General features: G+C 44.6%; 5 protein-coding genes and 1 non-coding gene across 19 annotated transcripts in view; 2 read left to right on the top strand and 4 right to left on the bottom strand.

The window, feature by feature from the left end:
* Nucleotides 1-48278, top strand: part of ADAMTSL1 (ADAMTS like 1) — a 486266-nt gene extending 437988 nt beyond the window's left edge. Inside the window, exons 20-29 of the mRNA XM_060269080.1 lie at nucleotides 386-513; nucleotides 5184-5312; nucleotides 13077-13256; nucleotides 18225-18359; nucleotides 27876-28076; nucleotides 29171-29351; nucleotides 33603-33810; nucleotides 37797-37906; nucleotides 39760-39980; nucleotides 46737-48278. Coding sequence (XP_060125063.1) covers nucleotides 386-513; nucleotides 5184-5312; nucleotides 13077-13256; nucleotides 18225-18359; nucleotides 27876-28076; nucleotides 29171-29351; nucleotides 33603-33810; nucleotides 37797-37906; nucleotides 39760-39980; nucleotides 46737-46843 — 1600 coding nt within the window. The 3' untranslated portion in view covers nucleotides 46844-48278. The remainder of the gene's footprint in view (nucleotides 1-385; nucleotides 514-5183; nucleotides 5313-13076; nucleotides 13257-18224; nucleotides 18360-27875; nucleotides 28077-29170; nucleotides 29352-33602; nucleotides 33811-37796; nucleotides 37907-39759; nucleotides 39981-46736) is intronic.
* An 11375-nt stretch (nucleotides 48279-59653) lies between these two features.
* Nucleotides 59654-91622, bottom strand: SAXO1 (stabilizer of axonemal microtubules 1). The gene is made up of 4 exons (XM_035141077.2): nucleotides 91561-91622; nucleotides 69219-69395; nucleotides 67896-68098; nucleotides 59654-61652 (listed from the first exon to the last, which is right to left on the bottom strand). Exons 1-4 carry the CDS (start codon nucleotides 91620-91622, stop codon nucleotides 60622-60624), a joined length of 1473 nt encoding a protein of 490 aa, XP_034996968.2. The 3' UTR covers nucleotides 59654-60621.
* HAUS6 (HAUS augmin like complex subunit 6) lies at nucleotides 78133-114660 on the bottom strand. 2 transcript variants are annotated; one of them, XM_060268983.1, is made up of 17 exons: nucleotides 114056-114660; nucleotides 112606-112701; nucleotides 110206-110284; nucleotides 108150-108282; nucleotides 107825-107972; nucleotides 107209-107274; nucleotides 106509-106563; nucleotides 106187-106360; nucleotides 104969-105162; nucleotides 103792-103921; nucleotides 103247-103349; nucleotides 102722-102818; nucleotides 101262-101328; nucleotides 99857-100039; nucleotides 98750-98885; nucleotides 96158-97114; nucleotides 78133-94548 (listed from the first exon to the last, which is right to left on the bottom strand). In XM_060268983.1, exons 1-16 carry the CDS (start codon nucleotides 114184-114186, stop codon nucleotides 96162-96164), a joined length of 2745 nt encoding a protein of 914 aa, XP_060124966.1. In that variant the 5' UTR covers nucleotides 114187-114660; the 3' UTR covers nucleotides 78133-94548; nucleotides 96158-96161. The 2 variants fall into 2 exon arrangements, with proteins under 2 accessions (XP_060124966.1, XP_060124967.1); XM_060268984.1 differs by having other exon boundaries at nucleotides 96170-97114.
* Nucleotides 101401-101532, bottom strand: LOC118075507 (small Cajal body-specific RNA 8). Its single transcript, XR_004691384.1, has one exon. It is a non-coding gene; the product is annotated as a small Cajal body-specific RNA 8 (non-coding RNA).
* Nucleotides 114661-114933: 273 nt separating the features above from the next.
* LOC118075369 (SOSS complex subunit C) lies at nucleotides 114934-120860 on the top strand. 12 transcript variants are annotated; one of them, XM_035097300.2, is made up of 7 exons: nucleotides 114941-115110; nucleotides 116094-116115; nucleotides 116824-116895; nucleotides 117303-117405; nucleotides 118752-118811; nucleotides 120057-120147; nucleotides 120569-120860. In XM_035097300.2, exons 3-7 carry the CDS (start codon nucleotides 116871-116873, stop codon nucleotides 120662-120664), a joined length of 375 nt encoding a protein of 124 aa, XP_034953191.1. In that variant the 5' UTR covers nucleotides 114941-115110; nucleotides 116094-116115; nucleotides 116824-116870; the 3' UTR covers nucleotides 120665-120860. The 12 variants fall into 12 exon arrangements, with proteins under 12 accessions (XP_034953196.1, XP_034953191.1, XP_034953189.1 ...); XM_035097298.2 differs by having other exon boundaries at nucleotides 114941-115404; XM_035097301.2 differs by having other exon boundaries at nucleotides 114941-115521.
* Nucleotides 120861-122539: 1679 nt separating this feature from the next.
* Nucleotides 122540-142530, bottom strand: PLIN2 (perilipin 2). Of its 2 annotated transcripts, XM_035141152.2 has the most exons (9): nucleotides 142400-142530; nucleotides 139526-139582; nucleotides 139246-139441; nucleotides 137775-137857; nucleotides 134851-135136; nucleotides 134160-134344; nucleotides 133278-133412; nucleotides 131459-131749; nucleotides 122540-123594 (listed from the first exon to the last, which is right to left on the bottom strand). In XM_035141152.2, the coding sequence occupies exons 2-9, from the start codon at nucleotides 139553-139555 to the stop codon at nucleotides 123460-123462; spliced, it is 1341 nt and encodes a 446-aa protein (XP_034997043.2). In that variant the 5' UTR covers nucleotides 139556-139582; nucleotides 142400-142530; the 3' UTR covers nucleotides 122540-123459. The 2 variants fall into 2 exon arrangements, with proteins under 2 accessions (XP_034997043.2, XP_034997045.2); XM_035141154.2 differs by lacking the exon at nucleotides 122540-123594 and having other exon boundaries at nucleotides 130558-131749.
* Between the last annotated feature and the right edge of the window lie 260 nt (nucleotides 142531-142790).

Genomic DNA, 142790 nt, shown 5'->3' with positions numbered 1-142790 from the left:
GATGCTGCGAAGCTGCGGTGGGGAGGCTGCAAGGCACTGAGACATGCAGTAGGACTTGAACAAGTCAACGCCAATGCACACAGCAGTGTGCCGTATCAAGGTAGAACCTGAAAAGTTAATATGTGCATGGTTTAAAAAACAGAAGGCTACAGATGCCTTATGTGGTTTGTTATTGCTGGATTTAAAAACTTGTTATTTAATTAAACAGAATCTACAAAATTGGAATGTATGAGGCCTTGTAACTTGTTGTTCTGCATATATATTTATTTAAATAGCTAGCTGGAACTTTCTCTTTCTCTCTCCCCCCCCCCTACCCCTTAGAAGTGCTGAGTAATAGCATACTTGGCAAGGGATCTTAGACTTACCTATTGGTCTGTCGCTGCAGGATACTTCTTCAGCCAGATGACTCCTTGCAAATCCTGGAGCCTGTCGAAGCAGACGTCGGATTCTATACCTGCAATGCAACTAATGCGTTGGGATCTGACTCTGTTTCCATTGCCGTCACGTTAGCAGGTAATATGTTCCTAGCAGTCATCACAGAAATACTTGCTTTTTCCTCTTCTGTTTTCGAATAGTTAAGCTCAGATGTGGAGCAGGCCAGGGTCTGAGGTGCAAAGCCCTTGCAGATATTGTAAAGTTTCTACTCAGAGCAACAGCAGTTGAAATAGTTTAGCAATGCTTTTGCACCCAGCAAAAAATTACATCTTCAGCAAAAATTCAGTATTCCTTTGCAATCCAGAGAAAAATAGAAAAACAAAGCCAAAGAAAGAGAAAAGGCTAAATCTGAGTCATCGTAGGACGATTGCTAAAACGAGTAAGCAGATAATACAACAGCTTTCCTTTCTGACAGGGTTATTTTCTATCACCCATACGCATTCAGTGACATTAAAGCCTCGGTAAAATGTACCACAAGGTTTCAGGTGTGTGGATATCTTTTTTAAAAGGTCACCTTCCCCTGATATACAGCATGATATTTATCTTGTTTGGATGTAATGCTAAACCATAGTTCACATTCCATGCAGCAAACCTGCTCCCTGCGCCTCCCCAGCTGCAAGGAGGGGATCAGAAGCAACTGTTTCCATGTAAACTAACAGCAGTTTGTTGGGTTTTTTGATGGAAACTTTGGTTAGGGCTATAGAGAGAGACTTGGAGGGCTCCACTTGGCCCCTGGTCTGAGGTTTCCCAACCCAGGTTTCGTGTTATGTCCAGGTTTCGTGTTATGCATCCCCCCCCTTCTCTCTCTCTCTCTCTCTCTCTCTCTCTCTGCTTGCTTCGTGCCTACTTTTGGAATATTTCCATTGAAAATCAGTACAGTTGTGTCTCCTTGAAAAACTAATGCAATTAGGAGAATGTAGACTCTTTTTTAAAAAAAACTTCACTGTAATATAAAACACTGGAATAATTCATCTGTTATGGAACTCTCCTATCAACAATGGAATGGTATCAAAAATGGATTTAACATGGAAGTTTTCAGGCTTAGCATTTTGTGGTGCGACATAAGAATCCATTCTGCAGAGAGCCTTTGCAGCCAGTTATGCTTCTGATGGGCAAGTTTCAAAGGCTAAAAGTATAGAATACATTTTTGGAAGAAAGCTTCTTGATTCAAGTCACAGTTTTCATCCAGCCCAGGCTAATCAATCACTGTCTCCCGAAAAAGTGGGGAGAGGGGAATACACGAAACAGATAGACACGCCTTTGGGTTTTCAGCAACCAGCAATCATTTTTCTAATAAAATGCTCCATGTCTTGATTTCATTTTCTCATGCAAACAAATTAGCAAATGCAAGGCCCTCTGGGTCATATTTTCAAGAGACAATGCTACATGAAGGAAGTCTCTGAATAGCCTCATCCGTCAAGCAGGAGTTGAAGGTGCCCAGTCACTCAGCAGCTGGAAATCTGGACACCAAGTTTGAGATAATGAAAATGCAATTAACCAAAAGAAGAAGAAGGAAAAATAAACCACACACATTTTCTTTCAAAAGTGGAGGCCAGAACTTTTCTGCAGAGGAAGTGGGTAAGCTTTGAGCAGTCTAAATGAAACACTCAGCCTCTTTGATTAATTTAACACATGAGGGCCCAGAGAGAAAATGTGGTTCCATTTTTGGAGTAGTTTGCTACTTTTTATGGGCTGAGCAGCTGACAGATATTTAGTCTAACGAAGAGATTGTGAAAGAAGAAAAAGAAGAAGAAACCACCAGGAAAAATTAAAAGGCCAATTGCCATTTGAGGTCTCTTTTTCCTCCTCCTTGATTTAGGAGCACCCTGTAAAACATCAGAACTTGGTGAACTTTCCATGACTGAATGGAACATGTTTGTGCTTGGATATGCTGCTCTACATTGATGTCTCAGGGATACTAGAGTCCTGCCCCTGTACAAAAAGTGCCACTGAAATTGAAGCTGCACAGCACCAGGGCTTCGTGGCATCCTCTCAAAATACGTGGATTAGCTTGCTGCCTGTTCCACATGAGTCCATTTCAGCTGTCAAGGCAGTTTATGGATTTTAATTCGCAGCAGCGGAATCTGCGGAGAGGCAGGAGGACAGGAACAAAACCAGATTTCAACCATTTTGGTTGCTGCTGCCAACTAAAGCACCCATAATTCTTCCTCCTTCTCCTCCCTCTTTCACCCATCCTTTCTTAGCCAGCTTTTCCCCTCTTAGTGCCGCTGTTGATTTATAGCTGGATTAATTCATAGGCCTTGTATGCTCCTGTTTTGGGCCCAAGCCCATGGAATCACACGACGGCATCCATTCTGTCTTCTGCTGGCCCATGAACAATCCCACTTCTGGGAGATAAGCATGCAGCCGGCCAGCCCTAAGAAGCTCTCTCACACAATGCCTTCAGAAGTGGGCTGGCCCCAATGCAAGAAGATAACGTAAGCTAGATGGAGTCTCACTTGGGCTGGGGCGTTTTGAGCTCTTCCCTCCCTCTCTCTCCAGCAGCATGGAACGTTTTCTGTGGTTCATCTGACTGTGGTTAATCTACTTTAGATTAACCCTTCAATGCACAAGTTAATTTCTCCAGCTTCTGGGGCTCCACCCTGGAGACATGCAAATAAAGGCACAAGGAGAATGAAACTTAACATTATGGAGGAAGCCCTGAATATGTATACAGATGCTGGATGGGTACACACTTGAGACATCAGGATTGTGGCTGTAGTCATGAAAATTTTCGTTTATTGTTGCAACTGGCTTTTTTTTTTTGTCTGGTTTGCTCTCCTGTTCAAGAGGACTTTTGACATTAATCTTAGAGAATAAAGACTTAAGTAGGATTTGACATGTGAATGAGCAGTTATCATGCTCCAGTTTACACACCACCATATTGTTTTCAATCGTATAAGAACTGCCAACATTCTTGGCGTAATGTTTTACCATGCCAGGGGCAACTGGTTCTATTTTAGTTCATTTCATTTCTTTTTGTCTTTTGCTGTCCCCAAAATTATCTCTATGCATCCTCCATTTGTGTATATGCTCCCCTCTCTCCAAATTGTATGCTTCAAATTGTTTCCAAAATAGAATCATAGAATCATAGAGTTGGAAGAGACCACAAGGGCCATCCAGTCCAACCCCCTGCCAAGCAGGTAACACCATCAAAGCATTCTTGACATATGGCTGTCAAGCCTCTGCTGAAAGACCTCCAAAGAAGAAGACTCCATGCTGCATTTGCACACCTGTATCCATGCACATAGCTGTCAGATGGGGAATGTGGGGGAAAGAGATGACTTTGAGATGAAGTTTGCAAGTACAGTACATGAAGTTGTGCATGATCGGGAACAATTCCTTCCAAAAGAGGAACGATCTAGTCTGAGTAGGCTACTTTGTACGAAGTAGGTTAAAACGTTTTACATGCCATGACCCCATGACCCCACAGTTCCCTAGGGGAAATGAATAACCACACAGGACAACAGCATTTAGGGTTTTTGGCTTGAATATGGCCACAACATTATGGGTTGCAGTAGAGAATGGTTTGGGAAAGGCATTGGGAAAAACCGTTGCGATTCCACTCCAGCCCATCTGCTGGGAATGCATCTAAGGGTAAACCACAACAGGCCGCAATTTAACAACTCCTGGGAGTGAGCCCAAGCATCCCCATTTGCTGGTTGGACCTTCTGCCTGGGGAACGCCCTGTCCAAGGGCTGATGGCATTGGCCAATAGCCAGCAGCCAAGCGATCTGGCCTGCCATTTGTCGGATCACTTATAAGTCCAGGACCTGGCCGCAACACCGCCCACCAATGAGGGTGAGCAGACTTAAGGGAGAGAAAAAATTGAAGAAATTGACAGTTTGCAAGATGATATAGCAGAACATCTGAAGGCTTGCGACTCTTTAAAAAGGTAAAGGACCCCTGACAGTTAAGTCCAGTCGCGAACGACTCTGGGGTTGTGCCGCTCATCTCGCTTTACTGGCCGAGGGAGCAGTCGTTTCTTCGCAGACAGTTTTTCCAGGTCATGTGGCCAGCATGACTAAGCCGCTTCTGGCAAAACCAGAGCAGCACACGGAAACACCGTTTACCTTCCCGCTGTAGCGGTACCTATCTACCTACTTGCACTTTGACGTGCTTTCAAACTGCTAGGTGGGCAGGAGCTGGGACCGAGCAACAGGAGCTCACCCCGTTGCAGGGATTCAAACCGCCGACCTTCTGATTGGCAAGCCCTAGGCTCAGTGGTTTAGACCACAGCTTTAGCATCATACTAAATTTTGCTGAGGCTCCAATACTTTGGCCACCTCATGAGAAGAGAAGACTCCCTGGAAAGGACCCTGATGTTGGGAAAGATGGAGGGCACAAGGAGAAGGGGATGACAGAAGACGAGATGGTTAGACAGTGTTCTCGAAGCCACCAGCATGAGTCTGACCAAACTGCGGGAGGCAATGGAAGACAGGAGTGCCTGGCGTGCTATGGTCCATGGGGTCACGAAGAGTTGGACACGACTAAACAACAACAACCTGTACTTCTGCTCTGGTGTCGCAGAGTCGGACACGACTGAATGACTAAACAACAACAACAACAGATTTTGCAGTATGGGGGGGAAAGGAAATGGTAGTACTAATCGAGGGCTGTCTGCTACAGCCAGGAGACAAAATATAGACTGTGCCAATTCCTTGCGCTATTTTCAGGAAGAGTAGCAGAACCCATATTTTGCTTCTTCTTTTTTCTATTTAATAATCCGTAATCCCTTCTGCTTACAGGGAAGCCATTAATAAAGACATCAAGAGCCACCCTGGTCAACAAGGAGTTGCCTGCTGTTACTGCTGATATTGGAAGCACTGTGAAAACCATCCTGGGAGCAAACGTGACCATCAACTGCCAGGTTGCAGGTGAGAGGTTTCTGCTCGCCATGTCCTCCCTCCTCTGGCTCCTCTGCTCTGCCCTCCTCTCCATTTCTCCCCTGCCCAGCCCCACTGTTTCTCATATCTGCTTCAGTTATCCCTCCTGCTTCCTTCACCTCTCCCACTCTCAGCCCCTCCGTCTCTCACCTTTTTAGCCTTTCCCGATCATCTCGTTATCTTGTCCTTCCTACTTCATCCGTTTCTCCTATCTTGTCATTTGAGTTTCACAGAACGAGGTGGTCCAGAACTTGGTTATATGTGTGCATTTACCATTCCTCATTCTTCCCCATTCTCCTTCCTTCCATGCAACTTTCTGTTTTGCAGGGGATGTGAGTTGTCGCTTAAGGGCAGGTCTCTCTCTCTCTCTCTCTCTCTCTCTCTCTCTCTCTCTCTCTCTCTTAAAAAAGATTTTGTTTATACTTCTCCAAACTGTGAGATTCACCCAAACGTACAGGTATTGCCTTGTTGCTCAGTGGCTCTGTTTGGCTGCAAAGCTGTCGTCGCGCTGAGACTGAGTTCGGCATTAGAAGGAGCGATGGAGTGCACAGCTGCTGCAATCCAGAAAGCCGTGTGTGCAGCCGAATCCCATGGCTAAGGACGGATGGCAAAGAACCACTAGCTCTGTGGTTATGACGCCAGCAGTCTGAAATTCTTGGCTGCTCTTGCGGTACTTACTCGCTGGAACGCAGCCAGTGCGTGTAGATTAATTGGATAACAAACAACAAGTGCGAACAACATCCATTCCCATTCATGAGTAAAGGAGAATAATTGGCAAGTCAATGAGTGGAAGAAAATAACCAGGACACTTGATTATCCTCTTGGGCGGCAGGGGAGGCAGATGGGGCTTAAGTCCTACTCAGTAGCCGCCTCACAGGGCTCACACCTAGCTACAACATGATAGGAGAGCCTTTTGGATTAAGAAGGCGAGAGAAATCTAAGTGCTGGGGCTGGACATGCTGCAGTTCATTACTGTAATCCTGTGTTTCCCAAACTTGGGGTTTCCCACTGTTTTGGACTACAACTCCCATCATCCCTAGCTGGCAAGACCAGTGGTCAAGGATGTTGGGAATTGCAGTCTGAAACACAAGTTTGGGAAACACTGCTGTAATCAAATGGACTGGCTGGCTGGCCTAGGACAGGTGTGGACTTGAAACAGCCAATAGATTAATAGGAACAGTGTCCAGAATATCACCAGTAAGGAAAGGAACAGCTCAGACCACTAAGAATCATATAGCTGGAAAGGATCATTTAGTCCAGAAGTGGACAATCATGTGGATTCAAGGCCACACGTAGCCATTGACCTCATTTCATGTGGGCAGCAAGTAGGAATTTAAGAAAGCAGAAGTTTACATTTCAACCTATATTTGTCACAATTGGTGCTGTTTCCATTTTGCTGCAGTTCGGTGTCCAAATACAACAACAACAACAACAACAACAACAACAACAACAACAACAACATATATATATATATATATTTATATATTTATATATTTATTATTTATACCCCACCCATCTGGCTGGGTTTCCCAACAGATTAAAAACCCAATAAAACATCAGACATTAAAAACTTCCCTAAACAGGGCTGCCTTCATCCATCATTCTGCCCGGACACTGAGGTCCAGCACCGAGGGCCTTTTGGCAGTTCCCTCGTTGCGAGAAGCCAAGTTTCAGGGAACTAGGCGGAGGGCCTTCTCGGTGGTGGCGCCTGCCCTGTGGAACGCCCTCCCAACAGATGTCAAAAAGGAAAACAACTACCAGACTTTTAGAAGACATCTGAAGGCAGCCCTGTTCAGGGAGGCTTTTAATGTTTAATAGATTATTGTGTTTTATCTTTCTGTTGGAAGCCGCCCAGAGTGGCTGGGGAGACCCGGCCAGATGGGTGGGGTATAAATAATAAATTATTATTAATTATTAATTATTTGTTGTTGTTATTATTATTATTATTATTAATAATAATAATAATAATAAAAGTCATTCAGTTGTTTATCTCCTTGACATCTGACGAGAGGGTGTTCCACAGGGCGGGCGCCACACCGAGAAGGCCCTCTGCCTGGTTCCCTGTAACCTTGCTTCCCGCAGGGAGGGAACTGGCAGAAGGCCTTCGGAGCTGGACCTCCATGTCTGGGCTGAACAATGGCAGTAGAGATGCTCCTTCAGGCCAAGGCCATTTAGGGCTTTCAAGGTCAAAACCAACACTTTGAATGGTGCTCGGAAACGTACTGGGAGCCAATGTTGGTCTTTCAAGACCGGTGTTATATGGTCTCACTGTCCTCTGTTTACCTTGTTAAGTAAGTTATTTAACTCGTATAACTATTTATATAGCTCAGGGGTCAGCAAACTTCTTCAGCATGGGGCCGGTCCACTGTCCCTCAGACCTTGTGGGGGGGCCGTACTACATTTTGGAGAGAGAGATATGAACAAATTCCTATGCCCCACAAATAACCCAGAGATACATTTTAAATAAAAGCACACATTCTACTCATGTAAAAACAAGTTGATTCCCAGACTGCCCGCGGGCTGGATTTAGAAGGCGATTGGGCTGGATCCGGCCCCCAGGCCTTAGTTTGCCTACCCATGATATAGCTCATATTTATTTGTCAAAAAACAGACAGAAAGCAGGTGGCATAGAGAAATAGAAGAGAGCAGGAAAGCAAGAAGCAGAAAGTGGGAATGCAACCCTCAACAGAGAAAAAGTTTCCCCATCCCTGGTCTAGCAATTCCCTCATATTCCGGAGGTCCGTTCTTAACCTGAAACTGTTCTGAACTAGAGACGTGCTTTCGCTAATGGGGCCTCTTGCTGCCGCTGCGCTGCCGGCACACAATTTCCGTTCTCATCCTGGGGCAAAGTTCTCAACTAGAGGTAACTCTCCCAGGTTAGCGGAGTTTGTAACCTGAAACAATAATAAAAAAACATAACATAAAGATTAAAAAAATTCCCCAAACTTCCCCAACCCCCCAACCCCCCCGGACTTCCCTCAATTTCCTCTTCTGGTTATGAGCATGTTGGCTTTCCCTGTCTGTTGTAATTTTCACTTCGTATTATACTTAATTATACCTTTACAGTGGTACCTCGGGTTAAGAACTTAATTCATTCTGGAGGTCCGTTCTTAACCTGAAACTGTTCTTAACCTGAGGTACCACTTTAGCTAATGGGGCCTCCCACTGCCCCATTTCTGTTCTCATCCTGAAGCAAAGTTCTTAACCCAAGTTACTATTTCTTGGTTAGCGGAGTCTGTAACCTGAAGCGTCTGTAACCAGAAGCGTCTGTAACCTGAAGCATCTGTAACCCGAGGTACCACTGTATTTACATAATTTATTGTGTTTACTCAAACCCTGCTAGCAATTCCATTTCTTTATATTACTCCTGTAAGTACCTCATAAATGGTTCCCAATCTTTTTTAGAAGTCTCTTATTGTCTTTGTCTCTTAGTCTTTCAGTTAGATGCCATCTGCATTAGAAGTTTGCAAACCCCACTCTGCGATGTGAGCCAAATCCTAGGGGCTGAGGTCCCTTCAGCTCACCCCCAATAAAATATTTGAGGGGGCTTGCCCCCCCCCAAGTTGATGGACATTGCCATTCAAGTGGTGTGTGTGCAACACATCATGTGATCAATTATGCCGGGCGGGGCTTACCTTGCCCCCTCCCCCAATATTTTATTCAAGTTGGCACCCCTGAGAGCGACTAGGCTACATAAGGTGGGTCGGAGGCAGAGCGTATGGGGGCGGGTCATGTTCCCAGTAGTTAGACGGTTGTACATTGTGCACATATTGGAAAGACAACAGAGCTCGGACGCAAGAGCATGAAGCAACTGGGCTTTAAAACGAATAATATGGCAACACAAATGCAACAAAGGAGTTGGGGTCTTTGAGGAAAGAGCCCTGCGAGGAAACGGTGGTCAGCAGAAACACATTGACCGCATCCATTCAGTCAACGTGATGCTGTGCTTTGTCTTCTGCTGCTTCTGTGAGAGGGAGGAGCTAAAGAGCCTTTTGATGATTGAGTGGGGGGATGGGTGGGCCATGCATTCGAAACATGGGATTCCCACCACCACCACTGATGCACATCCTGTCATCCATGTTGGGCTCCTCCTCATGCACAGATGGTGAGAGTGTACGGTGATGTCAGGGGGCCTACTCCCGAGTAGACATGGCTAGGATCGCACTGCATGGAGGTCTGGCCCTGGGCACCGCCTCGGATGGGAGTCTGATGGGGAGCCCAATGGAAGCCGCTCTGTCTGATGGGGAGCCCAATGGAAGCTGCTCTGAGCTCTCAAGAGGAGGAAGAAAGAGCGAAAAGTGTAACAAATAACGGTGTGGCGGAACAATGCTTAGGAAGTGATATTTTTCTACTTGAGTAATACAGCCCATTGACGGATAGTCCTTGGTTTTTCTTAAGAAAAATACTTCCACCTGTACCATTTTGAATATACTGTACTCCCTGTTCCAGTTGGGAAAAACCAAGGACTATCCGTCATAGCCCTTAATCTTCTCACTCTGAAGATTTCATGGCTTCTTATTTGTTGTTGTTTTATTTGATGGAAACTTTGGTTAGGGCTATAGAGAGAGACTTGGAGGGCTCCACTTGGACCCTGGTCTGAGGTTTCCCAACCCAGGTCCCCCCCCCTCTCTCTCTCTCTCTCTCTGTGTGTGTGTGTGTGTTTAATGTCTTCTCCCTTTTCTAAGCCTTATTTCCATCAAGCGCTGCAGGTGACAGATGCACAATGCAGTAAAAGCAAACACAAAACATAGATTTGGGAAACGCTCTTGCTCCCCCTGCTGCTGCTGCAATTGAATAGCAACTGTCAGCCTCTCTGCACCTGTGTCCTAAATTGCACGCCTTGAAGTTTTTGCCAGATCGCCATGTTCTCGGTTTCATTGCCTATTTTTCTTTGGAATAAGGCTCACGTAAGGAGGACAGGGAAAGCTTAGGGGCTGCTCCCTGCCATTTCTTCTCTCTCTCTCTGCTTTCCCATGACATTTACTCCATGCAGGTGGGACATTTGGTTTCGATTCTTCTCTGTTCACCTTGAAGGCAGCAGCGGGTAACTCTTTTGTGCAGGTGATCAAAGTTATAGAAGCACTGAGCTATATTCCGTTCCGTTCTGAACGCTGCTGCAGATTGCGGCAGAAACACTTTGCATCCAAATCCTTAAACCCTTACTTTTATCTGAATAAAATCCCCCGTTTTTGTTTTGCAGAACCATAGATCAGAGTCATGGTTTTAGGATTTGGTTTCACGTGAGCCCAGGCAGCATGCCAACTCCAGAAAAGAAATGTGGATGTGGCGATTTCGTTTCTGTTCACCACCTGAAACTTGTACAGCCATTGGGATTGAGATTAGAAGCGTCTATTACAGAATAGGATGTACCTGACTAGGGTAGCATTAGACTGAAGTATCGGATAATTGTCCACGCTTGCCTGAACTCTGAGCTTTGTCTGTGTTTGGAGAAGACGCTGCAAATGTGCTCTTGATTCCGTCTCTCCATTGTGCTATCACTCCCGCTAATATTGAACTTGGGGTGGCGGTATATGCAGGAGATACCCCCAAGATTTGCAGAATGTTGAATCCCTGGCAATGCCTGGTGGGGCTTGTCTGAAAGCCTGGAGTCAGTGTAGAAAGACCATGGTCTGACGTAGAATAAGGGAGTTTCCAATGTCATTATGTCCACATAGTAATTAGTCTGGATTACTGCAACGGGGACCTGGGGGCAACCCTTGAAGAAAGCCAGTTTAACCAACTGATATCAATGGATATATTTTAATGATTAAAAATCAAGATGTTGTTATGTCCGTATTATTCAAATGAATTTGGATAGCCATGTTTTGAAATGATTTAGGATTTAGGGGAAGAACAGGTATATTAACAAATAGATATATAGTAAATTAAAATTTAGAATGGTTTAAAATGGTTTAATTGGTTTAAAAAGAATGGAAGTCCTTGGAGGATAAACATTTAGGCAAGGGAAGAAAAGAAGGATTGATTAGATGGAATTATGATAAGATTTGGAAATAAGAATATTAAATTTAGAATGTGATTTTGATAAATAGAATGGGAATAATGATAAGAAATCTGCTAAATGAGAATTGGAAATGAAAATCAGGATAGGGGGGAGGTTGGGGAAGCCCCTACATTGTTTATTGAAAATGAATAGTTATAAATGTTCTCTTTTTTCTTTCTTTTTCTCTTTTTTAGGGGGGGGGTCGGGTGGGTTTTTCTTTTTATTCGTTTTTCCTTCTTCTTCCTTTTTTATTATTCTTTTTAGTAGAAAATTTTTAAAGTGTATTTGGATAAATAGTTGTGTGGACACTCTCCTTCTTTCTGCCTTGTTATCCTGGAGCTCTCTGGTGGCAGAAGGGGGCACTGGGGTGGGGGAGAGGGACGAAGGCACAAATCCAACTATCCGACTGTCTACTTGCACTGGACTCTCTTGTGGCAGGAGAGAGCTCGTGGAGGGGGGGTGGGAAGAAGGTGGAAAATATGTTATGTATGTTTTGTTTTGTAATGTGTAAAATCAATAAAAATTATTTTTAAAAAAAGAGAAAAAAAGAAATGATTTAGGATTTAGATCAGGTACCCCCAAACTCGGCCCTCCATATGTTTTGGGACTACAACTCCCATCATCCCTAGCTAACAGGACCAGTGGTCAGAGATGATGGGAATTGTAGCCCCAAAACATCTGGAGGGCCGAGTTTGGGGATGCCTGATTTAGACTGTTACTGTAATCATGTATTCTTTTTCTTTCTTGCCGCAATGTTGTGAGCCATGTTGGACACATGTATGTGGGAAAGAGGGCATACAAATTGAAATAACAATGAATAAAAAATAAGGTGCCGCTGGTGCAGATTGTGGATGCAAGAGAGTACTGAGAGCAGTGCCTCAAACTAGAATCCTATTACACTCATTCTGAAGGAATTGCCTTCACATTACTGGGCCCAGTTCAAGACACTGGTGTAGCCTTTTCTTACCTGTAGTGACACCCCACCTGTGGAACTCCCTTCCATTGGAGGTGCACCCACCTTGTTGATGAGTTTTCATAGACAATTTAAGACTAAGATTTATTCACTTAGACTTTGGGGTGTTTGTACTGGCAATTGCTGCTTGGATATTATAACTTTAAACAACCCTTCCTCAACCTTGGCCCTCCAGATGTTTTGAGACTACAATTCCCATCATCCCTGACCACTGGTCCTGCTAGTTAGGGATCATGGGAGTTGTAGGCCAAAAACATCTGGAGGGCCGAGGTTGAGGAAGCCTGCTTTCAAATCTTGAGTTTTAATTTGCATGTTTTTGCATACTTTATTTTATTTATACTTTATTCTGTTTCAGTGTATCTGACGAAGTGTGCATGCACATGAAAGCTCATACCAAAACAAAAAACAAAAAAACTTAGTTGGTCTTTAAGGTGCTACTGAAGGAATTTTTTTTTTTTACTGATTTGTGTTACTGATGTGTTTTAAATACATTGTGAACTGTGCTGTGATCCTGATCACTGAAGGATAATGTGTACATAGAATGAATGAATGAATGAATGAATGAATTACTTTTATTCTTCTCAGAACAAGTTAATGTGTGTGAGATAGACTTGGATTTTGGCAATAATAATAATAATAATAATAATAATAATAATAATAATAATAATAATAATAATAACCAACATATGTAACCTCAGCTTTTCTCAACAACACCTTTGCAGAGTGCACAGAATGCAGATTCTATCTCTCAGGATTTTATTTTAATATATTCTCTTAACAGGTGTGCCTGAAGCAGAACTCACCTGGTTCAAGAATAAAATCAAGCTGGCCCCTGGTCATTATCTGCAGGATGGGTCACTGCAGATTGAAAATGTTTCTCTCTCGGATCAAGGCTTATACTCCTGCAGGGCAGCCAACATTCGTGGGCAGATTACCGAAAGCACTCAGCTTCTTGTTCTGGGTAAGCTTAAATTTACACTGTCGTTTAAAGAGCTAACATTTCTTGCCAAGGTTTCTTCACATGTACTTCAGAGAGAAACACCAGTATTGCCATAATAGAAAAGTGAGGGGTGCAGGACCAAACCAGTCATGATATTTGAAGTCTTCTTCTTCTTCTTCTTCTTCTTCTTCTTCTTCTTCTTCTTCTTCTTCTTCTTCTTCTTCTTCTTCTTTTCTTTGGTGATACCTCATAGCCGCGTAAGATTGTCCTCCATAAACCATATTTTAAAAATGAGTCTGTAAATGAGGAGGCCAATCCACACAACCTTCCACAGTGGGGACATAGGTTTCCGGGCAGGTGTTGATCATGGTGAGGGTTTGCCAAACATGCTTTCCTCTTAGCACGTTTCTCCCTTTCATCCTGAGTTCGAGTGTCTTCAAAAAGTTCTAGGTACAGGTAGGTAGCCATGTTGGTCTGACGTAGTCGAAACATGATCTTTCGTGTCATGCACACGAAAGTTCATACCAATGACAAACTTAGTTGGTCTCTAAGGTGCTGCTGGAATGATTTTTTTTATTTTGTTTCAAAAACCATGACACCTTTGGGAAAGGCTGATCTCCAATTGGAGCGCTTGCAGGCCAGTGTTTCCCAGTTTTTGGTGTTTATACTACATTTTTTTTTTATTTGCCTTGAGTCAGTCTTTGAACCTCTTTTGCTGACCACCAGCATTTTAAAGTTCGGAGTAGTTGCTCTGGAAGAACAGGTGTTTTAAATAGGCAAATGGTGTCAGCTGACGTTGGGGGCACAATAACAGGAAGAAGGCAGGCATGGAGAGGGGAATGCAATACAGTCATACCTCGGTTTAAGTACACCTCGGTTTGAGTATTTTCAGTTTAAGTACTCCGCGGACCCGTCTGGAACGGATTAATCCACTTTCCATTACTTTCAGTGGGAAAGTTCACTTCAGGTTAAGTACGCTTCAGGTTAAGTACAGACTTCCGGAACCAATTGTGTTTGTAAACCGAGGTACCACTGTATATGGGTGGTGTCAATGGGGAATTCCCTCGTAATGCAAACAGAGGCAGACACGTATTTAACATCTCATGCAGTTTGGACCTCAGTAGGGTTACAAGAGAGGAACTGGCAGAGGTTTTGACTTCCAGAAGCTAGATAGTGCACAGAAGCAGTCTCAAAAATTTAGCATTAGGTGTGCAATTGTGAAATACCTACTTGGTGATAGGTTGGATTCATGTTGTAAATAAGGTCTTTGGAATATTGTTGCAGCCCTTTTTTATACGAAATATTGAGGTGGAGAGCAGCATTGGTTTAATGCTATATGTGAAACATAAAACACAGCGAGTTTCTAAAGGTGTTAAGCACTTGATGGCTTAAGTGCCACTGGTCACAGGGCTGACCCAATACTTTTTGATGCCTGACGTGAAGAACAGACCCTCCAAGTGCCCCTGTTTTCCAGAGACAGTCCCATATTTAAAGGGTATGTAAGGACACACCACAATTGGGGGGTATGAAAGGACACACCACAATTCCATGTATCAAAGCCAGACAGGCTGGTAATTGAATCCTAAGCGAGTCTGAGGCCAACATCCTCACTTAGGAAGTGCAGAATATGCACCCTAAGGACGGGTGGAGAAATCCCGCTCGGTTCACATTTAAAGGCAAACCTGTCTAATCTGCTTTTTCCGAAACAATACCTTCAAAATTTGCACTCCTCTGAATTTTGCAATGCAGCTGTCCACCCAAGCCATGTGTACAATAGTACATAAACTAGAGTAAGGTGTAGACGAAGATGCATATATTGGTGGAAATGACCTACAAAAAGGCATTGCATAGGGGAATGTTGCCTTGAAATAGGCTAAATTTCATTCAAAGTTGTGTCTATTAGGAGATATCAAAATTAAAATGCTGATGAATCTTCAAGATTCTTTTTTTTTAAAAAAATGGAGATGTGGAAATGTGGAGACCACATGTGATTTCTCCTCAGGAGGACTTTTGACTTGTGGCCTGTGTGCTGGTTCTACGCATTAGCTGGCTGTGGTCATCATAGTTAAAATGCCTTGTGTATTAGATATGTATGTCAGTGTTACAAATTTCTTCACTTAAAAAATGAAAGGTGACTGACTTGGTAAGCTTGCTAGGGTTAAATGGCAGCTATTGCTATAGTATTAAAAGAGAAATTGTGGCAAATGCCCTTAAAGGCCCTGCTTCCCCTGCCTATTTAATGCATCAAACAATGGCCCTTTTAATTGGGACAAGAATTTCCCAAGGATACACCCAGTACCAACCTCTAATGAAATATATTTGCCTCCTTACTGAGTCCGAAATGGCACCCCTGAACTCACTTCCACTGAGCTGATACTTGATAATTTAATATTACACCAGCTTTTCGTGCTGAGGACAGAAACGGGCCCTTCTCCAAGAACAGGCTTCCCTAAATGCAGGCAATATTTTCCTCCTGCTTCTCTATCCCAGTCTCCTTACTGGAGAAGCAAGCCCTGTGGTAAATCACAAAGTGACACGGACCAATTTCACACCTCACTGACAGATGCAAAAACCAAACTCGGCCCTGTATTTTTAAAAAGCGCACACAAAACAGGGACTCAGTTCACCGAAGGGTGAGGTTTACTTTGTCTTGTGTTTCACGATAGCAGGCAGTTTGAGTCTAGCTGGGCGATTTGGAATGACATGGTCAGGCCCAAAGCATGCGTGGAAATGTGTTCCTAGGGCTGATTTATGGCGCTTGCTGATGGATTTTCCTTCCTAATAACACGTTTGTGCCATTTTTACTCCCCGCTGCTTGAGAGCTGAAAGATAGGCTAGGCTGAGCAAATGCTACTGTAGATTCGCTAATGGAGTGTGCACATTCTGGAGAGGCCTGGGCGGATTGAGGCTTCCCAGCTCATACGAAAGTACCCGTGGCAGACCTCATTTTTCAGGACTCGAAGCTTTGCTTGTTTTTAAACCCCTGCTGACCCAGGCTTCCAAGGCAGAGCATGCAGACAGAACTCAGGAATTCCCCTTCTGCCTCTGGCGTCACCTTTAGAAACAGAGACTTCTCAAACCCTGTTGCTTGTGCAAAGGCTGGTTCACACATTGCATGTACAGTGGTACCTTGGTTCTCAAACTTATTCTGTTCCAAAACCGAAGCATTCCAAAACCAAGGCGCACTTTCCCATAGAAAGTCATGCAAAATGGATCGATCTGTTCCAGCCTTTTTTGAAAAAAAAAACTAAAACAGCAATTTAACATTAATTTTACTATCTAACGAGACCATTGATCCATAAAATGAAAGCAATAAACAATGTACTGCAAGCAATAAACAATGTACTGCAGTCACACAGTCAATCAGTAGCTGAACTGGATTCCAGAGTCACAAAAACAAGGGGAAAAAAGAGCCACAAAATAAATAGCAAAAAGGCAGACCTCAGCATAACACTCAAAGCGGAAGCGCAACACTCAAATTGTCAGTGTCAAAATCAAACCGAATTGTGGCACTCAAAACAGAAGTGTAACACTCGAAACGGAGCACGTTTGGCTTCCAAAAAAAGTTCGCAAACCGGAACACTTACTTTTGGGTTTGCAGTGTTTGCCTACTAGTTTTACTTGGTGCACTTGGATGTGTGAACTGACTCCACTGAAAAATGTTGTACCTGAACTCATAGAATCATAGAGTTGGAAGAGACCACAAGGGCCATCCAGTCCAACCCCCTGCCAAGCAGGAAACACCATCAAATCAAAGAGTGATGACAGGCAACACAAATCGAGGGGCCCCTTTGTGCAGGCAAATAGCAACTTGAGGCAGAAGTCCCTGAATGATGAGTAACCCTTTAATCAACTTAAGGGGACCGATTAGAATTTTTAAAAAGCTCTGAATGGGAAAGTTTCTGAATTAAGGGATTTATCAACGCCTAAAGTCATCTGGAAAACTCCGTGTTACCAGGGTGACTTGGACATGTTTATGCTGGGCAGACAAATCCATGAAGTTTAGGATTCTTTCTACTGAGAGATATCCTCAGGAGAATCATGACCAGTTAAATAATGAAACCCCTTCTATTTTATTATCCCACATCTAATAGTCAGAGATAGACCATCACTAGTATAATATTATTATTAAGAAGTAAAGCTACAGGCAGAGGGCCTTGTTGGTAGTGGCACCCGCCCTGTGGACCCCGCTCCCATCAGTTGTCATGGAGATGAGCAACTATATAACCTTTAGAAGACATCTGAAGGCAGCACTGTGTAGGGAAGCTTTATTTAAAATGTTTAATGCTTTTATATATGTTGGAAGCCACCCAAAGTGGCTGGAGCAACCCTGTCAGATGCGTGGAATATAATTACAGTGGTACCTCAGGTTAAGTACTTAATTGGTCCGTACTTAACCTGAAGCGAACTTTCCCATTGAAAGTAATGGAAAGTGGATTAATCCACGGAATACTTAACCTGAAAGTACTCAACCTGAAGTGTACTTAACCCGAAGTATGACTGTAATCAATCAATCAATATTACCACTACTACTACTCTTGTTATTACGTTTACTAGAATCCCCTACTAAACCAGTTTTCTGTGAATTTGATTTGATTTTTAAAAAAGTTTTTCTTGTGACCATCAAACCTATCCTGCAACACTGAGTTCCACAGATTAATTATGGGCCCTAGACTCACCTGTGTATCCTAGCTTAGTTTTGTCCATCTGCTGCCTATTTAGGAATCCCACTGTATTTACCGTATTAGGATTCCACTCGCCAACGTTGAAAATGGTTCTGTTCATGGTGTCGTTCATTAGGCCTGTTATCTTGCTAATGTTTTACCCTCGCTATTCCCCCAGTCAGAAAATAGATATAGTCCTGTTTGAAAAGCTCACCTTTCAGTGTGGCAAACTATACCACGAGTGGTACTAAATTAATATCAGGAATTAACTGCCTTGGTTAAGAGGCTTCCTTGTCGTATCTTAGGCTTTTCAATGTGTTCCCAGACCCGCCACAATTCCGTCATCGTTTGGAAGACATGGCAGCCACGTTATCCATCACAGGACCAGGCGTTCCTTCTGTGATAACATCTCCTTCAGGAACAAGAAAAGTGCTCAGCCCAGGGAGTTCTGTGCTGATTGGTAAGTTCAGGTGTTTAGAATTTACCTATGTTCAGCTTTTTTTCCCTCCCTTCCCAGCAGGGCTCATGGAAACTTTGCGTTGTGGGAGAGTGACTTCATTCCAAGGAACTGCCCCTCCACCCATACCGCTGCTCCAAAATTTAATTCCAAACACACGTAGTTGCTTTTGACCTTTTGTAGGGTTTTTTTTCTCTCTCTTTAGTGGGAGATCCAATTGCGAATCTGCTCCCCAGTGTGCTGGGAATTCTGTATAAATATCCCATAGACCAAGGAATCTGAAATGTTGGTCTATGCTGGCTTCTCTTTGTACAGAGAGAAAGTAATCTACTTACATGGCTCATGCTTGCGTGCTTCTGGAGAGTTATTGAAAATGGCAACGGTCGATTAATTACCTGTCAAATACAGAAGCGGCAAAGAATGGTGGTTGAGATAGGTGTTTTGGGAGTTTCTTCTGCTTCTTCCTCTTACTTTTAGGCTTCAATCCTTTAACCACTTACCTGAGAACAAGCCCCCATTAAACGTGGTAGGCTTACATCGTTCTGCCCGGACACTGAGGTCCAGCGCCGAGGGCCTTCTGGCAGTTCCCTCACTGCAAGAAGCAAAGCTACAAGGAACCAGGCAGAGGGCCTTCTCGGTGGTGGCACCCGCCCTGTGGAACGCCCTCCCAACAGATGTCAAAGAGATTAATAATTACCGGTACCTGACATTCAGAAGACATCTGAAGGCAGCCCTGTTCAGGGAAGTTTTTAATCTGTGACATGTTATGTATTTTAAATCTTTCTTGGAAGCCGCCCAGATGGGTGGGGTACAAATAAATAATTATTATTATTATTATTATTATTATTATTATTATTATTATTATTACAGTGGTACCTCGGTTTATGAACACAATTGGTTTCGGAAGTCTGTTCATAAACTGAAGCATTCATAAACTGAAGCAAACTTTCCCATTGAAAGTAATGAAAAGTGGATTAATCCGTTCCAGACGGGTCCGCGGAGTGCTCAACCTGAAGCGTACTTAACCCGAAGCATGGGTGTAATTGGTTCCGGAAGTCTGTTCATAAACTGAAGCGTTCATAAACTGAAGCGAACTATCCCATTGAAAGAAATGGAAAGTGAATTAATCCGTTCCAGATGGGTCCACGGCGTTCGTAAACCGAAAATTCATAAACCGAGGTGTTCATAAACCAAGGTTCCACTGTATTATTATTACATTTGAGTAGACATCTGTAGGCTTGGGCTGTGAGAACGCCAAAATATTAATTTGATAACTACCCTCCTTCAGGGCTACCCATTCTTGTTACACAGAGAAAAGTGGAAACATTTGACAAGCATCCCTGGTGTTTCCTTATTTATTTCCAAGAATCAGCAGAAATCCAATCTTCCTGATTTCGTGTGTGTGTGTGTGTGTGTGTGTGCAATCTGTATAATAATATTTGATAGTGTTTATAATGCAGCAACAGAGATGCTGCTGGGTTAGGAATGAAGCTTCAAGTTCACAAGCTTTAAGAGAAACTGGGGTATAAGTAACACTTGAAATAGTTGGAAACTAAATCAAAGACAGTAAATCTACCCATGGCAGCCACCACCTAGGACTGTTAGAATAATTTTATATAGATAAAGGTATCAATGCCATGCATGCCAGTTCCTGCATTTAGTATTCTGTTTTATAATACATTGCCAGGGACCTATAAACAGTTGCCACAACAATTTTGAAAAGCATCAGTTTTCACATATTTTTATTAGTGACCCATTAATAATAAGTGTACTGTACAATGTTATGTGTTTATATTTAAGGCGTGGACCTTTCCAAGAAGCTAAAAGGAAGATTTTGGGGCGGTGGGGATTTTATAATAATAATAATAATAATAATAATAATAATAATAATAATAATAATAATAAATAATACAGTGGAACCTCGGTTTATGAACACCTCGGTTTACAAATTTTTGGTTTACGAAAGCCGCAGACCCATCTGGAATGGATTGAGCTTCAGGTTGAGTACTCCACGGACCCGTCTAGAACAGATTAATCCACTTTCCATTACTTTCAATGGGAAAGTTCGCTTCAGTTTATGAACGCTTCAGTTTATGAACAGACTTCCGGAACCAATTGTGTTCATAAACCGAGGTACCACTGTAATATATCATTTATACCCCACCCAGCCACTCTGGGCGGCTTCCAACCAAATATTATAAACAATACAGCATCAAACATTAAAAACTTCCCTAAACAGGGCCTCATTCAGTTGTCTTTTAAAAGTAAAATAGCTGTTTATTTCCTTGACATCTGATGGAAGGGCGTTCCACAGGGCGGGCGCCACTACCAAGAAGGCCCTCTGTCTGGTTCCCTGTAACCTCACTTCTCGCAACGAGGGAACCTCCAGAAGGCCCTTGGTACTGGACCTCAGTGTCCGGGCAGAACGATAGGGGTGGAGACGCTCCTTCAGGTATACTGGACTGAGGCCATTTTGGGCTTTAAAGGTGAGCACCAACACTTTGAACTGTGCTCGGAAATGTACTGGGAGCCAATGTAGATCTTTCAAGACCGGTGTTATGTGGTCTCAGCGGCTGTTCCCAATCACCAGTCTAGCTGCTGCATTCTGGATTAGTTGTAGTTTCCAGGTCACCTTCAAAGGTAGCCCCACATAGAGCGCATTGCAGTAGTCCAAGCGGGAGATAACCAGAGCATGCACCACTCTGGCGAGACAGTCTGCGGGCAGGTAGGGTCTCTAGATTTTGATTCTCTTTTTATCATTGCACTTGAAATACATTTTTTGTTTTGTTTTTGTGTCTATATGAGAGCTATGATAGCTAAGTCAAGTGCTAGACATGACGGCAGCAATTGCATTGAGCTGCCAAATCACTGAAAAAGCAAGGCAGGCAGTTCAGGTCACAAGAAGGATCTGGAGGAGCCTGTTGCCACCAATAGGCAGATGGTGCCCAATTATATCTCTCCTCTTCCCCTGAACTTGGTGAGGCAGATCTGAACAGAATCATTAGCATCTTGGGTTAGAAAACCTATGCAGTCATACCTTGGTTCTCAAACGAAATCTGTCCTGGAAGTCCGTTCAACTTCCAAAACATTCGGAAACCAAAGCGTGGTTTCTGGTTGGCTGCAGGAAGCTCCTGCAGCCCATCGGAAGCCATGGAGGCCCGTCAGATGGTCGGCTTCCAAAAACAGTTCTCAAACCAGTACACTCACTTCCAGGTTTGCGGCATTCGGGAGCCAAAACGTTCACGAACTAAGCTGTTTTCTGCCCTTTGGGGCTTTAAAGATTAAAATCAGCATATATATATTTTTAGCGACCTGCTGCTCCATCTCCAAAAGAAATGGGTAAGGGGTTTGCCACTAAACTAGGGATGTGGGGCTTCCGGGTTCAGCGCCAGCGCCGATCGGCGGGGTTTCGTCTCGTCTCCGAGACGGCCCGTCCCTGCTAGGAGTGGGGAGGGCAGCGAGAGCGACGCTGCGCCCCTTAGAACCTCGGGAAGGGCGTCCCGGGGGCAAATTTGCTCGGCACAGCCCCAATCCGGACTCCCCAACTCTTCAGCTAGCTCTAATAAGAGCTCCGGAGCGAGGAGGGTAGAAGTCGCGGGGGCCATTTTGAGCGGCAACGTTATTCTAGCAGGGAGAAGCTTCAAGCCGAAGGCGGAGAGCGCTGGATTCTTCCGAAAATAAAACGATTGGAAAAGACTGTAAGTAACCTCACGATTTGGATTATAAAACAATTTGGATCTGGGAGAGAGGGGAGAAAAGAGGAAGCCACCCCCCCCCCCACGGCAACAAAAGAGACAGTAAATAGAAACCCGAAGCCGTAAACAGAAGATTTGCAATTCAAAAGGATCCCTCAAAGGCATCAAAGAGAATCTCCCCTTTGATGCAGGGTGAAAGGGGAGAGAGACTGTGGTTTATGACTGCCCTGCAGCAAGAGGTAAAGGCTAAGAAAAACCTTTCTTTTCCTCGGGAGCCGGCAGCCCAGACAACCCAGTGAGTTGATCAGGATTTATAAGTCAATTTTTATTTCACTTTGTATTTCTGGACTTTGTGGAATTTCTTTTTTGGTTTAAATGTTTGTGAATGTGAGTTCGAACTTTATTGTTAATAAGACTTGAAGAATGCAGCCAGCTTGTTAAAATGGAGTCGAGAAAATAAACTGTGATCATATTCCACCCCACGTGACAAGTTTTGACCTTGGCAGGATTGAATTATGTCAACAAAAAAGTGTTCCCCTGAGTTCCAGCGGTCTGTTTTGACCTTAATGTGGGAAACAAGAATAGAGCTATGTCAAGAGGAGACACGACGGCAAGAGTTACAGCAAAAATTTCAGATGGTGATGGCAGAATATGATTTTTTAGAAGATGAAGCTTTTGACACTGAAAAAGATGAATGTGAGAATGACAATGATGGTGACTGTGATTTGGAAGGAAAAGATGAAGATGAGGACTGTGATGATTCAACACAAAATGAAGCACACCACGAAAAAAATGATGACTTTACTCTACAAAAAGTTGGATGGAGTGCCCTGCTTTTGAGGGGGGCACGATTGGTATTATTGGAACTCCAGAACGCCCACAGGGAAGAAGGAAAAAATATGCAGAGAAGAGAAGAAATTCAGGGGTCCTGTATGGTGGCCTGGATGGCAAAAGACTGTAAACAGGGGGTGGGGTGAAGGGAAAGTGATGTTGTGATTGTATGGATGGAATAACAGGTTTATAACTGGTCTGCTGATTATGGAATTTGCTGGATTGGGGGGGTGGAGCCGGTAATCGGGGATGTAAGGTTAAATTGAGAATAGTTATAGTTTTAAAAGTGAATGGATTTTGGAAAATGTGAAAATATGGAGGCTTATAGAGGGAGAAAAAATTAGGCACGGGAAGATAAAATGGGAGTTTGATTTTTCAGTGATTTGAATATTAGATGAAAATGTTAACAATTGATTTATAAGTTGTATAAGTTACAAAGGTGTATTTTTATAAAGTAAGAAACTGTTGCAGATGATAAAAAAGGGATGAAAACCGGGGAAGGGGGGGGAGGGGAAGCCCACAAAATATGGTTTTACAATCATGAATGTAAGAAAAAAATTTCTGTTTTGTATTGTTTTTGTCTCTTTTTTTGCCCTTTCTTTTTTCTCTTTTTTCCTATTTCTATTTTTCTCTTTTTTTGGTATGACAATAGATGGTTGGAAGGATGGCCTCCTGCGTACTGCCCTGGTTTGCTGGAGCTCCCTGGTGGCAGGGGGGGGGCTTTGGGGTCAGGGGAGGGGGAGGAGGACAGAAATCCAAGCATAAAATGGACCATCTCTGACTGTTCACATACATGGGATACTTCTGTGGCAGGGGAGGACCCATGTGGGTGGGTAGGAAGGAGGTGGAAAAGGTGTTTATGTATGTACCGTTTTTTTTCTTTTTTTTGTATTTTGTAAAATTAATAAAAAGTATGTTTTAAAAAAAAACTAAACTAGGGATGTGGAACCTGTGGTTTTCCAGATGTTGTTAGACTCCTGCTTTTGCCAGCTGTAGCCAGCAGGTCCAGTGGCCGGGGATGATGGGGAGAGGGAAAGATGCTCCATGCCACAGAAGCCTCTTAGGCATTTAAAGCCACAACTGGGATCTAATGGTTCCACAGACCATGCACCTGCTCCTAAGGTAGGCATGCAGACCCTATGGCCTTCCTGGGCCTGTTGGCTTCCTAGTCCCCTCAGCCCCAGCCCATGGTCAGAGTTGAAGTCCAGCCACATGTGGAGGGCACCAGGTTCAACACCCCTTCATCTGACTCTTATGGAGCAGTGCAAAAACCAGCCTCTACCCACATCATTTGACTCGCGTCCAGCCTGTGACCCAGACTTTCAGTACAAGTAGTTTTTAAAAAAGCAATAAAGGCCCCTATTCATGGGAGATATGAAACAATAACAGCAGAGTTTGCTAGTAAAGTGTGCTTTTTATGACCAGAGAAGTACAGTCAACTGTAAAAAGGAAATCCTGCTGTTCCATATTTATTGTCTTCTCCCCTGGTGACTTCCATATCATATTTGTTCAGTTCACAAGTCAGAGCTAGTTTTGCCTGGCTGCCAGCACTCTGCAAGTCTAACTTTGGGATCTTGGGAGAGAATGCATCTTTCTGAGAAGCTAGACTGCAGGGCCCCGCTCTCTCCGGGTGAGTGCACACCATACATTTAAAGCACATGGGAACTGTAGTTCATCCCTCACAAAACTATAATTCCCAGCTGTTGCGCAAGGTCACGCCCCCTTTTGTCCAGTAAACGGCAGCTAGGAAAGTTGTTGGGTTTTTTACCTTCTTTCTGCTATTCGCTCTCTTCCACCATATGAAGTTGATCAGAGTAGACTTCTGAGCTTGACCACTTCAAGTTCAGACAGTGTGTTCAGAAGCTTTTGCCACATTTTGTAAACTTAAGCTTTTTTACCTGCTGCTGTATAGAAAAACGCAGGACTCAGACCTTGAATGAGTTTGTAAGTAAACTTATTTTAAACTTATCAAACTTTGTAGTCTATTCACTGCAAAGCGGGAAGAATGGTGTGACGGGTCCCGCCGCTGCCACCAAATATGCGACGATATCACACGCCGCTGTCACTAAATTTGCGACGATCACACCGAAAATGTGCGGATCCCCACCAAATTAGCGATGTAGCTCCCCTTATCTATCACTAGCAGTGTGTCAAAGGAATTCAGTTATTTTACAAACAACCCACTATTCCTTCTTCCTCCCAAATAAACTCCCTGTTTATATATGGGGTTTGCTAGTAAATGAAGTGCAGTTCCAGCTCTCAAAATAACGTGGCTCAGTATCCTTAATAACTCCCAGCAAGTGTTACAGGAACAATCTTGTTCCCACAATAAGGATTCCCTTTCACCTCAGGTTCAGCTCAGCAGCTGTTTGCCCTAGCAACCCTTGCTCCTTTGTGGCACCCTTTTCCCTGGCACTTGCCTCCCTTGTGCGTGACCTTGCGGCATAAACTATTCTCCTGCTCCTCAGGTTTAGTTTTGCCTCCTCTCTTCAGTCACCACCCTTTGGAGTGTCAGATACGTTGCTGGAATAAGGAGGAACATCCGTTTTTAACACAACATTTAAGAAAGCTTTATTTAACTGGAGGACATGTAAAGTTCTTTATGGTTTCATTTGTATAAACTCTTAGTTCATTATCTTAGTTACATATAACTCAAACTAGTTTATTCAGTTCCAGTAAACCTCTCAAACGCTCTACTCTCCACTACCACCCACGCACTCCCGCTCCCAAAACCCTCTCTCAACTCTCTCTCTCTCTCTCTCTACTGAATTAACTGCTCCCCATCCCCTTTAAACTCGTGGCAGTCCCGCCCCTCAGGAATGGAATGCGTCAATCAACTAAGAGGCTGGGTTTAACACTTAACACCCTGGAGTTCTATTCAAGCCAGCCCAATCCATCACAAATGGGAAGCCACTGTAAGGGACTTAACAGTGGAATATTTAAAAGGTCTATATACCCCCATGCTTCACGAGAAGCAAAGCTTCAAGGAACCAGGCAGAGGGCCTTCTCGGTAGTGGCGCCCGCCCTGTGGAACGCCCTCCCATCAGATGTCAAAGAGAAAAACAACTACCAGATTTTTAGAAGACATCTGAAGGCAGCCCTGTTTAGGGAAGTTTTTAATGTTTAATAGATTATTGTATTTTAATCTGTTGGAAGCCGCCCACAGTGGCTGGGGAGGCCCAGCCAGATGGGTGGGGTATAAATAATAAATTATTATTATTATTATTATTATTATTATTATTATGGTTACAGATAGATGTAAAGGCTTATTTACCTCCATAGGCTGTGCCCTTTTAGATGAGTCTTGAGCAAAAAGTAGTCAAAATGTATGACAGATAGGAAACACAGAATAAGAGTTACTAGCAATAAGATGCATTAGGTGGGATTAATATTCCTGTCCACAGAACGAGAGGTCAGTCTTCAGTATCTCTTTATATTTTATTCTCTCTGTGCAAGATACTATGTTTTGTACTAAATAATATATGTAGAATATCTCGCCTGTCAAAGGTGATTGATGCTTCTCTCACAGGTGCAAGTGAGAAATACATGTTACTTACTACTTTCATAGATATCAGAAAGGGTGAGAGAGAGAAAGAGAGAAATAGGAAAATGTTTCACTGCACATGCCGCAAGAACAGGGGGCGAGTTTTACTTATTTATTTTCCCGTTTTTGACTTTGTGGTATTTCCATTATCTTATATATTTGTTTTGGAAGAGGTAGTAATAGCTGATGCAAATTAAATATATAGCGATGAGAACAAGGCTTGACTTATTTGGCAACCCAGAACTTTGTAGGAGATGAAAAAAAAGAGAGAAATTGGCGGAGGACAAACTGAATTTGGCCTACAGTGTAGTTGTTATGAACCTGCGGATGTACTTTTATACATTCTGTTCCCATCTGCAACATGCATAAAAACTAGGAGTCACTCGGGGCCAGATCACGCCTAGCCACAATGCAAAAGTTACAGGCACGGCGCACTGTGGAGGCAAAAGCCCTTGTCTGCTGTGCATAGAACCTTTTGTAGGAGCCAAGGCTTACGGATGTCTGTGCAAGTATCGGTGTCGCCACTTTAGAGCCATCAGTTTTTTGGGGGGTGGGGAATGGTGTAAGCAAAAGAGTCCAGCTTTGTGAAAACAGGTTGCAAAGTGCACTGATGTTTTTTATAAGACCTGCCTTGGCGTTTAGATGTGTAATACTTAAAAGAGGGCTAGACGTAATGTAGTATATTGGGGGAAGGGCCAGAGCTGGTGGCCTCGGCAGGGCCCACTGCTGGTACTAACCCCTGATTTGGATCCTCATAGTAATGATCAGGGGTGGAAGAAGAGGGGTGCGGTGGGTGCAGTCCGCCCTGGGTATCACCACTGAGGGGGGGGTGACAAAATGGCAGGCGGCACTCACCGCAGGGCCTGCAGCGCACCCGACCCACACGTCTCTCCTGGGAGTGACGCGGTGGCTTGGGCGCACGCAGGCTCCATGCTGCTCAAACAGTCCGCCTGCTGCCTCCCCCCAGCTGGTAATGATGTGCAGGGACTCACCAGCCTTGCCATCTTTATTATTCTGACCCCATCCTTAGTGAATGTCAGGAGGGGGCAGGGGCCCTAAAATTTAAGTGGTGCCCTATGCTAACAGTCGAGGGGCCCTCTCATGCTCCAATTTGCATTGTTGTTGCTGTGCCCCCTGTGGTGTTGGTGCCCAGTGTGGCCAAACCAATCGCACTACTCTAAAACCACCTCTGGAGTGGGGCCAGTATAATTAAGCCAGCAGCTCAGAGCTTGCTGCTATTCTCTTGTAGGTAGCGTCTATTTGGTGATTGGTTTGCAAAGGATCTATTTCATAATCTTTATTGCTCTTCGTATGAATGTCATTGGCCATTTTGAATATAACAGGACAATGCAGATATAAATGCTTAAGTCAAGAATATCTTTGGGTTCTTTGCTATTGGGGACCAAGTTTGCTGGGATTTGATATGTGCCCTTTTCTCTCTCTTTTTAGGCTGCCCAGTGAATGGTCACCCCGCTCCTAACATTACCTGGTTTCATGCTGGTCAGCCCTTCAGCATGCCTCACCACGTGTTGTCATCTGGAGAGATTATTCAGATACTGAACATCAGCCATGATTATCAAGGAGAAATCAGCTGCATGGCTCAGAACGAGGCAGGCTTGCTCGTACAAAAAACGTCTCTGACAGTCCAAGGTAAAAACTGCACCTCTACATTTTTGGAATTGGTGTAATGGCATAGGTAATACAGTTGCTGTTGTTTAAACAAACAAACAGCACACAAATTTCATGTGGAAGCAATCAGTTTCTGGGCAATATAGTATGGATTTTAGAATATTGCTAACAGAGTCAGTAAGCTCAAAGAAGAGGGCACACCTCACCAGCGTCCCCAAATATCAAACGCTTATACCCTACGGTGTAATGTTAAGGATACCCAATCAAATGAACTTTTGAATTACTTGAGCAGCTCCACGCAGTGCCGGATTTACGTATAAACTAAACAAGCTATAGCTTAGGGCCCCAATCTCTTGGGGGCCCCCAAAAAAATTACAGGATAAAAACTGGATGTACATTTCCAAAATATAATAAAACCTACTTACAGCAAATGGCTTTAGATCCCTATTAGGTCCATAAATTACCATGTAGGATATATTCAACACAAAAAACAGCAACAATTTGTTGTTGACAAAGGACAGCTGGACATATAAAGGGCCCCATTGCCTTCAGTAGCTTAGGGCCTCATCAAACCTAAATCTGGCTCTGGTTACTTGCATCAAAAGGGTTCTGGTGGTGGAGCAAAAGTCAATTACACTAAATGGCAATGACTGTCAGGTTTCCCCAACCTTTTTGGTTGGTCACATGGGATCACATTTGGAAATCTAAGGAACTGCTGTGGGTACCGCAGAACACAGTTTCACGGAATGTGTGTTAATGGACTCTGAAAATGCCTCTTTCTTGTCTGGATGAAGGATAGAGGGTGAGTTGAGTGTGTGCACCATGTAAAAACCCACCTACTCTACAAAGATAAAATTTACGCGGCACCTACTTCTGTCTCAGACTCTACGCACCACTGGTATGCACCCCTCAGAAGGTTACCCAGAAGAGAACGTGGCCCTCGAGAGTAAAAAAACAACAACTTGCCCACCCATGACCTATAACTGTATAAATATATTGATGCAAAGAAAAAAAAGATGGGTTGAGAAGTCTGCTGCTTTTACCCCTAACTAATAAACTCTATTGGATCTAACTCTGTTCGATCTTTTCACCTGGATGTTTTGCTGCTCTTGCAGATTACTGGTGGTCGGTGGATAAGATGTCGCCCTGCTCAGCCTCCTGCGGTAACAAGGGTCTGCAGCATCACCAGCTGAGATGCTTACTGGACAGAGCCCAAGTCAACATCTCCCACTGCATGGAGAAGCCCAAACCGGCTCTGCAGCCAGTTGCTTGTAACAGAAGAGATTGTCCTTCGAGGTTTGGCCTTTCCCCTGAAATGTATAATTATGTGCTACAAAGCATCACTACAAAGTCATAATGGTTCCCTTCTCTATCTAAGAGTGTGCTGCTGACCAAAAGCAGGGACACAGGTGGCGCTGTGGTCTAAACCACTGAGCCTCTTGGGGTTGCCGATCAGAAGGTCAGTGGTTCGAATCCACGCGAAGTGAGCTCCTGTCGCTCTGTCCCAGCTCCTGCCAATCTACATGCCAGTGTGAGTAGATAAATAGGTACCGCTGTGGCAGGAAGGTAAACGGCATTTCCATGCGCTCTGGTTTCCATCACGGTGTCCTGTTGCACCAGAAGCGGTTTAGTCCTGCTGGCCACATGACCCGGAAAGCTGTCTGTGGACAAACGCCGGCTCCCTCGGCCTGAAAGCAAGATGAACGCTGCACCCCATAGTCAAATTCAACTGGACTTAACCATCCAGGGGTCTTTTACCTTTACCTATTATAAACTCTATGTGCAGATCCAGTAGTAGCTGCAAGTATCTGGGTCCAGGTTTGCTCTGCTTGCCCTTGCTGTGTGTGCACCGCAAAAATAAATGGCTCTTGTTGAATCAGGGCTATAAAATATTTGTGCAAGGAAGCAAGATGAGCGCTGCAACCCCATAGTCACCTTTGACTGGACTTAACCATCCTGGGGTCCTTTACCTTTTGACCTTTTTGCTGACCAAAACATTGATCCTCCACACCATACATGGAAAGCACCATCAATGCACTTTTAAACCACACGATTTCCCTTAATAATTTTGTGGTTTTCTTAAGAGTGTTGGGAATTGTAGCTCGGTGAGGGGGGAACTACAGTTCCCAGGATTCTTCGGCAAAATTCATGTGTTTTCAACATGCGCTGTGCACATTCCCAGTCCTACTGAAGTGCAGATTACACTGCAGGGTTGAAACTGCCTGGTGGTTGTGGTTGTTCTTTATTAGATTTATATACTGCCTTTCATCACAAGATCTGAGGGCGGCTCACAGGATGAAAATACAAGGTCAAAACACAAGTAAATAATTAAAACAATAACGTGTGCCCCCCCCCAATCCCACAAACACATTTAAAAGGCTGTAGGTAGAATATTAATCAGCCTTATAAAGCCAACACACAAACACACACACACACACACACACACACACACACACACACACATGGTTGCCTGCGGTAAATGAAGAGTTCCCTGCCGGCAGTCAAGTGAGGAAACTCTTGTAAAAAAAAACCAGAGAGAAACAAGGTCCATACGAATGCAGGAGACAGGAAAAGTATTGGGTGAATCCAGCTTTCATAGTCACATAGTTCCTTTTATGAGATGGCTTGTAAAAAGCACAGCTTAGTAAAAGAAAGCAATAATTCCCAGCACTTTTCGGAGACTACTGTATTCTGTGATCTGTTTTGTTATGACCAGTGGTTTAAAATAAATAAACTGAGCCAAACTGCAGGCCACACTCCCCATGTTATTATGCAGTGTTATCTTAGACATAGAGACGCAGGTGGCGCTGTGGCTTAAACCACAGGGCCTAGGGCTTGCCGATCAGAAGGTCGGCGGTTCGAATCCCTGCAGATGGAGTGAGCTCCCGTTGCTCAGTCCCAGCTCCTGCCAACCTAGCAGTTCGAAAGCATGTCAAAGTGCAAGTAGATAAATAGGTACCGCTACAGCGGGAAGGTAAACGGTGTTTCCGTGCGCTGCTCTGGTTCACCAGAAGTGGCTTTGTCATGCTGGCCACCTGACCTGGAAGCTGTATGCTGGCTCCCTCGGCCAATAACGTGAGATGAGCGCCGCAACCCCAGAGTCGGTCATGACTGGACCTAATGGTCAGGGGTCGCTTTACTTTACCTATCTTAGACATAAAGATTCCTAGACTTGTGCTTGGGAGAGACTAGATTTTTCAACCCATTTTTTGGAGGAAATGTAGGCTGCATACATACTCCCATTTACCCTCAATCCACGTCTGGTTTGGGAGGTGACGTAAACACGTAAAACTAGCTACAATCCATATCTATCCTGTACAGTGGCGTCCAGTCAATGGACTAGGGGGACTAGACTAGTCCCCTAAATGTTTGTGCCCAGCTCAGAGAGGGAGACGCGATGCTCAGACACGTAATATTGGGGTGTCACACACGCAACATCGGACCTCCCAATTGCCTTCGCAAGCTGGCGCATCTGGCCCTAACTGTTCCCCTACACACACACACACACACAATCACTGCACACCACTAAAAGGCACTCCTAGCCATTGAGGCTACTTGACCCTCAAGTGCCGAAGATGGATCCAGGACTGCCCCCAACCTATGCACCTGTTCTTTACGAAGGAGAGCAGCCCCCATCCAGGACAGGCAAGTGGTCAACCTCCCAGACACAGGGACCACCCACTTATCTTCCCAAGTGTGCATGCTCCCAGGGAGAAGCTTGCTGTCTTTTTTTGCGCCTCCTCTGCCTTTTCAACTTTGGTGCCATGCTGAGCCATCCAAACTTGGCCACATGGTTCAGCTCTCTCTTCGCTAACCACAGGCTGTAGAGCCAAAGTTTTTTTCCTTTGCTACAGCTATCGGTTAGCAAAAAGAGAGCTCGGCCATGAGCTTGGATTTGGACAACAGCATGCTTAGTCAAACCTTGCTCAGCTCCGTATGGCGTGGAAGCGAAGAAAAAGACTGCAGAGGAGCAAAGTGGTTGCGAGTTGCTCTCTGAGGATCTGCAAGTTTTGTGTGGTCCCCGCAAGCCATTCGCTGTGTCATGAGAAACTAGGCCAATGTAGACATTGTGGAGGAAAGGTCTATCATGGGCCGCTTCCAGTGTTTCATGACCTCGGAATCTTTTCTGACAACAGCAGCAGCACAGCCGCCAATAGGAACGAAACAACGACAACAAAGATCTGTATGATCAGCTTGGAGTGGCCATCTTGGAAACAGCTCCCTTTTTATTACTTTTCCATAATGTTTCACACACCTCTGCTTTAGGCAAAAGATGGCCAGCTGAATTGTAAGGGACAACTGGGACCAGGAGAGTGTGCGAAATACGAAACTTTGCTCATTAATAACAGCAAAATTCTGACTTGCTGGTGGGAACACATTCTGCAGGAATGATTTATGCACAATCATTCGCCCCTCTCCTAAGCTGCAGCAGCGCCCATGCTGCTTTTCCCAACTCCCAAGAAACCGATGAAATGTGCATAAGCTTGGAAAAAGAAAGAGGTTGGAAATGCAGGGCTGAAATTTACAAGGGGCAGAAAAACCTGTGGATTTGACCTTTCCGAAGAGCAGCGATACAAAGACAGGGGAAGTGTGTTTTCTTTGTTTTGGCAGGACCTGATAGGTTTTGAAGGGGGGGTGTTTGGGGTGGGGGTAGTCCCGGTTAGCAGAAGAAGAATCAAAGCAAATTCACAGTTGCAGAGTTTGCATTTTCATTTAATTTAAATGTCAAGAAAGAGAAGTCCTATTCATGTTTACTTGTGTTCAATGGTCCTTGCTTCCTAGTTAGGACTTCAGCCTAAATTATACTGTCAAATCATAGCACCTCCACCACCACCCCACAAAGAAAAAAAGAAACAGTTCAAAGAACATCATAATGTATATTCTTGGCCTGCCAGTGTGATAGAACCTTAAGAATTACTGTATTTTTCGCTCCATAGGACGCATCTGACCATAGGACGCACCTAGTTTTTAGAGTAGGAAAACAAGAAAAAAATATTTTGCTTTCTTGAATTGTCCTAGGCATAGCAGCCAACTCCTAGAGGCCTAGGTGCCTTTGCCCCCCCCCCTTAAATATTTGAAGAAGCTTCTTTTGCAAAAGGGAAAAGCTCCAAGTTTGAGGATCAGCTCAAAGCTATAAAGAGTGGATACAGAGGATTCAATTCCTCCCAGGCCTGTTTCCCCCCCCAAACTGACAGCTAGCATTCAGTACCTCCTGGGCATTCTCATTCTTTGACAGGTTTGAAAAAGTTGTGGCTTTTCTTTTTTTTACTTGTCTCCCCTGTTGTTTCTCGCTGGCCCCATTTTGGTTGCGCTTCACTCAGCACCTGCTACCTATGTTCACTGCTAGAGAGAGAGAGAGAGAGAGATTTTGAGTTTCTCGAGTCCCACTGGCCTTTCACAGAAGTAGGTGAGAATCCATGTAAGGATAAAAGTCAAATTGACTGAAAGTGTACAATTTCAGAAGGAAGATAAGGCAGGTCGTTTTGCTACATCCCTGTGGCTCACCCACCAGTAACTCTTCTTCCTTTCCCCTTATCCTTGCGCTAGATGGATGGTGACGTCGTGGTCCCATTGTACGCAAAGCTGTGGCGGAGGCATTCAGACCCGTCGGGTGACATGTCAAAAGCTGACAGCTGCAGGCAGCTCCATGCCCATGTCAAATGATGCATGTGCTCAACTTTCCAAGCGCCCGGTAGACACCCAGAGCTGTAACAGACAGCTGTGTGTTGAGTGGGCAACTTCTGCCTGGGGGCAGGTAAGTACACGCAGCTGCCAGTCATTGTTTGGGATTGTGAGGAGGTTAAAAAGGGGGTTGAGAATGCATTTAAAAAATTGGGTTGCTGTCTCTCTACTAGATGGCCCTGTGCAAGTCATCATCCCAGCCTCAGTTACCCACCTGTAAAACCACACTGACCTGCCTCTCAGGGTTGCTTCAGTGCAGGCAAAAATTAGTATTTTAACATGGTGCGTGTGTGTGTTTAAAAAGTTTGGTGTATATTAATCATAATAGCATTAAAGGAAATTGTAAGCGCATGTTGCTGTCCCTCTTGGTTGACCCTAAAATGACGGCATTAAGCCATATGTTTTAATGGATGTTGTTAAATATTAGCTGCACGGGGAAATTAAGTTTAGTAGAACCCAGTAATATCCTGATAAAATTATAATAGCCGTATGACTGCATCATCTGCAATATCCGCCCCATTACTGAGCATGATCACAGCATGGTAAGCCAATTTGGAAAGAATAGCAAATAAAGTATGTCTTATGTCAGACAGGTAAAGGCCTTGTGGGTCAACTAGCAACGTTTATTCTACAATTCCTGATGAACCAGATGGACTTATAATTTCCTGGTTAAAATACATTACACATTACATTACTGTCTGTTGCACAGTATGCAGTATTGAGCTTCCCCAATGAGGGCAATGCTAGCCCATCCTGAAAAATACGGTTTGGTGGGGTGAAGAAGGATTGTAGGGTATCCTATGGCCAAATCAGACTTATCAGCTTTCATTTAGCTGATAACTGCATTAAAAACATGTGTATGCGCACACGCACACAAATTCTGCTTTTGTAGATTTTAGAAAATGTTCCCTCCAGCATTGATTGACTTATCATGCTGCCATTTATTTAAAAAGGATCAGATTTTTCCTTGAAAAGCTGTAAGCGAATGGTCAAATTTGTACTTTCCCTGGAATGTCAGGTAAGGTTTATGTCTAGTTCCCCCAGAGGGATGGCTGTTAGTTTATAGCATCCCATGATGTCATATCCAAGCTCAATTATAAAAAGTTGTATGAATTCATCTGTTTCACCTGACCTTTCAGCTTTCTGATATAATATTTCTCCAACCGGAGAACAGGGAAAGGAGTTTCTCAAGCATTGTGTAAACTTACAAGGCTCCATTCCCAGGCAGGCCTACAAATTGATTATTCTGATTACAATTAAGAACAGATTACCGGCCATGGATCAGTGCCATTTCACTATTGTATCACAGAGTCCACTCAAGGAGACATCAGGTTCCGATTGGCCAAGCTCAATGATTACCTTTCCCAAAGTGCATGGAATATAAGCAGATTACGTTGTCCCCTCTGCAAACAGACCTCCCCCCCCCCATCTCCTGTCTCCTATCATTTAGTTTTGGTGTAGGTGTCGGGGCAGCCTTAAAGGCAGGAATTTCATGCAATCATTTCTCATAAGAATTAAGAATGTTCACTGTAACTCCAGTTTTACTCATGTTCGTTTGCAGTGGAGATATTTGAGACTACGGATTTGAAGTCTAGGGCTCAGGAATTTCAAATGCTGTTTGTGAGGCAGGCTGTTCAGAGTAATGGGAGGGGAGTCAAAAGTTTCCTTTGGTGGATTGAGTCCCTTCTGGGAAGTAGTAGTTCAATTCAGGGTAGGATTGACTCTAGACCTTTGGGGTGTCCGCAGCATGCTAGATCATTTCACTTCCAGACAATATAGTCATTTAAGCAGGCAATCTCCACAGTATTTGGTGAGGAATCAAGTTGGAGGTGATATCTGGCCATGAGCAGGAGCATAACTGAACTCAATAGTCCTACTCCTTCAACACTCAACAGAACAAACCCCATCACTCTCAGCAATGTTGCCATTCCAGTGGGAGGACAGCTAATTGGCAGCAGACCATGTCAGACCGAAGGGTGCTGGACAATATCCACAATGGTGTTTGTCTGGAATGAACCTACATCTCCTCCATCCAAATTCTTACCGTCTCCAGTCTCACCAGATCCCTCCAAGAGAGCTAGGGTCAGAAATGCAATGGTATACCTACTAGATAGAGCAGTTGGTGGAGCACATTCTTCAAGAAGAATGTGGCTCAGGGATCTATTCTACCTTTACCACATCCAAGAAAGATAGCTTGCACAGAACGGTATTAGGCCTCAAGTTTTGCAGCCAACTCATAAAATACCACCATTTTCATGGACATTACAGCCTATTCAGGAATATCTCCAAAAGGGGGAAATTCATATCCTCTATCTCACAGAAGCCAACCCGCACTTTGCAGGAATGTTCAGAGTTGCAGGAGAGGATGTATTGTCTTTTAATATCCTTCCTAACTTGCACTAGCAAGTTCATTTACTTAGAGTTACATTCCCCTTTTTAATTGCACAGCAGATAGCTGGTTGCAGGCTTGTGTAAGCCTCTCACTATTATACAATTCAGTCCGTCTCAGATTGAAACTGTACGTTACTGGTAAGTTCGCTTGAATCCCTCTTAAAAGAATAAAGACACCACAATCTTATTCGAAGTCAACAAAAGAAGTTGACTCACATCAGTTCACAGTTGGATTCCTGAAGTCAGAATTAGTTACAATTATGTACAAGTGGATCTACCACATATGGGGGAACAATTCCACTGTCTCTGCTAGCTGAGAGCTAGCAGAGCAGTCCTAGCTGAAAGCTGGTCAAATGAAGAAGGAAGTCAAAAAGAGAAAGTGTGCTGCGTGACTCGTCCTTTTATTACCTGGACAGGTAAGGTCACACCCTCCTTCTATCACATGCAAAGGAAGGATGCTCCAGCCAGGAGCACAGAAAGCTGTACCAAACACCCCCTTGCCACACACATTCCTATCTTTCCACCACAGCACAGGTTCCTCGGGTTTGCCTACAACGGCTTTCACCTCCAATACAGAGCAATCTGGTTTGGCCTTGCCTCAGCCCAGAGAGCATTCGCCTAGGTAGTGGCTCCCTTTTCCTTACCTCGAGGACATGATGATTGACTCCGCATGCCTGCACCAAACAACAGAAGACTTCATGCGACCCTGTCGGCCTTCTAGGATCATCACAACTAGAGGCTATGAAATCTGGCAACGAGCAGGAGCCTAACTGATATATATTTCCACTGCAGAGTTCTTTTTAATCATTTTCATTTAGGCAGATCTATAGTCATTACCCATTTTTCCACACTGAGGGGGAGTTTTCCTTAGATCTGTGGACAACCCTTCCGTGAAACTCTTTATGAAATCTCATTCGTGACTTTTGTTACATTTCCAGGACTTGCATTAATTGTCTCGTGCTTTTCGGTTACTTGTTTTTAAGGGGTTGCCTGTAAATTATGAGTAGTAAAACACCCAGCAAACGGGATAAAAACCTGACATTTGCTGTGTGGATCTCAAGCTGCAGGCCAACAAAATGGGAAAGTGAGAGGGGACTTTTCATTTGTCCTAAACTCTTGAATTTATAGCACCAACCAAGGCACCTTGAAAGACTGATATGTTTACTGTAGCATCATTTTTCATGGGCTCTGGCACACAAAAGTCCATGCTACCATGAATTTCCTGGTGCAACAGGACTCTTTGCTGAAACAGGCTACCCTAGCTACACTTCTGGAATTTAACAATAAATTATTAAATCATGCATGTCCCAAACCACAGATCTGTAGCAAAAGACAGGGAGCATCTGACTCGTTTGCAGTGTGCAATGTTCCTTTAGCAGTACTGAAAGAAATGCATGCTATATCTTCGTTATGCTGCAGCCCGCTCAATTTATGACTCGCCAAGCTGGATTCAATATACCAGCCACATATCATGGCATGTTGGGTGCTTGGGAAGTAACCCTCCAACACACACACCTCTTTTACAATCCTGGACAAGCAACAAATAAATATTTATCAAGTCCTTGATAGGTTTCGATACGTGATTGATACGTGATGATGATGATGATGATGATAATAATAATAAATAGTGTAGGTCTATTCTAAGTGTCCAGTTGTCTCTGTTAACAGTGTAATGGACCATGCATTGGATCTCGGCTGGCTGTACAACACAGGCAGGTTTTCTGCCGGACCAGGGATGGGATATCTGTGCCTTCTGACCAATGCAGCTCTCTTCCAAGGTAAGCCCTGCTGATATTTTCAGAAACTGACACCATGTTTGCCAATTGTGACATAGCATTATTTATGTTTTGAACTTTAAGTTTTAGGCCTGTTGAATAATAACAATAACAATAATAATTTATTATTTATACCCCACCCACCTGGCTGGGTTTCCCCAGCCACTCTGGGCAGCTCCCAAAAGAATATTAAAAGCACGATAAAACATCAAACATTAAAAGCTTCTCTAAACAGGGCTGCCTTCAGATGTCTTCTAAAAGTCAGATAGTTGTTGATTTCCTTGACATCTGATGGGAGGGCGTTCCACAGGGCGGGCACCACCACTGAGCCTCTGCCTGGTTCCCTGCAACCTCACTTCTCGCAGGGGGGGGGGAACCACCTCGGAGCTGGACCTGAGTGTCCGGGCTGGAGGATGGGGGTGGAGACGCTCCTTCAGGGATACTGGGCCGAGGACATTTAGGGCTTTAAAGGTCACCACTAACACTTTGAATTGTGCCTGGAAATGTACTGGGAGCCAATGCAGGTCTTTCAGGACTGGTGTTATATGGTCTCGGCGGCCACCCGCCATTTCACCTGTCGCAAAATAGAGTCTCCCAATACTGAGAATGCCTGAAGGCAACATTACGATTTGCAAAGTGAATAAATCTAGGACAGAGAAGTTGTTGCTTTAGGGATGGATGGGTTGGCTTATTAAAAATCCTCTTCCTCTCTTTTCTTACTGGCATACTATGTTTGCATATTATGATTTCATATGGTTGTAGAAAATGCCCAGAAAATACTGCACACACAATTCAGCTTCCGGAAAAGCTCAACTTTTCGTTTTATAAAGGGCAAGTCCCCAGCCCTTATTGTTAGAAAGAAACGCTTGAATGCATTTGGACAATCTCTGTGGGAACCCTGGAAGCCAGAGGGCTTTGGCAGGATTCCAGTGGCAGAAGTCTGTCCCTTTCACAGATCCTTGCCTTTTCCTTATGACTTGCAAAACCAGAAGCAGATATGCAAAGTCGTGCAGGTGTTGGAATAAACTGTGCGAAATGATGGAAAGAGAACTGGGCTGTTTTGCTTGCCAGTGTGGCATCATTGAATTTGGCTTACTTGTTCAAAGGCAGCAGTAGCTTGTATGAGAAATAGGCTGGCTGCTTTTGAGGAGTTGTTTGACTCCTCTTACACCTGCGTTTTGGCTTAGCAATTTTTTCAGGACACCATTTGCACCGTTGGCTTTCAGTAAATGGTTTGTTGCAATAAATGGGTTAACACTATGCTGAGTTTCAGTTCTGGACTGTTAATGCTCGGCAAATACGCAAAACTAAGAGGGCCCAGCCTATTTCCTGTAAAAACTACTCCTGCCTTGGTCCACGAGAGGCACAAGTAAGTCCAACCCAGCGATGCTACACTGGACAAGCAAAACCTAACCTTCAGGTAGGCACGATGGTACATTTTTCATTGTGCAGAATTCTGCATACTGTAGTGAATCATTCCATGTGTTTGTGCGTGTGTATATGCAGAGTATACATCCTTCTGGTTAATTTGTCAAGATACAGGACCAAATCTGGTTTGACTCTGACGAGGGTCAGCCTTTCCTGAAAGACTTGTACAGGCAGCAGCAGAGGAAGCCTCTCGCTCACCTGGGGCAGCGTGTCGAGGGGTGGGGTGAGGAACACAGGGCCCACTGGGACGAGGTGGGGAGCGTGGCACCCATAGGGACGGGGCGTGCAGCGGGGCCTCAGCCACCCCTACAGCTGGAAGGGAAGCAGAGGGCAGACAGCGCAGAGCCTGCGGACACCAAGACGCATAGCTCGTGTTGTTTTTAGGAATATTTCTGCAGTAGCACTGTATCTCTTTTGCTTGACAAAAGGCCTCTGAGCACGCAGAACTGCTGGACAGATGCTTGCGGAGTGCACTGGAGGGTCAGTCTGTGGACTCTGTGCACGGCTACCTGCGGGAACTACGGCTTCCAGTCAAGACGAGTGGAATGTGTGCGTGTCCGCACCAACAAACCTGTGCAAGAGCACTACTGCGCCTGGAGACAGAGGCCGGCTAACTGGCAGCGTTGCAACATCACTCCCTGTGAAAATGGTACGTCTTTCCAACTTAGCACTGCAGTTGTTGGGAAAAGCCGCTGTCTGAATACGCGGATTCTGAGGACTGGTTCACATGTCGTCCTCTGCAGGTGGTCGTAGCTGGTGTGCATGAAATAATTTCACTACACTGCTGATTCCCCAGATTTCTAATCAGATTACGGTATATATGATAAAGTTCTCATCACTAGCCAGCAGAACATCATGAAAGACAAGCTTCCAGAACAGTTGCATGTAAACCACAATTACATTACTATAGTAAATAAAGCTCCGTGGTTATTCTTTATAATCCCAGATTATCGCAAGATAATCCCAGATTAAAAAAATTTGCATCTTGAAATATGTACTGATTCATATTATATATGAATATATATTTGCATAATCTTTTTTCTCACAGCTCCTTTGTTCTAGAGTTCTGGAAAGGCCCCAAGATTCACCGTGTAGCTGTGCATTTTTTAAAAAAATCTGATCTGTTTCTACATCGTCTGCACTCTCCCCACTTCAATCTGTGTTTCAGTCTGATCTGCATTTCAGGCTTTAACCTGTTCTGTATAAACAAAGCTGCGTGTTCCCCATTCACTACTATACAGTGGTACCTCGCTAGATGAATGCCCTGCTAGACGAATTTTTCACTAGACAAATGGGTTTTGTGATCAGAGGTTGCCTCGCAAGGTGAATTTATTTTGTGAAAAATTCGTCTAGCGATCGCGGTTTCCCATAGGAATGCATTGAAATTCAATTATTGTGTTCCTATGGGCAAAAAAATAAATAAATAAAATTCAATGCATTCCTATGGGATTCGCTAGATGAATTTTTCGCAAAACGAATTGACTCACAGAACGAATTAAATTCATCTTGCGAGGCACTACTGTAACGGAGTATCTAAAAACAGTTATAACCTTCTCCACCTTTGGCCAAAGTGAATGAAATGTTCAAGCCCATGAGCCCCTGCAGACTGGATTATGTGGGATGCAAAGGGTTAAGTGCAGTCAAGTCACAACAATCCCTAGATAGTCCACTTGGAGGACTGAGGAGGAGGATATGACTAAGCGTAGTTTCCTCTTCCTTCACATGCAAATGAGTTGAGGAAGTGGCAGATAAATCCTGAAGGAAACAGCCATTTTCTCTCTCTTGGACCAGACCTCTTGGACTACACACATCTTAGTGAGTCTCTCCCTCAAGGCCTCCAGCCTAGAGAGAGAGATGAGATGGAGTCTCACTTCTTATAAGTGAACTTCACAATGTATATATTACCTTTTAACTAAGCAAGTCTACCTCTTGAGTGTGCTGTACCTCGAGATGCTTGTAAGTAAACATCTTTTATACTTTTAAGAGCATTGTGTTGTGTCTTTTCTTTTAAGAGGGAAAAAGGGGAAATACCAGGAAAATACACTTTATTTTAGTGGCTTAAATCAAGCCTGCGCAAACGTTCTTCTGCTGTGTATTTTGCAAAAGGGGAATGTTTTACTCTGCTAAAGTTTTGTGCTTGCTAGCGCAAGCGGGGATAGGATATATTAAACAATATCTCCTCATCCACATTCCTGAACATTCCCACAAAGGGTTATTGCGGCCCAGAGTTGCGTATTTTGTGTATTTTTGAAGGATTGATTTGGATTGTGATTTTGAACTCTGTAGGATTTTTCCAGTTAGGATTTCCTGGTTGAGCACATGGTCTCTTTGTTCTGCAGTGTGCTTGGGGGATTAACTACCCCTCCCCTCCCTCAGAGTTTACAGCACTGAGAAAGCTCAGAGGTAGTGAAGATATTTTTGAGATTTTGAATTTGATTTTTGAAAGATTTTTGAATTTTGGAAATTTTTGAAGTTTTAAGATGGCAAGCTCCAGTTTTGATAGTGAGGCAAGACCAAGTTTTATGCTGCTGGATGACAATAATTTTGTGCAGTGGAAGCAGCGCGTTTTAGTTTATCTTGCTGCTAGGCGTGTTCTGCAGGCCATTAAGGAAGAAAAGCCTACAGGAACCGATGCAGAAGCTTTAGCTAAGATAGAAGCTTGGAGTATTAAAAATGATGAAGCCAAGCACATAATTTTGAGCAGTTTGAGGAATGAGCATCTATCAATGATAAATTTTGAAGATGATGCATCTAAGATCCTAGAGGACATTGAACGCATTTATGCACAATCTACAGAGAGTTCCTATAGATACTTGTTGGATAAGTTACTCAAGTTGAAGATGAATTCTAGAGAAGAGTTTACAGAGCATTTTAAGAATTTTTCTGAGATTGTTCAAAGAATTGCCCTTACTCCCAGAGCCTTTGATGATGTGACTAAAGTAACGTTTATGCTTGCATCATTGGGACCTACGTTTGCTCCATTTAAAAGTATAATGGATCACACAAAGGATTTAACTTTTAATGAGCTTATCAACCATTTAAGAGAGGAATGCAGAGATAGCCTTGATTCTCAAGAAAGGAATCCAAGGAGGAAGGATAGCAGCTATGCATCCAAGCATTTTGGAAAGTCCAGACAGACATCTAGAGAAATAATTTGTTTTAAATGCAATGGGAAAAACCACATAGCAAGGAACTGCAAGAGTCAAAATGGGGATAAAGTTGAATCCCACCCCTCAAAACCACAAGGTGTTAAGAAGGGGAGTCATGAGCAAACCATGTTGATGCAGGAGAGGAGTTTAGCTGTCCAGGATTGTGAAAATAAGCGCAATAAGTGGATTCTTGACAGTGGAGCGAGTTCTCATTTCTGTTATGAAAAGGAGTATTTTAATGAGATTAATGGGGATGAAACCTCTGAAATTGAGATTGCTGATGGCAACATTGTAAAGGCAATTGGTTCAGGAACTGTGAATTTGAAATTCAACGTAGATCATGAAACAATTAATACTAAGATAACTGAAGTTAAGTTTGCACCAAAGCTTAATTGCAACTTACTCAGCGTGTCCAGTTTGGACAGGAAAGGTTTTAAAATTACATTTGAAAAAGGACAATGTATTGTGACTAAGCATGATGAAGTTTATGTTCAAGGCACACTAAAGGATGGTGTATATGAGCTTAATGTTTCAGAGAACCAGCAGAACCAGTCTGCAAAGGTGGCGCAACCAAGTCAAAAGGACGAAGGAAGTCTGGAACTCTGGCACAAGAGACTTGGACACAGAGACACCAACGTTATTCTGGAACTACAGAAAGGTGATCTTGTGAGAGGTCTGCAGGTAAAGCAAAGCAACACAAATACACCAACATCAAAATGTATAACTTGTGTTAGTGAGAAAGCAACTAAACCTTCTTTCCCACGTTGTGCAGAGAAGAGAAGCACTAAAGTATTGGACATTGTCCATACAGATCTATGTGGACCAATGAATGTGTCTTCTCTAGGAGGTAATAAATATATTTTGATATTTTTGGACGATTTCTCGAGATTCTGCGTAGCCTACTTTATCAAGGAGAAGAGTGAGACAGTGGAATTGTTCAGGGACTATCTTAACATGGTCAAGAACAAGTTCCAGCGAGCCCCTTCCATTTTAATGTCCGATAATGGTGGGGAATTTTGTTCACATGAGATGCAGGCCGTCATGGCTAGAGAAGGCATATCACACGTGACCACAGTTGCCTACACACCCCAACAAAACTCAATTGCAGAGAGGAAATTTAGATCCATTTTGGAAATGACAAGGTGCATGCTAAAGGAAGCTAACTTGTCACACAGGCTGTGGGGTGAAGCGGCTCGTTGCTCAGTCTATCTTCAGAACAGACTGCCCACAAAAGGCGCAGAGCGCACACCATTTGAACTTTGGCATGGAAAAGCCCCAAATTTGTCACATATACGTGTATTTGGAAGTTTGTGCTACTATCATGTGCCCAAGGAGCACAGACACAAACTTGATTCCAGAGCGAAGGCAGGGATCCTAGTTGGGTACGCTTCTGGAGGAAAAGGATATAGAGTCTTGGATCCGCAAACTGGCAAGACAAGTTCGCAGCATGTAATTTACTTCGATGAGCAAGGCAAAGTTGATACAAAGGACACTGCCATTGATTGTTCCAAGGAGCCACAGGATGAGGAATTTGTGATTTTTCCTTTTGAACCAATACAAAGTACTAATCCAACTTCTAGTGTCGTAGCACCCCCTATAGGTGACACCCGAGAAGACGTGGAGGTCCAGGCCCCTGGCAGCACCAGAGACGAAGATGATGACGAGCAGCTGTATGGGGATATGCCACTGCTGGAGGAGGATGAGGAAGCTGATGCGGTCGAAAGACCAGAGGTCAGACGCTCATCCAGAACCAACAGAGGTGTTCCACCATTACGGCTGTCCTACCTTACAAGGTCGGCGTCTCCACAGGAACCTTCCAAATGGGAAGAGATAGAGAGGATGCCACCAGATGAAGCCAGTCTCTGGAGGAAAGCTGCTCAGGAGGAGATAGATGCACTTCATCGGAACAGGACCTGGACACTCACAGAACTACCTCCTGGTAAGGAAGCAATTGGAAGTAAATGGGTGTTCAAGGTTAAAAAGGGTTCAGAAGGGGAGGTGCAACGCTACAAAGCTAGGCTTGTGGCACAAGGTTTTTCCCAGAAGTATGGAGAGGATTACGATCAAGTGTTTGCACCGACAGTTCGATACAGCAGTGTCAGACTACTTTTAAGTATTGCAGCATCTAAGCAAATGTCAGTTTACCATATTGACATTGCGACAGCCTTTCTTCACGGCGAAATTTCTGAGCAGATTTATATGAAGCAGCCCAAAGGTTTCATTAAACCAAATGAGGCACATCTAGTGTGCAAGCTGCAGAAAGGACTTTATGGTTTGAAGCAAGCAGCGAGGGCTTGGAACCAGAAACTCCATGAGATGCTGGTGCAGCTTGGGTACAAGCAAGGGACTGCTGATAAGTGCTTGTACACCAAACAAAGGAATGGACAGTTTTCGTACATTTTAGCCTTTGTTGACGACCTTTTAATTTCTACGTCAAATGAGAAAGACTATAAAGACATAGTCAAACACCTCAACAGGGAAGTAGAGGTCAAGGAACTTGGAAAAGTGAAATACTACTTGGGAATTCAAGTTGAGAGAGAAGAGGATGGATCGTTCTTACTCAGCCAAAGGCAAAAGATAACTGAACTGATTGAAAGCATGCAGATGCAGGACGCACACCCAGTTGCGACACCGATGGCCACAGACTTCTTGAAGAATCAACAAGGTTCGAAGTTGCTGCCAAACAACACGCAATACAGGTCAGCGGTCGGCAAACTTTTGTATTTGGTTACCACATGCAGACCTGACCTGGCAAGTGCAGTGGGGATCCTAAGTAGGAAAGTAAGTTGTCCCACTGAGCATGATTGGGCTGGAGTTAAGAGGGTTGTTCGTTATCTAAAGGGAACCATGGACTGTAAATTAAAACTGCCAGCTGTCAGAGACCCTAAACTGCTTGGGTACACTGATGCGGATTGGGCTGGGGACAATAAGGATTATAAATCCACAAGTGGCTATGTTTTTATGTATGGGGACGGAGCTATTGCATGGGGCAGCTATAAACAGAAATGTGTAGCTTTATCGTCCACAGAATCTGAGTACATTGCGGCTTCGGAAGCTTGCAGAGAGATCCCCTGGCTGGATCAGCTCCTGAAGGACTTTGGCGTGCCAAGAACGGGACCTGTCAGCTTGATGGAGGACAATCAGAGCAGTATGAAGCTGACACAAAGTGAAAAGTTCCTTGCACGCACCAAACACATTGGGGTCAGGTACCACTACATACGCCAGGTGATCGAGGATGGACTTGTTGAAATGTGTTACTGCAACACTGACCAGATGACTGCAGATGTCCTAACAAAGCCCCTGCCAAGAGAGAAGTTCCAGGATCTTCGTGGCAAGCTGGGACTCTTGGGTGGTTGATTAAAGTTATTTATGTATGTTTTTGTGTATGTTGTGAATTGCCTGAGAAGGGGTTTGTGGGATGCAAAGGGTTAAGTGCAGTCAAGTCACAACAATCCCTAGATAGTCCACTTGGAGGACTGAGGAGGAGGATATGACTAAGCGTAGTTTCCTCTTCCTTCACATGCAAATGAGTTGAGGAAGTGGCAGATAAATCCTGAAGGAAACAGCCATTTTCTCTCTCTTGGACCAGACCTCTTGGACTACACACATCTTAGTGAGTCTCTCCCTCAAGGCCTCCAGCCTAGAGAGAGAGATGAGATGGAGTCTCACTTCTTATAAGTGAACTTCACAATGTATATATTACCTTTTAACTAAGCAAGTCTACCTCTTGAGTGTGCTGTACCTCGAGATGCTTGTAAGTAAACATCTTTTATACTTTTAAGAGCATTGTGTTGTGTCTTTTCTTTTAAGAGGGAAAAAGGGGAAATACCAGGAAAATACACTTTATTTTAGTGGCTTAAATCAAGCCTGCGCAAACGTTCTTCTGCTGTGTATTTTGCAAAAGGGGAATGTTTTACTCTGCTAAAGTTTTGTGCTTGCTAGCGCAAGCGGGGATAGGATATATTAAACAATATCTCCTCATCCACATTCCTGAACATTCCCACAGATTAAGCCTGCCAAGTTGCAGACAAAAAAGTTATGGGGCTTTTTTGGTGGGGAGAAGTAAACGGCCAATAGTTCTGTCTTTAAGTTCTGTGAAAGAAATGGCCCCAAATGTTGCAACGGGCATGAAATGATAGGAAGATAGGAACTTTGCAGAGAGAAGCTATAAAACTAGTCAACAAGGTAATGAATTCTTCTCTCTCTCTTTTTATAAAAAAATAATGCAATTATTCTCTTTTTTCTCTTTTTCCTAGTCGAGTGCAGAGATACCACCAGGTACTGTGAGAAAGTGAAGCAGCTGAAGCTCTGCCAGCTCACGCAATTCAAATCACGGTGCTGTGGGACGTGTGGAAAAGCATAAAGGGGGCAAGCAGAGAACCATCCGATGAATTTGGCACCGCCAGCCCCCCCTCTGCTTTATTACTGAGAAGGGCTTCTTCATAAAAAGGAAAAAATGGAATGGAATGGCCTTATCTTCCATTTTATTTATTTATTTTTCCTCTCCCCCCTTTTTTGTTTCCCTTTTTTTCAAAAAAACAAAACAAAATCCCTTTCTTAAACTGAAGTCTTTGTAAAGAACTCGACAAGGTTTCCCTTCTATAAGGAGGCTGGGAGACAAACACAGCAAGTCACAGAATTTCTTATGAGGGTGCAGACCAAAACAAAAGGAGAGAGAGCTCCGGAGAGAAGAGAGTCTGGAACGACGGAACGCCCTGGGAGACTTCAAGGCTTCAAGCAACAGGACTCTGAAAACGCCTTGCAAAATTGCCAGTACCTTGAGTCAGAGGTGTGACGTTCGCCCTTGCACAAAAGAAGGGACAATGAAGTGGAAGGGAAAGGGGTGTCTTGTTGAAGAATGGATTAGCCTTCAGTTGGCCCTGGAAGGCTTGCTCACGTCAGGGGAATAGATATGACCATCTGATAAAAGGAGTAGCTTCCTATGGTGTCATTTCACCACGTGGACATGGGAAGGACCAGACACCCACCACTGGGAGAAGAGAAATTTACCCTGTACCATTGCAGTCAGGGGGCGGGGGAATCCTGCTACTCGCCATTGGGGCAGGATGCTGCAGCCCAACAGCTTCCCAAATGGCTGTGTGTTCAGCAGCTCTGTATATTCATCCGCCATGGGTTTTGTATAGCTATTTCCCTGTTGCGTTGCCACCTGGGCCTCCCTGCTTTCGGTTATGCTCAGGAGGCACAGTCCAAGTCTCAAAATACTGCAGCGGCACAAGCTCCATTTCAATGTGGCATTAAAAACAGGGGCAGCAATGCAAAGGGTATATCCGTTGATCCCAGTCACAAAATGAGTCTTGAAAGAAATGATGCGCCAAAGGCTTGCCCTCTTGTCACATTTCAGTTGATTTCTGTTCATTGTCCCGGTATTCCTCCTGACACATACAGTCGTACCTTGGTTTTCAAACAGAATGCATTCCAGAAGTCTGTTCGACTTCCAAAATGTTCAGAAACCAAGGCACGGCTTCCAGTTGGCTGCAGGAGCATCCTGCAGCCAATCAGAAGCCGCTCCGGACATTCAGCTTCCGAAGCAAAGTTCGCAAACCAGAACACCCACTTCCAGGTTTGCGACGTTCGAGTTCCAAGTTGCTCGTGAACTAAGCTGTTCAAAAACCAGGGTACGACTGTATAGACCAGGGGGTCCCCAAACTACGGCCCCCGGGCCGGATGCGGCCCAATCGGCCTTCCAATCCGGCCCGCGACGACCCCCGCCGCCGCCCGCTCTCACGGCGCGCGGCGCAGCGACGATCTAAAAAATCGGCAAAAAATCGCCGAAAATCCTTTGTGCGCATGCGTATGGGCCTCTCCCGACCCGGAAGAGGTCATTTCTGGTGCACTTCCGGGTCGGGGGAGGCCCATATGCATGCGCACAAGCGATTTTCGGCGATTTTTTTTCCCGCCCGTGTGCGTGTGCGCATGCGCACGGGCGCGCACTCCCCCGCCCTCCGGCCCGCTGCGCGCGCACTCCCCTGCCCTCCGACCCGCCGCGCGGTAAGTCTGGGGACCCCTGGTATAGACTCTTGTTTTTTAAAACACACACACACACAAATTCTCAATAAATACTGAATATGTGCAATGATATTCACGTACTAATAAGACACTTGATCAATTTTAGACCAGATGAAACTGGAGGAAGAGCCCAAGTTCAAAAATCCTGAAGTAATTGTCAGGTTTAGCTGGTGCTAATAAAAATTAAATTGGAACGTAATTAAGAGTTAATGATTAAAATAGGATCTAGATTGGGCAGGTGCATTGATGCAATAGTGCATACTGAGTGTTAAAAAAAATTGAAGAAGAATGTTTGATAATAACGGAGGTAAGTGTGGGACCCAGTGCAGAAAAAGAAATACCATGAAACACCTGTAGCTAACAGTACAGAATAAAAGTATACAGGTTAAAAATCCAAAAGAGTGTAGTAACTCTTGAATGTGACTTGAGCTTCGTACAATGCAGCCGTCTCCACCCACCCGCTGGCCCAGAATTGGCACATAATCAGGTGTTTCTCACTATGAGCACATTAAGGTTAAACACACCCTGTCGGAATTTTCACGAGTTCAGCATCATGTTTAAAACAACTCAGTACCACCTGACCATGGAGCATGGGCATGTTAGTACCCCTGGACCATCGATCCACAGCATGGGGCCACAGCATGGATTGATGCAAATGGCCTACTTTAAGCATGACGCTGACTGCGTTGCTCCTTGCAAAGGTAAGCGTTCCCGTAACTGTGGGAACATGGCTGTGCTGCCCTCTCATTTGAAGCAGATCTCAGACAAAAAGGACTCCCTTCGGAGGGAGGGCAAGATACATGTTGAATAAGTAAAGGACTATCAGTCTAGGTGGTCCCTAAGTCGCACACAAACTTTAGTGAAACACACGGCCAATAAATGTTTTTGGGGTCAGGTATTAAGCAGGCTTCAGCTGGACTACTTCAACCGAAGTCCATGCACATCTCAAACACATTTTGAGATTTGGAAGTATGAATTCCAACAGGCCTTCGCAGCTATTTTGAAATGACTATCTAGGTGCATGTTCCCCCCCCCCCCCGTGAAAAACATGCACCTAGATAGGGTTTGACAGATTTGCTTCCTGCAGGTTGTCAAATAGGTGTTGGCCCACAACACAGCTCATGTGGGTTGCGTGAGCATCACTTCCAGGCTGCAAGCAGCAGGTGGGCCGGCGGGCGAGGTTGTGGGACTGCAGCCAGTATGCCTTCACAGCATCCTATGCAGCCTGCAGACCCCAGCCCCAGAGTGAAGCAGAAACAACAAATTTCTGCAATGAATAGCATTGCTCCTATGTGTGCTGTGAGCTATCTAGGGGATGGGTGAAGACCACCTGTTGCATTCTGGCCTGTATCCTTCACAATCAGCGCCGTTTCCATTCCACTGCAGTTGTGTTTCTGCCAAATGCTACATTATGTCTGCTAGTTAATGTACCTTACACTCGTTTCAATGTAAGGGAAACGCCAAAACAATGTTTAAAATGCCGTTAACTTGCATGCTTGCTTGCAGACTCAGAAACAGCAGCAATGTGAATGAACACTGATCGTATTTGCTTGATTCATTTCTGCTCCTGACTGCAGACAAACACGCAAGCTGCAGCAGATTCCGCTTCCTTTTCCGTTTTTGTCAGAATTCCCCGACATCCCCATAGGTGTCTAGCAGATTTATATATCCGGGCTTTAGTGCCACAAAATGCTGCACCTCTTCAAGCCAAGAAAAATAAAAGGCTGTTTAGAAAGAAGCCCCCACGTCAAGGAGGCAAGGCAGCGGGGAGGCCTGGCTTGCAAACTTTTAGCTTTGTGCGGCTCTTGTCCTTTGGTTGAGCACCAGGCTCTATAAAAGAGCTTAGCTGTGCCTCAGGTGTCTCTGTAGGGGCCCAGGGCTTGTGCTGAAGTCATAAAACGCAGCTCAAGTGCTGAAGGTAGCATTGGCAGGTTGCAGCTTTTATTACCTGCCAATTCTAAAGCAAGTCTGGAAGTTCTCTGGTGAGGCCAGCATCAGGTCCGACAGATTAAATTGCCTCCGGTTTTGGGTCATTCCAAAATGTATCTGGCAGGGAATATGGGTTCTCTCTCTCTCTGATGGGTCTCTGAGCTATTGTGTTGCTATGAATCAAAGCGACGTTTATTTAAAAAAGAAGAAGAATGTCTTTCTATGTATGTAAATGTATCTTTTTTGTATATTTATTAGAATTTCTTGTATAAAAAGTGCAATATGACTAATTGTACATTATGTTGTTCAGATGAACCTATTTAGGAGGAGGAGCTATTCTGTTATCCCTCTGCAATGTGTTTTTGTTGTACCGGTGATAATGTATCCCTCTTCCCTCCTTAAATTCTAAATCAGCACTTCTTGTTTAATATTGACTGAGTTTCAGCGCATACAGAGTAAATTGCCACAACTGGGAGGGCAAAGGTGGGGTGGGTTTTTTAACATTTTAACAAAACTGTCAAACAAGGAGTTACCAAGAAAACGAACAGCAGCTTACTTAATAATGATGTGGCGGCTGTTTTCCGACAGCAGTAACTGGCTAGAAATGTAGCTGTAATATCAGCCTTCGGTAGGGTTGCCATATTCTGAAAAGCTTAAAAAAAAAAAAGAGGACGCTGTGCCGGCCATTCAAAGCAAATAAATGCAATTTGTCTCGAATTTTACCCTTGAAAAAAGGGGACGTGTCCTGGAAAAAGAGGACACATGGCAACTGTGCAGCAGCTACCTCTTTTATAATCCTTATGCAATAACTCTGCTCCAAGGGATCTCAGAGCTTAAAGCACCGTTGGACCAGCGTGCCTGGGGCTCTCGCCCAGGGAGACTCCCCTACCCAATTTAGCGCAGGGTGAAGCTCCACGCACGCATCCCTATGTGGCCCCCTCCATTCAGGGGACGCTGCGGGTGGGTATCACAGAGGGGCCTGGGTCTGCAAATCAATTCCTACAGAAATCAAGGACCATAGTGCTTGTATTTCGTGGTGCTGAATTGCACTCAGAGGCTGACTCGGCCACTCTGCCCCCTTTGCACACCATGGCACAGAGCGCTTGTGCCAAGTCCCGCTGGGGCTTGCAGGTTTGTTAACTGTGCAAAGGCTTGCAGCCTATGAATGTAATTTCAAATGTAATTTGTCTGATGAATTGCAACCTGAGAGCATCAGTGTACATTTATTAGGGTTGGAAAATATTACAGGAGGCGGCTTCCCTCCCCTTTAAAAACCAAACAAAAAACTTGATTATATAATTTTTTTGTACAAATAATGCATCTTATTTATTTACTCCCTCTTGTCTCGTCTCGTTCTTTATACACCATACAGACGCCTTGGAATTTAGAAACAGCTCAGGCTTCATTTCTGTCCTAGATCTGAAGAGAAGCCTCAAAACCCGTAGGCTAATGTGTACATGTAAATGTGTACATTTAAAATACCCCCCCCCCTTGCAAAAAATAATAATAATCTGGTAACCGTAGCTTGTTAAGGGTGCTGGGAATTGGAGCTCCGTGAGGGAAAACTACAGTTCCTCATATTCTTTGAGAGAAGAGATGTTTTAATAGCCAATTTAAATGTGACCTTAGGCTTTGGTTTCCAGACAAGAGGGTGAGATTAACATTAGGCAAATGACTTAAGTTTTCTTCTCCAGACCCCTAAGTGACCCGAAACTGAAACCTTAATGACAAAACCCAAAGTACTGTTGTGCAGATGAGAATCATATAGTAGCCATGGTGAATGATAAGGCTGCAAACCAAACTCCTTAACACCTGGTCTCACATCAGCCATTGTTATCTGCCTGAATTGAAAGGGCACCAAAAAGAATTTTGGCCCACTTTAAAACCGAAGGCTGGTTCGTTGCACGTGAACAATCCCAATGGCAATGAAATATCTGCCAAATTGGGGAGGGGAAAACCAGGGCTGTCCTCACCGGCTTCCTTCTGCCCAACAAGCAGCACTACATCCCACTTGCAGCAGATTTATAAGAGGAGGGTTAGCACCATATGAAATGGCTTCTCGCTTATTTTATGGCCTCTCCCTTTTAAGATACCAGAGTGAAGCTTCTGTCCTGGGAGGCTTGTACTTGGCTGAGCTTTGATTTTATTTTTAAAACATTTATAAAGACAAAATGCAAAAGAAAGAGCCAATAGTCCCATGCGAATCATGCTACATTTATCTTGTTCACTAACCTCACAGGACCTGACCTTCATATAACCAACTCCAGATTTGCACTGCAGATATTCTGCAGGGAGGTGGGTCAAGATACGGCTGCATACGCACCGTATACATTTAAACCACACTCCCGCCCCACCCTCCTAAAAAGTCCTAGGAAATCTAGTTTGCCCCTTCCAGAGGTGCAATTCCCAGCACACTTAGCAAGCTATAGTTCCCGGGATTTGGGAGAAACAAAGCTACAGGGAACCAGGCAGAGGGCCTTCTCGGTAGTGGCACCCGCCCTGTGGAATGCCCTCCCACCAGATGTCAAGGAAATAAACAACTATCTGACTTTTAGAAGATATATGAAGGCAGCCCCGTTTAGGGAAGCTTTTAACGTGTGACATTTTAATGTATTTTAATCTTTCTTGGAAGCCGCCCAGAGTGGCTGGGGAAAACTAACTGGATGGGCGGGGTACAAATAATAAATTATTATTTATTTATTATTATTATTCAGCTTCCCACTAAGAGTGAGCTCATCAGTCCCTTCCCGCCTCAGAAGACGGAGGGGCAAACTCCATGTCACACATACAAGTGACCAGGGCCCGGCCCTATCATTAGGTGGTCAAGTGAGGCAGTCGCTTCAGGCGGCAGATACTGAGGGGCAGGGAGTATGAGGGGGGACAGATCTGACGGCTACACAACCGGCCTGCATGCTCTAAGCCTGGCTGCAGAAGACTATTCTCCCATCATAAGACCTTAAATAAGATTAAGCTGCCACAGGAATGCTGTAACTACACAGACAACAGAACTCCATCCTAAAGTGAATAAAGCATGCAATTGCCCATTCAGTTGTTAAATTTTATATGCCCAGCCCTATGGTTTTCACCAAACTCTGAGTTACAGCTGCCCAATTTAAGTTAGCTGTGAAACTGACATAACCCATCACTTTTGATGGACTTTACCTCCGAGAGGATGTGGACAGGCTGCTTGGACGAGTGAAACCAACCACCTGTCTCCTTGATCCTTGCCCATCCTGGCTTATAAAAGCAAGCCGGGAAGGGCTGGGCAATGGGCTTTGCGGGTTGGTGAATGCTTCTCTCTGGGAGGGAGCCTTCCCAGACCCGCTGAAAGAGGCGGTTATTAAACCGCTTCTAAAAAACCCATCTTTAGATCCGGCCAATATGGCCAACTATCGCCCAGACTCAAATCTTCCATTCCTGTCTCGCCAGAGTGGTGCATGCTCTAGTTATCTCCCGCTTGGACTACTGTACTGCAATGCACTCTACATGGGGCTACCTTTGAAGGTGACCCAGAAACTACAACTAACCCAGAATGCGGCAGCTAGACTGGTGACTGGGAGCGGCCGCCGAGACCACATAACACCGGTCCTGAAAGACCTACATTGGCTCCCAGTACGTTTCTGAGCACAATTCAAAGTGTTGGTGCTGACCTTTAAAGCCCTAAATGGCCTCGGTCCAGTATACCTGAAGGAGCGTCTCCTCCCCCATCGTTCTGCCCGGACACTGAGGTTCAGCGCTGAGGGACTTCTGGCGGTTCCCTCGCTACGAGAAGCCAAGTTACAGGGAACCAGGCAGAGGGCCTTCTCGGTAGTGGCACCCACCCTGTGGAATGCCCTCCCACCAGAGGTCAAAGAGAATAACAATTACCAGACCTTTAGAAAGCATCTCAAGGCAGCCCTGTTTAGGGAAGCTTTTAATGTTTGATGGATTTCTGTATTTTAATATTTTGTTGGAAGCCGCCCAGAGTGGCTGGGGGAACCCGGCCAGATGGGCGGGGTATAAATTTATTATTATTATTATTATTATTATTATTATTATTATTATTATTATTATTATTATGTCATGACAAGTATTGTCTAGAGCAGGAACATCATCCTCCATAACTTGCTGGATGATTCCAACTCCCATCAGCCCCAACAAACATAGCCAATGGTCAGGGATGATGGGAGTTGCAGTTCAGCAACATCCAGGGGAATCACAAGTGCGCACACCTGACACAGAGTGGGGAAACTGAGATAAGACCCAATTCATCAGGCAACGTCGGATTTTAGCAGCACACAGGAGCAGAACTATGAATAAAGCTCTCAAACATGGGAGAATTAACCAGTACACCATACAATCAAAATATAGAGCGTGCAAAAGTGTGGGTGGGCAGTCACTCTACTGTCCAGACTCACAAAACACTTTTTCACTATACTAAGAGCAGTCTCATTTTCTTCTTTTCCCCCCTTAACAATTTTGTGTTCCTTTATTTGCTCACATTACTCCTTCAACAGTGGACTCTGAAATCATCTACCAAGTCATTTTGCTCACCTATTGGAGGCTGAGCCACCAGGTGCTAGAAGGGGGGGGGGGTCAACGTTGCTCAGTTGTCAGTGGAACTACGTATAACTCCACAGCTCCCAGGGAGAAAATAACCAGACATGACAACCGCATAGAGTTTTTGAAGTCAAATAGGTCACAACTTTTTGTTTTGGCATAGGCATTGGGTGAAGCCACATTATTCCACTCCAGCCTACCTACTGGGAGTACATACAGGGTATGTATGACCTACAACTCCCCCTCCAGCCAAGACCAAGGCTTACCTAATGCCCAACTGCCAATTGAGCCACAAAGAGGCTTCACACCTGCAACCACCCCCTGATGCCCTCAATGATGTCTTTCGGCCAAATTCCGTTGCCCAATTCTGACAGATGCACCCCATCGTTGCGATACAATGCCTCCTGGCCCAATGTGATGGAAGGGTGGGTGCCTTATCACCCAGCCTCTCAAGTGGCTCAACCTTTCATGCCACTGCACTCTTGGCTGGCCTTTTTTCTGGCGAGATTAATGCCTGCCGGATCAGGACCGTCACGCCAGCATCACCTTTCTTAGCTGGAATTTCATGGATTCTTACATAAATCATCATGTATACATGAGACGCACGTAAGTAGTGTTTTTTGATATACTAGATGCAGCTTGCAAGACATACAACCTATAGGACCTGAGGAAAGTGCCATCAAACCATTGGTCCACTTAGCCAAGTAATGTCAACACTGATGCGCTTTCCACAGGTTCAGGCAGGAGCATCTCCCGGTCCTACCAGGAGATGCTGGGGATTGAAACTGAGACAACCTGCATACAAAGCATTTACTCTACCACTGAGCTACAACCCTTCCAAAGCCTGATACTAAACATTTTCATCCTTACATACCCTCCAACATTTCTCTGATGGAAATAGGGACATCCTATTCCATAATCATAATCATAATTTTATTATTTATACCCCGCCCACCCGGGTATAAGTGCCCAAGCCACTCTGGGCAACTTCCAACATATATGAAAACTCATTAAACATTAGAAAACTTCCCTATAGGTAAAGGACCCCTGGACGGTTAAGTCCAGAGTCAAAGGCGGCTATGGGGTTGTGGCACTCATCTTGCTTTCAGGCCAAGGGAGCCGGTGTTTGCCTGCAGACAGCTTTCTGGGCCATGTAGCCAGCAGGGCTAAACCGCTTCTGGCCCACAACGGAACACCGTGATGGAAACCGGAGAGCATGGAAACTCCACTTACCTTCCCACCACAGCAGTACCTATTTATCTACTTGCACTGGTGTGCTTTCGAACTGCTAGGTTGGCAGGAGCTGGGACAGAGCAACGGGAGCTCACTCCGTCGCAGGGATTTGAACCGCTGACCTTTCTAATCGGCAAGCCCAAGGGGCTCAGTGGTTTAGACCACAGCACAACCCGCATCCTAGAAAACTTCCCTATACAGGGCTACCTTCTGATGTCTTCTAAAGGTTGTATGGTTACTTATCTCCTTGGCTCGGGGGGTCACATAACTCCATACCCTCCAACATTTCTGCGATTAAAATAGGGTTGTCATAAAGAAAAGGAGGACATTCCAGGATCAAATCAGAAACCAGGACAGCTTCTGTCCTGCCAGGAGTGTCCCTGGAAAATAGGGACACACAGAGGGCCTGTCCTTACATAAATCCAATGTTCACAGGATAGTGGTCTTAGCTTCCCATGAAAGCTTATCATGGCTTAGAGTTCTTCCTTCAAAAGACCAAACTATCTAAAGGGTAAAACAGCTGATAATCTGCGATAACAAACAAATATGGTGCATATGTGTCTGGCTGAGAAGGAATTAAAGTGCTGGGAGAGGCTGTGATTTGAAATACAAAACATTTGCTTTTGAGTGGGTAATTATTATGATCGCTGTGGCTGCACGCCCTGCACTGTAAATATGCTTGCAACGAAATCATGTGGGAATTGAGAAATCAATTTCTTCTGCACATGCAGGCGCTCCTCTGATCCTATAAAACAGTCTGCTGCCTCTTGGTCCCTCATGACCATTGGGGTGATCTCATGCTTCAATCCAGAAGGTCAACCCAAACAAACAGGAATGCCATGTGAACCGAAGAGACCGGAGAAACGGTGAATAATTTAACTGCTAATGAAGGAACCCAGAACTTGCTCCTTGTTACTTAAGGAAATGCTTCAATGGTCAGATCGAAGCTTGCTATTCCCTCCCCTACTTTCCCCAAAATTATTTGTTAAGCCTAAATTACTGGTTTAGGTAAATATTCTGTCAGGTTGGAAGTAAACGTTTATGTGGCTGGTTTTCTACAAACCCAGTGGTCCAACCTAGTGGTTTTTATTACCAAGAAAGAAAGAAAGAGATCCTTCAACTGGTTGAGACGCATCATAGTAGATCAAGTATGACTGCACCCAGGAGGAAAGATGTGGACTTTCCTGAGCCAGGAAGCAGGGAATGGCTAACCAATAGCCAGGAGAACCAAATACAGTCGTACCTTGGAAGTCGAACAGAATCCAAAGTCCGTTCGACTTCCAAAACATTCAGAAACCAAAGCACAGCTTCTGATTGGCTGCAGGAAGCTCCTGCAGCCAATCAGAAGCCACGGAGGCCCGTCAGATGTTCGGCTTCCAAAAACAGTTTGCAAACTAGAAAAGTCACTTCCAGGTTTGTGGCGTTCGAGAGCCAAAACGTTTGAGAACTAAGCTGTTCGAAAACCAACAGTGGCTGCAAACCCTAACCCTTAAGCAAAACTAAGACTGAATGCATGAGCCGCGATTTCCACTAAGCAGAATGTAAAATGGTGACATTCTCCAGACTTCCCATATAACCAAGAAATTTTGGACAATTGACACTCCCCACAGAAAGAGGTTTGGGATATCAGATTCCTGCCTGAGTAAGTGCCTCCATTGGCACTTACGTAAATCTCCCAAAAGAGGGCACAGCTTTAAACAACACTGATATGCATTTTGATTTTCATGTTCTGTGGTACCTTGTTCCCAAACTTAATCCATTCCAGAAGTCCGTTCCAAAAGCAAAGCGTTCCAAAACGAAGGCGCCCTTTCCCATAGAAAGTCGTGCAAAACAGATTAATCCATTCCAGAGTTCTAAAAACAACCCCTAAAACAGCCATTTAACATGAATTTTACTATCTAATGAGACCATTGATCCATGAAATGAAAGCAATAAGCAATGTACTTCAGTCACACAATCAATCAATCAGTAGCTGAACTGGGTTCCACACAGTCACAAAAACAAAACAAGCAAGGAGCTGCAAAAACAAAAACGCAAAATAGATAGCAAAAACAGACAGACCACAGCGTAACTCTCAAAACGGAAGCGTAACACTCAAAATGGAGGACATTCGGCTTCCGAAAAAAGTTTGCAAACCAAAACACTTACTTCCGGGTTTGCAGTGTTTGGGTTCCAAGTTGTTTGAGTACTAAGGCGTTTGAGAACCAAGGTACCACTGTATATCTTATTCATCTGTTTGATTTATATTCCACCTTTTCTCCAAAGAGCTCAAGGTGCCCCACGGGGCTTTTCCTCCTCCACTTTTTATGCTCACAAGAATCCTGCAAGAGACAGGGACTGGCCCAAGGCCACCCAATGAATTAAGTGGGGATGTGAACCCTGGTCTCCCCCAGGTGCTAATCCAACACTCTAACCAGTACACCACACTGCCCCTCCATAGGCCTTGTGCCGAGTGAGATCAACGGTTCACCAAGTTCTGCATTGCCTACACAGACTGCCAGAGGCTCTCTCGGGTTTTAGAGAGAGCCTCATCCCTTTGCATGTCAATTTAGCATTAATTATTGTAATTTTAAATAAAAATGCAACTCACCAGAATCATGTGAGGTGACCCGGGTGCTTGCTCAGTCTTCTGCCCAGGTGCTAACAATAAATGTACAACTTCCAGCCTCCTGCCTTTGGTGGTTCTATCTTTAAACTGGGCTTGGGCTGGACAGCCCTTCAAACAAATTGGCCATCATCTGTGATTTAGGACACATGGCAATCCTGGAAACCCCTGGGATTGCTAAGAACAAAACCGCAGGTGCAGTGAGGCTATTAGTTAATTATAGTCAGGGTTGGTCCCTGCTAGGCCTGGAAGCTGTTTTTAGGGCCAAAATTCAGTTTTTGGAATATGCAGCAAAGCCTCATGACGACTATACATCCTGGGAACTGTAGTTTCCCCTTCACGGAGCTAGAATTCCCAGCCTTATTAACAAACCACATTTCCCAGGATTCTCTGGGAGAAGCTTTTAAAATGTGTGTCGGATGCACCTTAAATGTATGGTGTAGATCTGCCCTGAAGTCATTTTCTTCCCTTTACAACATAAATTTCTCACAAATGAATAAAGTCGTAAAAATGCGTCTGGGCTAGTAACTGGACTGACTAACAAGGACCATGACTCTGAGCATGTGCAGAGTTCTCAAGTGGATGAACAGAGCAGGCCGCCTTGGGAAGTGGTGGTGGACTCTCCTTCGCTGGTGGTATTTAAGCAGAGGGTCAGCTATTGGTCAGGGGTGCTGTAACTGCGTCCTGGAAGGCGGCTCCAAGACGACCCTCGCTACTCTTATGATTCTGGGCATTAATAGCAGCACTTTCAAGTCCAAAAAGATTCACTTCTGTGCAGAGCTGAGTCCCATCACCTCCCCTTCTGGCAATGAAGTTCTGCTTAACAGTAGCAGCTGCAATTAGTAGGGTTCCGGTGCTTAGTCGATGAATTGGACAGTTTAATCAATTAAAAACATTTTGCTGACTTAAAAAAAAAGGAGCCCTAATTAATTGGGCAGTAGACCTTAAGAAACATTATTCCGCATATATAAAACCGGATTACAAGCATCACTTTAAAAGAAAACACACACATCTGTGTGCAACAAGGACTCACCAGTGCTGATCCCTTCTATGACATAGGTAAAGGTAAGGGGACCCCTGACCATTAGGTCCAGTCGTGACCGACTCTGGGGTTGCGGGCTCATCTCGCATTATTGGCCGAAGGGAGCCGGCGTATAGCTTCCAGGTCATGTGGCCAGCATGACAAAGCCGCTTCTGGCAAACCAGAGCAGCACACGGAAACGCCGTTTACCTTCCCGCTGTAGCGGTTCCTATTTATCTACTTGCACTTTGACATGCTTTCAAACTGCTAGGTTGGCAGGAGCTGGGACCAAGCAACGGAAGCTCACCCCGTCACAGGGATTCGAACCGCCGACCTTCTGATCGGCAAGCCTTAGGCTCAGTGGTTTAACCCACAGCACCACCTGCATCGCACGTGACATGCCTATGCATGTCAATTTTAAAAACATTTGCCCCCTGGAGAATTATTGTTTTCCCCTCACATGCAAACATAGATTTGATCGATTAATTGTCAATCAGTTCAGACTCATACGATTAATGAATTTAAGCTGCATACCTGTACCTGCAAGAAAGAGCCATTGAACTCAATGGGACTTCCAAGTAGATATGCAGAGGATCGCGCCATATGGTTTTCTGGTGGCAGCTCCAGAAATGTCAGAATGCAACCAGGGGAGGAAAGCTTTCCTAGAATGTTATTTATTTATTCAGCTCTACCAGAAGGGCGACAATCCTCTGGAAATAGACATGATACCAATAGCATTCATCAACAAATAAATTCAGTGGTGTGTTGAAAACTAGCTTGAAAAACATCAGGCTTTCATCGCAACCTCTTTGAGGCCCGTTTGACTTAAGCTGCCGCCAGGAAGACTGCTTCTACGGTCACCGATATTCAAACTGGACGCACATCGGTCCTGGGCCACCGTAGCAGGACGGAACCGCTTGTGCCCCCCTTCATCGATCTTCTCAAATACGTAGCCGGGCGGCTCTTTGTACGTGGCAGGGCAGATATGGACTTTCTTGGGTGTGTAGCACGTGGCGTAGGTGGTTTCGTCAACAAACGGGACGTGAGGCCGAGCTGCCGGCAGTCGGGGCTTGAAGCTCTTGGTGAAAGGAAGCGGGTGAGGAGTGTAATGGCTCTGGAAGGTGGTCAAGGTGTCCATGGGGACTTTCGGCAATGTGACCTCGGAGTTAGGAACAATGGCCTTAGGTTTCGAATAGTCCCAGTGCTTATAATCCTCCTTCATGGTGGAGCAGTGGTTGAAGGGGTCCGTGTGGGTTACGACACAGGCCACAGGTTTGCAGGACGTTGCCGGGCGGCCGTGGGGATCGACGTAATGAAGCTGCGCCATCGTCTTAAGGTCCATCTTCTCCTTAGGCGGTATGTACGCGGGAGGCTTCCTGCTGAACGGCGGGGCCGTTGGCCAAGCTAAGAACTTTTCCCGAAATTCGGTAGTCCCGACAAAACTGGAAAGGTCCGGCCTCACGTAAGGGGGCTTCACGGACTGAGCGGGTGGCCCTGCCAGCCCTTTGTAGGACTGCTTGTGGGTGGTGAGACCGTCGAATGGTTCGCTACAGGGCTTGAATGGCTCAGGGACGTGGGCATGACGTTTTGACATGGGGTGTGCCACGTAATTCAACTTATAATTGGTCATACTGTCCAAGGGGATCTTTGTAATGTGTGGTGATCTAAAAGGTTTGCAGCTCTTTGTAATCACTGGGCCCTTGTAAAGGTATTCATCCTGGTGCGTGGTCCGAGAGTCAAATTTATCTTCTGCTGGGCGGAAAGTGTTTGCCGGCTTAATCATGTCCCTTTTGGCCTGCTTCCATGGCAAGTAATCAGCTGAAATGTAAGGAGAATGCGATTTTAAAGCAAAATCATGTGCTAACATTTGCTAACTAATAATATGGGGCTATTGTTTATCCTCATATTCTCATTTCCACTCCACTTACGGCATACCATGTTAATGAATACAATAGTAGGATTTATGCAAACGTGGGCATGAAGAACAAATACAGCTGCTTTGTTATTAGAAAGATGTCAAGACATTCGCTGTATGAATGAACACAACGAAACAGATGAGATGCACGCATTATCAACATGGTAATTGTATAGCTGAATACATACTGAAACAAGACGTCCCTGGATCACTGTCTCTTTGTACTTCCCTCTGTTTTGGGATGTGCAACATCATGTTAAGAACATAAGAGCCTTCCTTGCTGGATCAGACCAATGTCTAGTCCAGCGTCCTTTTCCACACAGTGGAATTCCTATCAGATGCCTTTGGAAAGCACACAAGGAACAGTGGGGAGCAAAAGCCCTCTTCTTGCAGCAGTTGCCCCACAGTGACTGGCCTTTAGAGGCAGGCAGGCTGCCTCAGATTCTGGCAGTAACATATTGCCATTATGACCAGATGCCATTTTGAATTAAATGTGCATTTCCTGAGTTGAGCACCCAAAAAAAGGTGTACAGAAAGAAGCCTGCTTCTTCAATTTTACTAAAACAGCCCAAAGAGATTGCAGGGTAGCATACGAGGGTGGGACTGTAAGAAACACAGGGCTGCCTCTGAAATCGACCTGATTTTCCCATGCAACGTGATTCCACTAAGTGATTCCTGGTCCCCATTACAGCAGCCAGAGAAAGTTGTGGAGTGGGTCTAAAGGACTGTAACATCACAGTATCAACAATGAAGGTAAGTTCTTCTACGTATTACCCTAAAAGGGAGAGATGCTCAACAGAGGACTACAAGCTCTCTGTTGTGAGTGGGGAGGTGGTTTGACTCTAGTTTGGCATTCGAAAGGATAATGATGATACCAGCTCCGTACTTCATGGGTATTTTGACTCTGCTGATGAACCTATGACCTAGGAGTCGCCCGTCTTTTTAGGTCTGTGGGCACATGTGGGTCCTTTTAGTTGAGTGCCAATGAGCACCACTGATACCCCTCTCCCATAAGAGTCAGAAAGAGAGAACGTGTGCACTTGGCTTCTTCGAGCATTCTCAGGAAAAGTAGAATAAATCCAGTAGAATTTATCTGAGCCTTGAAAATGGTAATGAATCCCAAAAGTTATCTATGTGTTGTGTGTGCAACAGCCCTTATTGTCTGCTCTGGCACAGCCCCAACAATTTGTTGTGATGCAAAGCCCTGTGTGATCTTTAACTTCTTCCCGATTCTCATCCGCACACCTGCATCTTTGCTACCTGAGAAGCTGCCATCAAGACAAGCCTTGGAATTTAAATCTGCTTCCTTGCAATGCTGCCTCTCGAGGAGCACAGAGGTGCTTGCAAGGGATCTCTGCGGAGAGCCACAGCTTAATAGCTACTGCAGGCAATAAAGGATTAAGGTTACTTTGGGAAGGAGCCACGCACATGTACTGAAAGGAACCATGGGGAAATGGAGCGACAACTAAGTGAGAACATCCCTCATTTTTTTTTAATGGCTGCTTCTTAACACAGTCTCTATGAAACCATGGAGCAAATTTATAAGGATTACCTTTCAAACACGCTTTTTGTAGGCCATTGAAGACGTACGGAAGTATTTCCAGAGTTTGCCATTACTTGTGATAATCTGGCCTAGGATGTTTGCTGATATGGGAGTTTTTTTACAATATTTGGAAGATGACAAATGTTTCCATATGTCTTCCATGGCACGGGTGTGGGTGTGTGGGTGTGTTTTAAAATGAACTCCACACATTTAGAGCTCTCCTAGGTATTATGAATACATTTTACTTTGTTGGAGCCAACAGGGCTCCCATCCACCATCAAAATATGTTACAATTTCATTGAAACTCTCCTTCTTCTCTGGTGGGTATTAATGGCTTCCCATGTATCACCATCTTGAAAAAATTAAGAAATAGGGGAGGGAATCAAGGATACACACCACATGTTAAAAAAAAAAGCTCAGGCAGAACTCAGCATAGCCAAACAAAATGACTCTAAAATTAGATTATCTACCTATGGAGAGATCAGGAGTGTATCTAGAAGATAATGTTAAGACTGGAACAATACACATGCTGCAAAGTTGCAAGGCATTCGTTGCGACCTGATAGCATCATTTTCTGCCACACTGGCTGGCTGGGTCTTACGTCCTCTCGGTGGGGTGGGGTCTATGTAGATGTAAATGCAAAAACTGCATTTTCCCCTCTCGCTGTCATTTCTGTCTGAATTGTATTCCATCTCCATATGATGAATGGAAGGAATTGTCCCTGACCTGACCTTGAAAGAGAACAGGGTAATGTGGATCTGCGTTGGTGGGTCTGATCCCTGCACCACAAATTCCCTTCTAACTCTGTAATTGTAGGATTCTATGAAATGGGGTAAGTAGGTTGTATCCGAGGCTTCCATCAGCAGAAAGGGGAGGGAGGCAATTGGGGGCAATCGTCCTCTGCCCCAGTGCACCTCCTCCCACATTGTTCCAAAGCAGGGCCAGATTTCGGTTGGATGAGGCCCTCAGCTAGTGAAGGTAATGGGGCCCTTTATTTGTCCAGCTGCCCTTTGTCAACATCTAAAGCCATTTGCACATCACAAAATATGTATTTTATCAAATAATTGTTGAACTGAAATACAATTAAGAAGAAGTACATTAATAGTGAAATACAACTAAGAAGAAATTGCTGTTTTGAGGGGTAGTTTTTAAAAGTCTGGAAGGGATTTATCTGTTTTGCATTACTTTCTATGGGAAAGCACGCCGTGGTTTTGGAAAGCTTTGGTTTTGGAACAGACTTCTGGAACAGATTAAGTTGGAGAACCAAGGTACCATTGTATATAGAAATGAGCAAACCAGTGATATTTTAGGGAGCAGGCTAGCAGGTGGAGTCCATTACTTTCATCAGGCATAGACAAACTCGGCCCTCTAGATGTTTTGGGACTACAACTCCCATCATCCCTGACCACTGGTCCTGTTAGCTAGGGATGGTGGGAGTTGTAGTCCCAAAACAGCTGGAGGGCCGAGTTTGCCTAGGCTTGACTTACATCATAGGAGCCTACGCAACACAAAACACTGTTGCTGGATGTAAGGTAAAGGGACCCCTGACCATTAGGGCCAGTCGTGACCGACTCTGGGATTGCGCACTCATCTCGCATTATTGGCCGAGGGAGCCGGCGTACAGCTTCCAGGTCATGTGGCCAGCATGACAAAGCCACTTCTGGCAAACCAGAGCAGCACATGGAAACGCCGTTTACCTTCCCGCTGTAGCGGTTCCTATTTATCTACTTGCATTTTGACATGCTTTCGAACTGCTAGGTTGGCAGGAGCTGGGACCAAGCAACAGGAGCTCACCCCGTCACAGGGATTCGAACCGCCGACCTTCTGATCAGCAAGCTCTAAACTCTGTGGTTTAACCCACAGCGCCACCTGCTTGTTTAGCTCATATGTAAATCCAGCACCGTTCCAAATCCTCCAGAGTTGACTGAGGGTGGAGCTGCAGTGGGGAGAAGGAATTGCCTTCCATTCCACTGATGGAAGCAGCTGCCTTGAAGTGAATGGAGAGCTCCACTCGCAGGAACTCCATGAGTGCAGTTTAATTGGTCTGACTCTGGCTAAGGAGATATAACTGCCTGAACTACTAGAAAGCGCCACTTTGCTCCAGTCCTCCAAATCAATTAAATGTGCCCTATAAACAATGGATCAGCACAATATGCCCAAGACCATGGGACCAATTCTTAGCTGGGGATTTCCATTTGCAGAGAATTGTGATAAAAAGTTGTAAACTGCAACCAAATGTAGCCGAGCTGCATTTCATTACGGCTCTCGGAACCCCAGCAAAGGCTCTGCAAATCATTATCTAAGGTTTTCATATGGTTCATCTGCAGGTAGTTTAAGCACTTCGGTTTGGGACATTAACGTCATTGAGGGGATGAATCCACACACCCGAAGGGCCAGGTAAGACGGGACAGAAGGGGCATGCGTGCACAATCGGCATGCGTAGGCAGGGAGCAGGATTGTGTCCATGGCATGCCCTCCAACATTTCTCTAATGAAAACAGGGAATCCTATTCTGCGTCAGGAAGATGCTCCCGTGTTTGATCTCCCACACACATAGACTTCATCTGCACATCGACCTATGGCACTTTGAGCCAATTGTAACCTCTCCACCGAACCAACCTCATAGGATTGTGGTGAAGGAAAAACGTGTGAGAGAAGGGATCATGCCCAACACCTTCCACATACAAATGGAATGAAATAAACTTGTATCTGTAAGCTGCCTTGAGTCCCTGTCAGGGGGAAAAGTGGGTGATGATGATGCTGATGATGATGGAAACGGTGAAAATGATCAAGAACATTCCAGAGTAAATCCTATTGAACACATTAGAACTTAGTTCTGAATAAAAATGCTTAGGATTGCAATGTAAGGCTCCACAGTCTTTAACCAGTTACTTGGGAGTAAGCTCCACTGAATACAGTGGGACTTACTCCTGAGTAGACATGTAAAGGCTTGCAGTGCAAGGCTCCATTTACAGTAAAGGAATCAACACTCCACGCGTTTCCTTAAAAATGGCTGGCTGCTGAAGCATTGCAATGAAAGAATTTAAAGTGGATCGGTGACCTTTTCCCTCAAAATTATAGGTACACACACACACACACACACAAAGAGAGAGAGAGAGAGAGAGAGAGAGAGAGAGAGATGTGGAGGGGGAAGAAAAAGGAAAACCTGGACATCCCAGGATCAAATCATAAACTGGGATGGCCTCAGTAATTCCGGGACTGTCCCTGGAAAACCGGGGCATTTGGCGTGTCTGCCACAGGTTCCCCTAACCCAGTTAGTCACATTTCCTATACCTTGTGAATGACTTAGTGCATACAGACCTTCTGTATAAAAGCCCTGTAAGCAGTCTGTATGTTTGTACGCATACCATTTGTTCACACGCTATACAAAATGTTCAGATTGGAGTAGTGGATTGTCCCGGGGGCACCATCCTGCTTCCTCCTTTTGTACCAAGGGTCTACACCAATGAGTCTCTTGGGCTTGCCAAATCAGAAGGTCGGCAGTGCGAATCCCCACCACGGGGTGAGCTCCCGTTGCTCTGTCCCAGCTCCTGCCAACCTAGCAGTTCGAAAGCTTGCCAGTGCGAGTAGATAAATAGGTACCGCTGCGGCAGGAAGGTAAATGGCGTTTCCGTACGCTCTGGTTTCCATCACCGTGTCCTGTCACGCCAGAAACGGTTTAGTCCTGCTGGCCACATGACCCAGAAAGCTTCCTGTGGACAAACGCCGAATCCCTCGGCCTGAAAGCGAGATGAGCACCGCAACCCCATAGCTGCCTTTGATTGGATTTAACCATCCAGGGTCCTTTACTTTTACCTTGTTACACCTGCATCATGTTTAAAGTCTTTGAAACTCAACCAAAATCTACAATACAGGGCCTAATAACTTCCTGACCTGCCTATTTCTGACAGTATCCCCAACAGAGTTGACACTGTTCCTCTTAATATTTCTCTCAATCAGTGAAGCTGTTCCAGTGACTGTGACACTTCTAACATGGTTTTTTTTGGGGGGGGGAGGTGCCAGTACTGCAGACCCTTGAGTACCCCCAGAAAAAACCTCCACTGCTCTTAACATTTAAGTGAGCCCTTGCTTACTCTAGTTTAACAGCCTTTTCTCGGGGTAACATTCTGCCCCACAGACACAGCACCGAAAAGGCTCCTCGCTGGGTGTGTCTCCCCAGCTGCATCCAGCCTTGCATATCCTCTGGTGATGATGCAGATTCTGCACACAAATTCTGCAGTTTTTAAATACTGAGATGTGAACAAGAAGCTGCAATGAGATAATCCCACCAAGGCTGACCTGCGGTCCCCCAAACAACCACTGCCTCAGACACAGGAGCCAAGCCAGAGTTGGCCGCTTGATAGAATGAGGTGGTGGAACCTTACTGGTCCCTCACGTCACCCGATCCTCACCAAGTTGGTCGCTGCAACACCAGACTCTGGCCATTTATAGCAATGGCGCTGAAGTGCAAAAGAAAGCATCTCCGTCCTGCGGCAAATTGCTATGGTGACATTCTACGGATGAAGGCGTCTTTGTTTCAGCCCCATGTCCAAGATGTTGCAAAGAAGCAGATCACCTTATAAAATAGCTCCTTTGACACTTACCTTTGTACGTTGGTACTGCGGTCATCCTGTCATCGGTAGAATATTTCCGTTCCTGAGGCACGCAAGGAGGCACTCGCTTAATGGGGTAAGGGTTGTAGTCTTGCTTATACGTAGACAACAGGTCCATAGCTGCATTGCTCTTGAAATATTGTTCAGGCGGCCTCAGCTTTATAGGCGACACTTCATGAGGGACGTAATCTCTCCTGTAAACAAGAACGGCGGCATGGCTCACTTGTGTTAATACCGTATCTAGAACCGAGGGAAAACGTGTGTCTGTATTGCGCCGGTCCTTAGATAATGTTCTCGGACAGGTTCAACACCCCTGGAAGCTGGCAGGGGATTTGGGTGCCAAGCCAACTCGCCCTGTCCCCGCAACTGTGATTTGTTTTAACTGTTCCTAATGTTGGATTTTAGGCTATTGTGACCTGCCTGGGGACCTGCTGGTGAAAGGCAGGTAATAAATTTAATCATCATCAAAGATAATAGTCTTCCATTTTTTTTCTTACACCTGAGTCCCATAACTAGCCCAAACACGCACTTGAGGACACTTTTTATTCCCCCCCGATATCTCTGCATGGTGGTAATCAAGCTGGGAATCTATAGTGGGTCCTAACCTGGCAGTTGTTAAAGGCCAATCGTTTAAAGAAAAAGAAACTCACAAGCGTTGTGCTTAGCAGGACATTGCTGCTGCTACTGTTATTGCTGCTGTTTACAAACTCTGCTCTCTTCCCCACCCCATAGCTTCTTCTTCCAAGTCTAATGAAGCCCCATAGATAAGGCTGCTCCATACGTTCTTGAGTATCATAGCTAGGGACAGTTCAAAAACCTCCTGTTCTGCAAGAATTCTCAGTTTTTAGACAGAGGCTCTGAGATTACATCTGTGAGATCCTTTAGTACCCTTTGGGTGCAGCTTATCAGGCCCTGGAGATTTGAATTCATGGCAAAGTAGCTAGGTGTCCCCTTGCCACCCGTCAAGCCTTGTTCTGCAATGGCTGTGATTTAATATTTTTTTGTGCTCTGTACTCCTCCGATGGCCCGCTCACCGTAATAAACACAGGGTTGATCTTCCCTGTCTCAGTTTATTAGGCCAAAATATGGCTGTCCAAATGTAGCCAGGGTGTTGCCCAGAGGTATTGGTGTTACTGAGAAAGAAAGAGCAAAATCCATTCTGCACTCTCTGCTCTCTCCATTCAGCAGGATAACAAACCCTCCATCATTTCCCGAAAACCAGGACTTCACCCCACACGGGACTCCAGCACACATCTTTTCCCAGGTATGTCTATTTCTTGGCTCACAGATACCCATCACTTGCCGCTTCTTTACCTCATCGTGGAAATGCCCTCCATTGGGACTGGCTGCTTATTGTACTCTACGACAGGTTTGCAGGATTCTCTGGGTCCAGTGTTGGGATAAAGTAGGTATTTGTCTGTATACTCAGTGAGGAGGCATGGCTTCTCGTTCATTTCATAGGGTCTGGTAATATGAGGGCATTGGTGGCGCCTGGAGGAAGCACAAAGGTTAGGAATTAGTTGGCGTACAAAACAAGAACTTTCTTTGTCTCAGCTCAGCTCAGCAAACTGCTTCCAGGGACAGGGCTGAGGGCTGAGACATGTGAAACCGTAATAAAGAAGAGATCCTTAGAGCACGTGCAGAGATCCTTTCCCATGTCACCAGAGCTAGCCCTAAAACACTTTACAGGGGGAAGAAGAGGGACGGCTAGCCTTCCTAGTCACAGAAGTATGGTTTCCTGCCAAGTTTAAATGCGAGTGCTTTTCCGTTTTGAAATTAATTTATACCTCACCTGTGAAGTAAGGCAAAGTCGCTGCTGCTTCAAACGTGGGAGCCTTGGGCAAAACTGCAAATGAAATAAATCCCCTCGGGTCTCGGGGAATATTGACAGTTGCATCCAGAGATAAGTCTGCCTTTCCTGTATTAAAATTCAGTGGCCCATGCTTTTGACCTCCCTCTCCCTCTGCAGAAATCCAAGAAAGGCTGGAATGCCTACAGGTGATTTAATGGGAACAATCTGGAACATTTCTAGCTGAGAGAAGGTTCTGGTCCCAGGCCTCTTGAGCAGGGACGAGGTTGGAATTCAGTTTGATTTGCATTACCCAATTCACAGTTCCTAAAACAGTACGCAAACCAAAAGGCTGGTATCAGTTAAAATTTGCGCTTCTCCAAGACGAGGATAAAACAATAAATACAGGGGGAAATAGTACGTTGATGTGAACTGAAACCGTAATGCGGCAGAAGGAAGTCTACAATAAAAAATAAGTAAAGAGATTTAACCCACACCAAAGGTTCACAACATACAAGAAATACCAACACAGGGTAGAATCATATTAAATAGAATCTATCAGGTGATAGGTATTGAGAATGTTTAAGTTATCATTCTGTTATAGTTAAGTTTTCTTAATTTGTATCTTTTTTCGGTTTTTCTTTCCTTTCTATTCTTTACTTTTTTATGTATGTTGACATGTATGTTTTTTTCCTTTCCTTTCCTTTCCTTTTATATAGGTTATTAATGTATGTATTTGTTAGCTATGTATTTATATATGTTTTTGCTAATAAAAAGTTAAAAATAAATAAAAATTTGCGCTTCTCTTGAGTTGAAAACTTGCAATTAAAACTTCTGTACAAAAACAAGTTTATAAGGAGAAAGTATGCCCCCCCCCCCCAAAGCATACACATGAAATGCATATTGAAAACAATACACAAACTGAAGTGTAGGTAGATTCCCACAAGGCAAGACACAGTGGTAACAGCAATAACCTTTATTGAACTAACAGAACTGGACAACAGGGGCAAAGCAACTGCTTATATACATTTCTGAAGGCCTGGACCACTCCCACTCCCAACGTGATTGGCTGTCTAAACTCCCAAGCTGCGAATCATGACTCAGAGTTTTAAGGGCCAATGGCAGAGGCCCAAATCCTGAAATGTACTGTGACTGGACATCATGTATCAAATTAGAAAACCGGGGGTCAGAATCCTTAGTCCAGACTCAAGCTCAGGCAAACAGAGTCCCCTGAACACATAACCCAAACATTAGGTTAAATTGCTTCCAAAAACATGTATATTGGGCAAAAGTACACACAAAACTCTCTAGAAGAAATGCACGCTAAAACGGTGACAAGTCTTTGAGGTTTTTCGAGAATGCAAACTGATGAGGGAATGTGGTGAACTGAAGTTAAGACGGGAGAAACAAGAAACTCAAATAAACCAAAACAGAGTTTGATTCATCCCTACTTCTGGGTTTATTTTGATTCACAAAAATCACTCGCAGAGTCCTATGTCCTGATTGTTAGAAATTCCAAATTCTGGATTCAGAATCTTCAGTTCCAAACTTAATAGTTAAGGGAGTAGAGAGTGGGAAATAGTAGTTGGGATCTATTTTCAACACCTGGAAGTGAAATTTAGAGCCAATGCAAATGGTCAAATGGACCTCTACCTCTTAGCTATGGTCCCATTGAAGTCACAATAGCTGGGCCAGCAGAAATGGTGGCAACCTCATTGACAGAGCTGGAGTAAAACATACAAAGTCATTACCGTTATTAAAACAGCCCTAAATCAGACCATCGCACTCTATTGTAATTTAATGTTAGAAAATACACTCTATTTATGGCAGCAGTACTGCCCACAGGACTGGCATCTAGTTGATCAGAAAGCCACACATTTTTTGTACTTGTGACTTACATTGTCGAAGCGGCCTGATGCATGACATCATCTGCACACAAGTGAATTTCCAAGTTCATGCAGATCATTAAAAGGTCATTAAATAGCGGTGCAAATCCTAAAGCACTAGCCGTGAATCCCCAGGGCAAGCTCTGAACCAGCTCAAACATTCTTCTCGCTGACCTAACCAAACTTCCTTTCCCGAGTCAGGCAAAGAGAAATATTCAAGCCAAATGCATTTTTTCTTTTAAGTACAGCAAATTTCTGGCATTGTTCTGTATCTCAGTGACTTTATTCAAGTTGGCCTGATCCTTTTTGTAATCTGAAGAGAAATTAACCACTTAGAAATAATTCAAGTATCTTATCCCCCTTTTCTCTTTGCAGCTGTTACAAGAACAACCGGAACTTAGAGAAAATAAGAGTTGAACCCAGTGAGCTACTCATGCGTTTAGGGGGGGAGACAAGGACTATTCCAGCTCTTTTTCTGTGTTTGGTAAAAGGAGGGGGGCACTGCAATGTGCTCAGCACACTGCCAGCATATGACTGGGGGTTGTAGAAAAATTTGGCAAGATTGGATTGGATTCTATCTACCTAGCTATCTCTTATGCTTCCCCCAAGTTCAGTTTCACGGTGCCGCTTCTCTTTTGATCGCATTGTCATGACCTTTGTTGTTGGCTGTGATATGAAGAAAATATTGATTTGCCAAGATGTATTATACGGGCCTCCTAAATCTTACTCTCAAGAGCTCTGAATGATGTATGTATGACTCGTCTACTTCATCATTCCAAACAATCTTGTGAGGTAGGCTAGGCACAGAGAGGGAGAGGGAGAAACTGGCCTGAGCCAGCCCAGAGAGCTTCCTGACTTGGCAGGATTTGAACCCAACCCTCTCCAGTCCAACCAAGCACTTTAGCCACTGCACTTCTCTGGCTCTCATGATGAAGGTCATCGTGAGGTAGGATGAATACCCCCCCGGCCCCAACTGCCAAGTCAGTTAATACCAATCTTATTTATCCACACTATTTGTGTTTTCCATATGTATATCCATTGAGGAACCTCAGGCCTCTCTTTTGCCCTCAGGACTCCCCCAAGCCACACCCTTTACTGGTCCTGCTCCACAGCCTCCTGGACTGCTTTCGCGCCTGGCTAGAACGTCCCATGATGTGAGATAACACTTTTTACTCGACCAGATAGAGGAGGGTGAGGTTAGCATGGTTGGAAAGGAGTTGAGCGTGCAAAGTTTAGTATCATCAGTTTAGCGTGCAAAGTTTGGCATTCAATTTCGTTGTACTATGTACAATGACAATAAAGTATCTATTCTATTCTATTCTATCATAGCCTTTGCCCCATTCACCCCCTTCTGGTCCCACTCACCACTGGAATGCAGGCCTCCAAGAACAACAAAAATTGTTCTCCATCCCTGATATCAATGATCCTCATGCCAGGGCAATCCTTTCCACATGGAGACCCTCATCTATACAACTCAGGGTTGGCAGAAGCACATCTCTCGAGGTTTCTAGAATGCTTCTGGGCAGAGCTAGGTAAGATATCACTATATCATCCAAAACCAGTTTGAAGTCCCTATTGTGATATCAGCTTAGTAATTTTTGACCTGGTAATATATCATGAACCATGGTGTGTGGGTGTGGGTGTTATGCAAAAATTGCAATGTGGGAAAAACCATGAAGCCAGCCAGTGCCTCTACAGAGCTCCATCCTTATTTCAGACATGTTGATATATCATACAGCTTCCTAAACTGTGTGTCATGACATGTTAAGTGTGTCAACTGCAGTGTGTCGCACAAACACTCCCCATGCTCCTCTCAGGGCTGGGAAGGGGTTAGTGTAACCTCTGGTTTGCTAGTAAAACTGAATTACGTGTTGTGAAATGATGCATGTTTAAAAAGTGTGTAACCAACATGAAAAGCTTGGAAAGCTCTGATACATCAGTGTATTGCGGTGCTTAGCTGGTGATATAGCATGACACTGGAAATCAGGTACAGGGGTGCCTCGCTAGACGAATGCCCTGTTAGACGAATTTTCCGCTATACAAATAGGTTTTGCGATCGGAGGTTGCCTTGCAAGAAGAGGTTTTCTATGGCCGCCACATCGTCTTGCGAAGCATGGCCATAAAAACCTCCAATCACAAAACCTACAGGGCATTCCTCTAGCGAAAGGGGAACGAGCTGCAGCGCAGGAAGAAGGCAGAGGAAGATCAGCTGAGAGGCAACCGGCAGAGACCAGTGGAACACAAAGGCTGTAGTGCGGCAAGAAGGGGGGGGAGAAGTGGATTCTTCCCCCCGCCACGAAGCCAGTCCATGGCGGGGGCTTTTCGGATCCTCCGCTTCCACACACACACACTGCCCAACAAGGCGGGGATGGGACGAGGCTTCTCCAGCCTCGTCCGATCCCGGGCAGTGTGTGGTGGGGAAAAGCGGAGGATTCTCCGCTTCCCCCCTCCCCACTGCCCGACACTGCGGGGATGGGACGAGGCTGGAGAAGCCTTGTCCGATCCCCGGGCAGTGTGTGGTGGGGGAAAGCGGAGAATCCTCCGCTCCCCCCCCCACCGCCCGACACTGCGAGGATGGGACGAGGCTTCTCCTCCTTTCCGCACTGTGTCGGGCGGGGTGGGGGGAAAGCTGTCGGCAGCAGGGGGAGAGGAAGGAAGAGAAAGGGCTGCTTTCTCTTCCTTCGTTCCTCTCCCCCCCCCCCCGCCCAACAGAGCCCGCATCTGACAAGGGTTTGGAAGCCCTGTCAAATGCCGACTCTGTCGGGGGAGGCGGTGGCACACACCTCTCTTGGCTCGGGGAAGGCAGGCAGGCAGGCAAGAGAACAAGCGCCTGCCTGCCTTCCCCGAGCCAAGAGAGCAAGTACCGCTGCCGCCGCCAGGCCCCTGGAGCCCATAGGAACGCATTAATTGACTATTAATTGACTTTTAATGCGTTTCCTATGGGAAACGGTGCCTCACTACATGAAATTTTCGTAGGACGAATTGAGTCCTGGAACGAATTAATTTCGTTCTAGCGAGGCACCACTGTATTGCCCAGCCCTACTTCTGGCCTGGCCATTTCAATAGAATTATCTTCCTGCTTCCTGCCCCCCTTGACATGACATGGCAAGATTTGGGGGGGGGGGTGCTCTGCGTTTATACAGGAAACTCTTTGCACTGCATGGTAGAATATGTATGTCAACACACACTCATGGGCTATGGAGGAGAATATTATTTATATCAACCCACACCACGGAAAATCTTTAATCCATATCTTTGCTAAAGTATTATAAAGCCCCTTCTGCAGTTAAAGGTGTTGCTGTGCTGCATTGTCTGCCTGGAAGCAATATTGCTAGCTCATCCTCAGAGCCTACACTGATTTGGCTGGCTAAAAACACATGGCCCGCCAGGCTGAAATAGGCTTTTCTGTAACACCTAGAGCTGCAGAGGTTCTTTATGATCCATGCGCGGATGGTGCGGAAGAAAGATCTTTCATTTCACGAACTGATAGTGACGAGTGCTATCCTGCTTACTTTATGACCTCGACTTTGCATTGTTAAAATCACCCCTAGTAATTAGAAGTGAATTGGGTGGGTTTCGATACGCTTGGCCAAAGTCCTGGGCCCCAAGTTGTCAGCTGGTGTGACTAGATGGAGTGCCGTTAGAAAGGGATCTGACAGCATCTCGAAGGTTCACCTTCTTCATGAAACAAGGGCCTTTGTGACAAGAAATTAGGGAATGAGCCTCAGGAGCACACATGAACCAAGCACCATGGAAGTGTTGTCTTGGGGGATCTCCTGAGGCTGCAGCCAGGAAAGGATGTTACCAGAGACGCAAATTCCTGAACTGGGACACTAATACAGCAAAAATAAAAAAAATGAGGGCTACTGAATATTCATAGAATCATAGCGTTGGAAGGGATCCCAACCCTTTGCCAGTGCCAGATTTACATATGAGCTAAATACCGTATTTTTCTGTGTATAAGACTACATTTTCTTCTTTTAAAATCATGCTAAAAAGTGGGGGTAGTCTTATACATGGGTAGTGCATAGGGTGGATGTTTGATTGGTTGCTGCCAAGGCAGTCAGTGGCTATTGTGCGTGTTATTGGCTGCTGCATCAATGGGTGGTGTTGATTGGTTGGCGCTCCAGCAGTTGGGCGGGCAATTGGCAGCTTCTGCCGGCAATGGGCGGGAGGCAGATTTAGCGATGCGTGCAGGTGAGCGATTTTCGGCAATCCTATCTAAAAAAAAGCTCCACAACCCTGGATAACCCCCCCCCAAAAAAAAGGTCAACAACGCTGGGCAATCCTTCGCAAAAAAGCTCAATAACTCTGTGCCATCCCCCATTTTCTTAAATTTGAGCCCCCCAAAATAGGGGGCATCTTACAGACTATGGTACTGCACCAAAGGGTCCCTTGCCCTTTTGAATGGCATTTGAAGGGGCAGAAGGGACTGCAGAGGGAAGAGAGACCCCTTGCGCGGCATATGCACCCCTGCCTTGGGCACCAGCAATTGCTGCTATGTCACTGTGATCAATATTAGAGAACATGGGAACTTGTGGGTGAAACATATGTGCTCTGCCGCCGAGCTGTGCAGCACCCCACCACCAGGTTTTGAAGGAGTGCACTGAAAGAGATGGTTTGAGTATTGGCAGACCCCTACTCAGTTCACACCTCAGACAAAGAGAGCGCTCCAACCTACCCTACAGCATGAAAGTAGGCTGGCAGACTGGCCTGAGACATTTTGCTGCCCAAGGCAAAACACAAGATGGCAGCATCGCCACCAGGGCTGGGTGATATATCAATATATCGTCCCAAACTGGTTTGAAATCCATATTGTGATTACAGTTTCATAATTTCTGACCTGGAAATATATCACGAATCTTGGGGGGGGGGTTTGATGCAAAAATTGCAATGTGGGGGAAACCGTGAAGCCAGCCAATGCCTCTACCTAGGTCCACCACACTGCTGGCCTATTCAAGAGTGTGCTCATCTTTTGAAGGGTTTAGAGCCACGCCTTGTTCCTCTCAAAGGCATTCCGCTGCTGAATCTGATGTTCTAAAATACCTGGTCTTCCTCAAACGGAAAGGTCGTAAGCCCCTACAGGGCAGCTGTCTCCTATTTTAGCAAATGTTTTTGGCTGCCACACCCCTGTAATACTTTCCATGTAAAAAAAAAAAAAACTAATCGTGGGGTGGTGTTGCAGGAACCCAGCATTGCCAGACAACAGAAAGCCTATTACCTTTGAGACCTTGCGGTTGATTTGGGACATGTTGTGCAGCGTACACTGGTCCACCTTTGAGGTTAAATTATTCCGAGCCGCATATTCACTGGCCTTTTTCAGGGCTCTGCGCATCGGCGAGTGCACTGGGAGCGTGGCATCATTGTCCCATGCAGGCTTGTGGATCAAGGATGTTAAGTTTCAAGAGGGGTCCTTGAAACTCAAAATATGTTCCTCTGAAACCGATTGGTTATGTAGGGACACCACCCGGACTCTGGCCCCCTGGCCACACAGTGGCCCTTGCCCAGTCTGCAACACCCGTAGGTTCCTGAGAATCTGGCCTGAACTTGGCGACCGCCTCCTTATTCATGTTAATGCCCGCCCTCTGTCCAGGCATCAGTTCACTGCTGTGTTGAGAAGTTATTTCGGTTTGCGAAGGCAATCCCAGCCGCTTCTCAGGGCACTCATTCCACATTGGGGCTGCAATGCCTGGGGCATGCTCCCTGACCGCATCAAGGCCATGGGCCACTGGTATTGCAAGGTGTACATTCGCCCTGGTCAGCAATCACTGATGAGTCCCCTGTAACTCCTTTCACAGGTACCCCCAGCAAGCACATATGGATCATCGGCCGCAGTATTGTGTATTGGGTAGGCATCCATGCAGCCGTGAATAGTTGGGGTGAGTATCTGAGCATCCACCCCAGAGTCCGCTTATTCTGGCTGGGCCAATGAGGGATGCGTTGAGATGCCCTCTTGCCAAAGTTACAATGCAAAATCACTTCTCACAGTCCCCCGGACACCTTGCTGATTCATCTGGGCGAGAATGACCTGGTCGCCCAAAAGAACATCAGTCTAATCATGGCAGCAATTTCCCCCCAATACCACCATCTTCTGGTCTGAGCTCCTTCCGCGTCTGAAATGGAGAGGGGCTTTCAAGCCTTCTCGCCTCAGTTACGCCGTAGTAAAAATCAACAGGGCTAAACGCAATGTGAGCCTGCATCTTGGTGGCCGAATGATAAAACATCCAGACATTAGAACTGACCAACTGGACGTTTTCAGAACTGACTGAGTGCATCTTACACCTAGGAATGAGCGTTGGTTGAGAGACGTGAAGCAGAGCCTTGAAGAGTGGATTCAGCTGTAGGTAGTCTTGGTGGCGAGCCTGCGATTCCGTGGTCTCAGGTGGCGGTTTTAGGTCTTGGGTGGAATCCTTTAGTCCAGGGGCAGGCAACCTAAGGCCCATGGGCCACAAGCGGCCCACGCGGGTTGTTTAACAAGCCGCCCCCGAACCGAGCCACCCGCTTGGCAAGTCCCTGCGTGCTGTGCTAAACTAGCGCAGCGCGGGGGGCGGTGACTTGCTCCTGCGGCGCCGGAAATCAGATCTGCGCAGACGCAGGAAATTGTGGGATCTATGCTGGAGTGAACCAGCCCAGGCAAGGTAAACCTTGCCGACCCCTGCTTTAGTCTAACAACTGCAGAAGGGGGTGAAGTGGTGACTCATCCCTTCCGTGCCGGCGGCAATAGCAGAGTACCCCGTTAGAGGGGTCTTGAGGGGAGTCTCTGTCCACAAGTGCATGGCAAATGGGCCATAGAACTCCCCCCCCCAGCATCACAGGAGGGGGACCAGCTGCGTAAACACACATTTTGCAGTGGTCCCATATTCTTATTTGACCCTGCCATGCCTCAGACCAACTGGGGGCTGAGAGGGATACACGTCCAATGCCTATGCCAAGGTTTCCTACACCTGAAATTTAATAAAGTTGGGGCCATTTTAATCCCAAAATATGTTGTTGGGTCTACTCCTTTGCCCTTGAGGTCTGGCTCCGGGGGTAAGGGGGGGACTGCGCCTGGGCATGCAAACAACAGTCTACATTCTTCTTATTTTTTGAATATCCTTGCATATAAATTTCAAGGCAGTTTACAACCGTACAATAAAACAACTAGAAGCAAGAAAGGGAAACACCCAAAGCAGAGAGACCTAACAATTCTTCATCCAGCTGGAAAAGCTTGTCGAAACAAGAACATCTTCAATTGTTTCCGGACACTACAAATTCCGAGTGCCTGCAATATCTCAACATTATAGGATTATTTTTATAAGATATATATATATATATACATGGGTATGCAGGATAGCTTAACAGAGATAATGTAAGGAAGCAAAAGCATACATGTGCAACACATCACAATGTATCACACAGGAATATTAGATGTGGTAATAGTATTAAGAAAATGAAAACACATTGCAGATAAAGGCATATGGAAATGACAGCCCGTTGCTTTTAGACAGTGAGTGGTTTTGAAATAAAACTTAAAGGTGCAGTGAAAAGCAACTCCTCCTTTGGGGAAAGCAAAAGTTTGAAGTCTCTACGCTTATGACTTTAATCCAAAACCTCTATAGGGTTAGCTGGAACTCCTGCAGAGCTCAGAAGCATTTTCCGAATGCCATGGTTGTAACATAGCGCTCTGGATGATAAACCTGATTCCACGAAGACTTCCCGAACGCTAAAACATAGACCAGCAGTTGCATGCACCAATAAACGCAAGTTGGCCATGAAAGCTGGCATTTTGCACATGCAACCAGTACAACACACACACAGACACAATTCATTGGTGAAAAGAAAAGCCACTCTTAAACATGTGCCAAATACCTCTTTTTACACTGAGGATCATTATCTGAGCATTATTGCCCCACCCTACACCGTGACGTATTGGCCAAGCCTGCATATATACCATACACTTAAAGCAAATTTGAACCCAGGGGTCAGCAAACTTTTTCAGCGGGGGGCCGGTCCACTGTCCCATAGACCTTATGGGGAGCCAGTCTATATTTTTTTGGGGGGGGGATAATGGACAAATTCCTATGCCCCACAAATAACCCAGAGATGCATTTTAAATAAAAGGACACATTCTACTCATGTAAAAACACACTGATTCCCGGAACATCCACGGGCCGGATTTAGAAGGCGATTGGGCCAGATCCGACCCCCAGGCCTTAGTTTGCCTACCCATGTTTTAACCCAAAGAATCCCGGGGATTGTAACCTGTTAAGGCTGCTGGGAATTGCAGTGCTGCGATGGGTAAACTACAGTCCCCAAGATTATTTGAGGAAGAGAGTCAGGTTCTTTAAATGCATGGTGTGTACGCAACCAAAGGCTCTGGAGCCATTGCTGTATATGCTATGTGCATTGGCTCTGTAACGGCCTGTCCCACGCTGACATGTAAAACAGGGTATGTAATTAGGCTGACTGACAATAACAGATTCATTTAAATAAAATCAATAGAAAAGCAGCAGCTCAAACATTTATTATTATTATTATTATTATTATTATTATTATTATTTCATCCATCAGAATAACCACTTAACATTACAATCCGGACAGGCAGCTTTAGAAGTGGGTGGGGAGTGGACAAAAAGCGAAATCCAGATCTTTATTGCTTAGCCAAAGGCCATCATCTGTCCATACAACAGTATGATAAAATGTGAGACACCACTCAAAATAGTTTTAAAACCAAGAGCATTGTTCATTTCAATAGCCTATATACATTGAATATCTTTTACAATATGGTTTTTTAAAAGTTTACTCTTATTATTAATAACAGCAAATAATGTCACAGAAAAGACAGGCTCCTGTCCGTTCATAGTCTCAACACTTTAACAACAGAGTTGACAGTCCCCTGCTATCTGAAAATTCTCCATTGACTTTCATTAGACTAAGCCAGGCACCCCCAAACTGCGGCCCTCCAGATGTTTTGGCCTACAACTCCCATGATCCCTAGCTAACAGGACCAGTGGAGATTGTAGTCCAAAACATCTGGAGGGCCGAAGTTTGGGGGTGCCTGTTAAGCCATGCTGTCAGTCAAGTCATGTGGGATTCAGCTCATTCCACAAAAACCACAATTAGAAAACCAGCTAGATAAAACATGATCTTTGTCCGCAAAAAGAGCAGTGCATTCTGTCCTCCCCAATTCCTTTTGTTCCTCCAACCACTTTGCTATTGATTTATAGCTATGGCGACTCTATAGACTGTGCTGCAATACTTTATACGCCAGAGTTTCCGCCCCAGGATGTCCAGAGCCCTCAGGGCTCCTCCAGAGAAATTCCTCTGGACCATCCCTCTAAATGTTCAGAGGGGAAGCTATGCAGCCTTCCAAGGTGAATAGTCATATTTTTCAGGGGTTCAAGGGGCCAAAGAGGGAACCGATGAACATCTTGCCCCTTTCTCTTATGTTAGCAGCTGCATCTGTTGGGTCAAAAGCTCTTGAGCAAATAGGAAGTCAAAACTGAGCGCAACCCTGGAGCTACACTGTTTTGCAAAATAAAACTTTGGTGTTCTCTTGTGCGGGTATATATACACGTACAGTTTAATGGTTATTTTTTAGGGAAGCAAAACCAAAGTTTAAAAAAATGCACAGATCTGTGCTCTGAACTGGCTCTGGCTGCTGCGATAAGAGTCAGCTGTGATTTATCAGCCACTGGGAGCATTTTATTAATTCCAAATGAGGTCAATAGTCTGAGAAGAGGACAGACATTGGAGCATGTTGTTAAAGACTCTCGTGAATGTCTCCTCTTTATAAGCTGCAGCGAGGCAGAGTCATTACAAGGTCAGCTTCTTTACTGTCAGCTCGCAGGGTCAGCAAAGGGTCCGCCATGAGATCATTACATTTCTCAAGGCAGACGGCCTGTCATGGCATTCGCTTAAAAACTTCCCTTTGTCTTTTGAAGGCTGTAATCCCAAACACGCTCGGGGCAGCCCTGCAAAGCAGAACTAACTGCTTTTTCAAGTCAATGACTTTGTCCTCCTTCCTGGTTTTGGAACAATGGTGCATGTGAAAGACACCAGGTCGGTGCACCAAACGGCTAGATGAGTTGCAACCTTGCAAGTCCACGATTGGACCTCTGGTTCCTTTAAAGGCAGGGTGGAGAATTATACCTGGGCCTCTGGCGAAGCGATTAAGCCTCCCCAGTTTTCTTACTGTAAATCTTCCTGAAGCTGCTATTTGCCCCAAGGTGTTTTTTCTTAATTTGCACCAGGAAAATGGCAGAAGGGGGGGGGGAAACGACACCAGGATATGTTAAATACTTTGAAGAATAATGGTTATATACACAACTGGCAGATAGGGAAATGGAAGCATCTCTCTCTCTCTCTCTCTCTCTCTCTCTCTGATCAAGATATAAAGGTGTCTGAAGGCAACATAGATATATTTATAATTTTGTGTATTATGAGGATCATATGAGGATTCTTAATGTTTTATCTCTTTAGTGTATCTGAAGACGTGTGCATGCACACGAAAGCTCATACCAAAATATAAACTTAGTTGGTCTTTAAGGTGCTACTGAAGGAATTTTTTTATTTTGTTTTATCTCTTTAGTTTCCTTTCTGGTTGATATATTGTTTTCTATTTTCTTTTTAGTTTAGTTGGAGTTTTATGGTATATTAGGTTGAAAACCCTTAATAAAATTGAATTATTATTTTTTTAAAGGAAAATGACATGGAGGAAGGATTAACTCCCCTTTTAGCAATAGTCCAGATCCAATTGAACACTGAACTGTAAAACATACAGAAAGCAAAACTTTCAGCAGCATCCAGAGGTTTGCCAGTAAAAAGTCCAAAATTTGGATGGGAGTGTTTGGAATCTATTTTCCAAATTAATTGCACGTTTATAAATGTAAAAAAAAAAAAGTACAGCAGCACACAAGATGGCAACCTGGGACCATAGCAGCACCAGATAAAGAATGGTTTGTGGCCTACCTAGCACATATTGCAGTCTATTAACAGAAAAATAGGATGCCCAAGAAGTGATAATATAGGAAAAGCTACCCCAGCACATCTTCAGATGAGAAGTAGGAGGGTTTTCCTTCCCAACTGGGTATCCTGCAAGCAAAAGGCAGTTAAATGCAAACAGGTGTGGCAATTAAGATCCTAAATGCCAATTAAATGGGTAGAACATAATATTTCCTCCTTTGGTGAAACCCAATCTAAGAAAGAGGCTTCCTGAAGGAAGGATGTCAGAGATCAGAGAAAATTTCTGAGGCCTAAGACAGCTTTCCTAATCCAAAAGTCAGCCGTTGGTTCTCAGCTAGCAGAAGGCAAGACTTATCTTACAAGCCCCCTGCCCACAAAAAGCTGCCATTCACTGAAGCTGATGAGGAAAGAGATATACACCCAGACTTAAGAGGATTAGGGATGGGGCAGATTTTACAATGGGACCTCTTCAAATCATCTGATCGTTTGGAGTTCTGGATCAGATTCACAGAGTTTCTTCCTGGCGTTTGCTGCATTAGGAGTTATTTAGTTATTTCTCTCTACAGTATTTTTATTTTTTTTATCTGAGCTCATGTGGATCTCAAATGATATGATGGTGCAAGCAAAACAGAAGAGGAAATTCTCAAGATGTCGTGTTTCATTCACAACTTCCAACTCTGCTACGCAACCAAGAGAAAGAAAACGAGGGCTGAGAGACAGGGCATGATCAATAAAAATATGTGGACGTGGCTTTTTCATTTAGGCCGAACCAATCTCACTTCATTGTGTGCAACACTACTTGCTAGAAGAAAAGGCTAGGTTATACAGTCAAACCTTGGCTCCCAAACATATCCATTACTACTGTACGCTTTGGCTCCCGAACGCCGAAAACCTGGAAGTAAGTGTTCCGGTTTTCAAACATTTTTCAGAAGCCGAATGTCCAAAGAGCTTCCGCTTGAGTTCAGGAAGCTCCGGCAGCCAATCGAAAGCTGCGCCTCGGTTGTCGAACATTTCGGAAGCAGAACGGGCTTCCGAAACAAATTAAGTTCAACAACCGAGGTTTGACTGTCTTTTGTTATCTTATTTTTGTTATTTTATGAGAGCCATGCTTTTAGCCTGCCACTGGTGGTATTCCATCAGAATCATTTCCTCTCCTAGCCAGCGCATTCATGCACATCATAAAATGTGTCCCAGCATGCTGTGGGCCATTGCCTTGGTAATAAGTTATCCTTATTGTGAAGCATGCTGGGAAATTCTCCACAAAGCATTCTGAGCCAACAAGCATGATTGATGATGAAAGCAACCTCTTGCTGCACACAAGGAATGCTGGGGTATTAGCACTCTTGCTACTGAAGGGACAATACTTCAATCCCAGCAACAGCTGTGCCTCCATAGCTCATCCAGTGGGAAAGCAGCAGTGGTAAGTTGACTACAACAACTTCCATATGAATGCCAACCACTGTGGTTGGCCTTCTAGGTTGGATCCAGACTGAGGTTGAAATCAACACAACGTACCTGGGAGTAGGCTCTGTGGAATTCAACAGGACTAAAGTTTGCATAGACAGGGTGAGGACTGCATGGTTCGTTGCTATAAGTCCCACGGATTTCAATGAGTCTCCTCTGAATATGGCTAAGTCTGGATTCAACCCACTGATGAAAAGCTCTGGGGTTCGCTCTACAGAGCTCAGTGCAGCTAAGATGCCCCCCCCCCTGTGGTTTGGAGGGAGGGCTAGGTAATATATGGTTTTTAACAACGCGATAGATCACCAGATAAACATCACGATATACCGATATATCACAATGTCCGAAATAAGGATGGAGCTATGTAGAGGCACTGGCTGGCTTCACAGTTTTTCCTACATTGCGATTTTTGCATAGCACACACATAATGATTCGCAATATATTGCCAGGTCAAAACCTATGAAACCAATTTTTACGATATGGACTTCAAAGCGGTTTTGGATGATATATCAATATATTACCCAGCCCTATTTGGGGAAGGCAAACATGAGAAGTAATCGCCAGAGAGAGCTTGCTCCTTTCACAACAGAAGTTGCTTGGGAGCAGCAAAGTGTAAGGTGAGAAGCCTGAGCCACAAGCAACTTACAACCAAGTAAAAACTGCAATAATAATACCGTTTGAACCCATTTAAAATAGGCTAACCCAGGCATCCCCAAACTTCGGCCCTCCAGATGTTTTGGACTACAGTTCCCATCTTCCCCGCCCACTGGTCCTGTTAGCTAGGAATCATGGGAGTTGTAGGCCAAAACATCTGGAGGGCCCCAGTTTGGGATGCCTGGGCTAACCAATACAATACCATGGGTGCTATTCCTCAAATGCTGAAGAGACAAAAAGAGCCTTTGTTTGGCATCAAACAGATGACAAGGTTGGCTCACCACACAAGAGAGTGTGGGAGTCCTGTTGCCACACTCTGGACCTCCTTTGGAGAAGGCACACAGGGAAGGGTGGTGATATCAGGATCTCAGGCAGGTTCATATGGGGGCAAGATATAGTGGTACCTCGGTTGTCAAATGTAATCCATTCCGGCAGACTGCTGCGTCCGACAACTAAGGCGCAAAGGGCGGTCGGCAAAGTCAATGGAGAAAAAAGACAAAAACGCAGTGGAAGCCGTTCGACTTCCAAGGCATGTTCGAAAACAGAAGCAATTACTTCCAGGTTTTCGGCATTTGGGTTCCGAAACATTCGGCTTTCGAGACGCTAAAAAAACGAGGTACCACTGTATTTCTAAACTAGCAGCAGGGAAGGAGAACACATTTGCAGAGACTAATTATTTGGCTGAGTAAAGACCTAATACTTCCCCACCTATTCTCTCCCTAACCTCACATTCCATATACAGTAGAATCATAGAATTGTGGTATTTGCCTAATAATAATAATAATCCTAGTTGGGAATGAAGGTGGGCATTCAGTTATCAGCACTTTCAAATCTAAAGCACCTCTCTTTCTCTCTCTCTGCTACATGCTTCCCAAAAGCATAGATCAGGTTTAAAGAATGCGCAGCAAAGGCAAATGAATAGAGGCGAAAGCACTCACAGCTAACAGTAACCTCCACATTCTGGCATTCTAAAGTCTATGTTGCCACCCTGTGGAATTCAGAGGGAAAAAGATGCTGAGGAGAACCTGACAACTACAGCAGGAACAGGACTACGGATCAATGGCCCTGACTAGGCCCTCCCCTCCTCCCCTGGCCATCTCCTTTAAGCAGTGGGGGATAAAGGGCACCCAAGAAGCTTATTAGATACTACAATATGGCGACTTCATCTTGAACCATTCCCAATGCAAACGCCCAGCTCCATCTTGGTGCTACTTGCCTGCTGTTGCCACAACAATAATCTGAGGAAATAGCAAGGTTGAGCCTCAAGAGAGGCATATTTGGAACAAATCTGTCCAAAATTTGCTACCTCTAAATTTCGCCCCAATTCTCTGGCTATAGTGGAACATTAAGCCCAACTTTGCATCATCCCAGACTGGGCAAATATTTTTCCCCTGATTTCCTAAGCAATGTTTCCAATAGTGGAGTGGAGAACCCAGGAGCATTGGTCCATCTATCCCAGTATTGCCTACACTGACTGGCAGCAGCTGTGCAGGATTTCAGACTGGGACTCTCCCAGCCCTAAAGGGAAATGCCAGGGATTAAATCTGCCACCGTCACACCAAAGGTAGCCCCACGTAGAGCACATGGCAGTAGTCCAAGTGAGAGATAACCAGAGCATGCACCACTCTGGCGAGAAAGTCTGTGGGCGTACCAGGTGGAGCTGGTAGACAGCCACCCTGGACACAGAATTAATCTTCACCTCCATGGACAACTGTGAGTGCAAAATGACCCCCAGGCTATGGTTGCCACAAAAGTTGTCGAGTTTTTTGCCCAAAGTTTTCGAGCAAAAGAAAATTGCTGGTTTTGATCTTTTTAAAAAAGGAAAATTGGCAAAAACAACACTACTGACGTTCAGACTTGCCGATTTCTGCCGGGACACTGCTTCTGACTGCAGTATTCTGGGTATGTCCAGGAAATTCCGGACGTATGGCAACCCTGCCCGAGGCTTCAGGGCAGTTACCCCATTCAGGACCAGGGAGTCACCCATACCTGCCCCCCCACCCCCCAAAACTGTACTTGTCTTGTCAGGATTCAACCTCAATCGGCTAGCTGCCATTATCAGATCCCATAGCCCAGAACCCACCAGCGTTGTTAGATACAATTCAGAAAAGCATCAGATGCCAACTGGAGCATAAATGTTGATATTAGGTGCACAACATTAGGTGCACAACAACAGCTACCGTACTCATGGGAAGACTCACATTCAGATCCGAAAGGTCCCCTTTCTGTGGATAAAGTAAGTCTTCCTGGCAGAAGAAGTTCCTTCAGCCAGCAAAGGGAAACCTTTGGTTCCAGCCCAAATCACCGTAACTCAGGGATGGGGAACCTGTGCTTCTCCCAGATGCTGATGCTGAGTTGGGAGTTCAACAACTTCAGTCAGCCCAGCCGATAGCCAGGGATGCTGGAAGCTGGAGTCCAGCAACATTGGGAGGGCAGCAAGTTCGCCACCTCTGCGGTAACCTGTTGGAACAGATGCACACCTGTGTTGCAAACATACAATGGCTGAAGTGTGCCTTCCATTAAAGTCGATATTCAAAATAATGCACCTAGGTGGCTCTGTTCTTCTCCTGCTGCAGTTATTTGAATGGCTTCCGGAGCTTGTATACTCAGGTGAGGGCAGCAGGTGCGGAGTGCCCTCTTAAAATGTAAATATTTCACACTAGGTACTTTTATCCATGTCTACATATTTTCACCTTGCCGTGAAGGGTGAAGGAATGTTGCATGCATTAAAAAAAAAAAATAGTAATTGAGAAGAGAAACTGTTTCCCATGTGTTCAAATTTCTTGGTCAAAGCACAAAGCCAGCCAGCAAGATACACACAGCTCTATTCTTTGGGAGGCTTGGAGCAAAATAATAAATAGCCACCCTGTTGACACACAGGCAGTTGGATCATTCTCCAGCCCTGCAGAGGGAGGGTCCTGGCTCCACAGCCCAGACTAAATAGATTCCTGCTGACGGATGCAGCATTCCCCTTATGCTATGCCCTGCAACGGGCAAGGTCACAAATAATTATATGCACTAGGAAACATCAACAAGCCACCAGGCATCTGAAAGGACAGACGAGACAGAAGTTCCACGTTGTTATGTTGAGGTGGTTGTAAATTCCTCATCGAAAGAGGCGTTGGATCCAGAGCCTTTAAAGGATGCGATGACCGCACTGTTCCTAAAGTAACATAGTCTGGACCGAAGAGGTGGTAATAACCGTATGTCAGATTCAAAAGAAAATCCCTTCCTTGGCAAGGTGTTTCGAGTGGGTGGTTGCTCAGCTCGTGACTCTCTGCGGACACCGATTTACTAGATCCGCTTCAGGTGGGCTTGAGGCCTGGTTGTGGAACGGAAACGGATTTTGTTGCCCTGTGGGATGACCTCTGCTGAGACACAGACAGGGGTGTGTGGCACACTGTCTGTTTTCTTTAATCCATTTGGCTCCATCAGCCATGGTATCCTTCTGAACAGGCTGTCTGGGTTGGAGAGAGCACACTGCAGTGACTCTGCTTCTTGGGTGCTTCAGTCTTTGCACAAAGTTCTCCTTTGCTGGTTTTGATTGCCAAATTGTTTTACCAGATATGGTTTGTGCATATAATAGGCGGGTTTGTTTGGAGGGGGGTTTCGCTGGCCTTTTCGCTGTTTTAAGTTTCCTTGGTTTTGGTGTTTTTACGAGGAATTATGTGTATGTGTGTGTTTGAATCCCTGTGACGGGGTGAGTTCCCATTGCTCTGTCCCAGCTCCTGCCAACCTAGCAGTTCGAAAGCATGCCAGTGCAGGTAGATAAATAGGTACCACTCCAGCAGGAAGGTAAACGGTGTCTGTACACTCTGGTTTCCATCACGGTGTCCTGTTGCGCCAGAAGCAGTTTAGTCCTGCTGGCCACACAACCCAGAAAGCTCTCTGTGGACAAACACTGGCTCCCTCGGTCTAAAAACGAGATGAGCGCCGCAACCCCATAGTCACCATTGACTGGACTTAACCGTCCAGGGGTCCTTTACCTTTACTTTTTCATTCCTAAGAGGTGGGGACGTCAGTGGGGGACATCTGTTTAATGACTCATCTAACCCCAGACATTGAGAATCAAGCCTGCTCTGGTCTACCCTGGGTTCGGATCCTTGATCACACAAGTGTGGTGGAATGTTAAGAATTCAGATAAATCTGCTAAGAATATGAGAGCTCACCAGGCAGCTCCACCGCACAAATCAATACACACACACACACACACACACACACACCCCTACTACAGCACAATATTACGCAAGTCTAGATTCCAACTTTTAAAGATACTTCTTAAACAAGTCCCCTCTTCTGGATCTTCTAGTGAGTTATTGTCTTCTTCATCTATAGACTCAATCTTTTCATTCTTTTCTTATTATGGGTTGGAGGAAACTGTCAACACTTAATCCTGTTTCAAGCTGGAAAGGATGCACTGTGCTGAATTGTGTCAAACAAACAGAGTTTCACACCGCAAATACAAATAATTGTGGAATAACATTATTTTGCTGCTGGCTGTGCTGAAAAACCAGCTTCTCACAGACATCTCTGCATGGCGTCCATGGCGCTAACCACTGAAATGTAGACACTTTGGAAAGAGACAGCTGAGCAGCCAGTGTATCCATAAATGAGGGATTAAGGCAAACGCGGACCAAATTCAGCACCAGCGCGACTCCTTTTGTAAATATATCTGAAACCACTGTCAGTGCCATGGAAAAACAGCAACAGATGTGGAAGGCTAGGAAAAGTGTTAATGTACCCAAAATAAAGGAGACACAGATGTACTAACAGTGGGCGATGTGTGTGTTTCTGCTCTGTGCCAAATCCACCAAACACATTGAGTTCCCCAGCTGTGAGCCCACACACATTGCTCCAGATGTAGAGATTGAAGCAACCTCTCACACAGGCAGGAGCATCCAGGTCACGACCCACGGAGCCTCAAGAAAACTGTCACCCAATGTCAGTATGCTGACTTTTTGCGATGTCTGGACTGCATCAGAGGTGTAGAATTAAAAAAGGAGTACTGCGAGGTTGAAACCAATGTCTGGACAGCCATGAAAACACATGGGCTTAGAGCCAGTGATATCAGAAAGTTGCCACGGGCACCTCAGTTAAAAGTTTTCCTCTGCAATCACGAAACCGGAGGTTCCCAGTGATCAAGCTACACTACTGGTTTATATGCATACTGTCCCAATGCACATCCAGAAAACATATAGAGATGGTTACCATAGCAGGAAAGTATAGCTGATGCAGTTCAGAAAAGCCCTACTAGATGACCAACAGCCGTCCTAAGCAGGCAGTTTATGAATGCAAACATGTTTTTGACGTTCCAAGACAAGTCACATTGGAACAAAAATGGGCACAACCAAGACCTGATGTGTTTTGCAATGCAAATTCACACCAAGCAGAAGAAGCTACCTATTGCAAAGAATGACCACCCAGATCCCTACCAGCAAACTTCCCCCAAAACGTCTAGGTCAAGCCAGATACTACCAGCCACCCAGTAGGGCTGGGCAATACCTGGTTTTCAATATCACAATATATCACCAGCTAAGCATTGTGATATACTACACTGTCTGAAATAAGGATAGAGCTATGTAAAGGCATTGGCTTCACGGTTTTCCTCACATTAGGATTTTTGCACAGCACACACACACACGATTCACAATATATTTCCAGGTCAAAAATTATGAAACTGATATCACGATATGGGCTTCCCCAGTTTTCGATGCTATATCAATGTATCACCCAGCCCTACCACCCAGTGGAGACTCCTGCCATAAAAAACAAAGCAAAAATGTAGCTGAATTTCACTTGCAGCCCAGCCGTTTTCTCCTCTTTCTGGGATTTATGCCCCCATTCTGCATCTTTTGTTTTGACTTGTGGAGAAGAGAGAGAGCCTCCCTCAACTGGCATTGGCACTAAATTGTGATTGTGAGTACTCAAGTTGCGTCAACTGGAACTGTTCAATTGCTGCAACAAGAAACTGGACAAGAGGGGGCATTACAACCAAGTGGTTTTTCTCCAGGAGCCCCAAACTGAACTTCCTTCTCCCAATGAACAATTTGTTTAGATGGGAGAGGGAGATTTTGTTTTACAATAATGTCAACCTATAACCTTCCAGTATCATAAATATCAGGAATTCTGAAGGCCTGGATTCAGAGCCTGCTGTGGATCTGAACCTTGAGTTTTGCTCTCCATCATTTCTCTGTGGCTATAATACCGTTTTAAAAACAGCCCTTCCGCTTGGGTTAACGTAAAGCTGACTTGGCCTGTAAGATGATAATCTTTATTTACATTGAAACATACTGTGGAATCATTAAATTCATTGTGCAAAGCACCTTTCAGACAACCCACTTTCATGTGTATTCCAGCTGGCAGACTACAAAAGCCAGGCTCACTGTGTGATCCGGAAGCATCCAAGGCAGCAGTTTTGAAGCGAAGTAGTTACCTGACCTGCACTTAGGTGAGAAGCTGCTGGGAGCCCCACAAAAGCTACTCCAAGGTTTCCAACGGAAGAGTGACACAGAAATACAGTAAGCGAGTTACGATATGCAGTCATACCTTGGAAGTCGAATGGAATCCATTCCGGACGTCCGTGCGACTTCCAAAACATTTGGAAACCAAAACGCAGCTTCTGATTAACTGCAGCCAACCAGAACACTCACTTCTGGCTTTGCAGCGTTCGGGAGCCAAAACATACGGGAACTGAGCTGTTCCGACTTCCAAGGTATGACTGTAAATGGAGAAAAAAAGTCATGTGGCTGCTCTGAAAATCAACTCATATACACCCTTGGCCACGGGACCATGGACCACAACACAGCGAGGAGAAATTTCGTCTTTTCGTAACAGCTCTGCAAAAGTGACTTAACCGTGAATGGTGATGGAGGTGTGTATCTTTATCTATGATTGCGCAAGCCAGCACACGGCATATACATACCCACAGTCGCAAATCTCACAAATGCATGGTCGGCAGAGACGTGAAACCGCTGGAGAAGCCATGGCTGCTGCAGTCCTGTTTCTTCAGAGGTACAACCTGTAGGCTAGCTCTTCCGCATCTCACTGCAGCAGGTCACAAAGGAAGAAAGTATTCTGCGCATCTCAGCTAGTCAGCTTTCCTAGAGCAGTAACAAATTCTCTTTCCCCCTAAACTTGCTGCTGTTCAAGCCTCTACTAATCCAGGCCTGCTCTGCAAAGGACAGGAGACTCATAATATCCTCTTGGGGTGGTCACTTGGAGATCCTTTGTGAAGTCACCAGGGTAGACCTGGGTCTTGCAGCAGCAAAACTGCCAAAAGCAGGCCTGAGCACAGTCCCCACCACAAAACGTAGGAGGAATTCATAGCTCAATTTATAGCTAGCTCAATTTTAAATCTGGCAATCACTAAGATACTCCAGTTGTGGGCAAATCAGAAAGAGCAGGGCCGCTTTAGAGATGCAAGCTAGATAGAGGGCTCCCACTTCAATATTTATAAAAGGAAAACAACAATGTAGTAAATACAGCTACAAACATTACTTGACAATACTGTAACCCTTCCATGTGGAGCTTCGAATCAGTCCTTTGAAAACCTTAATGTATCAATGCCAAAGTCACAGGAACACATGAATATTAAATACCTATTGTTTTCTTGTTTCTGTTCCTGTGGGCATTTGGGGCATATTTCCTGCAACATTTTCAAAAACTACCTGTGAACGTGGAGTTGAGCAAAACCCACACGCTGCCCACCAATACTGAAAACAGATCTGTACACATGTTTGATATTAGAACACTTCCTGTAATAAAAATGTTACTGAGACAGGCCACAAGGCTTTTTGTATTAGGGAGAATATGTATATCCTGCTTTATAGACCCAAGAGGATCGCAGTGGCTTACAAAATATCCTTAAATCTAGTACAGGGACAGAAATTAAATGGCACTCCACATTGAATCAGAATTACTTGGCCAGCATCCTTGGCGTCATCCTATCAGGTACTGTAGCAAGCCCCAACAAAATATTTTGAGGCAAGGGAGCAAGCTGTGCAGCTGAAACGTATGAAAGAAGACATCTTCCCTTGCTGGCAGCTTCTTTTATAGGGGCTTTTCTACATTAACATGCTATATGAAGAAGTAGCAAGTCAGACTTGAGATTCAGCTACACAGCTGCAAACGTTTTAAATGTGTTGTAAAGTGCAATATACAAATGTGACCTTAGATGGTGACAGTGAGCTATGCAAAACTAAATGTATTTTTCCAAAACGTCTTTTTTAAAAAGCATTTTCACAGAATTTTCTATACATGTGTAGATTCCACCTTGAAGGCTTTACTATTTGGCTTGGAAATGAGAAAATTCTGGCAGATCCACTTCCCCTAACCTGCATAACCCAAATGCTGCAATATAGCATACAAGAGGGAAATTTACTAAATGCTAGAGGCAAAAGCTACTTCTGTGATCAGAGGCTCCTAAGTGCATAGTTTTATTCTTTTGTTAATTGTGCTGTTTTAAATGTGCATTTGACTTCACTTAGAAATGTGTTGTTTTTAAATGCTTAAGATTTTTTTTGTTAACTTTGTGTTAAATATGTATTCTGCAGTTGACCTCCTTTGTAATGTTTTATTTTGAAAGCTTTAAGATAATGTTTTAGTTTTCTATTTGACTTTTTCAGATTGTTTTATTGTTGTTTTATTGTTCAATATGCTGCAAACCGCTTTGAGATTCTGAAAAATATAAAGCAGTACAGTATAGAAATGAAAATAATAGTAATAATAATAATAATGGTTCGTGAAGTACAGAAAATTGCTGCTGGAAAAATACATTCCCAGCTCAGAAGCCAGAGTAGTCACTTGAACAGAACACCCCCCATAAAGCTGGAGGGAGGTTTGGGAGAAATTCAATGTGGCGCTAAGATGACTATTCCACCAGCGCAAGCATTTCGGACCACTCAGAACCAATTTTGGGGGTGGGGTGGGGCTGCAGAAGTTTGGAAAGACCTGTGGTGTTAGCAGAAGGCCTTGCCTGGGCTTTCGCTGGCAGGACCCATTAGTTGAATCCAGCCTAAAATAAGTGAACAGGCATAACATACAAGTTGGGCCTCTTTCATAGCCTTAAATAAATTTACTTCATTCTTCAGAGGGAAACCCTTAAATCAGAATATTTTATTGAGAGAAGTTTATTATGCTTTTTAAAAAGTGGAACTTTTATTTCATTTTAATAAATATTTTAAGACAAGTGAAAGTTTTAAGACAAATAATTAGTTACTAGAATTCAGTTCATTTTCTACATGACCAAGTTATGTCTGGGCAAATGTGTTCTAACAAAGTAAGCTCTCCATTTTTTAGATTAGTTCTTAAATACTCAGCACATAACCTATTTTAGGGGGAGCATCTTGCAACAGCAAACATTAAGAGAAAACACAGAAGAGAAAGATAAAAACATCTGCGTAATGAAGACTATTCTTAAACATCTATAGATTTCCACACAGGAGGAAAAGTTGACATAAGAATGGCCAACTGGCTTAGCCAATTATTTACAAGAGCAATTCATTAAGAACACGTGCTGAAAAGGGTTAGAGCAAAACGATCTGTCAAAATCTGATTGGAATGCAGTTATGATATGTAAAGGTGTCCACAGATAATATTTGTTGGTTCAGTCTCTTAATACCAACACTCCATGCTTGTGAAAGTCTAAAATGGCCTCAATTTTTCATGATCTATTAATCAGCAAAAACAGAAGTGCACCATAATGGGGACTATGTAACAAACTAAGTCAGAGTTTGCATTGCTTAACACCAAAATCTCAATGAAAGCATGAGGTTTACAAAAAATACTTTAGGTAAAAGTGAAATGTTTAAGTTTCTGAAGTTAGTGCATTGTTATATAACCAAGGAATGTTTTCATCTTTACAGATCTTTGCAGATGAAGATTCTTTTACATCCAGTTCCAGGCTACTTTTCTGAAAAAGAAACACATATGCCATTCAAAAACTTTTCAATTATTTTTTTAAAACTTGCCTAGAAATAATAGTCCTTTGGGCATAAAGTCTTCCAAGGATGTGTGCTGTTATATATGGGGTAGAAATCTATTACAAAGCAGTCTCGGTTAAAACTTTTAAAACTTCAAGCAGCAAAAGGATTTTTTATGGTCACTTTGGCTATTAGAATTTAGATAATATTAAGAATAAGGTGGTCAAAATTGAGAGAATATGTTTCACATGTAAGGCCAGAAAATGAGAAATCATTTTCCTTGCACAAGCAACGCATGCAAGATCTCTGAATACAAAATTAGCAGGTGGGTTTTTTTAAAAAATAAAACCATATCCAGAGAATTTGTTGTGCAAGTAGGAGCAAATGAGAGTTAAGTAAAGAAATAAAAAACAGACAGCAGACTTTCTTGCTCTAACACAAACTGGTCTGGGAAGTTCCTAAAGTTTAAAAAGCTGTTTGCCACAATGGAAATGGTTGGGCAAAAAACCCCAAAAAAACTAGACACTACCTTGGATGTGCATAATTAGTGGCATGCTTCTTTGGCTCCCGTCCCACGTACAAAAGCTGTTTCACATAGCTACTTGCTCCCTTGTATACCTACTATGGTATGACGGCTTGCGCTAGCAAATGCAAATCTGAGCACAGCAGAAATGCAAGCTATTTTATCCCTTACAAAACTATGCTAGGAGTTTGCTGGCACTCCTTAGCTTCTGCTCCACTCAGAATTAGAAAGTGTTCCATCACAGAAATCCTATGTCTGCTTCAGGAGTATCATACTTTTCCGTGTATAAGACTAGGGGTTTTTTCTGAGAAAACAATCCTAAAAAATTGGGGTCATCTTATACATGGGTAGTGCAGAGTTGGCACTGGGGATTTGTTGCTGTCATGAGGAGATTTTCAGCAGTGATTATGCGTGTGATTGGTGGGTGCCGTCAGGGCTGCTGTTGATTGGCCACTGTTGTGGTAATGGGGCGGGCTAATGGTGGCTGCTTGGGGCGATCAAGCAGATGATTTTTGGCTTCTGCGATGTGTGTGCTTTGTAGCATTGGTTAGTGGGGTGAGCGATTTTCGGGCTCCCCCCCCCCATAAAAAATGGGGGCGTGTTATATACAGAAAAATACAGTAAGTCCCATCGTGTCCACTGGGGCTTGGGAACATAGGAAGCTGGTTTTCATCCAGTCTACATTGACTAGCATCAGCTCTTCAGAGTTTCAGACAGTAGGTGTGGACATCCCTAACTGCGGATGATTGGGGAAAAAACCTGCCCCTTCTGCGTACAAAGCAGATGCTCTAACCCAGGCATGTCAAACCTGCGGCCCTCCAGATGTTTTGGCCTACAACTCCCATGATCCCTAGCTAGCAGGACCAGTGGTTGGGGAAGATGGGAATTGTAGTCCAAAACATCTGGAGGGCCGCAGGTTTGACATGCCTGCTCTAACCACTGAGCTATGCCACTTCCCCCTGTAGGCAAATAAGAGAACTGCGGCCTAAATCACACATTGAAAACAGAGGAATGCCAACCCGCCCCAACATGGCAATAAAACACATTTCCATCTGCAAGATCCAACTGATACTAACTGTTTTACATGCCTCCTCTATCCTGTGAGCCTGAATGCTCTCTCTGTGGCGTTGAAGGAAGCGAACCCAGGGGGGAGAGAAGGATAGTTCTTTCAAGAAGAGTCATGTGCGATGGTTTCCTGGCAAGTTCTGCATCTGATGCATATGGTTTTCCCGAAGGGGTAAGAACACTGTGAGCTTCCAGGCTCGCCGGAGAGAGGCTAAACTCAGATCTGCACCTTGGGATTTGCTTTATAGAAGGCAGCGAGTTTTCGAGTGCAGACTTTTTCAACATTTCCAAGCGCCTTCGAATAGATTGCAAATCCAGTTTGCCCTCACTTCCTGCCACGCAGTCCGGCAAAGCGTTGCTGTCTTCTCTTGCTTCATCCAGTTCAAAATCTTTACAACTATTATTAAGGCTTACGAGTGCCCCTTCCTCTGGAAGGGTTTCTTGAAGTATGCCCAGTTGGATAACTTCCCGGCTATCAGAGCCACTTCCTATCGGAAGACCATCCCATGAAACAGTTGTACTCATGGAAGAATTCTGGCTCACGCAAGGAGGCAAAGTCTCTGCTGCAATGCTATTCCATGGAGCATCCTCCAGCTCACTTGCACGTTCAGTCTTGGGGCCAAGTTCTGGGTTTTTTGTTTCACATTTGCCTGGAACAGTGTGTGTTAACCCTTCCTTCCAAAACATCTCATCCATTGGCCCAGCAGCTGCTTGATGGGTCAGCAATTCGCTACAACCGGTAACCACCTGCTGGAAACAAAACGGGGAACGCCCTTCCAGAAAAGGAGATTCTGCTGTATCGGACATGCATGAAGACATAAAGCATGCCATACTTGAATCTACTCGGTTTCTAGACACAGGGACTCGGTCCTCTGGTATTTCTTTTATTGCTTCGGTATGATTCCTTTCCACACTTGAGGCTTCTTCATCCTGGATAGCTTTTTTCCAGGAGCTTCTAATTTCAGCAACTAAAATTGAATCAAGAATAAGTGAAATGTAACACTGCACTGGAGACCACACTCCTATCCAATGTGTTTATATTGCACAGTTGGCATGTTACCTTCAAAACTGGCTAGACAACTTGTTTATAATAATAAAATAAATAATAATAATAATAATAATAATAATAATAATTTATTCCTTATACCCCACTCATCTGGCCAGGCCTCCCCAGCCACTCTGGGAGGCTTCCAATAGAATATTAAAAACACAATAAAACATCAAACATTAAAAGCTTCCCTAAACAGGGCTGCCTTCAGGTATCTTCTAAAAGTCATTTAGTTGTTTATCTCCCTGACATGTGGCGGGAGGGCGTTCCACAGGGCGGGTGCCACCACCAAGAAAGCCCTCTGTCTGGTTCCCTGTAACCTCACTTCTCACAGGGAGGGAACCGCCAGAAGGCCCTCAGCGCTGGACCTCAGTTTCCAGGCTGAACGATGAGGGTGGAGACGCTCCTTCAGGGATACTGGGCCCAGGCCGTTTGGATTCCCTCTCTTCCTTCCACATGCAATGTCATCAGTTACTTAAGTATAAGGTCCTTAGAAGAATGGTGGATATAATGTCAAAGTTCAGGGAAGCAAAACTATTTGTACTGCCAGACTGTGACTGATCTGTGTTTAAAAATCAGGTTCTGTGTGAGCTGAACAGATTTCCTTAGTTTGAACTGCTTTGCTAGTCATGTGAACAGCAAGAAAACAGGCTGAAGGACCAACCTCTGACCACTGAAAAGGCTTCCCTCCTCCAGGCGTATCTCACCAGGCATTGCCCACAGAATGGAAGTGCCTATTTTGCTGCCATAAGGGGAAGAAACTCTTCATAAACAAAAAAAAATGGATTCTCAGGGAGTCATAGAATCATAGAGTTGGAAGAGACCACAAGGGCCATCCAGTCCAACCCCCTAAGGTATTGACCTAATACCATAGTCTGTGCCTATCTTGTACAACAAATGAATTAGGCTGCACACAGCATTGGGAGAAGAGTACAGTTAAAAGTTGGTAAGAATCACCCTCTTTGGGAACTATTAGCATTTCTGCTAATCTGGCTCGAACTCTGACCAACGGTTGTTTCCCCTCCTCTCCCACATGTAATTACAATTTGGCAGGTTATTCAAGCAGGCCAACACAGAGCACATCACACTTTCCCCAAGAACAGCTGATGTGACGAGACGGAACAATTTACTGGCCTCTCAATGGTCAGCTCCAAATGGGAGCCTCCTGGTCCAGTGGGAGCCACCAGGACAATTTCTGCTTCCTTATTCCTGACCCTTTAAAGAAATATGGACAGAGGCAGAAAGGATGAGGATATATCTAGAAGAACCTGTGTCAAAAGGTATCAGCTGCCATTGCCTTCAACACTTGAGTCCTAGAGAAAAACGTTGCCCATCTAACACAGAAGCATCACTGACTGCCCAAAATATTGAACTATTTCTCTGATGACTAAGTGTGGTGTCTATTCTACCTGGTCAAGAGAAAACGTGACTTCTTGTAAGATTCCTGCATCAGACAAGGGAATTACATCCCCTCAAAGCCTTAACTTTGTACCAAATGGCATTGCAGAATCCTCTGCCACAGGTAATTAAAGGGTGGAATATTAAAGATACTCACTCAGATTTTCTGGGGTCCGCGGAATCTGTTTCTTTGTTAAGAAGGGATCTGACATTAAGGTGCCCACCAGATCCTCCAACTCCTGTCCTTCTCCTCGAGTGCTTTGGGAAGAATTAGATAATACTACATCTGCCATCTGCAAAAAAACAAAACACAAAAAACATACAAGTAACACAGGTTTCCACAGGACTGTGTTCCACTCATGGGACTCTGAATCCAGCTTTGACAAACTATGGGACTATTAACATTGAGCTTTAGAGCAGCATTAGTAAAACTTTGACAGAAAAACTAGTTCATTAGACACCTGTCAACGAAACAGCTTTTTAAGCAGCTGCTCAAGATGCAAGCAGATTTCCCAACTCTTACCTAGGTGTCACAGACCAGGCTGAGGATTCCTGTTCTGATGAGGAATGGTGGGAACCTCACCTTCCCCCTGCTCCTGATCAGGATCCTGAAGCTGCCCAGGAGCAGTGGAGCAGTATAGATTTAGAACAGTGGTTTGCAGAGGGACGTAGTTGGGAAGAATGGGGGGGGTGAACAGCAAGGTGAAGAACTGGGAGAGAGAGCTAAAAGAATTTCTCTCTCGCTGGAAAGTGTCCAGCCTATCAGTCCAAGATCACGTAGAGGTGGCTACAGAAAAAGCACAGTGGTTGCAAGATCAGGTTGCAAGACAGAAGTGATGGGGGTGACTGGGGGGCAGAGTGGGTGGAAACTTTAATTGGTAACACCTTTCCTCTGAGATGTTCTTGAGCTGTGATCATTAAAATCTCTTTAAATGGTAAGAGACTGTTTTTGCTTTGTTCTGCTTATCCACGGCCAAAGGGAGGGAGGAAGTCGCTCTCCCAAAGCCTGACACTAGGTCCCTCCCCTACTTCAGACCTTCCAATACTGAATCCAGCTAAGCCAGGCATAGGCAAACACTGGCCCTCCAGATGTTTGGGACTACAATTCCCATAATCCTTGAGCACTGGCCCTGTTAGCTAGGGATGATGGGAATTGTAGTTGCAAACATCTGGAGGACCAGAGTTTGCCTATGCCTGAGCTAAGCAGAGCTGATTGCCTTGTGGCAATTTCCTGGCTGAATCACATTAAAAGAACGTCTCTCACCTGTTCCGCCAGTTGCTCTTGTGCCTTCTTCAGAGGATCTTCCCGTTTAACGGAAGATGGCGTTTTGAATGTATCGGCTTGTTTTTTCCTTGCTGTTTTCGTAGGTCTGGAATTTCTTCCTTTATATCTTAAGAGTTGATAACTAGAGTGATCTGCTGCCTTGGGTGTTTCAGTAACTGATCCCTGAAATGATGCAATATTGGCACAAATGCTCAAGGACCAGTTTTAGATGCAGACTGTCATTTTTGACAACTTAACCATCATGGTAGATTTAACTGCAACAGACAATGCTGCAGTTTCCCAAATTATAGGGATTCCCCTATTCAGATGGGAGAAGCAGGATTTGGGCTGTCACTACAGAAAAGCTTGGCGTAGCTGGTCTTCTTCAACAGGTAAGAGATTTTATGATGTCACAGCACCCAAGCCACATTTGCACCATATACACGTTTTAAACATTTAATTTTAACGATTTTAGGCCCTCTTTCAGGATGGATAACCTCACAAGATAGCTCCCAAATTGGCAATTATTGTTAATTGTTTTTATTACAGTATATGGAATTGTTTTATAGATGGGAATGTTTTTTTGTTTTTTTACACTTTTGTGTTTCCACATTATAATTGTTTCATTTGTTTAATAAATTTCATGTATTTTATTGTTGTAACCTGCCCTGGGATAGGTGGTAAGAAATCTAATAAAGAACTAAAAATAGTACACAACATAAAATACAAAAATAAATAAATGAAAATCAAGACAACTATTTAAAAACCCAATGAATTGCTTAGAAATATTTATAAATCTATTAGGCCACAGGGTAAATAATTCCTTAGGCACAGAGGCACCAATGAAAAGGCCCTCTCATGCATGCATGCCTACCAACCTAAATTATCCTACTGGCAGGCATATATGGTCTCAAGGCCATTAAAAGGTCAAAACCAGTTAAATAATCTTAGGATAAGGTTCAGCTTCTTCAAGGCAATGGCCTCTCTGTGAAGCAATAACATTTTTTGAAGCATATCAACACCATGAGGAAGGCAGGGAACACTCACAAAATAGTCTATGTGTTCCCTCACACCCAGAGAAGCACTACAGTACTTTTTGGTGTCTATATTGCAGGCATCCCCAAACTGCGGCCCTCCAGATGTTTTGGCCTACAACTCCCATGATCCCTAGCTAACAGGACCAGTGGTTGGGGAAGATGGGAATTGTAGTCCAAAACATCTGGAGGGCCGCAGTTTGGGGGTGCCTGCTATATTGTCTCCCTTCTCCCCCAACCAAAAGTAGAAAGCACTCCCATCCACATGCTGGGAAAGATAGAACCAGGCCAAATTATGACAAGAACTATGGTTACTCCAAGCTCTGTAACTCCTTGTAGACACTTCAGCTCTTCAAGAACAGTTAGGTTACCTTTTCCGAGGATACCCATGTTTCATTTTCAGACGCTGTAGCAGGACTGGAAGAGGGCATGGCCATCCTGGGAGGAGGGGAGGTGAAAATATTGTTAAATGCATACTGTTGATGCTCTGCACTTCATTCAGTCAATAAAAGATGTGTGCCCCGTATCTGTCCGTTACGATTTCCCTCAATTCGTCCCGGTCATCAAAAGGCAGTTTTATTATAGGGAGAGCTAGTGCCAACTAGAGCAGAGCTTTATCTCTATTTGAGTATCAGCCTCCCAGAAGTATAAAAGCGAATCTCATGAACAACAATATACACACATGCAAAGAATTAAGTGCCTGCCAATATATGCTTCATAGAATGCTTTTAAAGACAGACTGCTCACAAAATCGCAATTGCACGCCACACAATCACAAACTGATGAAGACCAGTTTACGAACTAGTAGCAATCCACACAGAGAACTTCAAGAAAAATCAGTGTTTTGCATGTGGTAAGTACCATATTTTCCTGTGTATAAGATGCCCCCTCTTTTTTGGGACTCCAAATAGAGAAAATGGGGAGATTGCCCAGAGTTGTTGAGCTTTTTTGGGGGGGTGCCAAAATTCACTCACCTGCTGGAACACAACAGCCAATTGTCTGCACGCTCACCGAAAGCGAGCACCAATCACCCGCCCAATTGCCGCAGCAGCCAATAGCCAGCAGACCTTGCAGCACCCACCAATCACCCGCAAAAACCCCATGGACAATATACTGCTCGGGGCAGCCACCAATCGCCCAACCCACCTCTCCACTATCTGTGTATAAGATGACCCCAAGTTTTTGCACAATTAATTTAAGAAAATAACCTAGTCTTATACACGGAAAAATATGGCATTTCCCCCTATTTGGATAAACTATTTATAGTCCTTTATAGGAAGGGCTACAAGAGCTGGAAGGTATGCCTTATATATAGCTGGGTCGATATTGACCTGTGCAGTATCAGTTGCATGCGTAGCTCAAATGATATTTCAACCCTAAGAACTTTAGGGTGCAGCATGCATGGCTTAAGGGGGGTGGGGGGGACGACATTCTGAAGGGAGCAGCAGCAGCGCAAGTGGGATGCTCCTCACTTGAGGGCAGCTTCCCATTACAGGGGAAACCGAGCAAAAATTAATTCAGCTCTGCTGTTGCTCCGCCCCCATATTGGACCTGGGTGCCTCCTAGGACTAAGGAAACGTAAGAGATGGCAGGCAAGGGAAACCATATAGCCTTAGAGCTCAAATCTAGATTTACATCAGAAGGAAATTACATTTCCATGAGATGGTCCCAGAACTATAAACAAGAGGTGAGATATGTAGCAGTACTTCATCCCTATACAATACCTTCTCCAATTTTCAGAGTTGTGTCACATTCAAAACACACACACACACACACACACACACACACACACACACACCCTTTGATGCATAAGGACATATTAAAGCCATACCTCTCTGCAATTACCCCAGCTGAACTACCTTGACATCTTGATGTTTTGCCAGGAAGCTCAAGTTCTGTTTTCTGAAAACTCTTCTTCTTGGTAGAATCTAAAAATACATTTTTACAAAGAGAATCAAGGCTTCTCAAGAAGTGCAAATTTGTTATATTTACTAGATTAGAATACCCTAATGCAGGCATCCCGTAACACGGCCCTCCAGATGTTTTTGGGACTACAATTCCCATCATCCCTGGCCACTGGTCCTGTTAGCTAGGGATGATGGGAGTTGTAGTCCCAAAATATCTGGAGGCCCGAATTTGGGGGTGCCTGCCCTAAAGACTAATACTACATGCCTGCAAACATGTGCCTGTTAGCAAGATGATTACAAAATTATGGCTAATGATGATAATTTTAAATGTATAAATATGCAAAGAGGAAGACGGACAAGTCTGCAACTGCTGCCATCGAAAACCCTTACCCATGCTCTGAGGCTATGGATCTCAGGGCAGGATTGATAAAGCTGCTCTTGAGATTTACCTGGAATTGATGCAGGGTACTGGCAGAAGACACTGCTTTTATAAGCTTCCTCGGTAGCAGGAGAAAAAGAAAGAGGAGACATGGCTGGTAATAAGTCAAGTGCCTTAAAAAGAAAGACATTCAAAAAGTTATGTTAAACAATATTTTTAGCTGTAATATATTGTCAATATTCCAGAAAACTTAAAATTCCTACAAAATACAAAATTTTAAAACCACACAGCCTCTTTTCAAAATCCAGAAGGCTGCCCTTAAGTTTAACCATTTCAATAAACATTTGGAATCTTACAACCTTACAAGATTAAGGGGTCATAGGTTTGGCTCTTTAAGATGGTTCAAATCAAGAGAATTAACCACTGCAAAATACTTGAGGGTTTTACCAGTGTCACTATCAAAAAGTGTGTTGGTCACGTTAAACAATTAGTATAACAATAAGGTGATTGCCTTTGGGATTTTTATAGGCAATTCGTTTCAATTAATTTTATACTGAAAACATACATTTTTAAAAATCAACGCAAGCCTTGTACTCTCCCTGAACAGATACTTACGGGATCTGGATTTTTAATTAAATGAAAAGGTGACTGGCCAAGGCAATTCTCCCACTTCAAATCCCATTCCTGCTGTTTTTTAGAAATAGACTGCTTTATTGATACACAATCTTCACGTTTTAATTTTTGCCTGTAAGAATTTGAAGAATAACCAACAGTTACTACAAAGTGTTTTATTCAAGCAAACTGAGATTTCATGAACGAATGAGTTATATCAAGTGAATGTATCTGCAGCTGTGCCTTAGCTAAAGTCTAGTTGTAAACCATAATTAAAGTAAGCAGAAAGAAACTGGAAGACCACAACATACAAGTTTCATTTACAAAAATCTGAAGCTATCTGATACTCATAAAAGTAAGTCTCTGTTTTAAAAAGTTAAAAAATTCCTTCAGTAGCACCTTAAAGACCAACTGAGTTTATATTTTGGTATGAGCTTTCGTGTGCATGCACACTAAGAAGTGTGCATGCACACGAAAGCTCATACCAAAATATAAACTTAGTTGGTCTTTAAGGTGCTACTGAAGGAATTTTTTAATTTTGCTTCAACTCAGACCAACACGGCTACCTACCTGTAATTAAAAAGTTAAGTTACTAGACTACTAGTATAGACCTGAAAAGTAAGAATATTCGCCAATAGGCAATTAAAATGAGCTAACTGCAAGTTAATGAAATCTGGAGGTAAAGAGTACAGGTCCTCTGTTTAAAATAGAATCTGGACACCAAGACATACAGGGAGAAAGGAATTTTGTACTCCAAGTTCAGATCGATCAACTAGTCCAGAAACAAATAATGTGCTTGTATGCTTCCCACGCTTTTCTATTCCGTTTCTTAATACTTCCAGGTTTTGTTAAACTACGCCTTCCTCATGGCATCCAAACCAGGAAACTCTTGATTTAAGCAAATCTTTAAAAAAAACCAGGAATGTTCCTGGTTTGTAGGGATTACTTAAAGCAGTTTCCTGGTTCAGATACCATGAGGAAACTGACTTAATAAACCATAGAAGTATTGACTTAAGGTCGATAACAGAAGAGAGGGCATAGTTTGTTCCAGATCCAGGAAATCATGGTTTACCAGACCCTTACATCTAAGCCAGGCCAGTAAGTCAGTTTACTCATGCCACAAGTATGTGAAAAGCGTCTGTGCGTGTAGGATATGCAAGCCACAGACTACTGAGCTCACCTCAGTGACTTAAGACCCTGTAAATTAACATTCTGGTATTTGGTCTTTCCTTCCATGTACTGAAGATCCAATTTTAGTGCATTCTTGTCAATGCGCCAGCGCTCATGCATCAGTATTTCCAAGGCTTTGTTGAGTAAGTGGACGACTGTTAAAACGTTTAGTTTTCCTTCTTCATAGACATTCCCTACATGAAACTGCAAAATTTTGCAAACAAGGGCAGGAACTGATTAATACAGAAATACATTGTCGTAACATCTCATTCATCTTTCGAAAACTGAGCAAAATATAATGGGATAGTGAGTGAGCCATGCAAGACAAATGGAGTGAAAACCGTGATTTAAGAGATAACTGAGTGCCTGTGGCTTGAGATTCAGGGCTGTAGATGGTTTCTTTATACTATGGGCCTGGAAGTCAAAGGGGGAGCGGCTGAAGGGTAAAAGAAGGCATTTTAACTATGATTTTCCAAGGGACTACTGAGGAAGGGGCACAAAAAGTCTTTTGCCAGTGTGGTGTAGTGGTTAAGAGCGGTAGACTCGTAATCTGGGGAACCAGGTTCGTGTCTCCGCTCCTCCACATGCAGCTGCTGGGTGACCTTGGGCTAGTCACACTTCTCTGAAGTCTCTCAGCTCCACTCACTTCACAGAGTGTTTGTTGTGGGGGAGGAAGGGAAAGGAGATTGTTAGCCGCTTTGAGACTCCTTCGAGTAGTGATAAAGCGGGATATCAAATCCAAACTCCTCCTCTTCTTCTTTTGGCATCATGCTAGTGAATGCTTGGGAGCAATCAGTAAACTTCTCTTAAATTAAAAATTAATAATTTAAATAGGGGGGGATATATTGGGGTTGGTATGCGACCTGTGGGTTAGTCACCCCTGCTTTATTACAGATGAAGGGTGCCAATATGTGCATGGAACGTCGTCCAACCCAAGGACTGGTCAGCTGCAAGGAGAGCCTAGCTCACGTAAGCCCAACTCAGTGTAGGGGTGGAATGATCTTGCAAGAAGTACAACTCTTAAAACAGAGCTCTTTATTTAAGTTTGATTACATCTTCACTATACTGCAGATCTTTCCCTACATTTTTTGTCTTAACAAAGTTGCTAATCGCAATAGCTACGAGACAATGAATTTCAGACAACTAAACGAAACACTACCGGAAAAGAGAAAAAACAAAAAATTCTACAGAAACAGTGGAGCAAAAACAAGCGTGCAAATAAACTTACTTGGTGCATATCCTTTTCAACTTTTTCAAGTAGAGGCCTCGGAACACTAATAGCGACACTTGTGCCATCTAATACGTACTGGTCAATATGACCTTTGACAACTGAATCTACAACTTCTATTTCTTTTTGTAGACGTGTAAGTGTTTCCGTTATCTGCGTCCATAAACAGCGAGCCTTTGGGAGTAAAGGAAGGGGGGGTGGAAACGAGAGAGAAAATGAGATACCTTGAGAAAGCAGAAATATGCATGTGCGTAAAACGTCAGTCCTGGGGGGCAGGGCACCGGATGGCGATAGCTGGAATTACATGATCAAAGATCCTCACCTTCTCAACTCTCTCTGCAGTGTTGTTCTGACTTGGATTAATGCCTTTCTCCATTCTAGCCAGAAAATGAAAAACACAAAAAGTGTGAGCCAACGGTACAATTTGTGCTACAGCAAAAGCTAGCTCACATATTCTGGTGTATTTTGCTAACAGCTACAGTGGTACCTCGGTTTATGAACACAATTGGCTCCTGACGTCTGTTCATAAACTGAAGCGAACTTTCCCATCAAAAGTAATGGAAAGTGGATTAATCTGTTCCAGACGGGTCCACGGAGTCCTCAACCTGAAGCGTACTTAACCCGAAGCATGGGTGTAATTGGTTCCGGAAGTCTGTTCATAAACTGAAGCATTCATGAACTGAAGCGAACTTTCCCATTGAAAGTAATGGAAAGTGAATTAATCCGTTCCAGATGGGTCTGCGGCGTTCGTAAACCGAAAATTCATAAACCGAGGTGTTCATAAACCGAGGTTCCACTGTAATCAGTAGCCATTGAGAGCATTAGGCATGACAGACTGTATCACACACAAGTCAACACAAAATGCTTCCTTCTCCCACTTCTCTTTGTTGTTCTTGTTTTGTCGTTTAGTCGTGTCCGACTCTTCATGACCCCATGGATGAAAATGTGTTAACACCACAACCAGAGCAAAAAACTCTAAACTGAAACTTTCAAATGTAAGCAAGCTAAGAGGGTATACTTACTTTTGGAGCTGCTTGTCCAGATCTGCATTTTCAAATTTTAAATCTCTAATTCGCTTACTAAAATGCCTGCAAACAAAGAAGTAAAAGCCAATAGCCACAGGTAAAGATTCTTAAATGTACAATACTCCCAAAAGCAGCTGGTGAAGAGCAAACAGCATTTTTTCCTTAAACCCCAAACCCCCAATGTGTGCTTCACATACTTCATGTGTTTACTTTTTTAGTAATATGCAATTCTAAGATGGCAGCTCCCTAAAAGTTGTTGTTTGTTTGTTTGTTTTAATCAAGAAGCCTTTTCTAGCTACACAGGCCTGCTCCCTAGGGATTTACTCCTGCTCTCCCTGACATCTTTGTAGAGACTGCCCTATGTCTTTTGGCAGGATCATGAATTTATTTGGCCTCTATAGTCTTTTTTGAAGTGCTAAGATTTTATCTTACATTTTTGTAAGTTTCATACTTATTTTTTATTTGAATTGTGTATTTGTGTGCTACCCCTTGAGAGGGCCTTTTTTGGCCAGAAGGTCGCACAGAAATGAAACGAACTCTAACAATCTCAGCTATATGGTTGTTTGGATCACTCAGACTGCCACAACTTACGTGTTATAGAAACTCTACTTACAGTGCTTTTTTCTGCAATTCTTGAATCAAAAAGTCTTCCTTTTGCAGACTGTGTAAAAATCTGCTTCGTGCTACATGGTATTTTGCAACTGCAATGTTCAGGTCAGGAGGTCTTGAGTTCACTGCTTCAGGATAGGGTATGCCAGCACCTACATGAAAGAAGCAAGTTTCTCAAGCCTTTTGTGTATGCCCCCCCCCCTTTCATTCTGTTTTTTGATCCCTTGAACCCAGAATCAACTGCATGTCCTACAATTTATTTTCCACCTGCTGTGCATATAAAAAAAGCTAGTTTGGAATAGAAAACCTTCCAAGAAATTATTGCTTACCTGCAGAATCTACTTTAACATGTTGCATTATGACATATCTTGCGAAGCAGTACATTAGATGAATGAACTTAGAGCCACCGGGAGAAAGGAATAAAGATGCCACAACTGGAGGAAAGCTGTTTCCACATTCATCCTTGGGAATTAAAAGGATAAAAAAAATGAACTGAGGAAGTGAACTGTAGCTGACAACTCTCTCTTAGATTAAGTTTTAGCTACTACCTGTTTGCAGTACTAAAACTATCGGCAAATAAAACAATACCAAGTAGCTTTGACAAATCACCATGCTTTCCTTCACCATTTCCTGAGGTTTGCACCGATAACGAACTTCTGATTGTATTGTTTTGTCATGATTTTTAATTGTTTTGCTGTAGATCTTAACTAAGGATGTTGAGTGCCCCAATGGATTTGTTATTGTGGATCTAAGTATGCATTGCTTTTACAGCTGTATGATGCTTAGAAGCCATTATGCCATTTAAGTGGTGTATAAATTAATAAATAATACTGTGCCTGAGCCACAGATCACAATACACCTTCCTTCCTCTGCCAAGGGGGGGGGGGGAGAAGAAGAGGAGGAGGGAGGTGCCCCACCAACACTCAGCATGCAAGGTCCACAGATTACTTCCCCACCCCCAGGGAATGTGGCACTGGATAGAATAAAGGTTGCCCACCCCTGTACTGGTCTGAACGAGGCTGTACTTTCTGAAGGAACAGGCACACAGTCTGGAGGTACTCCTTGATTCATCACTGCCACTGGAAGTGACAGTAGTGATCTCAGTAGTAGATATGTAGAGTTAGAAGGGACCCCAAAGGATAATCTAGTCCAAGCCTCTGAAATGCAGGAATCCCAGCCAGGAGAGGAAGAGGGCCGTGAAGTCCAACCCCCCCCCCCCAAAGTGGCCCGGTGGCCAAAGGAGGCACCTGTGGGATGAGATCAGCCCTTCCATCACTCCGACCAGCCCCCAAGGTTACTTTGGGGATCAGCCAAGTAAGAACGGTGGAGGCCCCCCAGGATCTATGTTGGCAATTGCTTGTTGTTGTTGCCGTTTGTAAACCAGTTAAAGTAACAACCAGAGTGCCACCCCTGCCTCCCCACCCCCCTGCCCCAGGGCAGCTGTTCTGGGACGAGCAGGGATTCCCAAACATCACTGCTGTGCTAACAATGGCCATTCCTGGACAGGAACAGCTTGGTTACAGCGACCCATGTACTGGTAGCATCATAACTGGATTTTATGTGGAAGTTAGACAGGCTCTGAAACTGGACACATTTTGTCAGGTGCTTACAACTTTTATTTTTACGCGCTTTCCCAAAAGCATGAGTTGATGCATGGAAAACATCTGATTTTTTCTCTGATAATAGTTTTATCCTTTTTATTTCTTATCTTTTCATTTTTTATTATTGTTGGATATCACTATGGTATTTTGTTACTATTAATATTATTCAGCCCATCTATGTGGCTCCCCCAAAACACAATAAAGCATCAAACATTTAAAACTTCCCTGAACAGGGCTGCCTGTTGATTCATATTCCAAACAAATGAAGCAAGCAAGCAATAGCTTCTGTTGTGCTGAATCCCACCCAGCATGACTTCACCAAACGTATCTTCATGTCGGCACTGGGTGTTTTAAATTCAATCCCACATGCTGTAACCATAGGATTGCAAAGCCATATTTAAATGGCCCTGTTTAGAACTAAAAACTAAAGAGAGGTACCAATGTTCTGATCCTGGACAGCAACAATTTAAATTGACCAGCTACTTTTGGGGATGGCAAGGAAACCTCCCCAAAGGAACAAGTACTGGAGGGAGGAACCTTCGTCCACACTCCTTTCTGGCTCTCCTTTCAGTTTCTATCATTTGCTGACAACCTGAACTATTTGTGTTGTTGCAAGTTGATAAAAGCTTGAAAAGGGTGAAATGGTGCAAGCAGAGGATAGGGCATGAGAGAACACTCCCTCTCAACAAGAGTCAGAACACAAAGTCTGAAAGGAATTATCATAGACCACCAATATGTATGGGGCAAAGATGTGAACCCCTTTTTCATTCTTACCAATACTTACTGAAATTCTTCTTAGCCATTCGTAACTATGTTTCCTGAATTCAGAGTCTGTCTTTTTATCTGTTGGAGGAAAACAAAATCTTTCCATTCCCAGGGAAGGGAAAGAAATCAATTTCAACAAATGTTCAATGAATCAGATATATTTCTCACATAACATAGCAATACAAAAGGCTCAGTGTTCTCAGGTTTGCATTAACAAATTATTGCATGTTTACTATAGAAAAACTTAAGTATCCCACCTAGGGTAAAGTTTACATAGACAACAGTTGTAGTCAATTTTCAGGCTGGCATTGATAGTACTAAATCCTCCCCAACCCCTGGCCAAGCTGATGGGAGGTGGAGTCCAAAAACCTCTGGAAGGTACCCTGTTGTCGACCCCCGTACTAAATGATAGGCAAGTTATGGAGACAAGAAGAGGCATGTTAAAATTACAGCAATGTGTTCTAAATGGGCAACCTTTGAAGAATCTTTGAAAGGTTCAGTTGATGTGGAATATGTCAACAAAAGGTTTTGGTGTATGTTCACCCTAGAGAACATTTGCTGACTGCTTCACAACAGCTGCACAGGCTTCCAGTTCACTTCCAAACACAAGCTGACATACAAGTCTCTCACTACATGACTTGGGTCCAAAAGGAGCATCGTCTCCCATATAAATCTGCCTAATCTTAAGATCTCCAGGTCCCATCAGTAATGAAGGACAAATAGCTAGGATGTAAGCACCTCTCCTAGGGTGCTGTGGCAGCACCTAGACTGTGAAACTCCCTGCCTTAGGAAGTCTATTTGGCCTGCTTTCTCTTCAGCTTTTGCCACATAGTTAAGCAGGGGTTGACAAAATATAGCTGGTTTAATGGCCAGGCATAGTTTCTACTAGCTATCTGTGCAGTCTAGTTGCACTATGATAGCACAATAATACTACATGAATTTATCAACAAATTTATCTAGAAAATATCAATAGAGTTTAAATTGATATTGCTTGGGTTTTTTTAAATTCTGTTTTTAACTAGAGATTTATTCTACAGCTTTTGGCTGGAGTTTCCTCCCTCACTTTCTTAGGGTTTCCCACCCACCCAGTCATTTTGTCTCCAAAGCATATCTACATGTTTAGTTTGGAAATAAATCACTATCCATTGTTTTTGTAGATAGTTAGAACTGAATGACTTCCCCCCCCAAAAAAAAAGCAGATAGAAAGAGATCAAGTTCCATCCTGAATGCCCACAGTCTTGTTTAAGCTAGAATTCCTGCTTGCTACAATAAATTGGCATTGGCATAAATAACTGAATACATATCATCTTACCTAGCGACTGGCTTCCTCCATCTGCATCTTTTGAAACTGAGCTAACTATGACAATTAGTAAAGCTTAAAAGCTTTTTATCACCTAATTCACTTGTCAGAACATAAAATTCTGGCACATGACTTAGTCTTACCCCAGCAGGTATTTGACCTTTCAGAATAATTTATTTTAGTGAACTGATCTCTTGCTTTTATATTCTTTCCTGAGTGCAAGTACTCCTTAACATAGAAGCCCTTACTTCTGAATAGACATCTGCAAGATTGCACTGTTAAATGCACTGCTATGTTTTATAACTAATAAATTGTGTAATCGTATATTCCAAACACTGGAATACTATATTGTTACAAAGATGCTATTCATGACATCAACTGGAAAAGAGTTCTGTTCCTCATTGCTATCAGTTTCCAGCACCTTGTGACCCCAACACCACAAAGAAGATCTTGCAGGAGTTGCAACTAAGTAGTCTCCAGATAATGTGCAGCAAGTCCCTTGTCAGCTAGTTTTTCCTCTCAAACAAAGGCACAGAGAGAGCAGCAGCAGCAAGCTTAAAATCTCAAGAAATGATGTGAAGAAATGGAGGAAAGGATGTTAAATTAACAAGTAGTACCTACACATTCCTCTAATTTTGTTAACCACATCCACAGGAATTCTTCCCTCTACCTTGTGCACAATATGCATCCTTTTGGTGGGCAGAGGAGGAGTAGAAACAAACATTATGATTATCTCCTCTGCAGCAATACTAGACCTCTACTACTTGTGGGCTGGATATTACACTATCCAGAGCAACAATACGGCAGTCCCACAAAGGGATAGCAATGTACGATTTCTCCTCAGAGGAAGCCTGCTACTATCAATTGTGGGCTGCATAGCTGCTGGGCCCTGGACACACAGCTATCAAACTGGTAAGCATCCTGTTGCCCTTTTCTGCAGGAAAGGGTGATAAGGCGCTGCCTTGCAGGGAACAGCTAGGTTCTGGTGGCCACAATTTTTGATATGGCTTGTAAGGCCACCCAGAAGTTGTGGATCCCTGTTCATAATTTTGTCAATAAGAAAAAGCCATTGAGTAATAAAGCATCCCCTAAATGAAGTTAAAGAGAGATGACACTCACCTGAAAATCTCAGTACAATGAGACTGGTCCACGTTGGAAAACAGGAAGTGCACAACAATACTAAATGCATCTTTGTTCGGTTTATCAAACATGTTCCTAAAAAATGATAACAACAAAAATTATGAAAACCAGAAATGTCCTTTTAAAGAAAAAAATTGCCCCATGCACAAACCTCAGCACCCACCAGGATTGCCTCCTTTCCTCCCTCAGAGAGCCCTTCATGACAGGCAGAGACGCAAGGCATGATTTTTTTGCTCAATGCAGTGATAGCAGCTCACAAAATAGTAAGATTTACAGAGAAGCAAGTCATTTTTTTAATGAGATTAACATCCAACCCTGCTTTCTTTCCCCTCTTATAATAGCACATGTAAAATTTACAGGAGTGCTACAAGGCCACAGTCCTGCACTATTAATTCTTTCCCCTGACCCATTTTAGTGTCAATAAATACAATTCGCATGAACATGGACATCTCTTTTTAATATAAATGGAGAGGAGAGGTGCAGTGATGGGAACCACTTCACCTGCTGATGTTTGCCCGCCAAAGGTGTGCTTAAGGCACACGAGTACTTCATTTTTATGACGTTATCTTATCCTTTTTTAAAAAAAACAACCCACCATAAATAATATGCTCGAATAAATCCCCATAGCATTTTAAACCCCCACTGAAACCAGCACTGCTGCTTCTAGGAACTTGCGTGAGATGTATACCCATTAAACCAGTGGGCCTCCAGCTGTTCTTGAACTACAATTCCCATGATGGAGTCACAGAGTCGTGGAGTTGGAAGGGGCCCTTGGGGTCATCTAGTCCAACCCCCTGCAATGCAGGAAGCTCAGTTGAAGCGTCGATGGCAGAGGACCACCAACCTCTGCTTAAAAACCTTGGAGTGCCCACAAGCCCCTTAAGTATCCCTGACCACTGGCCCTGCCAGCTGCAGAAGGTGAGAACTGTAGTCCAAAAAAACAGCCAGTGAACCAAGTTTGGGAAACGTGGCATTAAAGAAAGGTCAGGTTTTTTAAAGGGACTTCGCTGAAATGGCGAAGCTAACTGGAAAATTAAGAGATAAGGACAATAGGGACTTTTAAAAGGATTGGGAACCGTTCATGTTGTATTTACAGAAATGTTGTAAAGACGTAGCAGGATTTGAGTAAACACTTACAATTAAAATATAAAAACTAAGATGTAACAACTGGGAAAACAATAAAATGTAAGATTTGATTTGGGAAAAAGGGTACAAAATGGTAAGAATGCAACAATATTTATATAAAAGATTACAAAACTAAAGTAGAATATAACAGGCAGGAGAAAGAAATATTTAGAGAACCAGAAGGGGAAGTTGAGGGCGGGGATTGGGACTTAGACATGCTTTTTGTGATAAGGATGACTGTGTGGAATATAAAAATTGTAAAATTCAATAAAATGAAAAATGGAAGTGAAAAAGGCCCACTCACACGCCCAGGCAGAGATGCGAGGAGACCCTCCCGGCGGCGGCCTTTTCCGGGTCGAAGCCCAGCGCCAGGAGGTACAGCCAGAGATGCTCTTTCTCCCAGGCGGGAGGGGGCGGGAGCTGCTGCGCGCTCATGGCCGCGAGGCGAACTCGGGGTGACACGTGTCTTCCTTTCCCACGACCAGGTATCCTCCGCCTTCCTTCAGCTTCTCTCAGAGGCTCCTCTCCTCACGCGCCGCCATGGAGGCTGCAACCGCCAAAAAAGAAAACCGGGAGCGGGGACGAGGCGCGCGCCAGCCAATCAGAAGAGCCTGCGCGGCTTCAGCCAATGGGGGAAAGCCGGCGCTTCCCGTTCCCGGCATGCACCGCTTGCCGGAGACGAATACCCGAGGCGCGCCAGGATAGAGCTACGAAATATAGAGTGAGCGAAATATAAAGTGAGCGTCTGCCTGCGCTAGGCAGGCGGAAAGCGGAAGCTGCAGCTTAGCAGCGGAGGGGGCAATCCCCTCCCTCATAGGTATCTGAAGCCATTTGCACTTCACAAAATATGTATTTTATCAAATTGTTGAACTGAAATACAATTAAGAAGTACATTAATAGTGAAATAATTATTAAACTCTAACTTGAAATGATTTATTAATAACAAACTTAATAATGCAAACCCATTGGCATGTGACAATAACAAAGTTCCTTTAGAAACAATTTACAAAGACTCATAATCTTTTTTGGGGGGGGCAAGAGAGTGGGGCCCTAAGCTATAGCTTTTTTAGCTTACAGTACACGTAAATCCACCACTGGGCCGGCGGCGAAATGGCCTTTCAAACGCACCTTGGCGTGGGCCGCGTCTTGTGATCCATCACGTGGGTGGAGCTCTGCTTCTCCCCCCCCCCAAAAAAAAAACATTCTGTTCCAGTTGCATAGACGTTTTAAGCCACAGCCTGCGGTGTAGAATCGCAGGATCCTGCAGCTGGAAGGGACCCCCAGGGGCCATCTAGTCCCACCCGCTGCAAGGCAGGAATCTCAGCTCAGGGCATCCATGAGCACCATGAGAGATACAGCGTGAGAATAACAAAGCTGGGGGTATTTTTAGACACTGGCCGCTGAAGAGACACTGGGAAAACTAATGCTTTCGCAGGCGCCTCCACCGCAGAATCCCCGCTTCCTTGGGCGGCGCCGGCCCTTTGGAACTCCCTGCCACTGGAGACCCAGCTGGCGAAGCCTTCGCTAAGCGGAAGCTCCAGCTCATCCCGGAAGCTGGACGCTGCGTGTCACTCTTCCCTTTTCTGAGTCAGGGGTGGTCGGGGAAGCGAAGGCGCGTGAACGCGGCGCGCGCGACCATGAAGTCAGGAGCAGGTGAGCGAGGAGAAACCCAGCGGGGAAGAAAGAGCCCCTAAAGCGGGGAGAGGAAGAGTCCATCTTTACAGCCGACTGGGGGACGACGGGAGAGTCCATTCGTCCAACCAAAGAGGGGTGGGAAATTCCACTTGGGCAGCCAAAAGAGGTTTGGGAGAGTCCATCTGAACAGCCAAAGGGGGAGGGTAGTAGAGTCCATTCGTCCAACGAAAGATGAGCGGGAGAGTCCATCAGGGCAGCCAAAGAGGGGGCGGCAGAGTTTTATCTGTAGAGCCAAAGGAGGTTTGGGAGAGTCCATCGGGACAGCCAAAGGGGGGCGGCAGATTGGCCAATTGTCCAATGAAAGAGAAGCGGGAAAGTCCATCTGGGCAGCCAAAAGAAGTTTGGGAGAGCCCATGTGAACAGCCAAAGGGGGGCGGGAGAATCCATTTTTACAGCCAAAGGGGGGGTGGCAGAGTCCATCTGTAGAGCCAAAGGAGGTTTGGGAGAGTCCACCTGGACAGCCAAAGGGGTGGTTGGGAGAGTCTATCTGTAGAGCCAAAGGGGGGGCAGCAAAGTCCATCTGGGCAGCTAAAGGGGGTGGAGTGAGAGAGACAGGGAGCAGTCCACCCGGAAGGAGGATGTGGGTGAATGGGGACTGTGTCCGCAGCCAGGTGCTTTGAGCTGTTTATTTCTATGCTTTCACTTAGGGACTCCACCCACCTGCTGAAGGTGAGCTGAAAGGAGCAACCACAATGCTAACTGTATGGTTTCCTTTTGCGGATTCCCTAGTCCAGCCTCCCGCCACCAGGCGCCCTGCAAGACGGCTTGCGCTACAGCTTATTCCATCAGTTGCTGGCGCCGATGGGAGTTGTAGTCCGAAAAGTGAACCATGGAATGAAATACCCTCCAATATTTCTTCAATGAAAAGAGGGACGTCCTATTCCATAACAATGCTTTTATTATTTATACCTCGTCCATCCGACTGGGCTGCCTCAGCCACTCTGGGGTGATTCTAACATATTTAAAAACATAATAAAACATTAAACATTTTTTAAAAACTTTCATATGCAGGGCTGTTGCCTCCAGATGACTGGATGATTCCATGCCCTCCAGTATTTCCCCGAGGAAAATAGGGATGTCCTATGGTTTTGCAGGACATTCCGGGATTACAATGCAGGACGGCTTCTGTAAATCCGGGATTGTTTCTGGAAAACCAATCCAAGCCGAGTGTAGTTGTTCCAATAAGGGGATCACATGCACCCAATAGGTGGCCCCAGTTCACACCCTCTTTGCATATAGCATACCTGCTACTCTGCATTCTCACAAGCATTTTGTAAAATGTGTTGTTATTGCATCCTGCAATCTGAATATTAATGTACAATTGTATTAGTAGTGAGCCTTTTATGTTCACATGTTAATTTATATTCTTTTTGGTAGCTCATCCCATAACTACGTTATAGCCAATTAAGGCAGAAACTAGCAAGATGACATCAAACCCTCCTGGGCAAGGTAAATGTTACATCTGGTAATCTTTGCCTCTATCTGCATGGTTACGTTATAATAAAATTTTAAGGTGCACACACAAAGTGGGCACACACTCCACAAAAATCCTTCACCCTTCAAAATTTAGGAAATATTCCCTGAGACTACACAGAACAATCCCAGAGCCATCTCCTCTCATCTTGGAAAATCTTTCCCAATAGTTCTTTCACTTGCAAGTCCTTCAAAGTGGTACTTTGGTAGTCGAATGCCTTAGTTGTCAAACAAATCGGCTCCCAACCTGGAAGTGAGTGTTTGAGAACCAAGGTGCGACTGTGCTCTTGATCCTTCACTTGGGAGAGCTTGAAGCCAGTGCAGCTGCAGGGTGGTTCAAGGAAATTGTGCATAGACTTTTCCATTCTTCTCATTCCTGCCAGGGTTTCAGAATAAAAACAGGGTTGCGATTTTGGCAGAGCTAGATAAGGAGAAGAGGAAGCTGCTGATGCAAAACCAGTCTTCCACAAATCACCCTGGAGCCAGGTACAGTACGTTTAGAGACCTGCCTTTTTGTTTCAGTTGTGTTCTCTGATCAAAGAAGTTGTGTTCTCTGATCAAAAAGCCAAGGGATGCTTTCTCTTGCGTGCCAAGGCCCCGTTCCCTGTAGCTCCCCACTGATTAATAAACGCCCCAACATGAGTGTTTTGGATTATGGGCTAAAACAGGCCACAACTTTATTGGTTACAGATGTGAGCGATTTGGCTTAGGCATTGGGTGAAACCAGGTTATATCTTGACGCCCGCCCGCCTGCAGGGAGTCTAACTAAGGGTAAATCACCAGAAGGGGGAGCCCTATGACTTACATCAAATAGGGGCACCACGAAATGTCCCCGTTGGGTTAGGGGCATACCCTAGCCCATGCCCACACTTTGGACAGAATCCACGCCTCCGGATCCCTTTAGCAGGATACCCTTATTGAGGGGGGGCAGGCGGAGGCTGCAGCCTCCCCTCCATTAAACAAAGGTCCTTGCAGGTACGTGCTGCAGTTTACCCACGGCCACGCCCCCCGCCAGCATAGATTTGCCAGGCAGGGGTGACGCAGTCAGGGCTGGCGCAGAGGGGGCAACAATCTCCCGCCCACCCAAGAAAGTGAGCAGACTTATCAGTAACACTTCGAATGCATGGGTAGGCAAACTAAGGCCCAGGGCCAGATCTGGCCCAATCACCTTCTAAATCCGGCCTGCAGACAGTACGGGAATCAGCATGTTTTTACATGAGTAGAATGTGTGTGCTTTTATTTAAAATGCACCTCTGGGTTATTTGTGGGGCATAGGAATTCGTTCTTTCTTTCTTTTTCGAAAATATAGTCTGCCCCCCCCCCACACACACACAAGGTCTGAGGGACAGTGGACCAGCCCCCTGCTGAAAAAAGTTTGCTGACCCCTGTTCTAATGGACACAGTTGATAACAATCAGGGTTGTATGCCGATTGTTCCAAGCAGCCAGCTGCAAGAGAGTTTCCATCTTTGCTCATTCCCTCTGGAGAGGGAAATTTTCAGTTCACTTTAAAAAAAAAGTTCTTTTTAATGTACAGTATTGGATTTTCACCCACTTCTTCGCCAAAATTCCACTTCCCCCGTGTTGAACCTTATCACTGTTTCCATATTAAGATTCGAGATTTCTTTGAAATGTAAAGCTGCCCTTGAATTAAAAACAAAACAAAATCCTCTTCCATGTGTTTAGCATAGGACTTGATTTATTGCTCATGGTGGAGTAGTAGTAGTAGTAGCAGTAGTAGTAGTAGTAGTATTTTTGTGTACGGTAACTTGTTGGCTACAAAGAGACGTTGTCTCAGCACAATCTCAATGGGAAACTCTTTTCCTGCATACAGAGTTCTGCAGCCACTCTACCAAACATATGAACTCCCCATCATGAAGACTATGGACCCCTGGTTAGTAGCGCTGTTTTATTCAGGTATCACTTAGGCAAGTTATTGGGTGGCGCCGGCGAGAGAGCAAAATGTGCTGGGGGCCCTTTTTCTTCTACTGCATGCCTTCCAGCTGACCTCCTTTTGACTTACACTTGGGTTTCCTTCCTATTTGGTTTAACCTGCCATTGCTGGAGTGAATGGTCCTGAGCAGAAATTTCCTTCTGGCACCAGTGCTCGAAATTAGCCAGGCGCATTTTGCACCTGACTGTTGGCCTCTTGCTGCCCAGTGAAAATGCCCGGGTGCCAGGATAGACTCCTGTCATCTCTGCCATCTGGAGGTGCCTGCCTGGAAATCCTTGGATCTTAACTGTTTTAACACGCTAATACCCCATCCTGTAGATTTCTGCCCGTTGTATTTCATCTGCACAATAGGAATGAATTTCTGGAACCAAAATGCTTTTTCTGTGCAGCCTGAGTAGGAGCCGAGAAGAACGTTATACAGTGGACCCTCGAGTTATGTACCGCTCTGGATACGTAACTTTCGGGTTGCGAACGCGGCACCCCCGGAAGTGTATACTTCTGGGTTTCGCCGCATGTGCAGAAGTGCTCTGTCGCGCTGTGGGCATACGCAGAAGCGGCACCTCCACTTACGGACTTTTCAGGTTAAGTACGGACCCCCGGAATGAATTTGATTCGTATCCAGAGGGTCCACTGTAGTGAATTGTTGTAGCTCGTCTCCACTTCTCCCACCCCAATGCCCTGCTCACAGTTGTGAAGAATAGCCCTACGTTATGAATGGCCCGTGTCACCATTAAGAAAAAGAGGTCGGAATAGACCAATATGTATGTGGACTGTCCCTTGATTAAGGGATTTTTCTTCCTTAAGCTCTCAAAACTCTTAACCTAGCTCAAAATTTTCATCTGAACTAGCCAGACGTTTAACTGAGAATCACAGTCAGTCCATCTTTTGGAAAATAAGACATTAGAGCTGTCTTGCCCCAAAGTGGCAACTAGACATTCTGTTGGGTGACTGTAACCTTGGCTGAAGGAGTCATTTGGTGCCTAGCTTATAGATCTGAGTTTCTAACACTGTCTGGCACATGCAAATTACTCACTTTGCATGTCAGATACATTTAAAGTAACAACATGGAACTTCTTGACTCTGCAATACCCACCCTGCCCATGACAAGCCTCTACCTTGAGACTGTGCTGATGGCTACCTTGCCTGCATTTGTGTGACATGTCAATTTCTTATCATTGCTCGCAGCATCTCTCTCGCCAGATCTTCCTTTAACAAGGATTTCCGTGATCATGCTGAACTACAGCACATTGCTGCACAGCAGAAGGCTGCTCTACAGGTGAGTTGTCCTGACCCAAAGCATATCCAAACTGGCCGTTTTGCAAGTTTTGCTGGGCCTTTTTGTTTTGGTGCCTAGCTTAATAATTACAGTAATGACAAAGTTTAAAACTCTGAGAGTGTCTTCTGATTTGGGAAGTGGCTTTGGTCATGTTACGTTCTGTATTGTCTCACATTTTAGCCCTGTTTTAAACACTGCGGGCAAAAACTTGGGAAGAATGAGCTAGATGTGAAGATGGGCATTGTAGTTCGGCAACATCTGGAGGGCCAGAGGTTCCCCACACCTGGGTCAAAGCAACTGAACTATTAGCAGGACTGAAACTTGGCAAAGAACAGATATTCTGTCATGCTTACATGACAGTGGAGAGACTTGGCTTCCATTGAAAATGTGTCGTTTTCAAACCGTTATGTTCCTTTCGCAGCACGCTCATGCACATTCCTCAGGATACTTCATAACCCAAGACTCTGCCTTTGGAAACCTTATTCTCCCTGTGTTGCCACGGCTTGATTTAGAGTGAGAAACCATCCTTGGAACGAAGAGCGAGCATCCGTGTTTCTCCAGTCTTACAGCTGCTCTTTTGCCCAACCCTGCTTCTGGTTTATGAAAAGAAGAGGACTCAAAAATGAATGTTGTTATTTTTTGTTCACTGTAATGGCTTTCCATTTTGGATTCAGGTATTTTGTTTCCAGCGAATGTTAAACTACTTAAAATAAGTTCTAAGGTGTCCTGTTCTTTTCTTTCCATGCGGCCAATTTCCCCACAATGGCACCAGGTGAGGAAGAGCCGGCTGCTTCTCTTTTGTGACCCACAAACAACACTACCCTGCCCTAGACAGAGGGAAAGGGGCAGAAGTGGCTACTTGTGATTCCTCTAGGTAGCACTGTGGGGCCTTTCCTCTTTGCACAGCACCCAGAGAGAGAAAACAAATGAGAGGAACCGAGAGCAGCTACGGTTCTCTCTTGCTTGCTCTGCCCACACTCCCCGCTCGAACTAACAGCTCAGTGCAAGTGGTACCATGGGGAAAGTTGTGAGCTTCCTCCTGGTGGGGGGTCCTTTCCAGAATTTTTTACAGACCCCTCCCATAGTGGGCTTGCAGCAAAAAGCATAACTAACTAACTTTTGAAAAATCAGCTTATATTTAAGATATTCTTGCAGTGTGTGTGTGGGTTTTTTTTAAGTATCTTAAGCGTAACTAAAAGTAGTAGATGCAAATTTTTCATGGAAGACATCTGACTGGGATAAGTGGTTATCTTGTGTGCTTTTTTATATAACTCAACTTAGTCACAGACATAAGACAGCATAAGAAATCATATTTTTATCCCATCAAAATGTGATAACCCTGTATCTCAGAAAAGGTTGGTTTTTTTCCAGTTGCAGCTACAGCAACTTCAAATAATCATGAATTTCTAAAGGTTTGGAGGTCATATAAAAAGCAATAAAAAGGAGAAGCAAAACATTGGCAGCCATCAGATTATATAGTTTTAAACTTTATTTCCAAGGCATTTCAGTGACTAGTGCGTAAAACTTCCATGTTATCTCTTATAATGCATAACTGAAGAGGGAGGGGGTTGTCCGCTTCATGCTACAGAGAGCGTCAAATTATCTCTTTAATTCAGATCTGTGGACCTAACCTATAAAAATTAGCACCATAGGATACCCTCACAATCCCATAATTAAAAAAAACGGGGAAACCCCAAACTGCCAGCGATATTAAAGGTGTGTGTGAACCAAAACAATTGTAGCATTTCTTAAGTTCGTCCGATTCTGCATTTCTAGCTTGGTTTCACCTTCCTCTGACTCTTCTGATTTGCGTCAAGAAATACCGGATCTGTTTGACAGCAAACCACTGGAACTATACAAACCCTGCTAAAATAACTCTGGGTTGTGCAGAAACATCACTTCGGGGCTAGCTTTCTCCCATCTCGTTCGTATTTTCTGCCCCATTTCCCACTTGCATTTCACTAAACGTCTGTCTTTTTTTGAACCCTGTCAGAAGTTTCCCAGCTTGCATCTCTTGAACCTGTGTTTCGCTCTGCTTTACTGTAGAGCAAGCATCCCCAAACTGCGGCCCTCCAGATATTTTGGCCTACAACTCCCATGATCCCTAGCTAACAGGACCAGTGGTCAGGGATGATGGGGATTGTAGTCCAAAACATCTGGAGGGCTGAAGTTTGGGGATGCCTGCTGTAGAGCAATGTGGCCAAACTTGGCCCTCCAGCTGTTTTGGGACTATAATTCCCATCATCCCTGACCACTGGTCCTGTTATAGCCAGGGATGATGGTAATTGTAGTCCAAAATATCTGGAGGGCCACGTTTGGCCACCACTGCTCTTAAGAGTATTGTCCTGGTTAAACTCCAGACATTCTGAAGCAGTGATGGCGAAACCCACGACTCCCAACTGCCACCAACCTCAACCAGCCTGGCCAGTGGAAAGGGATGATGGGAGATATGGTCCAAAACATCGGAAAGGAGCACAGGTTCCCCTACTGCAAAGCCTAATTCTTTCTGTCCCTGGGCTGTACCGCTTATGGGTGCAAGTGGAGAGCTCACATGACTGCTCTTCCACAGAAAAACAAAATTAGGTATCCGGAAGGACGGTCCTAGTTCAGCCTCCTCTGTGATGTGCTAAGATTTCTACATGCAAATATTTGCTTTGTATGGAGGAGCATTTTGGTCCTTTTCCCATAGTCTAAAATGGTGCGACCCAGGAACAGGTTTATCACCTTACTGAGAACATAATTGTAGAAAAGCAAGCAGCACTGAGCTCATCCATTGCATTAGAACTCAAAAGAGCACCTGTTTTTCAACATTTGGTACGGAGCCATGCAGATACATCACAGCGAAACAGAAAAAGACGAGAAATGGTTGCATTCTTTTCTTCCTGGTAGGTAAAGCTGTTGATGGAGAAACACGGAAGTATTTACAGATGAAGTGAAATCGGCAAATCTTCTTTCAGACAGGATCCCATGTCAAAGCAGCAGAGATGTGGCTTCAGAAGCAACTGCTGCCCAAACTCTGATACAGACTTAAATGGATATTGTTGACCAGTTGAATACATTTAACTGGCACGGAGGACAAAAAACAGTCCACTCCCCCATGCTAATAGGTTATACTAATGTGCGCTCCATAATATTTTTTCACAAGGTCAGAGTTTTGATCAATCTAAATGAAGCAAAAGTGATAAAAACAATTCCAGTACTCCCCAAGAGCTAAGTAACTCCTCTCCAAAAAGCAGGAGGATAAGGTTGGGGTATAAACATATATTCATTGAATCAAAAGTATTAGTTTTGGGGGGGTTTTGTGCTCGGCGTTTATTCAACTCTTTGGCCTGTGGTGATTGGACCATTTGCGCGTGAATAATCTTGCTGCCCTTCCTCGTCCAAAGCCAAGATATCTGGAATCTCATCCGATTCCGAAGACAAATCTGTTATAGCGAAATCCGGAACCTGCAGAGGAAGAAACTCAAATAAATTTGAAGGCAACATTTTCAACATTTCCCAAAGTGTTAAGAACCTAGGACTCAAACTGAGAGGAATGGGCCAGCAAAATTTCCTCCCATTTCAGTACTATATTGACAAAAACATAGCATATCACATGTGAAATGAAATAATATTGTCTTTTAGAAGACATCTGAAGGCAGCCCTGTTTAGGGAAGCTTTTAATGTTTAACAGACCATTGTATTTTAATATTTTGTTGGAAGCCGCCCAGAGTGACTGGGGAAACCCAGCCAGATTTGGGGGGGGGGTTATAAATAATAAATTATTATTATCATTAAAAAAGTTCACAAATAACTAATAACTAGTGCGGACACGAAGCAATGGATTCAAACTACAAGAAAGAAGATTCCACCTAAACATTAGGAAGAACCTCCTGACAGTAAGAGCTGTTCGGCAGTGGAATTCGCTGCCAAGAAGTGTGGTGGAATCTCCTTCTTTGGAGGTCTTTAAGCAGAGGCTTGACAGGCATATGTCAATAATGCTTTGATGGTGTTTCCTGCTCGGCAGGGGGTTGGACTGGATGGCCCTTGTGGTCTCTTCCAACTCTATGATTCTAATGTGGGGGAATGCCTTTTTCTCTGGCGTAGGTTTCATAGTGAGAAATAGAAGGAAACCCAAAGATTTGAAACCAACCATTTACCCAAATTGTGTTATTTTAATAAAGGAAGCAGTGGTAGAAACTCAAATATGGAAGCTAGGAGCCAAATGCCTCCTTCAACCAGAGTTACATTCACCAAAACAGAATGCCTAGTTGCCATTTTGGGGCCAGACGGCTTGAAAGTCGTATTTTTCAATATGACTTTCTGGTTCCTGAAATTCATGCAGATTGTGAAGATAAAATATAATGGATAGAATTGTACAGGATGCGTTGCTGGTGTTTGAAAACATTCCAGATCCAAGGATCCCCAGGCAGGCACCTCCAGGTGGGGGAGATGTCAGGCACCATCCTGGCACCCAGGCATCTTCTCTTGGTCGCAGTGGCCGATAGCCAGGTGCAAAATGCACCTGGTGAATTTCGAATGCTGATAGGAAGCTGTCCTATATCATGTCAGACCCACCCAGGTCTGAACTGACTACACCAGGCATCCCCAAACTGCGGCCCTCCAGATGTTTTGGCCTACAACTCCCATGATCCCTAGCTAAGAGGACCAGTGGTCAGGGATGATGGGAGTTGTAGTCCAAAACATCTGGAGGGCCGAAGTTTGGGGATGCCTGGACTACACTGACTAATGGCAGCTCTCCAGAGGTGCTATTCAGCTATGTTTTATTCAGAGCACACTCACTGAAATTAATGAATGCCTGGCTTGCCCCACCCTCCAGCCCTGGAAGCCTTCATAAGACATCTGCTCCAGAGGAAGAACTGTGAGGGGCGAGAGACTTTCTGTTCCCCATCAGGCAAAGACGAGTCCACCTGCTTTGCCCCACCTAGCCTTTCCCGGACTATGACTTTAAGAACAGCAGCTGGGAAGAGAGGAGTTCAGGGATATATTTTTTTTTTAAAAAAAAGTTTTATAAGTTGTGATTCTTTGTTTCTCAATTTGATCCTTTTACGTGGTTTTGTATGTTTTCTGGTATTTTATGCATTGTGATTTGCTGTTACTTTTATTGATTATCAATTGGTAACTCTTTATTGTGGTTGAATTGTGCTGATGCTTAATTTTACTGTTTACTATTGACGCCTGCTTCTTGGGAGAAAAGCGATGTCAAACCTAGACAGCATCTTAAAAAGCAGAGACATCACCTTGCCGACAAAGGTCCGTATAGTTAAAGCTATGGTTTTCCCAGTAGTGATGTATGGAAGTGAGAGCTGGACCATAAAGAAGGCTGATCGCCGAAGAATTGATGCTTTTGAACTATGATGCTGGAGGAAACTCTTGAGAGTCCCATGGACTGCAAGAAGATCAAACCTATCCATTCTGAAGGAAATCAGCCCTGAGTGCTCACTGGAAGGACAGATCCTGAAGCTGAGGCTCCAAGACTTTGGCCACCTCATGAGAAGAGAAGACTCCCTGGAAAAGACCCTGATGTTGGGAAAGATTGAGGGCACAAGGAGAAGGGGACGACAGAGGATGAGATGGTTGGACAGTGTTTTCGAAGCCACCAACATGAGTCTGACCAAACTGCGGGAAGCAGTGGAAGACAGGAGTGCCTGGTGTGCTCTGGTCCATGGGGTCACGAGAAGTCGGACACGACTAAACAACAACAATTAGATTCTGATAGATTGTTGGGTGTTGCTTTGTTTGATATAAGTTGTTTACTTTAAAGTGACTTTTAAAGTATTTAAAGTGTGACTTTTATATTCAATCAGATTGTTCTATTAATGTTTGATGTTTTATTATGTTTTTATGTCTTGGAAGGCGCCTAGAGTGGCTTGGGCAACCCAGCCAGATGGGCGGGGTATAAATGAAATACGGTATTATTATCCGAGTCAAGCCCATTAATTTTAACAGGTCTACTCTGTGTAAAACTCACTTGAATACCACTCCGGGATTTCAGACAGGACGTTTTCCCCAGCCTACCTGAAGATTTGAGGCTTTTTAACTGGGATATTCTGCATGGAAATCATGCACTCCACTTATGGATAGCAATTTAGGGCTTGACGCTCTTCTTCCTGTTGTGTGGGTTTGTCTGGAAATTGAACTCAAGGCCTTTGTCACTGAAAGCACGAGTCCTATCCCTAGACCAACAATCTGGAGAGAAACCGGTCTCCTTTCCTTCCTCCCACAGCTTATGTCCCTGCAGTATGTCTCCTCCTAAGCTGGACTCTGATACCAGAAGTGAGATCAGGGGTGTGTTAAACTGTAGTGTATGTGTGAATAATTTCCTTCAGCACATTCCTGCTTTACTTTAACCGACTGTCATAGTTTAGACCAGCTTCTCCTCCAAATCTGTGTTTCTCAAGCAACAGCATGATGACATGACTTGATTTCATCTCTGAAACAGCTAGGGAAAGGGAAAGGACCCCTGGACGGTTAAGTCCAGTCAAAAGCGACTATGGGGTGCAACACTCATCTCACTTTTCAGGTCAAGGAATCCAGTGTTTGTCCGCAGAAAGCTTTCCTGGTCATGCGGCCAGCATGACTAAACTGCTTCTGGTGCAACGGAACAACGTGATGGAAACCAGTTTAGGCAGCCCTGTTTAGGGAAGCTTTTAATGTTTGATGGATTTCTGTATTTTAATGTTTAGTTGGAAGCCGCCCAGAGTGGCTAGGGGAACCCAGCCAGATGGGCGGGGTATAAATGATAAATTATTATTATTATTATTATAAACCAGAGCGCACGGAAATGCCTTTTACCTTCCTGCCACAGCGGTACCTATTTATCTGCTTGCACTGGTGTGCTTTCGAACTGCTAGGTTGGCAGGAGCTGGGACAGAGCAATGGGAGTTCACTGCCATCGTGGGGATTCGAACCGCCAACCTTCTGATCAGCAAGCCCAAGAGGCTCAGTGGTTTAGACCCGCAGGATAGTTAGGGTAAACTGACTCATGCAAACCAGAAATAATTTGATTCAGAATGAATTGGTTTCAAAATAATTAAAGTCAATAGGCTCATTCAGGACTAAAGCGGCAATGTCTCTATGCTCCCTTGGGAGTAAGCACCACTGTAATTAGTGGAACTTCACTTCAGTGTAAGCCTAGGATCAGCTGCCTATTATTTTAAGGCGGTGGACCCAAAATTACTACGCTGACTATGTCTGCTGCTATGCTGGTCTCCCTGTCACTATTTGCGTTGAAGCTCTCCGAATGAGGCAGCAGGGAATATTCTGTTCTAGCCGTGCCGTACGTATTTCAGCAGCAGGCTGGATTCCAGGTCAAGTTGCCTACTCTTCTGTAACCTGTTTTGAGCACCTTATGTAGATGAGGCTACAATCCTACACACACTTTCCAGGGCATAAGCACCACTGAACACAGCAAAATCTCTAAGTAGGAACATGAGGAGTCACCTTTCAGCAAGGGAGAAAAAGTCTAGTTCCGTTTTGTCTACACAGGCGGCCAATTGCCCTACCTAGAGCTGCACAGTGTTCGAAACTCAGATATATACGCTAGGCACCAAAGGCTTCCTTAAAACCAAGGTTGCAGTCTCCAAAATGGAATGTCTAGTTGCTATTTTGGGGCAAGAAAGCTCTAACGTCTTGTTTTTCAAAGGATGGATTGATTCTGACTGATTCTCAGTTCTGAAGAAGTGTGCATGCACACGAAAGCTCATACCAAAATAAAAACTTAGTTGGTCTTTAAGGTGCTACTGAAAGAATTTTTTTATTTTACTTCGACCCAGACCAACACGGCTACCTACCTGTAACCTGATTCTCAGTTAAACATCTGGCTAGTTCAGAGGACTACCTTGAGCTGGGTCAAGAGCTTTGAGAACTTAAAGAAAAGTCACTTGATTCAGGGACAGTCCACATATATATTGGTCTATTCCGACCTCTTTTTCTTAATGGCGACACGGACGATTCATAACGTAGGGCCATTCTTCACAAATGTGAGTAGGGCAGGGGGCTGCGGTAAGTGAAGACAAGCGACAACAGTTCACTATAACATCATTCTCTGCTCCTGCTCAGACTGAACAGATAAATCATTTTGGTTCCCGATATTCATTCTGATTTTGCAGATAAAATATAAGGGGTAGAATTCCACAGGACGTGTTGCTAGTGTGTGAAAACAGTCCAGATCCCCAGGCATGCTCCAGATGGTGGAGGTGTCAGGTGCCATCCTGGCACCTTCATTTGGTTACAAGCGGCCAATATCCAGAGGTGCAAAATGCGCCTGGTGAATTTCGAACACTGGAGCTGCATGGCATTGAGCTTGTGACATTCTGCTTGCAAAGAAGATCCTGTACAATTGAGGTATTGCTGCGAATAGGATTGTACTTCAATGCTAGTGGAACATATACATATGTACCAAGCAACGGCAAAAGGCAAGTACCCTTGGTTCTGTTGCTATGTAACACATGATTCACCTGTGCAGAAAACTAATAATTATCTTCATGTCATTCTTCAAAGCAGGGGTAGACAACGTGGGACCCTCCCGAGTTTTTGTGGGACTCATCAGCCCCACTCAAATTGCATGTGAGCTTACAAGAAGCGCATGCAATTTGTTTTACTGCAGATGAACAAAGCTTATGCAACACCAGAATTGTATAGAGGGAAAACTTCACACCCTGAAGGCAAGAAGAATATCCATGTGTGTGAGAGATCCCACAGCTTATCCACAGATTAATTGCATGGCTAAAACCAGTCCATACATGAATTACTGCTTCTCCTTATTAAGCCAAGGTGGTTATTATTATTCAAATTTGTTTACCACCCTTTACCTGCAGGTCTCAGGGCAGCTCACGACAAAAAAAATCACAATATAAAAAACACAAAATACATAATAAAAACAAAAACAGTAACAACCCAATTACCCCCCCCCCCCACACACACACACCACATTTTAAAAGGGCATTGGATGTCAATCAGCCAAATGCCTGGTTAAAGAGGAAAGTTTTTGCCTGGTGCCTAAAGGTGTATAATGAAGGTGCCACGCAAATCGCCCTGGGGAGAGCATTCCACAGATGGGGAGCCACTGCAGAGAAGGACCTGCTCTTGTGTTGCCACCCTCCGAACCTCTCGAGGAGGCGGCACACAAAGGAGGGCCTCAGAATATGATCTCAGGGTCTGGGTAGGTTCATATGGAGAGACAGAGTCATTGAGGTAGTCCCGAGCCTTTTAAGGCTTTATAGGTCAAAACCAGCACTTTGCATTGGGCTTGGAAAACAATTGGCAGCCAGGGCAGTTGGACCAGGATAAACAATTAGGGAGAAATTCAACACTGTGCTTTGTTGAATGCACCATCAGCGGACGCATTTCAGCTTGCCAAATGAAACAATCCCTCTTCTGCTCCCCTTGCATGCTATTCTGGGAGGCAGGGGTGCATAGGTGCTAGAGAGGAGGGGAAGCCCCATTGCACAAGCAGAGGTCCTTGAGCAGGGCTTTGGCTAACAGGACTAGTTAGGTGAATCCCACCCACCCACCCGTGCAACAAAATGTCCACATTCTTCTGCCAATGCAACTAGACAACACCAACCAAAGGCTGCATTCCAAGAAACCAGCAAAACAAAGCATGCATTACAGGCCACATGACAGTTGGCATGGTTCAATTTTAAAGCCAATTGGCACTTTTATACTAGGGGAATCATTCGCCATGAATCATGATTCGAGTGGGCCTGCTGCTTAATTCTACTCCAGCAATGTTGGCAGAACGCTCAAGTCCTCCTAGATGCCGATTCTACACAGTTGGAAGTCTCGGGGCTTCCATGTGCTAAATGTTTTCCCTGCATGGACAAAACTATTAACATATTGACCTCTGTGTACTTTGTGCAGTAGGATACCTCGACAGCAGAACAAACTTATTTTTGTTTGAGTTTAAGGATCGAGTGCAAGAAGAAGCAGGGCAGGAACCCGAAATATCTCCAGATCATTCGCCGGGGTTCTCAAGAGTTTGTTGTGGTTCAACTTCCTAGGACCTGTTGTAAAATCTGAAGGGCCATCAAGTCTGTGGAAGGTCTGTGCTACAAGAGACAGGTGGTTTGGCCTCCTTTGGCATAGCATACACCACCACAACCGACCGATTCAAGCCACCATCCCTCGATTCAAGAGCCCCCGACCCAGAAAAGCAAACTACAAGCAAAAGCTGGAATGGCAGAAGCTTAAGAAACTGCAAGTATCTGGAGAGCTGGATGAGGAGCCGTAGGCAGGAAACAAATGCAGCCGCAGCATCTGGCCCATCTGTTTACATGTAATGCTTGGTGCCGATTCAGCAATTTGCATTCAACCAGTTTTAGATAGACCCACAGCTGAACAGTCATTGAGTCACAATGTTTGTTTCGCATCCTCAAGACTGTTTACACAATCCAAGAGACACCAGACTCTGGCTACTGAAGCATTTATTACTAAGCACACATGTGAAATTACAAGGCAAGGCACTACAAAAAGACAGACTATAAACCCATGTACAAACAGCATGAATCTTGTTTAGTGCACAGTGCTCAATAGCAGCTTAAAGTGGAGTTACTGGGTAGTATAACGTCTCATATTTAGAAATGAAGGACGACGTGAGTTACTCTGGCAAGTTTAGTCCAACTCGACGCAAGGAGTGGAAAAAAGTTTATCAAGCCTTTTTTTTTTTTAGGTCCTAGAACAAATTGTTTTAAGGCAAATGGAAGGAATGATAAGTATACAAGGGTACAGTATGCAGTTTTCAAACGAAAGCTGAATAAGAAAATGTAATTATGCTGCCAGAAGCTTTACAGATTTTCAATAAAGGGGCTTGCTTTTTTCCCCGCCCCTGCGTATATTAACAGAATAGCAGTAAGCTCCTTTTAAAGGCCACTTTAACTGAGAGGCAACGGTGGGGCTTTGTAATATATAGGTAGCTAAACAAGGTGTTTTCTCCAATGCAATCTGCTGAGGCTCAGAAGTCTTTTAAGGCACTTCGCATCTTTCACAACTTCGAACCCAAACACTACTGGGAACTCAACTTGGGAGTGCAAAATTATTATTTTTTTGCAAACAGCTCTCTCTTTGTCAGAGAAAGCACAGCAGGAATTTAATTTCTCCCCCCTGCCCCCCCCCAGCAGGTTACACTGCAGCTACCGCAGCTGAGCCACCTTGTCAGTCAAGCTACACGGCGTGTGTGTACATTTTGTCACGCCGCCCTTTATTCTGTGTTGCGTTCAGGCTGTTTGTCCTCCTGGCTGGTCTTTCTCTCCCCGTCACCTCTGTGCCCAGCATTCTCAGAGCCAGCCAATTGCGGGTAAAAGGGACCTACCAGCCAGTTGAGGGGCGTGTTGTTCACAAGGTAATCCATCACGTCATCCAGAGATTCCTTCATTTTCTTCAGCTGCCCTTTGCTGGTGGTGATGAGGCTGTCGGACACTTCCTGGAAGGAAGACGCCGACCGGAAGTTCCGGTAGACCTCGCCCGCCATCTCCCCCACGTGGTGGACCTGGCCTTGGATATTCTGTGGCAAACCCTGTATACTCGACACCAGGGTGACGCAGGTGGTTTGAAGCTGCTGGGTCAGGTTCCGTGCAATCGTTAGTGTGCGTGATTCAATATACTGGAAATGAAAGCAAAACACACAGACATTGGAAATGGGCTCCATGTTGTTCCGTTAGCTTAAAATAACCCCAATATTCTTCAGCCGGGGCCATCACCCTAGACAACAATAACTTGAACTTCCAATGTGGGGGTACCTTGGATCCCGAACGGCATCGTACTTGGATGTTTTGGCTCCCGAACGCCGCAAACCCAGAAGTGACTGTTCTGGTTTGCGAACGTTCTTTGGAACCTGAACGTCCAACGCGGCTTCCAATTGGCTGCAGGACCTTCCTACAGCCAATCAGAAGTTGCGCTTCGGTCTCCAAACGTTTTGTAAGTCGAACGGACTTCCGGAACAGATTCTGTTCGACTTCCAAGGTACGACTGTATACCCGAAGTATGGAACGAAGCTGGGACCTGTGCTCAAAATTCGGCAGGCGCATTTGGCACCTGGCTATCGGCCACTCGTGACCAAGTGAAGATGCCCAGGTGCCAGGATGGCACCTGACGTCTCCACCATTTGGAGGTGCATGCCTGGGCAACCTTGAATCTTGGCTGTTTTCACAATGCATCCTGTATAATTCTGTTACATTTTCACTGCCCAATCAGAATGAATTTCAGGAACCAAAAAGCCGTATTGAAAAATATGACTTTCGAACCATCTAGCTCCCAAAATGGCCACTAGGCATTCTGTTTTGGTGACTAAACGTGGTTTCAGGAGCCATTTGGCGCCTAGCTTATATATCTGAGTTTCTAACACTGGCTGAGACACTGCTGTGTGGCCCAAATGAATGCTCATACACACTGACCAATGTTTCTCCGCACCCAAGGGATCCTAACTTTGGCTGGGACTTGCAACCTAATCAGACCCCTTGACCTGGAAAACGAAAGTGTTTCTCTCTCCTGGCCTCCCACCAATAACAGATCTGTCAAATGGTCCTTCAGTTATATCCCATTTGCCAGATAGCTTTACCCCCATGCTTGTTTCCATCCTATATTGATTTTGTAGGCGTTGGAAAGTGTGTGCTGGGAGAAGCCACCTTACTCATTCACATCTTTTCCCTTTTCGTTACAAGCTTCCTGTATTTCTGCTGTAGCCGAAACAAGACAAGCAGCTAATACCCAGTAGTAGCAAGAGCTAAGTTTAAGCCTTCGCTTCAGTCCTGGACAGCAGCCTTATCACTGCTGTAATTATTTGGGTCAAAAGGTTAATACTCTTAACCTTGATAAAGAACTTTCAGCATGGCCAGCTGTAGACTGCTGCAGCAACTGGGCAAGGAAATTTGGGGGGGGGGTGCAACCCTTGCCCTTTATAATATTTGGTTTAATTGATAAGTATTTGTAGAATTTGAAATAATCGAAATAACTGATGTAATATCATTGTGTTTTAATTGGAAAATCTAATAAAAAGTATTTTTTATATATAAAAAAGCAAAAGTAGTTAAAACAGAAACAACCAAACAGCGACCCCTCTTCCCGCAAACACATTTAAAAGGCTGCAGAATATTAACCAGGCGCATCTGCCCCATGCTCACTCAGCAACCTACCTCAGCGCTGCGGGAATCGTCCTCCTCATTTTGGCCTGTGTTTTTCCTCCACTCTACCCAGGAATTATACAATTTTTGTTGGGCATCTTGGAGTTTCTGGTTGGCACTGCTCATATTCTTCCTGGCATATTCAATCTGGAATACAAAAGACTTGCATGTTCACTTTTTGGAAGTACTCTTCAGCGGTGCAATCCTGCACGTGTCTACCCAGGAGTACCACTGATTTCTGTGAATCTTTCTCCCAGGATACAGGAAACTCAGGTCTTGAGAGTGCTTTCGCAGCTAAAGCAATCTTTGTTCTCCCAACAGTTATTAAACAGGTTTGTACAAGGTCGGCTCCGATATCTCCTTTTAAAACTCCACTGGGGGTTGTTAAACCCTCCAAGAAACCCTCTGAAAAAGAATTAGGAAGGTGGAATTTCACAGCGCTATGTGGATCTCGTATGAATGAAAGATATCTACTTGGGCCCCAAAATGTGACTGTGTATTCAATTGTTGGCACACTACATATCATTTTGAAGAATTCTTTATTTGTTTAAATTAACATTTCCCCCTTCAGATTACCCTGCCCTAGGAGCCCATTAAATGCCACTATAGTGTTTTTTAGACCCACTATTTCAACAATTTGATGTTAAGAAAACATTCTTATTGTGTCCATGGATGTATGAAGGCTGCCTAGTAAAACGCTGAGCCGTGCAATACCTTAATGCCAGCCTTGCGAGCTTTAAAACTTGAGACCAACTCACAAGTAAAGAACACAGGATTAAAATATTATTAAAAAGGTAGAGTGGGCTGCCATCCACTGATACATGCGCTGTGAGTCCCAAAGGTTGACTGAAACCCTTTGCAAAAATCTGATGTTAGAGCCAAGAACTCACTTACCAGATTGACAGTGGAGTTAAGTTGAGAGATTGTCTCTTGGCTTCTGAGCTTAGCATCTCTAACCTTGATTAAGGCCTGCTGGTAGGCACGGGATCGGACCTTGGAAGACAAAGATCCTAGTCTAACGTAGTAACTTGGCTTCTGAACTCCAACTTCAAATCCTTCCACTTTCGTAGCTTCTTTCTCTGCAGAAAATCAAAGAGCAAACCATTCCAACTGTAACCGCGGCAAGTTAACGACGGCTTCCTATCTTTCTCGCTCGCTTCTTGAGTGTCTGTTGCCTATAGCCAAGAGACACCAATTCTCCCAAGGCAACTTTGCTAGGTGTTTTTGGTCTGATGATGCTTTGCAGAAACATTCAAGGTGAGAGAGCTGGGAAGGGCCTTGAATGTGAAGCCTTCCTCCAAACCTAGAGAGTCGCCAAGATTGAGTGTGTTGGTCTGACTGATCTTACGCCATGTTACAAAGTTTGCAGTCATAAACCAACCGCATGGTCAAATGATCATCAAGCGGCCCAGTTCTACCCCAAACTACGTTTTCCTTGTTCTTGAAAAATAATACACGATAGCATCATGTTTTATTGGCTTCATAACCAATGAACTTCAGCAAATGTATTTCCCCCTTGTTTCTATTTATGAAAAATAGTACGATCTTCATAACCTGGCAGACTGGACCTTCTAGGGGAACTTACCTAGTTCTTCTTCCGTAAGTGGGAGATACTGGTCTACAAGGGTCTCTGATCTGCTGAGTGCAGTGTCCACCCCGCTGGTCACCAGACGCAGAACTCGGCTCCCCAGAACGGTGTTAATGCTCCCACTGACAACTGACCGGGTCAACTCCACACTGTCCTGGACGGCTCCTTTTGTCTTGTCGACGACTCCGTTGATGGTTTGTGCGACAGTATCCTTGGCACCAGTCACGGTTATTGCGACGACATCCCTCGCGCCGACAATCGCATCCATCGCGTTAACGACAACCTAGAAGAAGTGGTTGCAGAACCTTCACTGCTCGCCGAAGGCAAGGTGCAAGGAGTGACACAACTAATTCAGTACAAAGCACCCTGGCCCAGTTCGCCCATCACATTCAGCCAGAGTTTAAATATACAGTGGTACATCGGGTTACAAACCCTTCAGGTTACAGACTCCGCTAACCCGGAAGTACTAACACCTCGGGTTGAGAACCTTGCCCCAGGATGAGAACGGAAACTGCGCAGCGGTGGCAATGGGGGGCCCCATTAGCAAAAGTGCGCCTCAGGTTAAGAATGGTTAAGAACGAACCTCCGAAACTAATTAAGTTCGTAACCTGAGGTACCGCTGTACGGTTTTATTATGAATGAGTGGCGTGCTGGCACACACTCGCAAATTCCTCACGAGTTCCCATAGTCCCCCACCAAGCATGAAACAAGATAGAATTTGGCCCGTTGCATAACCTGATGGCTTTTTTTATTAAAAAAAACACCAAGATCAGTAAGCCAATAAAAAAGCTTGCTTCCCGCTTGCTGGTTTTTTTTGGGGGGGAGGGGGAGAGAAACCGTAAAGCTGAGTTCCGACAATGCAACCAGCTAGATTCTGGATCGCTTTGTGTACGCCATGCAGACTTTGGAGGAGTGTGTCCCTAATGCCTAGCATCTTCAAGGGAGCTGCAACACTGGGCTTTTACTTGACAAAACAGAATGCCACATGGGTGAGGCCCTCCTTCATGCGCCTCCTCCTCGAGAGGTCCAGAGGGTGGCAACACGAGAACGGGGCCTTCTCTGCAGTGGCTCCCCATCTGTGAAATGCTCTCCCCAGGGTAGTTTGCCTGGTGCCTTCATGATACACCTTTGAGCGTCAGACAAAAATGTTCCTTTTTAACCAGGCCTTTAGTTGATTAGATTGACATCTGATGTCCTAAAAAAAGAAAATTGCACCGGGGGAGGGCGGTATTGTGTTTTTTAAAAATTATATATTTTGTGGTTTTATATTTTGGTTCTGTTCTGTGAAGTGCCCCGATACCTCCAGGTTTAGAGTGGTACAGTGGTGCCTCGCTTAACGAATGCCCTGCTTAACGAAATTTCCGCTTAACGAAAGGATTTTTCTAGCGGAGGTTGCCTCGCTAGACGAATTCGTTTTATGAAAAATTCATCTAGCGAATCGCGGTTTCCCATAGGAATGCATTGAAATTCAATTAATGCATTCCTATGGGCAAAAAAAATGCAAAAAAAATTCAATGCATTCCTATGGGATTCGCTAGACGAAATTTTCGTTATAAGAAGAGACCCGTGGAACGAATTAAATTCATCTAGCGAGGCACCACTGTATATAAATTCTAATAATAATAATAATAATAATGGTAGTCACAGGGTCATAGCATGGAGAGGGCCAGGGGCGGCATAGCCCCAGGTGCATGATTTTGAGAGGACACAAGCCAGGAATCCCTGCCTGCCACCAGGGGACTCTGGGCCCCAAAGCCCAGCCTGGCCTTGCTGCTGCACACACACCCCCGGCCCCCTCACTGAATGGCTGCCTGGCCAGCACTGGGGGGAGAAATGTGCCGCTTACAGCCACCCAGGCGTGTTTGGAGGGGCAAGCAAAGCAGTGCCCCGGGCGCCAGCAAAGGACGCAACGCCACTGGTCAGTCCTACTCTGTAGACCCAATAATAATAATATCTTTATTACGGTCACAGACCAGCAAAAAAGAAAAAGAAAACCAATAATACATAAAATAGATAGTTCTTGAATATCATCTTTGAACAATACTGTTTCATAATCCTATTTTAAATTAAAATTGGGTTAAAATTTAATGAGGGATAGTTCACTTTTAACTATTATCCGCTGAGAATTAATAGGCGGCTTTATCATTGTTATTGATTGATGTCACGGCGCGTCTTAGCCTTGACGTGTAGTAACAGAATTTAGCTACATTCTTAGTGCACTCTGGATTAAAATCCGCTAGCAGGTATCTAGTAAGCGTTTCTGTTGAGCGGCCTGGTAAGTTTTTTAACAAGGGATCAATTATCTCCTTCCTCGTGTCTCGATACAATGTGCAATGGAGGAGGACATGACTTATAGATTCAATCTCCTTGTTATCACAAGGACATAGTCTCTGTTCTACCAGAATCTGGAGATATCTACCAGTTAACAACGCCGAGTGTAGAGCATTGAAACGAGCCCTAGTGAAGGCCCACCGATATCTCGGATTTTCTAACGTTTTTAAATAATTAGCTAGATAATTTGATCGAGTAGACCCACTAAAATTAAGGGCAATGACTTAAGTCCCTTCGTTTCAGTGAGTCTAGCCTGAATAGGACTAGCTCTGGATACCCCCCCTAAGTGTCCAATGAGCAGCCTATAGATATGAGAGAAAGCCCTGCAGGAGAGGGCTTTGAACTCAACAGATACATAAAGCAGGGGAATTTTGCGTTCGTTGAATAAACACTGGGCAGCTATCCCAAGTAAGTCGTACTATGCTGCATGCCTCAGGGCTACTTAATTCGTTTCCTGCGCTGAAGTCCCCCCCTCCCCAATGCACCCAGCTATAGTTGGTATGCTTTTTTCCAGTTCATGTGTAACTCTGCTTCGAACCAACGAGGGGGGGGGGGGGAAAGCCACATTAAAATCCTTCTAAACAATTTACCTTATCAGTTGGTTGATACAATATTGGCAGCTTCTCCTCGACTTTGTCAAGTCCTAAGCAAGCGTAGCTGTTGGCAACTGCAACTGGAAACATGAAGGACCGTTAGGCCGGCTTTTGCAATTTTAAGAAGTTAATCAGAAGCTGTTTATTTCTTTGAAGTGCTGGGAAACAGGAAGCATGCCGATGTATCATGTTAGGGACGGAGTTTATCATGAATGACTCATTAGCAAGTTCAGAGCTCCTTCAGAAAGCGATAAAAGAGGGTCTCCTGGCCCTCTGCCACTTCGCAAGAATAGGTTTCCGCGAACAAGCTGACACACTCAAGGACGGGAGTGCAAAATGCAAAGTTTCTAAACTGTGAGACATTTAGAAAGTAGGTGAAGGAGGAAGTTGAGACAGAACTTCGAAGTGGGTGAAGGGTGAGAAACTAGAGCCAGGAGGATTTTTTTACTCATTGTACATCTTACAAGTCACAATCCTATTTGACTTCGCACCCAATTCGTTCAGAAAGCTTCTTTATAGCGACAGCGGCCCATAAACGTTATGCAAAGGTATTAATAGCCTCGCAATGAGCCGTTATTTAAGGTAGGCCTTTACAGTTCTTTGCAGGGAGTGTGCTTCCACTAAGCCAAACAAAATACTCTGCCCGTGGTGAAAACATTTTAGGCATTCTACAAAAGCAACGAGGCTTCTACACAGAATATGTCATTGGGCTGCAATTTCCATCATCCCTGACGATTGGCGTAATTAAGCATCACCCAGTTAGTTGAATAACCATCCTGAGATCAGTATTAGAAACTGAGATATGAAAGCTAGGAGCTAAATGGCACCTTAAACTTAGGTTATGGGTGCAACAAGGGAATGTCTAGGAATGCTTTTTTTATATAACAAGAATACAAAGCTGAAAATGAATGAACTGCAGCTAAAACATGTTCATTTTTCATATGGTCTAGTCCTTCCCCTGCCCACCCCCCTAATATTCTTACGAGGGTCTCTCCTCCAGTCTCAGAAACTGCTCACACTAATGATATTCCCCATCGCAAAAATGTGCCTAGAACAATGGGAGTTTCCAACACTGCCTGATGTTATTATGCTCGCTGGCAGTGTTCAAAATTCACCTAACGCCAGGAGCATTTGGCACCTGGCTATTGGCCCCTTGCAACCAAGCGAAGATGCCCAGGAGCCAGGCTGGAGCCCTGGTATCGCCACCATTTGGAGGTACATGCCTGGGGATCACTGGATCTTGACTGTTCCCAACGCACTCCACTAGAGGGATCACAGATGACTTCGGATCGTACCATGCTGTCTACACATCTGAATGTGCAGCCTATGAAAGGACAGCCATTTCCAAATGAATACCAACTTGCATGCCCAGACTGTCATTTCTGCCTGGGAACCTGTTTACTGGTGCTAATAAACCTCTGGGAGAATTTTGAAAGCTGAAAAGTGTTTCCAAGAGTTTGCGGCTTACTTTGTGGCTCCAGCTTTTGGATGATGGGCAGCGCGCCAGTCAAGGCTACTGCCGTAATGGTCTTCACTCCCTTCTCCGCCATCTCGCAGACAGACTTCAGGTAGGGATGGTTGTCCTTCGTGCTGACGTAAGCCGAGGAGACCATGTCGTAGGTGGAGCTCACCAGGGGAAGGTTGGCAACCCTGGCCACCACATTCTGTGTATGCAGAAGACAGGAGAGTGAGCCCACATTTCTCCTGGAATAAATGGTCAGGGAGATTTTTGGCGCCTGCAAACATACCTGCTGTGCATCACTGCTCTCTTCCGCCATGGTCTGGCCTTGAATGCTTTCTAGAGTCTGGGGGATGGGAGAGAAAGCACAAGTTAAATGCAAGGCTTGAAACAAAATTAACCTTTGGACAAGTTGCAGCCGCTAAGATATGCTCAGCTTGTTCCGTTATTAAAACGCTTCCCATTTATGCAATATTAAAGGTTGAAGCTTCAAATCTGAAATCATTTTCTTTCCCAACAAATAGAACCAGCCAATAAAATTAGTGGGCAGGATCCAGTGAGTCATACTCATGAGTAGACCTACTAAAATCAATAGGCTTAAGTAACTTGATGTACTAAATATCAATTTCAATGGGCATATTCAAAGCATGACCATTCTGGATATCTCCCGTTATTTCTAAATTATAATTCACTAGTTTATTCGGTGATAATGCTTGCATAACTTGAACTGAGCACAGACATGTTCTGGGTTGCTTTTGACGAAGCCAATTTGTACATAACCTTGGGAATGCTTGGCTTTTCTTGCGTCCCAAAATTTGCCTCACTTTCCAAGCCAAAATGTAGTAGCAACAAGTTAGGTTGGGGAAAATAAAAGTTTAAATTGAGATTTGAAAAGTTGAAGCTGAGCACTGTATTCTACTATTCTTTATTTAGTTACTAAACAAAGAACAACGCCTTCAGAGTAGACATTAAACCAGAGCTTTCCAAAGTGTGTGCGCCACGACATGTTAAGTGCGTCCGCTGCAGTGTGTCGGTGTGAAAGGGGTTCGTTTAACCTCCGGTTTGCTAGTAAAACTGAATTACTGTGTCGTGAAATGATGCCTATCTTAAAAAGTGTGTCACTAACATGGGAAGTTTGGAAAGCTCTGCATTAAACTCCGGTTACAAGAATGAGTGAAGAAAAGCCAAATTGAATCCAGAGTTATCAAATGTGTTAAATGGAACAAGGGGAACTGTTTGTTCCCCTCTGTAGCAATAAAGTTCCCAACACGTTGCAAATGCCCCTTCTCCTGCTGCTGGTTGTGGGACTCTCCCTCTGCAAACAGAACTGCCATCTGTATTATGAAACCACATCATTAGTCTATGAAGGACAGAGAGTTGCTCTGGAATATTCCTCTTGCTCAGCAATCCTCGACTTCGTGCCCTCCAGATATTTTGACTGTGACTCTTATCATCCCATGATCATAGGGGCTATGGCTGGTGGGGGCTGTGGGCCAAAACCAAACAGGATTCAGAAATCTGTTCTCACACATCGTACATTTAAAGCACATTCCCTGCCCCCCTCCCTGAAAGGAATCCTTTGAACTATAATTTAAGGGGGCTAGAAACACTGAGGCATAAACTACAGTTCGGGGGGGGGGGGCGGTTTGAATGGGTGTGTTTGAAACGGTTGTATGCACTATTAAGTTTCTGTAACACAGAAAAGTGTTTTCATTTCGGTTCTTGTGAAATTTTATCCTGCTACAGGCACTGACCAGAAGTATAAATGATTATAAGGCAATTAAAAATGGAAAAAACCTTAATGCCTCCCTTAAGTTGTTCAATATCAGACAGGATTCCTTTTCATACAAAAGGTAGCAAAGGGGAAAGAACACACCATGCTAGGGGGCATCCAAGCTTTTCATTTTAAGTCTCAGTGCAATATCTGAAGGGCCACCAAGCACTCTAAACCCAGTTTTTTTAAGATATAGCATAGTACCAGTGATGCATTGCTTAAACAGTTATTGCAGACAAGAGACAATGAGTTCCAAAACACACAGGTAGCTTTTTTTCAAATTAGAAAAATGCTCACTCACCCACAACAGTGTTTTTGTATCCCAACTAGGATATTTCACACAGTGTCAATACTGTAAAAAACAAGCAAACCAAACCTCTTCTGCAGAGAACCCGGGGAAACAGCCGCAAATTTTGCCACTCTCGGCCCCTTCGAGTATGGGATAATTTATAGGCTTTTAGGCGGCTTGCATGCTGCACAGGTGAACCCAGCTTTTAGCAGAGAGAGAAAACAAACACGCTTGGTCTCCTCCAAACAATGGGACCAAACCTATTTAAGCAGCAAATTCTGATTCTGTTTGCTTACATTGCATTGTATTTGCCATACAGCTCGGTTCCCTATTGTCCTTCGCACCCACCTACATTGCCAAGATGATGACCTATCCGACAGAAAAGTTTCCCACCCAATTATGGCTCCACTTCAGTGACTGCACAGCATGGCAGGCAAGAACTGGAAGTACATTTACAGACCTCCCCAATGTTCCAAGCATCGGGAAAGGAGGTGTTTGGGGAGCGCCTCCAGGAAGCATTTCCTTGCTGCCGTCCTGGAGAGCCTCTCGACTCACTCCTGCATCCTCAAGAGAGATCTTCCCTCGTTGAAAAGGGGATTTAAGAAGATGCCCCGCAGGCCCCACCCCCGCGAAAAGAGGCTGCCACCTGCACTTACCTGGGAGTAAGCCCCAACTAACTCGTGTGTGTGTGTGACCTCGGAATAAGCATACACAGGGTCTGCCCTGCCTGCCTGCAGCCCCTGCGCATCATTCCCGGGGCTTTCAAGAAGACAGACGGAAGATGGAGAGGAAGGAAGACGAAGAGCAAGAAAGCGCAAAGGCACACCTACCTACCTGCCCGCCCGCCGAGACGGCTCAGCGTGGAACTCTCTGCTCTCAGGGTCCTGGGTTCGAGAGATCCCAGGGTTGGACCGGATGACCCCTCGAGGTCCCTTTGCAACGCGAGGATGCTACGAGGCGCGCAGACCCGCTTGCTCCTCTGCGCCCTGGGCTCCCGCAGCCTAGCCAGGTGCGTCCCCGTCCCCCATCATCACCATCCCCCCCCCATTGCAAAGACGCGCAGGTGAGGCTCCTCTCGGCCAAGGGCAAAGGCGACTCACCTGTCGGAGGAGAGCGAGCGGCTGCCTCGTGTGCGTCAAGTGCGCCCAGCTGGTCCACTCGCCCCGTCGGCTCCGCAGCCTCGCCCCAGCCTCGCCGGCAATTTATCCGGGCGGAGAGAGGGGGGGGGCGTCGGGCAGCCTCCTCCTCCTCCTCCTCTCGCGAGATGCCAGGCAGCCTGCAAATCCGGGCCGCTTCCTCCAAGCGCGCGCACGATGCGCGCACGGCTCCTGGGAAAGGAGGGGCGCGGAGGGAACAGGCGGGTCCTGCCTCTCGGGACCGCGCCCTCTTGGCTCCTCCTTGCGCAGCTGAAAGAAGCCTGGGAACGAGGGTTGCCATGTGTCCTCTTTCCCCAGGACGCGTCCTCTTTTTCCCAGGGATGAAATCGGAGAC

This window comes from Zootoca vivipara, chromosome 16 (assembly GCF_963506605.1).
Source record: "Zootoca vivipara chromosome 16, rZooViv1.1, whole genome shotgun sequence".
NCBI lineage: Eukaryota > Metazoa > Chordata > Lepidosauria > Squamata > Lacertidae > Zootoca > Zootoca vivipara.
Note: the sequence above shows the minus strand (reverse complement) of the source record. Positions and strands in the feature narration are given on the sequence as shown.

Coding starts and splice junctions, on each gene's coding strand:
- HAUS6 (XM_060268983.1), bottom strand. CDS start 114,186: ATGAGCGCGCAGCAGCTCCCGCCCCCTCCCGCCTGGGAGAAAGAGCAT. Junction 108,283..110,205: donor AATGGCTAAGAAGAATTTCA/GTAAGTATTGGT, acceptor TTAATTCCCAAG/GATGAATGTGGAAACAGCTT. Junction 101,329..102,721: donor GCTGGGGTAATTGCAGAGAG/GTATGGCTTTAA, acceptor CCCTCCTCCCAG/GATGGCCATGCCCTCTTCCA.
- SAXO1 (XM_035141077.2), bottom strand. CDS start 91,622: ATGGCTTCTCCAGCGGTTTCACGTCTCTGCCGACCATGCATTTGTGAG. Junction 69,396..91,560: donor TGTGAGATTTGCGACTGTGG/GTATGTATATGC, acceptor TGCTTCCTCCAG/GCGCCACCAATGCCCTCATA. Junction 61,653..67,895: donor CGCAGTACCAACGTACAAAG/GTAAGTGTCAAA, acceptor CTTACATTTCAG/CTGATTACTTGCCATGGAAG.
- LOC118075369 (XM_035097303.2), top strand. CDS start 116,871: ATGACATCAAACCCTCCTGGGCAAG. Junction 116,896..117,302: donor ATCAAACCCTCCTGGGCAAG/GTAAATGTTACA, acceptor CATTCCTGCCAG/GGTTTCAGAATAAAAACAGG. Junction 120,148..120,568: donor AGCAGAAGGCTGCTCTACAG/GTGAGTTGTCCT, acceptor TTCCTTTCGCAG/CACGCTCATGCACATTCCTC.
- PLIN2 (XM_035141152.2), bottom strand. CDS start 139,555: ATGGCGGAAGAGAGCAGTGATGCACAGCAG. Junction 133,413..134,159: donor TTAACTCCACTGTCAATCTG/GTAAGTGAGTTC, acceptor TTTGTATTCCAG/ATTGAATATGCCAGGAAGAA. Junction 123,595..131,458: donor ACACGCCCCTCAACTGGCTG/GTAGGTCCCTTT, acceptor CTTCCTCTGCAG/GTTCCGGATTTCGCTATAAC.